Source organism: Porites lutea, chromosome 2 (assembly GCF_958299795.1).
Source record: "Porites lutea chromosome 2, jaPorLute2.1, whole genome shotgun sequence".
Taxonomy (NCBI): Eukaryota; Metazoa; Cnidaria; class Anthozoa; order Scleractinia; family Poritidae; genus Porites; species Porites lutea.
In genome coordinates, this window is record NC_133202.1 from 983,960 (window position 1) to 1,127,183 (window position 143,224).

Genomic DNA, 143,224 nt, shown 5'->3' on the forward strand with positions numbered 1-143,224 from the left:
TGGAATGGATTTCAATTTTTTGAAAATAAGAAATCGTATAATTATTTGATGAAGATGAATACTTTCCTTTTGAAGAGAGAAATAAATAAAAAAAATAAATGTTATGTCTTATAACTAAGGCAATTGTAAATTAAAATCAACTTGAATATCGCAAGCGGAATTTGTTTGGACGTTTCGAAGTTCAAATCACAGTTGTCCAGACAATAGTTGAATAAGTAATGTATAAGACATCAAACCAATCATCAAAATTGATACTTTTACGCAAAAAATGCTGCTTTTCGTGTCAGTAGTCACAGCTCAGCTCTTTCCCTAACCATTCGCCTTTACATTCAATTTTTTTTTAACCCAGGCTCTCTTCTTAACAGCATAATCAAAAATCCGCTGAAGGTTTCTTGAGAGCGATATCATCGTCTTCTGTTTATCATGGGGATGTTATCCCTGTTTTGCACTGCCACTCTTGCCTTCATGATTCCTTTCATTTCACGGGGAAACTTTATCACATCGGGTAAGAAAATCTAGATTGCATCATTACTGTAGCTTAACCAACGTGAGTCCTTCTTCATGAAGTAACCGCCGCCTGATTAGCACATTTCGATAAGCGCCGGTTTCACATCGGATAAGAAAATCTACTTTGCATCGTTACGGTAGCTTAACCAAAGCGCACTCGTGTTGACGAAGAAACTGCCGCCCTATTAGCTCATTTGGACAAATCCCGGCCGGACCAACACTCAGGTTTGAATACCTGCGGTGAGAAGGTGTCTGTACACAGGCTATTAAAAACTAAAAAAAGAAACAGAGACGTTCATGCTTACAATATTTTGGTTCGTTCATTTTTATTATAAATTATTTTCAAATATACCTTATTTTTGCCCCGTACAGGGCCTTGTCAACCATTCAAGTCAAATCAGAGCTTTCTCTGTTCAAAGTTTCAAGCCATGGTGCAAGGTCAATCGAAAGTTAAGAAGGTTTGCAACCACTGGCGCGCGTCTTGTCACGTAAACATTACTCTCCGTAAAGAAAGAGAGGATAGACTATGGGGATACTGCTATTGTGATTCACTTTGTAAAACGCTCGGTGATTGTTGCGTGGATTTTGACGAGTGGTAAGTTTCTGTCTTTTTCCGCAAATCCAATATCCTTAATAACTTACAAACAAACCGAATTACAGATAATTTTATTGCAGAGCATTTTTTCTTTAAAATTACTTATTGTAATCTAGTCGCCTCGATTTACTAGCTTAGTAACTAAAATATAAACCTTTGATCAATCTAACGGTGGCACATCCAAATTGGCCTGTGTATTGGATGGTTAGTTTACGACGAAACATATACAGGGGCGGATCCAGGATTTTTTTTAGGAGGGGTTGCACTCGTCTCTTGCTCTACTTCAACACCAATAAACCACATAGTTTTTTTTTGCAGAATACCAGGTCATCTCGAGGGCGGGGGGGGGGGGGGGGCGCACCCCCTGCACCCTCCCCCTAGATCCGCCCCTGATATATAGTGGAGAAACGTTATATTCTAGGAGTTCAGCGAGCCATTGTGGGTTGTATGGAATTCGATTCTGTACCTCATTTGGGAGTCAACAAATCGTCAAGTGTCGGGTTTTCGAAAAAATGCTTGTACGTTAGTAAATTCAATATTTACCGCACATGAAAAGCCTCTTGGCACTTAAAGTAGAATATGTTTGAATTGTTACCTAGCTAATGGTCTGTTTAATTTTTAATTAATTAATCCTCTCCCTCCACCTACTATAATTCCTGCTGTATGTTTTATTGCTGACCGCTGTTTCGTATTAGTGATGTCTTATTTCTTTCAGGTTTATTCCTGGTCAAACAAGTGATAGAAATCCATCGATGTTTTTATCTTGTCGAAGACTGCCATCAAATGAAAAGAACGAAGTACGTGGTTTCGTTATGATCGCTAGTTGTCCGTTTTCCTGGAATGGTACTGAAACTGCGCAGGCGTGTATGTCTACTAATTATTCGTCTGATCTTCTTTTCGCTTTGCCAGTGGTAGACATAATGACGAATGTGACGTATGCCAACATCTACTGCGCCATGTGTCATAACAAGACTTACGACATTTTCTTTTGGAGTCTCTTTATCGTAAATAAACAAAGCAGTTTACCATCTTTGCAAGAGTTCAAACCTGATTCAACAATCTGGGAAGCCAGGCCAGTCGGAGATGTAAAAAAATGTATCGCAACGCCAACAGAAACCTTCAGAAGACCTGAAACCGAGGAGAGACACCTTTGCAATTTATACGCCAATAGTATTTCCATACATAGGCCAAAACAACCGCCAAAACTCTTTAAAAATGCACACTGTGCAATTCTAGAAAAGTTCAATTTATCTGATGGGACATTAAACTGCGGAATTAATCTCCATGGGCGTTTTCCTCCGACACTGAAGTCGGCGTTGTTCGTGTTTTCCACTAACGCAAAACCAGAGGCTGTATGGAAAAAGGGAAACAATGTTTTCTTCGTTAACTACAGTTGTCAGATAGGAGAATTTTATGATCCTTTTAAACGAAGATGTCTTCCAGTCCAGTACAATGCCAACTTAACAAAAACAACAAAACACAAACAGTGTTATGGTCCTCGGTTTCGACTAGCCGAGTTCACTGTTTTGAATAACAATTCTGTTTTTGTTTTTTCTCACAAAAAGATTTACGACAACGACAGCTTCATTTTGGCAAACAGGTCTTTAGTCCTTTGCTTCAATATTTCACGTCTCTACATGTTCACTAAACCTCCAAAAACAACAATACACATCAAGGACAACAAAAAACAAGCAAACAACAATAAGCCTCAAGATGAAGGATTCGCGCTTCGTATCATCACTTATGTGGGTTTTTCGCTGTCATTTATCTCTCTTCTGTTTTTGTTACTGACGTTTTTCATGTTTGTAGAGCTGCGGACCTATCCCAGTAAAATGGTGATGCATCTTTCTGTGGCAATGATAGCCATGAAATCCGTTTACTTTGCTGCAGACCCAGATGTTGTCTCTTCTACAGCTTGTGCTGTGATGGGTTCCCTGTTGCATTACTTTATCTTGGTAGTATTTCTGTGGATGAGCGTTATCGCCCACAACGCTCAGCAAACGTTTTCAAACTTGAGTGAGTACGACTTAATGTGTACATGTTTAATTAAATCAATTTAATACCGACTGGGGCTCTTTTTTAGACCAAAAACTGAATTTTTTAAAGGGAAATGAGCCAAAACCAATCGTTATTCAATACGGTACATTGTGATTCACGAGTATAATTAACATCTTTTAAAGTCTTGAAAATCGTTAAGTGAAGATGTCAGATAATAGAAATGAAAATTTACGAATTTCGTATATTTCTTCCCTTGCAAAATTCCCGGTTACAGTTGTCCTTGCAAGAATCACTTGTGGATGAGTTTATGGTCGGAGCGGGAAAAAAAGTGGGTATCATGCGTCTCGAGGGCAGGATCTTTTTAGGGTTGATTTGGGGATCATCCCAGGTCTTGGGATCATTTTGGGGCCGGGATCATTTCAGGGCAATTCCAATAATTCAGTACTCAGGACTACACACTACCAACTCTGCGATATGACCAGTACCTTACACATGCGCACAGCCATGTCACTCCTGGTGAGTCCTAGTGAGGACGAAGCCGCTGTCCGTGGCTGTCACTGTCCGGGTGCGTATAAGTAAGGTACTGGCCATACTGCGGAGTTGGTAGTGTGTGTTTAATTTTAGTACTGAAATTGGTAGTACAGAACCTCAGTAACGGTGCAAATGAGTGTGTGAGGAAATGCACGTCTTACTAGGGAGCATGAAATCCATGTTACTTAAGTTTTCCTTCCTAATTTTATTTCATAAAGCTTTGGACAACAGAAACCCTTTGGTGATAGCTGGAAAGAGGAGGGCATACATCCGTTACAGCATATTCTGTTGGGTGATGCCAGTCATTATCGTTACAGTATGTGTGCTTCTGCAGCTAACAACTACTGGGAATGCTACATACGGTGAAAATAACTTTTTGTCATCTCGCTCAACCAATCTAATTTGGCCGTTCATGACTTCATTGAAATCTCCACGAGATGGCGAATAAATCCGAAAAATGCACAAACTCATTTTTTAGCCTCTGTTGGGACGACTTTAATGCCCACGGGGAATTTGAAACATTACTTATACAAACTATTGGGGGAAAACATCGGTTTATTATGGGCAATGAGAAAGTGGTCAATGCTTGCGAAATATTTGTACAAGCAAGAAGGCTAAAAGTTTATCATTAAAGGCAGTTGCAAGAGGATATGATGGTTTTGAATAATTCGTTTGGGTTTTGGTCAGGTTCCTGTTCTGTGGAGCACAACTTTCCAACTATCCAATCAGTTTTGTACCATGCACTAGGCAGTTTTATAAACTCTCATTTGGGTGCAGCGTGCGCTGTGTCGTTTGCCCATCACTTTCAAAACTAACGAACCAGGTGTTACAAGCACCAAATACACAAACAACTGATAGGGTCTGGCGTGCCAATGCAACCATAAAGGGGAAAGTGCCTTGCGTTATGCGACTGACGGTCCATTTGGAAAGGTCACTTTGTTCTTCAGAAGCTGTTGATTTATTTTAATGACTTTAATTAACGTCATAATAAAGGTGACGACGTCATTTAACCTGTACAAGGAAGCTGCATCACCTAGACGATTGGTAATAGTTGAGGAAAATCAACATTAAGAAAGTAATTTTTAATCCTGCAGGAAACGAAGATGGCTGTCAACTGTCTCTTCCTGCTCGAACCTACGCAATTACGATTCCCGTTTCGGCCTCAATTCTTTTCAACATCGTTGCTCTGATCCGCACTGCCATTGCTTTGAAACAGGGAGGACAGGTAACCAATTTACAAGTTCATATTAAGTAACATCCATTGATGAACCTTTAATGTCGAGATGCCACAGCCGTTTAATGATTGGACGAAACTGAAAAAACTCTTATGAAAATTGAAGGGCATTTGCATGGAAGTGAGACTCACCAATAGAGCAGCGGTTCCCTAACATCTCAATGCCCTGAGGGGTACCTACAAACATCCACCCCGCTTGATTATAGGAATCTCTTAATTCTCAGAGCCTAACACAATTTGCATTGAAACGTTTTTGTCTTTTCTCAGTTCAGTGCAATTGCTCAACAATTCATTTAGTTGTTGGTACATGAATGTGATCAAAAGCCAATATTTAAATTATATTGGTCATGTTTTCCGTTGTCCAAACACTACGCTGGCAAAGAAGACACTGTTTGCGAAGTCGAAGCGTCAATACCAACGGGACCCTTGGATAAATATAGCTAAACTAATTAATGTCTCTATTGAGCAAGCAAAGAGGTCTACGCAAGATTAGAGTGGCTTCGCTGCATTGTTTGACCGCCAATGCAAGTCCGTGGTAACATGATTACTGATTGGAGGATTAAACTGTACTGTACCGTACAGGTGCAGTTATTAAATATATGTTCCTAATTACTAAATGAAGCTCGCAACCTGAGACCGTTGTATAATTGATGTTACTGACCAAAGGAGCTTTCTGCAGCAAAGTCCGCAGGAGCTGAGTCGAAGTTCCTTCCAACAGCAATAGGGAGATTAAGATTTACGTTTACGGCATACGGCAAACGGCAAACGTCAGTTGAGAATTTCTTTGCCTAGTCCCTAGGCCTCATTATTATGCGCGGCCCATGCGTTTCGGGTCACGTGGTCCGAGAAAGGTTTTGAGGCCTAGACAAACTCGGAGAAGTGAGACATTTTGTCTCACTTGGGGCGGAGCTTTTGGAAGCGGGCGAGCTGTCAATAACTTTTCCGCGCTGATGAAAGATGTCCAGCAGCCATGGGAAGTAGAGAGGATAAAGAGGTTAACCGAGCATTTTTACTCTATGCACGTTTTCATTGTTGAAAGTCCTTTGGCCTTTCTTTTTCTTTTAACTAATTTGAACTTTATTGCATCTCAAAAACTATTTGTAGGCTAAGCAAAACAGCGTCGCAAAAAAATGATTTGATCAAGGATCGGATGGTAAGCTAAAGAAATAAGTTTATATTTATTCTTGGATATATGAAAAGCTATCTTTCGTTCCTCTATTTTCGCTTGCTCCTATAATTTCTCGTTATCATTTCACTTCGAAATATTTTATGTAATTTAATTTTTGGATTTGGAAGTCTATCAAACTAATCGGACAGGCTCTTGAATTTGGTCTCTAAATTTGGTAGAATGTCAACAAACTACTGTTTCAAATCTTTTTATCAATAAAGAAGTATCATTGTAATGGTTCATTTGAAAATGAACTAAAAGAGAAATTACTTGCACGTTATACAGTAGTATTCTTTCCGATTCAAAGTAATATTTTTGTTCATTAATAACAGAAACCTGGTTAGTTGTTTTTGTAATAGTGTCAATAGTGCCGATCTTTTAAGCGAAGGATATTCACACGCAAAGTTATTTATAGATTATTTCAGTTGAACGTGTGAACTTTTCAAAAATGCTCACGCATGCGCACTCCGAGATTGTCTAGGCGTCTCCCGGCCGTTCGTCTCGGATACGTCACCGAAATGCATCGACCGAGAGGGCCTGAAAAGACGCCGTACAGGGGCTAGGCAAAGAATTTCTCAGAATAGAAAAAAGGCAGATAAAAACAGTCCAGAACGATTCTTGTGGACAAAACTGGCATTAAACTACTTATTTTTGTGTAGAAACAATAAACAGTAAACGAAATATAAGGAGAAAACTTGGTCACGTGGTACAAATTCACGTTTGCCGTTTGGCGTAAACGTGAATCTTAATCTCTCTAATAATTTATTTTTCCTTTGAATTTTAAGACATTCCTCAATGGCTTGTTGCCACAGTATTCAACAATGTCCTTACGTTTTATAAAATCTGACATTATGCTGATCGGTTATAGGGCAATGAGATGACAGCAAATCAGAAAAATCTTCCTTTGATTGTTCTGAAATTAACAGCTGTTGTGGGAGTCACGTGGATCTTGGGATTTGTCCTGGCTTTCTATCCAACCCCATATTTGGAATATCCGTTTGTAATAATCAACAGCTCTCAAGGTTAGTGACTCAAATGTTTGTGGGCGAAGGGATGACTGACGAAATTGCATTTGCCAAGTTACAACGCAATTAGATGGAAATATGAGTCAGTTCACAAACTAAGGCCGGGCCACCAATCTGGGTCTTAAATAACGGTGCGATCATGTTTACTACGATTAGGATATAGGGGAGGAAGGGTGGTTCAGTGAGAGAGCACTCGCCTCCCACCAATGTGGTCCGGGTTCAAATACCGGCGTCGACACCATATGTGGGTCGAGTTTGTTGTTGGTTCTCTCCATTACTCCGAGAGATTTTCTCCACTAGGTACTCCTTCCCCCCCCCCCCCCCCACCCCCCCTTCTCAAATACCAACAGTTCCAAATTCCAATTCGATCAGGAATCAGGTAGACGATGAACCACCAAGTGGACGCACTACCTCTAAATCATTATTATTTATGTATTTAATTGTATTTTAGTCTAAGTTCGGGTGAAAGCGACATTAGGCTGATTTACCAACAGAACGGGAACGTCTTTTCACGACTGGAAAGCACGCGGAAAGGACTAAATGCGACATTCGGTGCCTAATTTGCCGCTCTGCCATTGGTTAATCCAGTTGTTTGATTTGCGCGCGCCGTCGTCAACTGACGTTCCCGTTCTGTTGCTAAATCAGCCTATTGAGGGTGTTGGTACGCCTCTGGTCTTGTCTCTCTTATCCTCCTCTATGTATCAGAAGAGGGTTTGAAAAAACAAACAAACAAAAAGGGGGCGTAGTCCTTGGTTGTACAATCTACCTTTCATAGGCTGAATGGATTTAAGGGACCAATGCACACTAATACTGGTGTCTGTGTCTGACGCAGGTTTAATTGTTTTCATTCAGGTTTGCTGATCTGCATGTCATTTGTAATGAGGAAGCGGGTGTTTATGTTGTACAAACAAAAGTTCATTGTTGGACCACAAGACGTGCCAGAAGCAAAAAAAGATGAGCCACACCCAGGATGAGCGATAATCAGAGACACAGAGGAGGAGGAGGAGGAGGAGGGGGAGGAGCGGGGATGGAGTAGATTTAGGAAACTTTTACTTTCAAACGGCTCAGAGAAATTTAAAGCTACTTAAGTTTCTTTATAAATTATATTGACAAAACAGGAGTTATTAATACATGCAGTTAACGAGTGTTATTCAGTTCTCATTTAACGCAGCGTTCAGAAGACAGTGCTGTTCACTGATGATGCCAAGGTAGTGGTTGTGACGTGAAGTCCGACATCGTTAGAAAGTGCTACTTGAAAATAATATCACAAACAATTTTAAAAAGTTGACTAATAATCGGTGGCACGGACATGAGGGATGGAGGTTTTTGATCACAGGGAGCAAAATTTATCTTAATTCTAGTGGCTTGATAGTTCCTCCGACTGGAGTTTGATGGGGGCTAACAATTACTACCACTCTGCTAGCAATTGCCCTTAACAACGTTTTCATTTTCTTCAGTATTTTTATGGCATTTATTCTTGTCAAGGAAAAATTCAGGGTCCTGTTTTATTTCCCATTTACATTGTCAAAAAAACTTGCTAGTGTGAATGAGGTTTAACTTGTACCTTTTTACAGATTTAAGACAATAATTTTATTTTATTGATCATGAGGACGCTTGTCTGAGGGTCCAGTGCAAGCTCTTTGTCTAGGCTAGATTCTTTCTCCACCTCTTCAAGAAAAGGTCATCTCAAAGAGGTAGAGGCAGGTAGCATTAGGACAAAACTGCATAAAACTACAATAAGAATCATTCATTGTACATCAGCAAATTTAACTAATTAAAGCAGGTTAACCGCTCTGGATTGGTATTTTATGTCGAGCGTCGAGTAATTAAGCATTCTGGTGAAGACAGCGTCGTGAACAGTTTGAAGTTTAAGTCATTCAGTTAGTTAGCAATTCAAAATCAGCACGGGAAAACTGGGAAGTAATGCTATGAAAACAGTATCAGCCATCAGATTTTAGCGAATTCTCTCAAGGACAAGAAAGAGTTCGTAAAACTACTGGCCCGCGGACGTTTCTTTATAAGCTATTAGACAATTCCACATTTTAACCGAAGTCTACAAGACATAAATTATGTGCGTGCAATCGAAAGTAAAAAACGGGACATAAAATCATTTCTCAATCAATATCCTTGAGTTCTAATTCTGCTGGATCCACAACCTGCAAGACACATCAGGTAAAATGTGTGAATAGCTAACAGTAACAACTACAACAACAGACAAAATGGGTAAAATGCTGTACCAAATATTTGTTGGATTCTTGGTATTTTACCCTGCTTGTATCATTAAGCCACTTTGTCGGCACCGGTAATAAAACCCGCCGTCACCAGTTGCACAATTAACTCTTTCTCTCCGCCCTCCCGTCCATAATATTTTAACGTGCCATCCTTCCCCATGCATCTCATTCTGCGATATACGTATTTCTAGTATGAATGTTTGTTTCTTATGTTGGTTTTACTTCAAGACCGAAAACTGTGGAATGGGTTCGAGTTTAGGACGTCTAGAGTGGGTCAGTCACACCCATTATATTAGTCTACAAGCGACAATGGTTCAGTTTCAAATTCGTCGCGGCCACTGAAAATTAAAGAAGCACCGACAACTCTTTTATTCAGTCAGGGTGAGCCTCGACCTAAAGTAAAATATTCACAAATACCGGCTGATGGTGCCTTAATTTGAGTTTAAAACAATTATAGACACAGTTGTACGTAGATCTTCTTCTGACTGGAGTTTATGTGTAAATCAGTCTTCATTGCTTCTTATTTAGTGGCGGCGACGAACTCGAAACTGGACTAGCTGTCTATTAGTTTCCATGATTGGTTCGTTTTCATTAATCTCACATCGATCGCGACGTTTCGACCACGTACTGTTTGTGATCATGGTAAAAAAAAACTAATTTTAAAATAGGGGAAAACTGAATAACATGTCTTACCAATCTGATCAATCCCGCCGTGTCATCTTAAAGATACACGCAACACAAAATCCTTAAAAAACCTTTAATTTTTAGTACTTTGCTTACCAATAAAACAATATTTTTTCTTTGATTTTCTGCATCAAATTTTGATCCTTTCAAACCTGAGTATAGGAGATTTAAGAAAAGGGTGTGTTACTAGTAAGTAATGTCCATTATATTTTTACTGTTTTATGTCTGACTTAAGTAAATTTCAGTCAATGATAGATAAAAAAGTGTAGGGTTACTTAAACATCTTCCGAAAGTATAAAACGAACGATATTTTTTTTAGTTCAGTTATTGACTAGGGGCCGCTTTTAGGTCACATCAGATACAATGCTTACCTTTAGTTTTTCTTTTTGGTTTGACAGACTTTACCTGTTAATTATTAAAAAGGAGGTAAAAGATGATAAGCTTTTTAGAATATGTCAAGGAGAAAGCTGAAGTATCGTTAACCTGCTTGAATACGTGGCAACACACAACAACTTATTCATATATATATACAGCCAAAACTCCCCTTTAGCACTCCTCCATGACACAGAGAACTCCGCCCTGTTACGAACAGTTATGGGCTCTTAGGAAAGTTTTGTGTTTCCCGAGGATATAAAGCACACCTCTGTAATGCGGAAAACCGACCTGACTCTGTCTCTTTGGTATCCATATTAACGGGGTGTGGCTGTACGTGTTAATGTCAAATACGACAACAACAACAACAACAAAAACCAAAAAAGCCTAGAAAGAAACGGGAAATACTCTGTAAACCCACCTCTCGAGAAAAGGCTATTTTCGTAGAATGTCTGTTTTTCAGTTTAGTTAAGGCCGTGCGGACCTAGATGGTAAAAGAACCACAGGTGATGAGCTGGGTACAAAGCTAACATTTTAAGAAATCAATTTTAAATTCAATATTCAACCCCTTGGATTAAAATAATAATATCAGGATCGAAATTTCGAAAATACTTCATCAATTTATCTTGGGCTTTTAAAAATAAAACAAAATAATCTGGGACGAAGTGAAATATCATGAGCAGAGTTGATCTATTTTAGGTCATCGAAGCGTTTTACCTCAGAGTTTCCAATACAATGGCAAGCAAAGATAAAGAGGCCCTGGACAGAAAAAAGAGAAAACGAAATTAAAAAGAACAACATCAATGCTGTATATTTTTTCAGTGATAAGCTCTAAGCTATCGTATCTAGGTTGAAATGGAAACAATACAACATTAATACATAGGTGCAAAATTTACCCGGCAAAAATAGAGACGGATAAACACTTTTTCGGCATATATTCGAGCGTATCAATGGGGTGGGTGGTAGCTTTGACACGGTTGACGTTTATTAAGGGTAAATTTGGTCCAAGAGTTTTTTAATTAGTAAATATATATTTACTTCTGTATAAATTCTCCGTCTGGAGGCTGTCCCTGTCTGCCACTGATAAAATTTGGAAATAACTTTAGATATAAGCAGGTTCTAAGGTCTTGTAATGTCTAGAAGGAGTGTTTTGAGAAGTACATGGGAGCTGGTTTTCCAGTTTGGAGCTGGATTCTTCAGGAGCTGGAAAACCATTACGATCAGCTGAAATAGGAAAAGAAAGCAAGATTGAAACTTTTTGACGGTGTCAATCTGCATTTTTGACGGTTGACGGTAAAAAATGAACTTTTTTGACAGCTGACGGTCAACCCCATTGAGACTCTCATATAATATGGTCAAACTCGATCTGGGACGAATAGAAAAACCGTCTCATGTATGGTTTTTCTGATGGGTTTAAGTATGCTCCGCTTGCCACATATATTCACACAACTCTGCCAAAATTAGACACGGATAGACAAAAGTACAATTTTGCTGCAAACTTAGAGACGGTCAGGTAAATTGTTTTATATATAGCCATGATTTGGGTACATGCACCACTTGCCGAACTTACTTGCAAGGAATTGACAATAGCAAACAAGTATTGGAACACGACGGTGTCAGAATTAACGCTTAAAAGCCCAAGTACCCATGTGGTCCCAAGTAAATGCATCAACATCAGCGCTGCCTTAACACCAGATTTGAAAAATAGAATGAAATCCGATTGGCTAATACGGACCCAAAATATGCTTTGCAAGCCTGTTGTTTAATTTACTTTTGGAACGACGTTGGTAAAATAAATTGGAATTGATGGATTGTCCTTAAACATGAATCACAAGAGGTGCTATAAGGTTAGCAATCTTTGTTACTCAGATAAAATATTTGAAAAGAAAAACAAACAAAAACCTGTGGAAAAAGGGATTAAAGGCACCCAGGAAAGCTTGAAAGAACCTGTCGGTGAGAACTGAAGAGGCGTTCACTAAATGGATTTTGCGTATCTGAAACCAGTTAATTTTAATCAACGGCAAAATTTTTGTATGGAGCCACGGCACTTTTCTTATTTGCAGGACGATCCTGTGCCTTGAGAAGTAAGGGCTGGGAGTTCTGTTATCAAGTTTCTGTAAATTATCACTTTAAAAGGAAAACAATAATTGTTTGAGTTTGTTCATGACGCCATAACGCTGCTATGTCACCTCTGATGTCAATAAACACTGGTCATAACCAATTTTTATTTTTATCTAATGCAGCTGTTGAGACCATTTCGGGATTCGACGTTAATAATGGCGACGCATCCAAGACTCAAACGTAAAATTCAGAAGTTATGAACAATTCTCACCTCACTATATTTTCTCGAGGATCAGATGCTGCCACGTTCGACAAAGACATCAAGGTTTTAATAATCAGTCCCAGTATTAAAACATTAAACTAAAAATTTTGGAAATAAATATCGTTAGAGTCAAGTAACGGAAGATAGAATTAATGTCCATGAGAGGAATGTTGTATGAAGTCGTCTCTTACCGCGATTATTCCTATGACTGGTCCAATAAACGATAAGGACAACCAGCACCTGAAACCATAACCATAACCACATCTTTCGTTATAACTAATTAAGACTCGTAATATAATAATGTAATCAATCCCATTCTTTCCCTCAAATTCTGAATTTGCCGTATTCTCGTAAGCCGGCAAAGCAAATTCTGGGGAATACTTCCTATACGATCCTATACCTTTTCAGGTCTCCGGTACATGAACGGGTAGGAATTCTGCTAGTTAAAGTATATGAAAGGATAGGGAAATCTGTCACTTCAATGTCTAAAAGAACCTAAAGGAGCTCTAAAAAGAGACGCATTTTATGGCTGTGAAAAAGTCAAGAAAACGTCCTGATTAAGTGATTTATCAATATTAAAAAGAGAACGCTTTTACAGCCGTAAAAATGAATGAAGCGTTCTAAGCTACAATCAAGGACAAAAGGAGTTGACACACTTGTTTAAAACGGGTGCTTTTAACAAACATTTAATTCATTTATTATTTCATTCTTTTCAAACGCCGTAAATCCCCTCACCCCTTGAATGAATGTTGTCTGAAGTAAAAAAAAAGAAATGAGGGTCCAAAATTCAACATTGATTTTGGGGGGAAGGGGTTGGGGTAGACAGGGGAAGGGGATAAGTATATCCACTATGCAGAAAGGGGCCATTTGTGGAAGTGTGTCAACACTTTCGTCCCTCATCGTAGGTAGTTGTCAATAAAAAGTATTACGAAAGGGGTAGGTAACTTTTTTTTCAAAAATGGTTTATAAAAGGGTAAGGGGTTGGACATCTGGGCGGAGTCTTCCCTCATAGAAATTTGATCAGTTCCCCTCACCCAGAAGGAGGTGGGGGCAATTCGAAGACCAGCGTGCACAGGTAACATACTTAGTTAGATAATGAGCCTAACACAGTTATTTGCAAAGTAGAACAAAAGATGTAAGGAGAGAAATACAGTCCTACAAGTCTGTTGCACCGTATCCTTTGATCCTGGTAGTGGCAGATATTCCTACAACAACGACGGGAAATCCTGGAAATAAAAAGAAAAAGCGATCATGCACCAAAGTTTTCTGATTACCTAACTTTCCCCCCCTTTTTTATCGACAAATGTTACTCTTCAGTTGAAGTTTACAGGCTTATATTTGAGCTCGTGATATTTTTAAAAGTACCATATGTTGATCTCATTATAGACTAGAAGGTTCTATACAAACGTCTTGAGTTTTATAATACCTACCCCAGCCTAAGATCACATAGTAGATCATTCTTATTCTGTGCAGATTAAACGCAGTAACGATCTTAAAATAAAGGTGCAACCCTTCTGCGCACATCCAAGTAAAGCTTGCAGTGTACAGGTAGTGAAGAAGAACAGCCACTGTTGTGCATATCCACTGGAAAAAATAAAATATATTGCTATGTCACCCTGTTCAGCCTTGACATGAAGCGTCATGTGGTCAAGGATGGTAATATTTCTTGATTCCTACTAACCCGTATAAAACACTACTGAATGCAGCAAACTGTGAACTCGGCATCAATTATCAGTCTTGAAGCACGAAAAATCCTTATGTTCTAAACGTGAGCTTCTTGCATTTAACTGAATTTTCAGTAAATTCCAAGATGGCGGCAGATATGGCAGCCATTTTCATTAACAATTACAGGTCGTTAATGCTATCTCCCATGGTATTGACGTTATCTTGTACAGCTTGTCAAAGGCAAGCTGTTTAACTTTCCAAATCAAGAGAGGTCCTCTGTGTCATTACTCTCTCTTGCAAAAAATCCAAAGTGGATCAGTCCATCTAACTCTCAACATTAACCACAGCCGCCGGGGTACAAATTTGCTTGTATGACCGAGGGTTTATACTATTTGTCCCTTGTGGATTGATTGTTCGTGTATCAACTTGATTTATTGATTTATTGATTTATTGATTTAATCAGTTAGCTGTGATAAAGTTTATATACTAGTTTACTTGGCTCCATATAAAAGGCTCAATATACCGGTGAACTTGAAGCTTCAATCCCCGAAAGAAACACAACTTGAGCCACAGCTAAGGCAATGCACAAATTGAGATGAATGCGGTATCGGATAGCTGACAGCGATCTGATAGCACAAAATATACATGAGTCTTTCTTTCTGATTTTTAAACTCATTAATAACTTGAAAATAAAATCACTACATGAATGGTATGTAACAGCACTGACATCAGCCGGTACACCAATTTACCCTGGCAATGAATTCTTTTAACAAAGAAAATGCATCCAACAGTATAATTGACTTCATAATGAAAAATTTTAAATGGATGGATACTTTAAACGAGTATTTAGGGCCTGTTTACATAGAGGTGGGGGACTCCAGATAAGTGAGGTAACATGTGGCGGGTCACCCCACCTATCATGTAAACGCGATCAAGTTAAAATGAAAGATTATATGGAAAGGCGGGTTACCCCAGCTAAGCGGGTTACCTCACCTACCTGGGGTCCCTCACCTCCAGGTAAAAGGTATGGATATGATTGTATACCAGTGGTAAAAAAACCAACTGCTCTTACAGACATAAGTACACCTACATAAGGCCGTAGGTAACAAAAAAGAAGTTGTCAGCCGGGATGCAAGCCGGGATGCAAGACTGTAACTTTTAGAAGACGAATAATAATTACCTGCCCAGACATAAAAATATAATTATCGCACAGGCAAGAGCAACAAGTGATACTCCACTGCCAATGTAGGTGATAACATCCAGCGCATACTTATCGCCCGGGGATACCTGTTAAGTGAAGCGATATATTTAATGTCTTTTTTATTTTTTAATTATAAATAATTATTATATAATTATTAATTATTAATAATGTTCTTTTCAATCAGTGGCAAAGGATAATGATAAACGTATAGGTGCCATCACTACCTTCCTTATAGCTAACAGTTATTGCTTACACACTATATATATTTACCACATGTACCTTTACATCGGTCCAGCGCATCAATACAGAAAAGCTTGTTAAGTGATTGGTGGAGCAAATTATTTGCTGTTTGTTGGTTGTAATTAAGGAAAGACCTTCCGATGACCATTTCCTTTCACTGCGGAGTAACAATATCGCGTGTTAGTTTTGTATATTGACAACTCTGATCAATAGTCAAGAGTGAGTAGGAAATAGAACTAACCCTGGAACTGGTTTCCAGAAAACACACAGAGGCTCTTTCCCATCACTTGTCTATGAAGTGGAACAAAGAACTAGACACGGTTATCATACACCACGACCTTTACTCTCATACAGAAATACCACACACGTATAGATGCAAACTAAAAGACATCTTTGATCAACACTGTTTAACTTCGATACTCCTCTACTTCACAAAACTACAAACCTTCTTCTCGAACGTTAACAATGCATCTTTCTCGAGTCTTTGAACTGGTTTGCCGTCGTAAGATGCAATCACTGAGATAATTTCCGAGTTGAGAAAAATTTGGCCATCATCTTTCCTGTGTCAGAGCAAGTAGAATCTAAATTTTAGTACGGATAAATAAACTACACTCACTTGCTTGCTTGCTCAATCAATCAATCAATCGATCAATCAATCAATCGATCAATCGATCGATCGATCGATCGATCAATCAATCGATCGATCAGCCAATCACTAGTGGAGTATCACGAGCAGGCGGATATGTAGACACAAAGTTTTAAATTATATATGCCCCATAGTGCCAAGCGTATTTAACACATCATTTGATCATGATCTGATACGTTAGTTTTGTTTTATCTACTTATTGGAAAATATCAATCTTTTGTTTTTCCAACTGTTCTGACCTACATCACAGAACCATCTAAATGTTAACAATTAATAAAAATAATATGGTAAAAATAGTATATTATAACCTAGAAATTTTCTCTTACTGTACCTGTTGTTTGACGGTTGATGTTTCTTTGTAAAGTGAGACGTAAGATTATTAAACACGACTATGCCGACAATAAAGCGACCTGCGTAGACATAAAGTTCTATTTTTAAGAAATCAACGAGTTATTTTTGAATCGATTATATGTAAATTACTAATGCTGGTAAAACGATAAACGACATTGAATCCTTAATTAAAAATCTGATTTTCACTGCTCTAACTTCTTCAGATCGGACAGGTACAGGTGAAACTGCAGACCTGAAAGAATGAATGAACCATTTGAAGGTTTAATACACCTGCGTCACCCCCAGTACCCTTCAAGAAACTAATAATTGACCGAGGCTGGTCAAGGCGCCAATAATTAGGAAAGTATTTTATCAAATAAATATTTTGCTAGACTGAGATAATCTGGTGGAGCTGTCGATTTTGAATCTCCGTATTGGATGTAGTACCTTTGCTAGTTTTAGGTGTCCCAATACCACCGTTGCTTGGTTGAAAAGTTATAAAACCGGTAAATATGTCTTGGTCTTTAGAGTTAGGAATAGTGATGTTACGCTGATCCAAAAGGATGTATTCTATACTGGTTAAACAAGTGTTTACCTTGTATGTCTTTATTTCATCATGAAGGCGAAGTAAATCTTGGATTCTGTCTTTCCCTTTTTCAGGATGAGGAACTGAAAATGTTTTCACACAAAATGAATAAGGTCTTCGTTCCCTAAAAACGTCGCTTAAGCAAACTATCGTATTTAAATGACAGATGTGAAGTGAACCTGATTATTGTCAGCTTGTGAAAGGGTTTTTTTAAAAGTAGTATAGGGTGTACCGGAAAACACGTTTTTTGTGCAGGAATCCTATTAACTCGCGTAGGAATACAACAACGCTGATGCCGTCATAGCCTTTTGTCGTTTTCTCATGAAGAAAATGCGGTTGAATCTCATAAACATAAGGTCCTGTGCTAGTTTTGGGTGATTCAACTGGTTTTACAGGTTCTGGTCAGTCACTCAAAAACCAGGACATTCTCTACCTAAAAATAACTAGAAAACTGTCAATCCAGCTGAACCACCTAAAAATAGCACATGATCTTACCTTAATACCCCCCCCCCCCCCCCCCTCCCCGCATTTTATTCATAAGATCGAGATAAAGACAAAAGGCTATGGCTATTCCTGGCAAAGAAAACCGATATTTTTCGTGAAATCCTATACTACTATTAGAACACTAACGTTGTCTCACCTTCACAGATCAGCGTTGAAGTAACCGATGGATTTCCGGAAGACATTGTAACACAAGGATAGTGTGTTGACGGGCTATATAGTATTGGCACGGTTGAGTAAGTCGACATTGCTTCGTCTGAATCAAGAAAGGAATCTTTACTCGTACTTTTTTTCGCGATGATTCCTGAAGACGACGGTGTGACTTTTATTGAAGAAGAGCTTTGTTCCCAGTAGAACTCACTTAAGGGAAAAGAAGGAACGTTTCCCTGTTTTATTCCTGCATAAAAGAAATTGAACCAATCTGAAAAATTATGCCAAAGAACCAGTAGAATTGTTGATGCTGGAAATTTCAAATAAACCTTCTTCAAATCGTAAACCACTTTTCTTGATTCCTATCCAGCAGCCTTTCGTTAAAAGATAGATAGACTGTAATTCATGCAAGAATAAGAGAAACCACTAGGGAACTATGAAAGGTTTGTCATATGAAATCATTTTCTGAAAACAGGCTCACCACTTATGTACAGAAAACCATTCTCTGCCTGGGTCTTGCACCTGTTACTTTTGTTTCCAGCATTTAGTGAAACAGTGTTAGGGGCGATGTATCCAGAGTGAGATATAACTTGAAAGATCCCTCCACTTCCACCACAGGCTTGGCAGGGACTTCTTCCACAAAGTCCATTAAGTCCCTTAAGGGAAATTGAAGCGCTTTGAGAAATATTAACCTGCAAGTAAAAAAATCTTTTTTGAGTGTCGAGCACATTAAATGTGCTTGAATTTATTCACATAGCCCAACTTTCTTTTTTTCCTTTTACATAGGAGTAATCTTTTAAATTTCTGATTTTAAGGTCTAACTCGCAGTCATCGGAAGCTTCGATAAACGTGACGAAAATGAACCAATGATTTGTCAAAATTTAAATTTTGACAAATACAACACAATCAGTACATCTATAAGTATTCAGAGTTATGCGTCACACCAGGCGGAAACCCAATGATCCCACATGTGAATAGGGCCTGCCTTCAGAAACAGCCTGCATAGCTCAGGAGCTCAAGAAAGCTTTTTAAGCATTTAAAAGCCAATTAAGGTTATCTTGGCTTTAATGAGTTTAACATTTGTTTCGAAACTGGAGATTCAATCGTTTTTGAAGGCCTTGTAAAATAAGTTGGTATATTTTGTACCGTTGTATTGTATTAACTTCAGCCCATCTTCTTGTGTCATTTATATAGACCTATCTTAATTCCTCTCCTTCCTAGTTATAAAGTAGTTTATGTTTTCCTCTAACCTCCTCGACTAGCCAAGCTATTTGTGAGCAGAGAATGTCTGCGTGTACATGTATGTTTTGGTTTAATTTAATTCAATTTGTAACTTCTATGAAGATCAAAAAACTTCAAACAAAGCTTGAGTAGTCTTTCAAGAGCCATAATGGTCTGGCGTTTCACACAATCCCGTGCGGTATTAGGTAATTAGCAAAAACGCTTATCTAACTTGCAAATAAATAAGAAACTGGCTTAGAAATTCTTACTTTTTGTGCTAGCAGCCTTACAAGGCCCCCTGAACTCCCTGCTATAAGGTCATGTTTATTTAGCTGATCTGTCAGACTGTGTGCATCTGCTATAATTCTTCCACCTTTAAAAAAATAAGGAAAATGTCGTGTTTTAAAATCTTAATGGATCTTAACGATCCACTGACAGGAGGTCAGGTTTTGTGTGAGTGCAATTTTCGTGTGATTTCGGTTTTCTGAACAAAGTAAATGGCCGTTTACTCTGGAAAACCCAACTGCAGAAACATTCCCATGTGATCGATCAGATAAAAAAAGGTTACCACTGTTGGACTTACAATCCGGAGGCCCCAAGTTCAGGTCCAGCTCTGAGAACAAAAAGGTCAGTTTCATTTGGTAACAGTATGTTACGTGTAAATTAATGGGTAAAAATAATTGCTGCTGATAGACTCACCGATCTTTAAAGCGCCAACGGCCTTGAGTTCCATTGCTGGTCCGCCAATACCAGGAAGATTTGGTCCCGTGAAACCCCCTGAGAAGATAAATGAGTAGAACGAGATATTCATTTTCAGTCCTCCTGATTTAACCGCAATCCACCAGGATCAATCAAACAATCAAACAATCAATCAATCAATCAATATCAATCGATTGTTTGATCCATAGATTAGTTAGTTAATCAAACAATCAACAAGTCAAAGCAGACATCCTGTGTTTGTTCGCCTCTTAGACACTGGTAAGCAACCAGAACTGGATATATGATGAAGTCACCAAACTTTTCAAAATGGCGCCCTCGCCAAGGGACACGATACTGGGTCACTTCTTAGGTCCTGGCTACGCCTTGAAGTGCCCTTTTCTCACAGTATTTTGGGAGCTGCGCCTATGAATAATAATTGAAGCATGAGTGTGGAAAAAAATGGCGCCCCATGAAGTTTTGGGTGTTCTTTAGAAGTAAGACCATGTTAGATGTTTTACCGCAAATAACGTGAATAATTGAAAGGAAAGTTACTGTACTATACCTGTGCTTCCTCCCAGATACTGATTAATGTGGACAGCACCATACGAGCTAGCGAGGACGTTGTCTCCTCCTCCTCCCTGTCCCCCATGTCCAGCACCTCCAGCTACTAGGTTACTGTAGTTACCTCGACCAGGACCATTATAAGGCGGTGCTATGCGATAGTTAGAGAGCAAGAAAACATGGTCAATCGGATTAACGAAAATAACGGGGGTTAAGTAGAAAACAGTTTTTTGCAGGAAATTCACATTTACAATGAGACCAAAACCTGGCATTTAAAACTGGAATATTGTACATACCACTATAGCCAATTTTTGGAACAAACCCTCCAACAAAACTGGCTGATTGGAAACTTGTTGATGAGTTTATGTCAACCTCAAATGATCCTTTTTCATCTACCACAATGTTTTCTCCCTCTAATGACAACGCTTTAGCTCCTCCGATGTAAACTGGATTTCCAATTTTGACGGTGTTAACAAACCTAAAACGAGCCACTTGGTAGGTCCATTGCAATCCCATGTCATCAGTGTATTGATGTTTCGTTGAGCATCCTTGATACGTCTTAATCAAATTATTAGTACCAGTAGTGACAATTTGAATCTGGGGTTTCCTTGTTTCATTTCCTGTATCGATAATGACACTTTCGCATTCTGGACTGTATTCAAATTTTTCTGCTGAATTAAAAAAAATGATAGTGCACTCACCGAAAGGTAAATGCTCTTTTTGCCCATGCATGTTTTCACGACCTTTCACTTTGTGAGTGGCAGGAAGGGTATTGATCGGCTACTTTAACACACAAGGGTAACGTTTTGGCAAAAATGTTCTGTTTCCCAGTTTACAAAAAAACCCGTTATTTGGATATATGAACCTGAGTAAGCAACCCGTCATATTTTGCTGTTGTTGCTTGTCACTTTGTTCTGACGTAAAAGATAAGTTCAGTAGTCTTTGAAGACCTAAAACTTCCTGTCGCTTTCTTAAACAGACTATTCTAAATCATAATAAAAAGCAGAAAAACAATATGAATATTATCATTCGAAAATTCCAGTCTTCTGATTAAATACAATTCTTAGGTTATATTGGTTTGTATATGAAACGTATGTGTTTAGGTAAACAAGCTTTAATAAAAATAAATAACAAATGTTTCTTCGATATTCTAAACCCATTTAATTTTAATTTATGATATACATTTTTATTGCAAACGAAGATCGTAATACTAAGCCTTAGAAAGAAGGTACTTCCAGAAATTTCGATTTTCGTGAGAAAAGCTGAGAAAACCTGAAGGCGGTTTGCCATAATCGCTAAAGGCGACTTTAAGGCTAACGAAAAACAAAAAAAGTGTTGAAACTGAGTTTCCCTTGTTATAGTGTTTTTTATAGCCACAAAACTGAGTTCTATACTTTTATACAATTTCTGTTACGCTGTTTAGGATTTAGTTTTTGGGTCTGAGAAATTAGAGGCAAGGTTGACTTCATATAATTTGAAATAAAATTACCATAGTACATCCCATTTCATCCTCAATAGACCTTGTCACGGTTAAAGATGCCATCTTGACGAGTAGGCCAACGCGTGGGAAATTACAGTGTTTGTATGAGAATCTAATGTCGAAGAATTTCCGTAAAACGGCTGTTTTGAAAAAAAAAAAGATTTGTAAACTAAAGCTTCACTCTTAAGGATTCTATGAACAAATTTGAGGGTGTTACATGCGCTAGAAGACCTACAACCTTTTTATTAAATTTTCTATACATTTGTCTGTAAAAATTTGCCGGGAAAAATTGCAGACAACTATGTTGAAATCTAAAGCAAGCTTCTGGAGAAATTTAAGCACAGTAACGGCCCCCAAAAGTTGTTAGTAAAATCCTTTGCTGTGTAGCTTTAGTTTACAAATCATATTTTTTTCAGAACTAGCCGGTTTACGGAAATCATTCGACATTAGATTCTCATACAAACACTGTAATTTCTCACGCGTTTGCCTACTCGTCAAGATGATGTCGTCGAAAACCGTGACAAGGTCTATTACAGAACTGAAAGAAAAAAGCATTATAACTTACTTGCATTTGAAATTGGGCAAGCTGTTGACAATCTCAATAAGAAAATAATCTAGGAATAAAGAAAGAAAATTATAGGAAAAACAAGTCCGCTTGATGTGTGAATGAGTTATATTCTTGCGCAGATATAGCTGATATACAGACATAGGGACTGGCATTCTTTAAAAGATCTTACTTTGAAAAATGAAAGAAAGTGAGTAGAAACCATCTTCCATCACACCGTGCACCTGAAGTCGAAGCGTGACATTCTAGTTTTCCGTGTCGATCAGTCTGCTTAAACAGATGGCTAGTCCCATTTTCATTACATGTTAATTGTTCTGTTTTTTTTTTGTTTTTATTTAAGGCTTCAAATTTACATATGCCATCTAAGGTGGTTAGGAACATACTTTCTACCTTGATGTACGTGATTGTGTTCGTATGGCGATAATAATAATAATAATGAGTCCTTATTTCATCAAGAGATAAAACTGCATATCCTATGTTACAATAATACGGAAGATAAAAAACTATGGTAATAATATCTACATTTAAATATATATTAAAAAAGTATGTCATTACAATACATAGAGCTTAAAAATCAACCTATTCACAAAGGTGTTCATCAAATGCTCTGTATTAATTTTCGGGCGTGCGTAACCTTTTTTCCTAAGATTATGTACATAAGTCTTCTTGACAGGAATGATATCTTTCAGTGGGTGGCAATCCGTTAATATTAATTTCTTTAAAATGTTTCGGTCTTGTTTATTTAAAAGGTTCTTGATAAGAACTGGAAATGAAATAAAACAGCGTTTATGGCATCGGTCTAAAAAATTTTGTATAACCATAAGATCGGACTCCGATGCCCCATAGACTGAAAGCGCATGGCTAAAATTAGGTAAAACAATAGATATAAAAAGGTGATCTATCTGTGCCTGAAAGTAGTGTTCCTTTCTTAGTGTTCGTAGGACGTGTAAACACTTGTTTGCCTTGACAAGCTTGGTTCTTACATGCTCATTAAATTTCCCGTCACTCTGTAGAGTTACTCCTAGTAAAACGAAGCTATTACATTAAGGTACAATATTGTTAATTGGAGAGTAGAGTACATTGTGATTTTTCTTTCTAACAAACAGCTCTTTACATTTACAAGGGTTGCAGACCATTTTATTGTCTTCACACCAGGTTAAGAATTGTCCTACTAAGTCGGCTGACGGGTCGCGGTTCCTAGTGATAGGCGAAACTATAGTGGAATCATCGGCATATTTAAAAAGAACAGGGCAACCGTTCAAGAAAGTCTCCAAGTCATTCAAAAATATATTAAAAAGATACAGTCCGCTTACACTACCTTGTGTGGTTCCTCTATTGACAGATTTCCAATGTGCTAAAAATTATTAAACGACACGTGCGTTGTTGTCTTGCATAGAGGAAACTCTGATACCGATTGATAATGTACGGATTTAAGGTTAGCTGTTTCAGTTTGGCAGACAAAATAGTCTAAATAGGCGATGGTTTGTATCTTCTATCATGTTTAAAAAATGCAGGCCATTTAATTAATTTTAACATAATTTCAAACTGTTTAACTACACTATTTCTTTTTTGTAGTTGAAACTTGGGATATGAATATTTGAACCAATAAGCAAATACAGGATATTTAGTATTTATTTGGCGTATATATTTACTCTAACAGTTAATAGACACTTTATTTGACTTTGTTTCTCCCAAATTCTAAGAGAATTGCCGCAGCAGCCATATTGATTTCTTTTCATAGGGCAGCCGTTCATTTTTTGTCTGTAACCGATCTTTCCATTATTACGTAGGAAAAACGAATGGAACGTGATTGTTCCTGTAAGTCATATCGGGGAATCAAGAAATTAGTCATATCGCTCAGGCATCCCAGTCTATTAACGCCAAAAACGTGAAACCTAATTGGTGTTGCTGTGTCAGTACAATTGCCTTGATGCTCTTTCCCTCCAGCCACTCAAGGTACATTATAAATTCAAAAATTGCTAGTCTTTGGGTGAAAATGCGAATTTTTTTACTATAAGTTTAATAAACTTTATGTACCTTGACACTTTCGAAAGTGTACTTTCCAACAGGCAATTGTCGCATAATTGGGTCAGTGCTATAACTGTTAATTTCAAGCACGCCGTGCGTCGCTAGGGGGCGACAACTTGATTTTTGAAAAATATTATTGCTTAATCGACATCGCTACGAAAAACATTTTTCCATCCATGTCTTTTATGTTTTCAAAATATATATGGGGCAACAGTTATGTGAGGTTTCTCTAGAAACTCTCAGACAACAATATGACGGTTCTTGAGCACCCGTTATAACGTAATACTTCGTATCGGGCCATCATGATAAAAATGTCTGGTAATTTTCCATCGGTAGTGCTTATGTAAGATGATGTCTTAAGTAGTGTAAATTAGTAATAAACAATCCCTATTTTCTGTCGCTTAATTCTGACAAAGTCCCCCCCCCCCCTCCATAATGGAGGAAATTGGTGAAGGCCTTTTTACTTTTTAAAAAAAAAAATAAAATAAATATCTAAGCACTCAAACGAACAAGGCGGATGTCAAGAAGCTACTGATTTGCTCTCGGTCAAGCCTGGAGCGACTCTCAGTACACTTCTCTCATTCTTTCCATAAATCCTGCGTACATCCTTGTCTTGGTCTACACAAGCTAAGCAAGAACCGACTCTTAACTTATAAAAGATACAGATTTAAAAGAGTCTTTAGCAAATTATTCTTGAAAAAAAAAAGTTTATGTTACTCAGTAAAAATGTCAGCTTCGAGTATCATACAATAGTCAGCAGATTAATAATCATATTCTGGATATTCATGAACGGAATCAGAATTCTATATGGTTATAATCACCAGAATTATCGCGGCCATTATGGCGGTTACAAGTACGAATAAAAACATTTGTATGAAAGGTGACATTGTTTATGGCTCAGGATTTGATAAATGAGAAGGAAGCAGGGAAATTAAGTTTGAATCACAACATCAGCAGGTGTTATTTATTATAATAATTATATAATCAGGATAAAAAACTGTTGCAGTTTTTTTTTCACAGTTTATCATGCAGTGATGTAAGTCGAGTTTTTTTTAAACGTAGGTGAAGAGGGTGGACACTGAATATATTCTGTTACTCCAAGTTTTTCTTAATGATGTGGCAATTGCTTAGTTTATTAAGAAGTTATCTAGTACATGTATTCTCTATCGCTACGCTTGGCCGAATAGAAAATATTTCAGTGTTGTGAATATTAAAAGAAAAACAAAAAATATATATGAAGGAACCCAAAAGCGATCCGGTTTATTGTGCAAACTAAAGACGCCCTGGTCAGAAGAAAAAAATACCTTTAGCTTGCTTTTTAATTGAAACTATGTCGATGGAGCTCACTGTAAGTGACAAAAGTATATTGGAATGATTATTTCTTTCGTAGTCATGTTCATTAATTAGATATCAGCAAACCTTTCCGGCTCACATTTGAATAGAAATTTGCTATTTGCACATTCTCTGTAATACACCTTGTTTGCTTCCCAACTTTTTGGGAGCAAACAATGTGTGGATAGAAGTAAATAACAAGGGTGTGGAGAAAGATCAGAGGGAGATACAGACGAACACTGAATGAATATTCAAAAATCGAGTTTTATTTTGGTTCTCTTGACTAGGAATAGCAATTATCTTTTTATATAATAATGAAAGTGAAAAGTGAGTATGGACTGCCAGAACTGAGTTTTGACCAGCGAGGCAAGGCAGAATGTAAGAAACAGAACAGAAATGTAAGCTAAAAGCAATTTACAATACACTGGTACATACAGCAAAGAAAAAGTATATGAAATATTGTGGTTCGGCTTTATCTTTGGTCCAAATTTTATTTTCGTTTGGTTTTAGGAATGGTTAAGCTTAATAATAAATCAGCAAAAAGTGAACTATCTGTTTATGGTGCCTCCGTTGCGGAAATTAATGTCCTTCAGCAATTTTTAGACATATGCTATAAGCTGCGCTTTATATCTACACAGTTAAATATTAGATCATTACAACAAAAACAAGATAAAGCGATTTTTTCAAAAAGCTAAACAGCATGATAACCACCCTCTGAAGGAGTGCTTACCGCAAGAAAAGAACAATCTAACCTACAATCTTAGACGTAAAAGCTTCCAAAGGCCCAAGATAAACACCGAACGTTATAAGAACACATTTGTAAATAAATTAATTTTTAAATACAATCTTTTATGATATTTTATGTCAGAAATGTGTAACTAGTTTTTCGCATTTTTTAATCTTTTTGTTCTATTGTAATTTAACTGAACTTTTAATCTAATTATCCTGTAACACTTGGATATGTATTTTTATCTAATCCGCAATAAAGACATTTATCATTATTATTATTAAGAAGAAAAGTAACTAACCTCAAACAAACTCACTCACAAATCGGTTGTAAGTCATTCAATACTCCTAATATATTTTTAGTCTATATTATAGTGAGCGTCAAGTTAACGGCAAACGGCAAACGTCGGATCTAAGTTGTGAAATTCTCAAAATGGAAAATGAGCTGATAAAAGCAGCTAAAGCGATTTTCATGGATAAAACTGGCGTAAAACAACTGATTTCCGTGTACTAATAATGAATAGTAAATGATAAGTAAAGGGTAAACGTGGTCACGTGGTACAAATTCACGTTTGTCGTTAATGCCGTAAACGAGACTCTATCTATTTCCATTCGAACTACGCGTGGCTAGAAAGTTCTTATTATGAGTAGAAACGCTTAGCACATTTTTATACAAATTAAAAATAATTCCAATTTATACTAATAATATGATAATTCAATTTAAATTTAACGGTTTGTATTTTATACAACCCATCTTTTTTTTATGCACCGCTAATGGGCGAATCTTTGCTCTCGTCATTGTTTACATTTTTTCTCATTAGCATACGCCTTAACTCATAAATTCAAAAGTTGAAAGAACTGATTAACTTGAGCAATTTGAGCAAGCAACATTGAAGGATATATCAGCCATCGAAAACTTCGAAATTGCTAGGTGGCAAAAGAGTTAATGAGTCATATGCATTCTTTGTAAAATTTCCAGTTTTTAAAAGAGAATTTCTCCATAACCATTCGGTAGGTTGGGCTCAGAATTTCAGAAATAACTGAAATTGTCATGCTCTTTCAATATTCAGAGGTTTATTATATTGTTAGCTTTATTAGATAATGAATGAGCATATACTTTTTTAACGAGGCAATAATAATGACCGAGTAACTTTATTTTTGCTCCTGCAATTATTCAAACAGCTGTTGGGTCGTTTCTTTGCCTTCTGTTACACCTTGCAACCGAGAGCTTTTCCAGCAATCCCTTTTTCTCTGAAGTGCTTGTAATATTATCTTTGTGCATTCTCTTTAATCTGTAATCCTTTGATTTATTTTTCTAAAGGAAAACGAAAAAGAAACGTCAATTGTGTATAAGGTTTAATAGCTGAGCGCAATATTTCTCAGTAAATTGTTCAGCCTGAGGAAACCGCAGCCGTCATTTCGCCACGCCACCATTGGTTTCTTGACGAAATGATGGGCGCGATCCATTCAACCAAAATTTCCTGAAATTTCGGTCCAACAATCAATAGAACGGTTCGGTCCAAACGGAAAAGTTTCGAAAAAACGGGTCCACCGTTTGAGGCGGGACCACTTTTCCCGGTCGGACCGGTTGGAATTTCGGTTGAAAGGATCGCGCCTGATGTCTCTGGAACGGGCGTAGAAATGCCATATTTATAACGTATCATTACCCAGATCTTGGTAGTGCTTCTGTTTCTTGTGCCGCTAGGAAAATTTGCTTTGACCAATCAAAAGCAATACCCAGATCTAGGTTATCTGGGTTACGCGTCATCACTATGGAATTTCTGTTTTCTCGGGTTACGACTTGTTAATTTATCTTTTCACTATTAATCGAATATGTTGATACCTGTTCGTTCTTTATGCTTGTATTAAGTGAATGGCGCTCTTGGACTTTTTTCAGTGCACTTCGTACCTGACCGTGTGAGAAATAAGAACTTGTTCAAACAAAACAAATAGAATGGCCGCAAACATCTGTGACAAAGACCAAGGAAATCATTAAAGATATTTTTGTTTCCTAACATACTCTTACCTCGATGTTGCCAATGCAGTGGAATAGAAGAATAAAAACGCCCTAAAAATATGAAAAATACAAAGCAGAGGTTGAATCAAACAAGTTTCAAGACATTGCCGGTGTCTTTAACCTGAAGCCCTTTACTCTCAAGCTCTCTTTTTATTCCTTAAAATTCCAAGAAGTTAAGAAAAGAAGAAGAAAAGAACAATTATCCAAACCTGAAAAGTGGATAGAACGACAAAAGCGTAAAGAAATGCTTTGCTTCGGGCTACTACTCCAACCAGTCCAAAGACCCAGCAAAGGCCAAGTAGCGGGAACAATATTACTACCGCTTTAAGAGCGGCGCTGCAAATGGAAACAGAAACAGAACATTTTGTAGATAATTACCGTAAACGTTACTTTAATTACGTCTTACATTTATTAATATAATTTTTCGGAAATTCTAGGAGGGATTTTTTCTTGACAACGGGAAAAAAGACATTTTCAGTTGTTTTAGTGGCGATTAGCGAGTTTTTTAAGAATAAAAGTAAAAACAACGACAAAGAGAAAAACAACAAAACAGCGAACAGGAGGAAACAAAAGTGAATCTTAAAAGAGGGAAAACAAAGTGCAAGCCATGCATGGTTTGTAACATGGGCACATTTTTAAAATCAAGATTAAGATTGATAAGTTGCCTGCCTTCAGGAGCTCAATAATTTACTCACGTAAATCTTTTATCTTCATTTGGTGTCAGTGGATGCCCTTTCAAGGATACACGAACAGCCACAACAGCTACCAGAACAGCAATATTTATCTGAATTAGAAATAGAAACCATCAGGGACTGCTGAAATCTTTTTGGTAATTTTAATTACTAAAATTTCCGTTGATATTGTTCTCGGTCAATATCACTCTACAGCTTGTGAAAGTCACCTTTCACTCGCCCAAAGGGAAGATTTCAAACAGGCCATTTCGTAGCTGGTAGTTTTGATCAGTTGTCTGTTGAAATCCATTCGAACACAATAAGTGATCATTTTTATTCGCAGAACTGTTCAGTTATTATAGTCGTCAAATTTCCTTTATATAAGAATCCCAAAAAGGGTATTGTTATTAATCAATATACTGACAGGAAAACTGATCATCAAATTGTAAAGGCAACTTTATAGAAAAATTATAAGTAATCGGGACAGTTTTATATCTTTGCCGGTGTGCCTGTTCCATAGTATTGCATTTGTACTCTTTATCCATATGCAGTTGAATTAGTCTTACTGCCAGAGTTTACAATAAAGTGGAGAAACATCACCTCTTACCAATACAATGATTATTACAGGAACGATAAATGCCCAAGCAGAGTCGCCTTCTAGCCAACACCTGTAAAATCGGACGCGATAAACTCGGATAATACATATATAAAAATAATTGAATCATAATATAGAGTAAAAAATATGAAGGTTTATACGTCTAGTGATTCTTAGCTAGGTAGGGGAGTAATTTATAGTTAAAGATAGCCAAGTACTTTGACTCAACTGTTACCGCGGGTAGCTTATTCCATAGTCTTATGGTCCTTGAGAAGAAGGAATAAAAATAAATGTTCTTCGTCACATTATCTTGCCTATATCTATAACGATGACTCCCCGGAGTTCTAACTTCAGAATGGGGTTGTAGACGGGTATTACATCAATATCAATTTGCCCTAGACTTATTTCATACAAAAGGTTTAGTCGAGTCATCGTTCTTTTCAATTCCAAGCTCGTCCAACGTTTATCTTGAAACATTTCAGTAACGCTGACTGTGGAATGATAGTTGTCGTAGGAAAACCGTGCCGCTTTTCTCTGGATCCTCTCAAGCGAAGCAATGTCCTTTTGGAGGTATGGGTCTCAAGCGGCACAGGCATATTCAAGCTTCCGACGAACTATGGCTGTGTAGGCACGTATTTTGAACAGTTCCAAAGGTTCCCCGGAAACTGATGTAACGTGTTTGGACCACTTCAGATGTTCGTTCTATAATACACTCAGATAGGAAATACATTCAACCTGTTCCAGTTTGATTCCACAAAAAACGTATTTCCTTTGTGGGGGTACTTTATTGGTGGAAATACTTAATGTCTTGCATTTTGAGGGTGGAATACTATTTGCCATTTGCTTTGCCACATATTTTATCTCTGTCGTAGGTCATCCTGTAGTTGGTCACCGTCCTCCTCATTTGAGATGACACCGTATAGCAATGCATCGTCAGCAAAAAGCCTGAGTGAAGACTTAAGGTTGTCGGGAAGATCGTTTACGTACAGTAGAAATAGTAGCGATACCAAAACTGTACCTTGCAGAACTCCCGATGTCACTGGCGAAGGTTCTTCAAGGGTTTCAAATGTTTGTGTAATGGTACCACAGTACGTCATATACGGGATGTCAGGGATAAAAAAGATGAAGGGAAACTCAACCTTGCGGACTGGAGGAAGGAGTGATGATGTTTGAGAAATATAAAAAAAATCATGGTGGGGAAAATTTGCAAATCAGGTTGTTATATAACATTTCCAAAAAAAAATTTACCGGCAAAAAAACTTACACTTTCGATGTACTGTATCCCTTATAATTTGCGCTCAGTGATATTACGACTATGACCGCAGGCAACCCTGTGTTAAAGAAAATGAGAAATGTTCCTATTTCTAATGATTTATTCTGATGAAGTAGCTAACAAATTGTCGCCTGCATGAATTTTTGAGCGAGGTTCATCACCGAATTGGTTATATTTCATAGTATAATAGCGACCATAACGCTCTACGAACTCACAAAATTAAAAACGAATTTCAAAAATATTATTGCCATGTTTTAATGATACTCTTTCTTACATCGGTGAAACCGGCAGAAACCTAAGCACGCGACTGACCGAACACAATCGAGCGAACAGGAATGGTGACGTCAACAATCACATTGCTGAGCACCATTTAAAGACGAAACATCAAACTGACTGGGACTCTGCGACATGTATAACGTATTCTACAGACTGCTATCAACATCTTACTTTAGAAAGCTGGTTTACTAACTTAAAACAAACGCCACTGAATCGTAGCCAACAGTTACCAGCGCCGTACAAACGACTTATTGACGAGATCAAGCAAAACAAACTACGAGAGAACGACTGGAGAACTGACAATTTGACTAACAATAGACGACTGTTAGACGGATCGAAACGCACCAATTACTGATTACGGCGAGTCTTCATAGCCAATAACATCGCGGCATAACTGACAGACGACCAATAATATCGTGACGTAATTGACCAAACAATAACGTCAGTCACTGTCAACAACAACAGTTCTATTCACGACTACGTTCACCAGGACGATCAAACTCAACATACTTTTGAAATGACTCCTGGGTTCAAACCTTTCACAGATACTCTTTTTGTTGTAAATCTTAAGTGCCAAGTCAGCAATATTGATGCATTCGGTTTTTAGGCTAAGCATGTAGCACGAGCATCCGTGATAAATGTGTTGTTGATTTATTTGTATTCGTAATCGATTGGTGACGAGTGAAATAAGGGAATTAAATTGCACGCGCGTTTTGTCCAAATCCTAATAATTTCCCTTGACTAAGGGGAGGGAAATTATTAGGATTTGGACAAAACGTAAGTTAAATTATTCCCATTAATTTCACGGATGAAAAATTACACTCGCCGTCGTAGGTTTTTGACACTGCATGTTTATCAAATTGATTATCAGTCGAGAACTCCACGCTCTGAAAACTTTAGATCTTAAATTTTGGCTCAAATTCAGAATTCTCGGAATTTTTCGACAAAGTACCTGATAGAATCCTTCTTGATGTGCTCTTTCGTGTCTTTAGGTTTTCTAAAGCGTCTTATAATGCCCTGACATCTCATTCATTTAAGACCGCCAATGTGGCACTGATACATACCGAACTTTGCCTTGCAATTTTGTAATTTCACATTTGAAATATCACAAGTGGTATTTATGCGAAATATCACGTACAAATCATGGTATTATTTGTTTATACTACTGCCCAAACAAGGTTTGTAACTTTCACATGTAGGTATTTCAAATTAAGCTGAAATACCACTGCTCTAGGCCAATCAAATTGCAGAAATTTCTCAGTTAGTAGTATAAAAGCTGAAATTTCGCGTTAGATATTAAGGAGCAATTTGTCACCCATGATATTAATGACAAAACCCCTTCTAGGCCCAGCTGTTCGAGGGCCGATTAGTGCTTACCCGGGGTTTAATTTTAATCTGTGTTTCTTTTCTTTTGTTCAAAAGCACTTTGTCGGATAATGTTTCTCTGTTATTTTTAAGACCCAATCATCAATTTGCAGTCAAAAAGAATAAAACTGAATTTGTACGTGCAATCAAATGGTGACGAGTGAAATTATTCCCTAATTTCACGAGTATACCATTTGATTACCTATTAATGTCATGGGTGACGAATTACGCTAGCAATCTTGGATTTTTGACATGTTTATTCTGGATCGCATCGATCGAGAACTTCCCTTTCTCGAACGTTTAGAGATTAAATTTGGCTTAAGTTCAGAAATTTTCAACAAAATACCTGTTAGAATCCTTCTTGATGTGCTCTTTCGTGTGTTCAGGTTTTTTAAGGCGTGAAGGCCTGGAGGCTCGGGAAATTATTAGGATTTGGACAAAAAGCGCGTGAAATTATTCCCTAATTTCACTCGTCACCATTTGATTACACATACTTATTTCCTTGATGCAAGTTCATTGGGGAAAGAAGAACAGACTGATTTATACACACCCCATCCCAGTGCAAAGTAATAACGCATTTTTGTTGTTTGCACATCAAACACTGAGACAACTTTCGTAAACAGATGAATGGCTTCAACGCACATCCAGGCGAATGAAGCTGTAAAAAAGTAGTGAAGCATAACTGCTACGGCTATACAAACACCCTAGCAAAACAAAATAAAAAGTAAAAGTAAAATCTTTGCCTACTGACAATTTTAAGAAAGCAATTTTGAAATAACAAGGGTTATGTTCAGGGCAATGTTAGCGTTGTTGTATTATATTATGTGCTGAACAAGCGACGTATAGTAAATAACAAATAATGATAATTAATAAGCTTTGTATATCCATCTTTAAAAATCAACATATACAATGGATTTACGTGATTAAAGGAGAAAAACATATACTACGAAATACTATTAAGTGAATTTCTAATAAAGGTTAGTAAAAATATACAGATAATAAAAGGAGGAGTCTTGCAGCTCTTGCTTAAAACGAGTTTGTACGATAATGATGATGATGATGATGATGATGATGATGATGATGATGATGATGAACACTTCACTTACCTTTATGTCTGTGGCTTCGATACCAGCAACAAATAATAAAAGTGACCCAGCTAAAGAAATACACAGATTTAGATGGATTCTGTATCGAAGGATGGATAAGCTTCTGAAAAACACACACAATGAAAGGTATTCAGATTGAAAGGTATTCATCAACTATTCGTCTTTTGTGTATTTTTTGTAAAAAAAAATAATCGGTTATTTAATAAATTAACATTTTAACTGCAGCCATTTTTTTCTCCAGTATCCTTTCTTCCTCCAATTAAAGCTAATACGTCAAAAGTCTAAATACATTATGCAGTGTTCCAGTTTTAACGAGCTAAGATCTGTTCTCAAAGAGATTTCTGCTTCTAAGACACAAAAATTTTATTAGCCTCACTAGTGACAAATGACTTTGTGATAAATTGATTAAGCATGCGCACGCGGTATGTACATACTACAGTACTAACCTGACACATGCGAAGGTAAATATGCATGCTACAAGACAGACGATTGCTATCCCACAACCAATTTTTGTGATGAGGTCCAGTGCCTTTTTTTCATCCTTGGAAAACTAGAAATGATAAATTATAAACCCCTAAGCTTAGAACACGCTCTTGCTAAGGATTGGTAATTTCACCGCCAGAATGAACACCTCTTGTTCCCCTGCAAGTAGCACTTTTCACCGTATTTAGAGTCATTATGTTGCACGATACAAGATTATCTTGAAATTGAAGAAAAACGCAGAATATAATGTACGTAAATAAAAAAATCCAAACTGTAAAGAATAACCAAGGATTGAAGACGGTTTAGGATAGAAAAGACTAACATGCGTGGATAACAAACGCAAACTTTTTCATTTTAAGATACAAAAACCTTGGCGTAGGCCCTATTAGCATTGTATAAAAGGCCTATTTGGTTTCTTTTCGAGGCAACACTGCTTTATTTACTCTTCAGCAAGGTGTTTTTGTGTAACCTGTACAATGTGTTCCTCCCCAGATCTTAGATGTTTAGTTTTCTCCAGATGGTGCGTTCGAATAATCGTATTCCGGAATGAGAACACGCAAAACGTTTGTTACAATCTCTTCTACTGTTATTTTAAATTTTGGACCATTTTTAAAAACTCTACCCACGTTGATAGTTTTAATTTAAGCAATTTTCTAGATATTCTAATTCAATGGATGCCAAAACAATTGATTTCTAGTAAGAGTTTATTAACCTAGTATTTAGTTCCGGAATTCAAAACGGCCAATCGAACGAGGCCTAAAGTAAGCGTTCTTTTCCTTTGATTAGTACCTTCACTGCTTTAGATTCGTCCTGGCCATGGTAGCTAACAAGAACAGCAAAACTCGTGAAATGATTTGTCAGACATATAGTGGAGCTGGAGTTTTGATCCTGGCTATGTACATATGTTAAGCCGCTGCCAGACCAGAAAGGCGTATTACTAGACGTGGAGTTGAAAGAAACGAAGGGAAACACAATATCAGTGACAGAAAACTAAGCCCATGATCAGAATATAAAATGGATTGAATGAAAACTTTCTTGGCAAAAATCAAAGCTATGAAGGTTTACTCCAGGTCACTAAGAAAATAAAAAGGAACTGATCGAGTGAAAAGAAGAAAGACTGAAAAAATGATCATGAAAAGACATTTAAGTATTGAAAAATAAACGACATACACTATGATTGTTCGTTATCTAATGACCTGTTAAAGTACTGACGCAACGCTGACGTCACAGAAAATTGTTTTCCTGTTTTGTACAGTTATGATCTATAACTAACAGACAAAGGTATCAGTGACGTCCTAAAACTGGTTTCTGGGAGAAGTGTCAGAGATGTGCAATGAATCGGATTAGAAAGGATGAGAAGCTTTTCACTTTTAACTGAAAAAGTTTTCCATTCTTCGTTAAAACAAAGGAGCATGTATCAAGTGAGTGTTAAAATCAAGTCAGATACATATTGTACTTTAAAGAACAACTGAGGCTTCTGATATTTCAGGATTTTTTCCTCATTATTTTTTTTTCAAGCATAATTTGTTGTTTTAAACCTTATTTTTTAGTTTTCTTTGTTTGAAGTCCTCGCTTATTTACGTCAATTTCTTATCCGAGGATAGCGGCTTTTCCGCAGAAACACTCGCACTTACCCGGAGGAACTGTCTAGAAACCTGCAAGCTGTTGAATTGCTTTGACTCTTAAAAGAAAGGGCAACAAGAGCAATCATCAACTCAGGAAATTTTACCGGGCAAAAGTGATGAAAGAAGACATGTAGTTAGTAATCAAGAAGTGTGATAAAAGAATGAACTTTTACGGATGATGCGATTTGATGAGATGAGAGAAGAGGGCTGGGAATCAGAATTTCTAGCTATATATTTCACCTTTACACCTATTAAATTCATTCAACAAGAAACAGATTTTGGGGCAGATATTTAAACGGACTTTTAAGCTTAAAAGCTCATGTTTAATAATACCGCGTTCTAAGCCATTTTTAGTTTGCCCGACGCTTTTATCTAAACCGAGCATTAATCGAAAACAATTTCAATAAAGCAATAGCGTATACTGGACAAGCACTTATTTTCTGAAATTAACCCCCTAAGAAAGAGATCTGGAGGTTCAATGATTTAAACCGGGGCCTAAGTTAGACTTCGTTTAAATAACTGACCCTTTGAGTTTTGAAAGAAATTCTGGAAATACTTTTTTTTCAGGTAACCTTCGCTAGAACAATATTAGTATTTCCATTGTTTTTACATCGCTTTTATCTAAACCGAGCATTAATCGAAAACAATTTCAATAAAGCAATAGCGTATACTGGACAAGCACTTATTTTCTGAAATTAACCCCCTAAGAAAGAGACCTGGAGGTTCAATGATTTAAACCGGGGCCTAAGTTAGACTTCGTTTAAATAACTGACCCTTTGAGTTTTGAAAGAAATTCTGGAAATACTTTTTTTTCAGGTAACCTTCGCTAGAACAATATTAGTATTTCCATTGTTTTTACATCTTTCTTGTGTTTTTGGTTTTGTTTTAATTTAGGGGTAAATAAAAAAATCATTATTATCAATACTTAAAAAGCTTTCAATGAAAAGAGACCTGCGTAAAGAAATAGGCCAATGACCAGTTGAAATATTCGAGGCAAAATGCGTGAATAAGCCTCTTCTATAAACCCTTTCCTTTTCCAAAATATAAGTATTTAGTTATTTACCTTTGTTCGAAAAGTTATCGTCGCGTTGTTTTGAAGCATTTTCAAGCTACCCCTGTTCGTTATAGCTGTAAAAGACACTATTGGGGCCTTCAGTGCAGATCTGGAGAAAAGCATTTTACTATGTCAAAACATTGTTTAACCATAAATCCTCTTTGGAGAGAGGAATCGATCTTTTATAATCAAGCTGTGACTCACAGCTTGGTAAGCGGTACGATATAAATATTAGGGGACATGCCTCTGGAGGGAGCCTTTGACGTCATAAAAATGGTATTCAGCATGAGGGACTGGATGGGGTTAACTGTCAACTGACAAAGGACCTGATTTACCCTTATTTTCTTCAAAACCCGTTTTTAAGGCCTTAAATAACATTGTTCCATTCTTTTCATCAGACAACGTGATCAAATGTGCGTTTTTAGGGGTAATCTTAGCAGCAAGACGTTTAAGTGTCATATTTCGCTAAGTTTTTACTGCGGTAAAACCCATGTGTGTCATGTGCCATCTGTTGTAAATGACCCATGATCTCAGATTTACGCTCCTCTGAATGGCTGCTCAGACTGAGGGCGTTACAAAGACAACTGCAAGTTTTTACTGAGATGACTGAGAAACGGTTTTTCCTAGTTTTCGTACGATCTACATCCCAACATTATACCTGCCAACTTTTTCTGAGTCAAATACGTGAGATTTCACCTTGTCATGACCGAGATTTCCGGAAACGTCCCGGCGACTTTCGAAGATTTCCGACGAATTTCCGAAGACTTTCGAACGTTGCCGAAAATTAAATGTCCGCAGACTGTTCCCAAAGACGTTTGAGCACTTCTGAAGCTACTTAAAAGACGACACGTTTAGCGTACTTTGATATGATTTCCTTAAAGCACAAAAAAGGACTTAAAGTCATCATGTGTTAAGAACAATTTGTCTGGACTTGTGAGTCAGGCGTCATAATACATTGTACTTGATGCGTGAGATCGATGTCTTTAGTCCACAGGCGTGATTAGACTCACGCATAATGCCTATACAATATTCTGATGGTATAAATTTTGATTGGCTTAAAGGTTGGCAATGTTGGACTCTAGCCAGCCAAAACGTTCGAGTGGAGGAGCAACACAAGACTTGAGAAAAGGAGAGCCACTCGAAATGTTTATAATAGTAAAGCTGATTAAAATTAAGGTACTGTTGCATCAGTTTTCGAATTTAATGTTTAATTTACATTATATGTACCTTTTAAACCAAAATTCGAATAAAAAATATACAAATAAGTTTCATAGTTAATGATTAATAACCATTTAACTGAAAACTGGCCAAAAGCCTAAAATTTAACTGACAACTGACATTTGTACCAACCCCACCCCCCCCCCCCCCCCCATCCAGACCCTCCAGCATGACCGTCGCCTTGGATTTTATCAATCAACTTAAATTTGTTACGATTACTGTTTAAATGTATTTACTCGAGGTAGCAATACGTTTTAATTCAACATTTTGCTGATTAAAAAAACGCGCATTTTTGTTAAAAGAAGCTTGAACTCTCTTTATTTATGCCTTTATATTCGGCGTACCTGTGGCAATCTACTGTCACCAAAGTTTGCTAAAATGTGTCCAAGGATTAACTAAACAGTAACCAAGAGATGACGGTTATGTTTCAAGACCTTAAAAACATTACATAACCCTTTTGAGGTGTTGGATCAACCCACCTTGTATGCGCCAGAATAAGAGACTTTTGTTAACAAAAACTCGCGTAAAATTAAATCGGGACTGAAGGTAAAGTGATAGCCACTGACCTTCTTTTTGAGCCGGGCGGGTCCACTGTTAACTCTTTTGTGTTCTTACATAGGGCATCGAATTTAAATACAACTGCTACAATTGCTAGTCGGTCTAAAATATGTGACAAAAAACAACAAGCAGTCAAGAATAACCCTACTTAGCCTTCCATATAAATCAATTCAAGTTACCTTTTTAATTAATGAAATCAAAAAGTAGAAGTTGCTTTTAAAGTTTTTTTCCTTTCATGGTCCCTTTTAATAATCCTTCGTGTAGATTACCAGTCAAAAAGCAATATAATGTAATATCAGACAACCATACTGAGTTGTATACTCTAACTACGAATTATATTGATTGCTATTGGATGAAATTTGATGCTGTGCATTGATGAGCCTAAAAAGAAGACTTGCCATGTGTAATATCGATGAAGCCAGGCATTAATCTGAGTGAAGCTTGTGACTGCTTGGTTGTGTTTGCAGGAACTTCAATCGTTTTGTTCAAGTCTGACGTAACGACTGCGTGTATATCTGTATTGGAAACAATGACTTAATGTGTAATTTTTTAAATCTCTAGAGATTACATCAGACTAAAAAAAGAATTAAATAACGATAATAATGATAAGGTCTGTAATCAAACTCGTGATTAAACAAATCGGACTCCCGCTACGCGGTCGTCCGATTTTGTTAATCACTCGTATGATTACAGACCGAATTGGACTCCACTCAGTTCTGTTACCATTACTAATAATAACAATGATAACGATAACTCAATCACTTAATTATTGAATTAAAAATCGTCCAATCAGCCAGTCAAACAAGAACTTTTCAAAAAAAATGATGAAGGAAGTTGTCAATCAAACAATCGATTAACTAAGGTAGACTTGATGACGAATTAATCAATTTAAGATATAAAAGTGAGAATAGCTATCAAAAAAATAAAATGATTGAATTATTAACTAATTAAACTAATTTTGAAACAGACGCAGCATAACTTAATTTATGATAAATATGAAACTAAACTACCGGAAGAAATACATTTTCGTAATGACTTAATTAATTAAGAATTAATCATGAAAAGTTACCAATAATCTCGTTAGAAAATGATTCGTCTTCAATGCCTGTTGAATTGAGAAGGACCTTGATCAGCGGAGGCAATATTTGCTCTACGTCCAGAAGTATTTCTTCGACCTGATTTATTGCACAAAAAAAGGAGAGACACTGAGAGAGAGAATATGCAAAGCGACTTGGGCTGGACATTTTGCACATTTCATGTACTGACTGATTTCTTTTTACTTTTTATTTTTAACATGACTCACAGATACAGAAGTACAGTTAAATCGTGCAATCACACCATTCAAACTTTCACCCTAAAAAGAAAGAAAAAGATACCATAAATTAGCTGTAAAATGACTTGAGCAAGTTCACACTATCAGATCTCAATGATTTATAAATCTGCTCGGTCCTCAATTTTCCTGGTTATTGTAGTTTTAAATTTTGTTCCGTTATATTTTTTACGCCTTTCCACCCTGCAGTCAAACCAAAGCGATAAAAAGCATCTTCTTTACGTCAAGCATTATTCGCCAATGGCAATCACATAGCTCGCTTGGTCACGTGACGCAACACAACCTAAGCAGGGGTGTCACATAATAGTGTACTAGTGTCCTCCATGAGGCCTAGCCTGCGATGCAGACGTAATTAACCTCGGTTAGTAACGTCTGCGAAGCAGCGCCGAGATCCTTGTTCTGTGCTCCCAACGGACTCAACGAATTACCGGAAGCAAATTTTGAATTTCTGGGCGGAGACCCAGAACAAAGATTTCGGAGCTGTTTCGCAGACGGACTTAACCAGAGTTTAGTTTCATCTGCGGCGCAGGCTAACGAGGCCTAGTACTAAACTAAAGCCAGAGAGAGAGGGCATAAAAATTATTCTATTTTTCCAGCAAATATTTTCTTTTATAGATTCGTAGCTCGTTCATATATTTAAAAGCGATTGTTGACTGTTAACTTACTAAATCTTTCATTGTTTCATTTATTAACGGGGTTCCATTCTTCGTTTCTGGTTCTTTGATCCCTGATGAAATAAATTTGTTGAGTCAGAGCTGTTTTGAAAAATCGTGAAACATCCCAGAATATATAGCTACTTTATATATCTACCTGGATTACGGTCAACAAACGTTATGGAAACTGAACCATTATTTGGTAAAAAAAAAAAAGAAAAGAAAAGAAATATATATATAGTCCAAAAGACTTGAATCTAAACGCGAAATAAAGGTAAAGAGAAGGGGAAAAGAGTAATGAAATGAAAGAGAGTAGAGGAAGGAAGAAAAGAGAAAAAATTGTGGGAAAGAAAATGGCCGAGCTCAGCGGGAATAGTGAATTCAGCACAGCTACGTTTTCAAAAATTCAGTCAGAAATGTCTCCAGAATGGGACGGTAGAGCCCCGAAAGGCCACTTGAAAAGCCTTTGTCAGATGGCAAACGGCAACAAAGTCTGACTAGATCTTCAAAACCGTAAATACTGAAAGTATGAGATATTTCGACGCAGTAGGTCCAGAACAAGAGATTTTGAGGTTTGGCCCGCCGAGGGAAGAGGAGGGAAAAGGGGAAAAGAAACAATTGTTATGTTGTAAATTTTTATATTGGCTCTGCTACTTTGGAGAGTTTTTCTGAAGCTCGAGAAATACAGGTTTAAAATTTGTCTAAATATAAATATTAAGTTTTGAAACAGAAGCCTTTTCTCACCTCCTGCGACTGTAGTAAAAGCAGGTTGCTTTGTTTTCAGAAAAGGTGTTGGCGTGCTTGGTTTATTTGACAAGTTAACGTCGTGCCGGATTTTGATTGTTGTTGAGATGATACTTTTTACTGTAGGTGTGGCATAACTTCTAGCTGGGGTTAAGAGGTGGTATCCAGATGTGGTCGAGACGAAGTTAAGAAGTGTGAAGTACATTTGGCTGTCCGTATTAACTGAGCTGTGGCTTCCAAGTGTAGCTGTCCTGTGGTGTCCTAGCTTGGTTGTACTGTGCCTTCCGCTTGTGTTTGTCCCATAAGCACCTAGTGTGGCTGAGAAAAGGTTTAAAGTTGGGAACACACTGGTACTTTTAGGTGTAGTTGATTTGTAGTCCAGAGGTGTAACTGTAATCTCGCCAAGGCCTGTATTTCGTGCAGGCAAAGATTTTCTTATATTACTTTCATTTTTGTAATTTTTAACGCCGCGATTACCCTTAGCTTCAATATCCGTGTGGTCATAATTTGAATTAAGTCTGCCTTATCTTAATTCCTTATACCAACCTACAGATGTACGCTCAAATAAGTCGTAATCGTAATTGAAAGCCACGGGAAAAGCTGAGGTAACAACTGCCTTTGAGAAACTTTTTTGTATACAAAAATAATGATCAATGAAGAAACCAGAAAAGAAATGCAGTTCAGGGAGAGTTAAGCTGAAAAGACATATGAAGTCTAAGTTTTATCTAGCTCTACTCTTCTCAAGATATATGGTTACTAAGAGAATTTTGCGCCATAGGCTCTTCGGGGACAGTTAATTCACGTACCTGTGCATCGATCATTCCGATTCTTATAACCATCTGTATATGAGCAATTGGTAAAAGTTCCATCTTTTTTTGCAAATATTCGAAGCTTAGCTGATTCCAACTTGCAGTCCCAGGCTAGAGCACTATTTCCGATGTAGATCAAAACACAGGAAGCTGCAATTATTAAATCATCATTAACTTCGACGTTACAAGGCTGAAAAACTCTGAATGATAAGTGTGCACAGGCCATTATTATCGCAAACGGTTGCGCATGCGTGCTGAGGCCTTTGCAACTGATGGTAAGTTAATGTGAAACTTTATAACAAGGATACTGTGAAATGTTTTCGGGAAAAACAATAATCTTGAATATAACAACTCATGAGATTTGGGCGAAGAAAAGGGCAACATTGGGTTGGATGTGTTGCCGCTTTGTTCAACTATCTGAAGAGGTGAAAAGGGATATCAGTTGAAATTAGTTAGAAGTTTTAAAAGCTGCTGTGTAGTGACAGAAATATTCCTTTAGAGAGAATGGTTTTACCAGGCAATGAATAGTATTACAATTCTTGGCAGGTTTTCAAAATTTTAGCATGAAATTCATACCACGTGGCGGTATATTGTACGAACGTATGATGGTGTTGTTGAATAACCAGAGTAAAGACTGGCGAATGCAATTTAAGCCTAACTGGAATTTGAGTGAGGCATTACCTGGTCTTTTTGTTGACCTGTAACTTGGCGTTTGGACGTGAAATTCGCAACAATTTCTTGAGGCTGCGCCTGCTGACTCTGTTCCTGATTTCAAACAAGTCATGTAGATGTGTATTAACCCATCTGTACAGTTCCAGAAAGTGACGTTCCCGTTCGTCAGAAGATTGGTCTTTTCTGCACAAGTCACTGAAAACGAAAAAACAGATGCATTTCGTAGTGTCCGGCGAGACGTTGAGGCATCCACTATGTGTAGGAAAATCAGGAAACGCGATCTTTTTCTAGTAGACCCTATACTGCTCATTTCATTCCGAGGGGCTCAACACAAAACCGTGAGGGTATTGAAGCATGATTGAGAAGAAATCATCGATTATGTGTGTCGGCATTCCTTCAGTGAAATTAGCGGGCAGTTCAAATGGCTAGAAAACTAATAATAATAATCTTATATCTCGGCTGTTTCTCTACTGAACCAACAGCGCTTTACAACAGTGAATGATAAAGAAAACTAAGTAACATAAAAAAGCCTGAAAAAACGTAATAATTAATGATTCTTACAATTCAAAGTAATTTCTAAAAAGGTACGTCTTAAGAGTGGATTTAAAAAATTATGCTTACTTGCAATGTCTTATACTTAATGGGAGGGTATTCCATAGTTTTGGGGCAATAAAGAAGAAAGCTTGCTCCCCATATGTTTTAAGATGGCAGCGGGGCTGTACCAGTAGTTCTTTATCAGACGAACGTAATGTCCTTGATGGTCTATAGTGAATTAAAAACTGACAGGCACTAACACTTTATTTGTTTAAAAGGAAACTGTCAATCAAATAGGTAAAATAGGGGTAAAAATTAAAGCTTATCGGCCTCTTTCACTTCCTGCCAAATTCACTTTGGACATGATGACGACACGCATGACCCAAAATGGCGGCTAACGATATTTAAATTCAATTTTTGAAGCAAGGACCAGCTTACAAAAAAGCAGGACTGGATCCTAATAAAGAATCTAATCAGCAATAAGTGAAAATATAAAACAAAAGAAGCAAGGCTGATTTTACAGTCGGGAATATCGTTGAAGTTGCCTGATGAGTGTGGTCCTATAATTTCGGACCAAACGAAATAGCACTGTCGCAATAAACGATTAATGATTACTCCTGAAGCCTGAACTTCTGTGATTATTAATAATATATATTTTTATTAATATTTCGGAAAGCACGGCCTTCCTTCTTCTGAAGAAGGAAGGCCGTGCCTTCCGAAATATTGGTAAAAAATATATATATATATATTCCCGAGAGTAAAATCGGCCTTGCTTCTTTTGTTTTAACGGTATTTAACAATTATTCCTCGAGCCCGAATAAGCTCTGAGTCAATAGCCCATGAGGCTGAGGCCGAATGGGCTATTGACTCAGAGGCCATGAGGACGAGGGGAATAATTGTTTCAGTAAAATCCAACTAGTTGGTCAAAAATATCGAGCATAAAAAAATTTTAGTGTTAATGATATATAAAATAAATCATATATGAACTGCGGAAATGAAATGAAAATGAAGACGAAATGATCGTCGCAGTGAACGCAGTTTATGCAATTGCGTAAAGAAGCCTGAAAAAAATTCAGGACTTCAACGGGGTTTGAACCCGTGACCTCGCGATTACCGGTGTGATGCTCTACCAACTGAGCTATGAAGCCACTGACGTTGGCAAATAACGTTCACTGCGACGATCATTTCGTCTTCATTTCCATTTCCGCAGTTCATAAATGATTTCTTTCATATATCATGAACAATCATTTCTTTCATGGGAACATATGAACCCACAATTGACCTACTCCCAACGTCAGTGACTTTAGTTCTTTTTTTGCCGCCAAAAAGCCCGCGCTTTTCGGTACTAGTGGGCTAATACATATAGCCTAGTAGTAACTCAACCAATCAGAACGCAGCACTAGTTGGATTTTACTAAATTGTGATAGACTATTCCAAGGTTTTTTCAACTGTTGACATAGAAAATCCGTCAATTCTGAACGAAAAACATGACTAAGCAGGGAAAGAGTATGGAAATTCGCTATTAATTATTGATAACGTGGCTCGCTAATTTGAATATCACCTTAACATTTATAAAATGCTCTGCTGGACCTTACGGCCAGTTTAAGCAGCCGGCATCGATCAAAGAGCACCTGAATCATTAAAAACCTTTTTTGCAAACGGCAAATTGAAAAATGTTGGTTATAAAAGAGAGAGGGTGGCTTAATTTCCGCCCGCGCAGCGATATTGTTACTTTTAAAACGTCCTTTTCCTTACACACTCAATACTTTAATTAACTACTAATTTTTATTCAAGGTAAGAACATCTGGAAGTTTCCAAACGTGTCTTACGTAAAGCTCTGGATCTTTCTTCACATGAATGCGTACGCTTTAGTTGGTGGTTATGCTAATGTTTAGCGAGGAAGCGCTACAATTTGAGGGTTTTAAGATCTTTAAAGGACAAGTTGAGTTTTTTAATGATTATTTTTCAGATATCTTTTCTGCATTTAGTTTGAGCCTTGTCAACCTTAAATGAAACCCGGAACATGTAGGAATCTCTGCTTGCTTGCCTATCACATGCCGACTGCTCGTAACAGACTGAGCTGTAGAAAACACCATCCGTCAAACAAACCCAACATTAATTCAAGACAAAAAACTTGGTAATTCTTCTTGGGCAAGAACTTATTCATAAAAGACTGTTTACATAATTCGAGTATGGAAAAAGAATGAAAGCTTTTTGCGAGCATGCTACTTAAGTTAGTTATGATATCGGGAAATTCGTACATAGTGTGTTTCGCTTAAAGCACAATCTAGCTTATCAGAAACTGAATTAACAATTGGCAGAAAAATGCACTCATCCGTCCCATTTATTTTCATAGTTTCAATAAATGGATTCTACATCCAAAAATTTTGAAATAAATTAATTTCATGGCCTAAAGGTAAATATAGTGTAGACGCCGTTTTAATTATAAATTTTTAGGTGGCCAAATTATACATTCAACCTGGTTGTCTTAAACTTACGGGACAACAAAGTTTATTCAGTGGCTTCCGAATATCTTATTAAACTTTTGTTTGTGGCTCGTTCGCAATTAAAGCTGAATTTAGATATTTCTACATTAGAAAACCTTTATACAGCTGTAGGGCAATGACAGGTCGATAGTGTTAGGAAGACATATCGAACATGCTTACCTTTTTTAGGTTGACAGTCCGTGTTTTGAGCTCTGGTTGGCTACATCAGAAAACAGAGGGTTAGGAAAATGTAGGATGATGTCTATGATCAGTGATAAAATATGACATAAACAAACATTTTCAAACCTCTTCGCTACGTAGTAACACGATGAAAGCCAGAAGGAACTTTGTTTTGATGTCAGATTTCATTTCTCTCTGATAGTTCTTTAAGTAGAGGAACCTTTTTCTAACAGCGCCTTTAAAACCATCCGTTTTCGATGATTGGATAAATGTCACTATATTATTTATTATTATCTGTCAACATTGGCACTTTTAAGCGACCGTTTTAAATATTCATCACGCATCCCTTTTTAACTGTCAATATTTACAAAACATCAGGCAACAAATAATATTATAATACCAATAAGTACAATATTCTCGAAATATTAAAAAAAACCGTCACAAGTTAAGGGTATTTTGTAACATGTCAAGTGCGTCTCGGAGAACAAATATCATAATTTATTCAAAAGAAGTTTTCACGATTCATCTTAGGTGTTCGTGAAACTATAGAATCAGCAATTCACGTGAAGTATCAAATAATACTTTACGATCTCGTTACCATCGGTCGAATCTTTCTTATGTTAACCAGGCGAAAACATCGACGTTGAAATTGAATACCATAATTTGTTTTGGGTATAACAGATGCAGATCTTCCCCTAAAGGTTGATTTCCACTTTCGCGTTTTTGGCTAGGCACGTTAACGCACGTAAAATTAATTTTAATCGCGTGAATAAAAAACAGGCAAGATAAAAGGATGAACTTAAACGAGAAGTCGAGCGAGGTTCAAATTTTACGCTTACGAGCGACCTTTCATGCATTGCCTCTTTTTTATTTGCGGACGTAAATTTTACGCACTTACGCACGTAATAATTACGCGACATTGGAAATCAACCCCAAGACTTGATAGCTTCTGGAGCATGCGTTTAAAGAACGTCTTACGTGAAAGAGGAAGAGGAATCGAGGGTTAAGGTGTACAGAGTAAGACTCTTTTTCCTAATACATTTCTTTCTCCTCAACGGTCGAAATTTAACAAAAAGGTGTATATTATAATAACTTCAGAGGCTGACAGCAAGGTCGGGGATTGCACAAAAACAGTGCGATATTGGCCATTTTCACCGTCCCAAGACGGGTAATCCGTCATCAAACTCCGTGAAAATTAACGAATAAACAGACGGATAAAGTCAGGACAGATCATTATTCGTCCAAAATTAAAACCGCCCCGTTTTCACCTTAAGGCGGATTATCCGTCTCATGCGAATTATCCGAGGGATAACCCGTCTTGGGCGGGGTTGAAAACAGCCATTATCCTCTCTTGTAGCAACACTGTGTAGTATCTCTGCCTTCATACACATCTTTGACTTCATAAACCAGGAGTAGTTAATCGATATACTGATAATCTATAACAATCGTTAGCAATCGATATCAATCATCGATGAATGTCAATTTTCCATATCGATCGATTGAAATCGATCAGGAAAAAGAGTTGTGACTTCTATTAATATCGATTTCCGATAGAAATTGATTATGATTGATTTGAGTCATTCGGTAGCATTTCTGTACGGTATTATTCAGTTATTCAGTCCTGATGTTAGGCAGTTTTTTTTTTAACTGATAAAATACTGAAAAGATTTGTACGCACAGTGACATAGTCATAACAGCTTTCGCCAAGCCAAGCACGACGATGGCAGTGATCCGGAGGTCTTGAACAACGCCAGTGCGTATACCATATTAATTGGTTTCAAATGTGAGCGAGATTACAAGCAAAGAACTGGAAATGCAAGATGCAGACGAGGGCACAGGATTGAATGGACATTTAAAGATCTTCTAAAACCAAGGAAACAAAAAATGGAACGCTATGAAGACAACGCCTGACGTAGTTGCTGCACTCAAAAATATAATGTGGTATAAGCTTATTAAGTTGGTCTCGTGGGTGCTGTTTGCCAAATAAGATCGTCATGTTCAGAGTATCTGAACCTTATACTCCTCAAGATTATTACTTGTCATCGATTACTATCGATTGTTATCGATTTTTGTTCATCGCTAATAATTGCTGCCGGACATTAGCCGGCAGCAGGCCATATTCTTGAGCAGTTTGAGAATTTTGGTTCAATGGTTCGATGGTCCAATCAATCTGTGACTGCAGCGCTGTGCAGTCAGCGGTTTGTTTAAGTAAGTGCTTAGCTGTCGCGCCTGTTTTTCTCTTAGTAGCAACCCACTATTTTGTTTTGTTTTCATGTGAGATCTGTGCAGAAATCGTAGTCCATGGGATGTTTGCTCTCTCTTTAAACGGTCAAGAAGTGCTGTACGGTTTCAAGATTAGTTATAGCGAGTATTCTTTTGTCACACAGATTGTTATCTCGGGAACAAGGATTGTAAATTACATAAGTGAACGGCATGTGCTGTACGTCTACCTGACCTGTGAATAAACAAGTTTTGGCCTTTACGTTATTTGTTCACAACCCTTCTCGTCATGTGTAAGATGATTGTTCGATGACGAAACACCCTATGAGCACTGCTGTTGTTTTAGAATTTAGTGAATTATTAAAATGAATTACATAATCATACTGAAACCTTAGCGAGTTATCTAAATGTAACTAGCATGCATTGCATAGTGATCGGTTCAATTTTGGTATTTCGCTCCGAGCGTTTCATAATTCCAACAAGTCTAAGTTATTAACTTTAATAAAAAAAATTCATATGTTAAACTGTTCTACATACTGTCTTTGTCCTATTCGCATCGCAATTAACGGTAGCACTTCCCTTCTCAACGAGAACTTCTAGTCAATAAACTGTATTTTCTGTGACTTCGATTTCTATCGTTTTGCGATATCAATCAAAACCAATCGGCGGATTAAATCAATTGATACAGGTTATATTGATTGATTTCCGATATCGATTTCTATCGATTAACTACGCCTGGTTATAAACAAAGAGACAAGCTCAAAATTTTGAGGTGGCATACGAATAAATTAAAGTAACGAACATATGAGAAAGCCTACATTTACAGCTCTTTCCTTGTTGTGTGTATTTCCCTTCTGAGAACTGTTCATACCTTCAAATAAACAATCACCAAGAAAAATTACTCCTTTATGAAGTACGTGTCAAGCATAAGTTTCACTGTCTCTAACTTCATTACAGTTTTTATTTCAAAGTAGGTTTTTAATCCTTCCAGAAGCAAATGCTTTAATCTTCTATTTCAGCAGTCGAGTCGGGCTCAATAGGGAGCTAAAGGGACAACGACAGCGACGGCTAAGAAAACGTCACTTAAAAAGTGAAGTCGCGCTACCTCAAACTTTATCTCGCTTATTCCATCTCGTTTAATTCGTCAAATGTTGACAGATTTTTTTTAGAGTGAATTTTAAAGGCCTGTATCAAAGTTCAGGAAAAGAAAAAGAAAGTTGTTGGCTTTGTTCACGTCCTCAACAAAACATGAAATCAAGCACTCTCACGTTGCAGTCGTGCAGCGACGGCCAAGAAATGTACAAAAAAGCATGGTGCAAAGTTGTTGCCTCGCCAATCTAAACCTATTGCTTTTTTTGCCGTTCTCGTTGCCGTCGCCATCGTCGTTGCTTAAGCTCCTTAATAATAGGGAAGTGGCTTCATTGGTCGATAATGGAAGTCACACAATTTTTGATGCGTTCTGTTATTCTGGATACAGCATGTCAAGTTGTTAAACTATTGTAGGTCCTTCTCACCAGCGAGAGGGGCAGGTCCAGGAAGTTTTATGGGGGTGATTGAGGGGGGGAGGGGGGTGTTTAAATTGTTGCACACGATTGAGACTGTTTTAAAGTTAATTATTGGTACTCTAACTTACTGTTACACATGAATTTCGTTTAAAAAATTCAATTAAACAGTTTTTTATACGAAACTTTAGTGGTACAAACTTCATTTTCAATCACCAAAATGAATGCGAAGGAGGCAGCTTGGCCGAGTGGTCAGCGCGTCTGACTCGCAATCCGGCGGTCCCAGGTTCGAGTCCCACTCTGGCCACTCGATGGATTTGTTATCAGTCATCCACCCGAGTTAAAATCCTCGGCCACGCTTGTAAATACTAGCCCACTGGCTGCCTCCTGCCAGTTGGGGTTTTTAATCCTGTTATGTTCTACTTGAATTATTTGTTTTTAAGTATTTGAGTGGAGTGCCCGCAACCTAGCTGGATAGGCTAAGTGCACTTTCCACCATAAAAATCCTTAACGAAATATCGCAGACATGCATCGTTTTTTGTTAACTGTGATTTGTGTATTTATGGAATAGATTTAAGTTTTCCCTGGGCATTAATGTTACTGTTCGGCACTGTCACGTGGAACGTTCTAATACTATCTGGGAATGTCACAAATAATGCAGAGACCTCAGTAAATGACAAGGCACCGCGAGACCAGTGCAAAAGTTCAGGTTTACGGTCCCAAGAGTTGAAGGAAAGGTGACAAAGTCGCAATCTATTGCAGATAAATCAGGCAATAAGATAGCTTCAAATAAGATCAGGAAGCACAGAATGACATGAAAGATAGAAAGAAATAATACATTCGAATAATTATATCGGCCCGCGAGGAAATATGTACTTACATAAGTAAGGCGAAGGATCATTTGCAACTTGTGTGCAATTTCTGTATAATAATAACCACGCGTCGCTAGGGGAAATTTGGAGATAAGTACTGGACCACTGACATTGCCACTCATGATAAGGTTCCATGTGAATTTCATCTTGTACACATTTAACTTAAAGCAGGAAAAAATATGAATATAAGAGAAGAACTATTCACTGAGTTTTACCTTCGGTAGTGATTTTCTTTGTACCTGCCGAGATTGAGATTGACAAAGAAACTTAGAAAATTACCTTGGCCACAAATCGACCTCATTTCCAGGCCCTCTTTCATTTTCCTCCCCTTTCATCGAATAAAGAGACCCGGCAGAGACCCTGGTTAGACCTGATCATGTGACCTCCTTTCCAATTCAAAACCGCACGTATCGGTCGGTCCTCGACCAAATTTTGTCGACAGGATGATTACATACTAAAAAGCTATCGAGGGGAGAGTGAAATTGAACAGTTGTATTTTCAAAATGTCGCTGACATTTCTTCGCTGTGTTCAGAAGGGTTGTGGCATTCGTGGCACAAGTCGCTGAGGCATTCTTCAACTTTTGATCATTCACGGGAGCCGGGGGTGATATCTCAACTTCGGAACGTGAAAACACTTAGAAGAATGTTTCTATCTCTTTGTAAACTCGGATACGGTACGCAAGAATTTAACTTCACAGGGGCACCCAACGAGGATACAGTTCAAAACCACTTAACATAGCATTGTTGAACGTATTTTAGTATTCAAACGGTAGATATAGGCATATTTTTATCCCCTAAAAACTTTTCATCTGTTCGGATTTCCTAGCTGAAAATCTAGTGATCCGAAAATTATAGGGATAAAAACTTACCTTCTCGAAAATTTCAGCCAGCCAAAGGCTCCCGAAAATTCTAGGTGGCCTTTTTTAGGGTCAAAATCCGTTAAAAATGAGTAATTATACCATTTTGTAGATGTTCGAAAATCCTAGAAGAGGCAGGCAAGCAAGAAATTTTACAACAAATGCTCCGAAAATTCTAGATCTCAAATCGTCTTACGAACAGATATTTTCCCGAAAATTGCCGTTGGGTGCCCCTGACTCAAGGAAAATTCACCTACATTTGACTTTTTATGCGAGTTGAATAAAGTCGCAACAAGTTTGAAAACAAACCCGAATATATTTTAATAATAACAATAAAAAGACGGTGTCGCTGCAGGCGCTATCGTGCTTTGCAAAATCTCTTTAATTAGCGCGAAAACACCTGCCAGTACTTCTTGACAACAAGATAACCCTCTTACCCTGACATAGTAGATTTGTCACACTGGCAGTGAAGACACTCGGCTACTCTGCCCTTCAAAAAGTTTTTTACCTTTCCAACCCCCAACCCCCCCCTGAATCTGGGTGGTCACGTGGGGAGAAAAGGGAGAAAAGGGAGAAAGAGCCTGGACCAAGGTTGGGATTTAAAAGATAGACATCAAGGGAAGACAAAACAAAACAAAAACTGTCAGGAGCCTTCTAATTAAGGAAGGAAACAAAACGGAAACGAAATTTTACAACAACATTTGCCGCGTTGCATTCATCATTAGTGGTGATTAAAAAAATCCCTGTATATTATCTCTTGCTGACTTTACAGTTTATGATACCTTTATGATATATCTCCGTCCGGTTACCAGCTGTAATTGTGGCCTCGCAGCAGGGTGAAACTCCTTGTTGGCTTGTCTTGTGTGCCCCCATGATTGAACAGTTCAAGTCCAATATTCCAAATTTTCCTCGGCAAATCCAAGAAGTATCATTTTTATACGAACCAGACAGACTTTTCTTGTTCACGCACTTTCCTTATAGAAAATATGACAAATGTCAACCTTGAGGCATTTTTTGTCGAAAACAAATACATTTGGTCTGCTTCACATGATCACATTTGACTAGCTAACACTTGTCCATATACCACAATTGATCACTACGAGACGCAGTGAATAGTTATCACCACTAACAATAGTCTAGTTGCATTTACTCAAGTTTTAAAACAGTTCTGCCTGATTTGGTCGCCTCCTTGCAACCACCACGACCATCGCTTTTTCAGTTTTATTTCTTTCTTTTAATATTTAATGTTTTGCTAGAGAGGACGTTTAATTCCTCTTTTGCATCTGTATTGAACACCCTCTCAAAAGCTTTTCAGAACTAAATGTGTTTAATGAAGGTATAAAAAAGCGGGACCATAAAAAGGTTGTTACGAACCTTGGTTTCAGTTTCATTAAAAACGCCAGGGTGTGAAGAATTAAGATTAACTACATTGTGCTTAAAAAAAATAATAATAACCAGCGGCCATGTTGACCTTATGGCCAACTTTCAATTTCAACCAGCTTTGGATTAAATTTTTCATAGATTATTTATATTACATAGTGAGTGACTTAAGATTCGATCTTTCGACTGCGGTAAAATTAACACTAAAGATAAACTTTCATCGTTCAAAGAAGAATTTTTAAGCTCACTTGCATCCTACCTGTGGAAAATTCTTCACAATTTCTCTTTCTTGATGGAAAGCTTGTGATCTGAAATGTGGCATTTAACAAGTAACTCATCTTGTAAATCCTAAGTATTAAAAATGCTGTTAACCATTAAAGGTCTTACCAATGTTCCAAGTAAAATGATGAGTAGGAGCAGAGACCAGAGTTTTATACCCAGCATTGTTTTGTGAAACGTCTGTGAAGGCAATCTAGGTGCAAATACAGCGCATCATGAATGATTAATAACTAAGTGCATTCAGCATAAATACAAGCTGTGAACCGTATTAACTAAATTGCGTTTAGGTTTCCGGTTTCTATATTAAAGTATTGAATTCAAGGCCTCAATTATGACAGGCCAGGAGCGAACAGTCTCACTTTCAGTTCAACATTCTTTTTGGTCACGTGTTGTGGTTAGGCTATCTTTTTATCTCGGAAACGATCTTTCGTTTGGATTAAGCTTCCTTTACTTCTTTTTAAAAATAATTTATTCTGAGACAGGAAATTAGAATACAAATTCCAAAAACAGACAACACTTAAAGGGCAATAAAATTTAAATAAGCATAATTCTGTCAAGGCTTATCTCCGGTTAGATTGAAAAAAATCTCTCCTTGCCTCTAAATACAACTGTAACCCTTTTTGTTCAATACCAGCGAATTAAAATCGACATTTTTTCCTTCCATTCAATTTTTTTTATAATGGTTTGTAAGGCGTGACGTCAAAGGCATGCAATGTGTTGGTGTCATCGTTATTTCTTATTAACATTTTCAGTGCTATGTCGGCTGATATTAAAATAACAACTTTTATCAGCGTTATTTCAGGTCAATATAAAAAAAGATTAATTTGATGTTCAAGTTAAGATGGACTAGATTTTCGATCAATAGGCAGCAGCTGGGGAATTTTATGATGCCGTGGTTCTGAACAGTTGCGTGGAGCTGAATATTATCTAGCAAACTGCGATGTTTTACTTTATAAGAAGACCAAAGGCAAGATTAATTGGTCTGACTAAAATCATGATATATAGTAGCTTTCCAGTTTGTAATTTGGTTCAGGTACATCTTGAACCCTTAAGCGCTTGACCAGACGTCCGAGAACTCTGTGTAGCACACAGTTGTGAGTGGCCCATGGCAGCTGACCAGTCAAAGCCACCAGGTCTGAGGCTTCAGGAACAGCCGCCACATTATGGTCATAGAACTGGTAGTTGGATCTTTTCTTGGTCATATAATTATGTATCCTAGTGTTGAACTTTTTGCCATCAGTGCACCGAGTTGTGTCTGCAGGACGAGTCCTCCTGCGGGGAGACGGCAGAAGATATAGAGCGGCTTGCTGTCGCCTGCGAACAGGGCGATGCCAGACCCACGCTGACTGTATCCAGAAATCCAGTTAGCGTAAACTAGGAACAGCAGTGGGCCAAAAATAAAACCCTGCGGTACTCCAGATGACAAAGGTGGCCAACCGGAGAATACATAATCCAGGCCAACGTGCTGACAACTGTCCGAATAGTACCTTGAGAACCACTGTAAAATGGAGCCTGACACACCATACGGCTGAAGTTTGGACGCTGATAGGTAATGTGGCACCTTTTGGAATCTTGCTTTTAAGAGGTCAATGTGTACGACGTCGCCCTCCCGGCCTTCAACCAATAAGTTCAGGGTCTCGTGGTAGACCTCCAGGAGGGTTAATGTTAGCCTGTTCCAAGCGTTCAGATAGTGGAGAGCGGTGCGAAGTAAAGATAGCGATGAAAAGAAGAGGGGGACTGGGGAGAGAGGTGCGGGAACGCTTGTAAGAATTCTTAACAAAAGTGCGTTCCGGTATACCAGATCCTGGTATACCCTCTGATTGGTTGATTTTGACAGTTTTTGTCAACAGTGGAGCGTCTTCGATCACAGCGAGAAATGCGATATGGCGATGATGACAGACTCTACGTCCCGTCCAGAATTCGAGCTCGCAACAAACACAGAGCTGAGTGACTTTCCAAACGTGGAGGCTAAAACGCGAAGAGCAAAGGAACTGTTTAAAACACGTAGTCGGCAGGATAGATGTCTTCGCAATTTCACCGACTGGCTTTGGAAAAAGACTTATTTTCCAGCTTTTTCCTCGAGTAAAGCGTGCGTTGGAATGAAGGCAGGATAGAATACTATTTACGATTGTTGTGGTAACTCCGTTGATTGCCATCATGAAAGACCAAGAGGAACATTTGAACAAAATCGGAGTAGCGGCGGCAATGATGGGAGAAGATGTGGATGAAGCCGTTAAGAGTGGAAGCTGTGAAATTGTATGATCCTTAAAAATTCACTCAAAGGCGTACTGCAGTCACAAATCGTGGTTGGCTAAGGAATGGACAAAAGGACTTCAAAGGAAAGCTTGGAAAGCAAGTTGCAGCTATCGCTATTGACGAGGTCCACTCCATCATCGAGTAGTAAATTTTCCCTTCGTTTGTTGGGCATTTTCATTGCTCGAGTTAACGATCTGTACTGAAACGGCTTTCTATCGAAATGAGCGATATTTGTTTGTCACTTGATTCATAATTTTTTTGTCACGTACACGCTGAAATCATGTTTTCAAGCCGTAAATAAATTACTTATCCCGCTCTCTATTGTCTGAAAGTCTTACATTAGGTTTTTAGTAAGATTATGTACAGATAATATTAATTTTGATGTGAGAAATTTTGATTTATTCCTAAGAACAATAATAAATGTATGGGGCTGTAGCATCAGTCTTAATTGACAAGTGAAGACCACCTACAGCCGACGCGGTCTGAGTGGGCGGATGAGTCTATTTAAAACAAATCTAACAGGCGTTCCCTCTCTCACCTCCCCCCTCCCTCGCTTTTATTTTTTCGCGCTCCTTTTTTCTTCGCACCGCTCCCTACTATCTGAACGCCTGGAACAGGCTAGGTTAATGTAGATTTAATCGCAGGAAACCAAGATGATAGACGCAGAGAAGGGAATTCGGTGTATAATTCATAATGATAAAGAAAGTAACTGTAAAAACCGTAAACGAAGATCCTGCTGGCTGTCAACGTTGGATCTCCAGAAAAGAGATCTAATCAGCTAGAATATTAAGAACCAAAATTTTATATAGATGGAGAAAGTCGGAATAATATTGTAATTCCTATCATAAATTCAGTAACATCAGTAAACCTCAAGAAGGCTGGTATGGCCAGTCGAAATATTGTTAAGAAAAAGCCTGATGATATATACGTTGTTATGATCAGCTTTCCAGTAGTCTTTAGGTTTCTCATTTTTTAGTATAATTCATAGCCAGGGTGTGGTCGTCCTTTTTAAACACTGGCGAAGCATGAGAAAGTTTGCAGTTTGCAGAAAACCCAGCAACAGGAAAAAGTGAAAAGTTTATACAGGGAAGGTTCTGTTTCGGATGCTGTTCTTTTAAAGTAGGGATCCAGGAATTTTATCCGGCCCACAAGCTTTATTGGGAATAAGACGGCAGGCGCCTGGGAATGAGTCACATGAGGCTGCCATCTCTGCGCAGGGACTGGAAACTAGATGGTAGTGAAGTAGAAGCTGGGTCGAAGCTGGGCTGATTATTCAGTGTGGCAAAAACTTGATCAGCAGGTTTGCTTTATGTTTTACTATTTCTCAGAATTTTGCTTCAACTTCATAACGTTCTAAGAGAGTGAAAAACAATCTTTAAATTTCAAAGCATTTCAATTAGTTCAAACAGACTTCAGTGTTTCGTCAAAATCTCGCGTCTGTGCTATGAAAATAAGATTAATGAACAATAATAAGTGAAAAAAAAAACAAAAAAAAACGCGAATTGTAGAATAAACAATGCAAACTGTGTTTTTTAAAATGTTTCCCCACTATGTTATTTTTGTGATGCCTTTATGTACCCGCAAAGTTCGTTGGGGGAGTTCAGTGAACAGCAAACAGTCAGATCAAAACCAAGGACACCAATACTAAATATAAATAGGCCCTAATGTACGAGAAACGTATTACTGGAGCTGTAACAGAAGCCTGTGACAATATTGCTTCCATGGTTGAGCTATGGTTGATAATTACTTCTCTAGCTGCAAATTAAATCAAACGGTTTGCACCTTTCTGTACGACAAAAATTGTCCGCATAGTAATACAGTGAAACCTGTATGGAGCGGACACCCTCGGGGAATGCTGTAGTGTCCGCTTAATACAGGTTGTCCGCCTAATACAGGTTTCGATAGATAACGTCATATGAGGTGTCAAATGCCATTCAAATAAACAATGGAAACGTTTAGAATACTCCCAGAGACTATGACGATGTACGTTTGCATTAATGTCTTTATCAAAGTGGACCAATTGATCATAGTACCATAAACATAGATTGCAACTCAAATTTGAAGAAATCAGACGAGTGAAACAAGCTCTATACAAACAAAACGAAATAGAAAACAATACTGTACTGTGAAACTAATCAAATAAGCTCGCCAAGTCATGTTTTTAATGTGAAATCGAAACATTTGTGGGTGGCAATTCGAGGCAATCTTTCGCATTTCCAGTGTCTACCGTGTTGGGTGGTGGAATTTAATTACAAGTGTCCTTTTAATACAGGGTGGCAACAATAGCTATGACCATTTCAGGTACTTTTTAGGTGTCCGCGTCCGCTTAAAATAGGTGTCTGCTTAATAAAGGCTTCATTTAAAGTAAATAAGGGAAATAAATTTGGGGACTTCGGCTAGTGTCCGCTTAATAGAGGGTGTCCGCTTAATACGGTGTCCGCCTAATACAGGTTTCACTGTAGTAGTAGTATCAAGATAAAATCGATCGCGTAATACGTGAGCCTGAATATTTTGTTCATTAACTGCCAAATCTGGTAACGGATTTGAAAGCTTTCCTCGGAAAATAAAGGTCTGTCGGAAACAAGCGCAAGATTGTCTTCGCAGGGCCAAGCACGTGCTAAAAAATTCGCCTGGTTACCAATCATCAACATCCAGTTCAAAACGATTAATGCCAGATGATTTGTTTCGAATGCAAAATGATTCGTTCTTCGTTTAATGCCAGCTTTAGAAGATGCAGAAGTCATTGAAAAACCGATAACACAGAAGAGGATGAGCAGCTAGAGCTTTTAGAGCTTTAAAAAATTGGACTCAATTTTGTTGTGTTGCCCAACTGATTCTCGGTTTTAAGACACACCCCGAAATTACAACAGATGTAGAGTTGTCAAGCAAACTTTTATTCACAAAATGCTGGGCCTCATAAGCGAAAAATACGGAAATAGCAAATGACACCATAGAAAAAGGTCGGAATATAGCATTCGGATCAAGGTCGAAATATTTATTTAATTTATTGGCTTTTCTTTTCTTGAAGGTCTCACTGGATCGACAAGCGAAAATATGAGGTCATCTTTATTAGTTAGCCGGAAAGTCCTATTTAATAACACACACAAAAAAAGTCCGCAGCAAAATACACAACTTTACAGAACTTACTTTTTTTACTTAGCTCATGTTCTTCGAGGCTTTATCATCGATGAACAACAAATTCAATTTTTTTAAACTGAGTTTAAAATCTCCAAAATCGACCCTCTTTCACACTTTTGAAGCATGTTCATGTTGTGAGCATGTTCAGTATTTTATTCTTGAGAGAGTCTGTTTAAGTCAATTCTGGATCTATAATACCTTAGCTTATTTGATTTGTTTTAAGAGAAGTTGAATAGCAGCCTTCCGTCGGCTTTCGAAGGCTTTTGCTACGACCTATTTGCAAGGCTAATTCATTTTTAGTACCCCTAGCATATAATTATTGTTTTGCAGTGTCCACAGCCACGAAACATACATGTGTAACTGTGAAAACTTTGTTCTTAGCTTCAGTTATCAAATAAAACCGGGTACCTTAGCTCTTGTTAAATAAACAAGCATGTTTTTTTTTTTATCTAATTCAAAATCCGAGGCGTTTCTAATTCTTTGCGTATTTCCATGATTATATAATTTTTTTTGAACTGAATAGATGGATCATAGTCGCTTTGCCCTTGTTTGCTTTTCCTGTTGTTTAGAGAAATCCTGCATCCAGCCTACCATGTGAAGAGAGAAAATGTGGCATTACTTCCCCACTCCTTTAGCTAACAAAGTAGGTCAAACCTAATCTAAAAATTGAAAAATCTGCAAAAAGAAAGTGCTGTGGAGAGATTTTATGATGTTTGGGTTATGCTTTTTTAGGGGCAGTTTGCTCATATTCAAAAACAAACTTCATTTAAAGTTTTGAATGTAGACAGCAGCTGTGTGTACTTTCCATCGTATTACCAACTTTCTTAGTGTCTTTCACAAAAGCTTTTAATATATTTTCAAATACAGCAAGGAGAACCAGCATCCTGAAAGAAATTCGAAAAACGTCCTTTTTTCTCTATAATACGCTGTATAAGGATATTTCTATTAATACCAGCATGCTGTCTATCGGTTCTAGTTGTAAAATCTTCAAGATTTGTCATTTCACCGTCTTATTCAAGACAAGCACACGAGAAAACGCTTCTTAAGCTTTTAATTCTGGCCAAAAGAGAAGCTAAAGAATTAACGCAAGTAGTATGATGAAAGAATGAAATGATCGCTTAATTATGTGGCCCCCAAAATACAGCATTTGCTTTTTTGTCGTTTGCACACTGAGCACTTTGCCTTTGTGTTGGTGCAAACACATTATTTTTTGGACTATCATTTGACAAGGTACATCTAAGCTTTACTCCTTTCTTCTCTCTAAGAACTACCCCCCGGCAAACCTTTTTTCTTATCTAAGGTAAGTTAATCAAGTAAATCGAAACATATAGGAACACACATATAACACAGTCATACCTCAACTCTCCAGCACTCGATTTGTCTCTCTGCAGTGTTTTATTGAAATGGAATAAATTCAGGGAAACTACGTCACCAAGTTCTCATTGTTACTGTGTATACTGACACTTGTCTTTCAAATAAGCGAATTAGAAGCTTTTACCTGTGAGAAAATAAGACAGTTTTTTCAACAATTAGACTCTAGATGTTGAGAGTCAATGCGAACAACAGAATAAGGGATATATAGGAAATGCAAGCGGAGACATGGCCTCATAACTAAATTTTAGACTGCAAAGCAGTCGGTTTTTTCTCAAATTTAAACCTTTACTTTATAGACAAGTCGGTGGTTTGAAATCTTATTTTCAATATAATTTTAGGTACGTCAGTTTTCGAACGGTGATAATTAATATCTTGTTGACGTATTTTTTAATAAAGAAATATATATATTCAATGTTCACTTTAAGCTGATTATTTTTTAGTCCCCCCCCCCCCCCCCCCCGTGCCTTATTAAAAGAGCAAAGCAAGACATCGATATTTTTATTTTGTACGTATTGTTTAGAAGGCCAGCTTAAAACCACATCACAATAAATTTAACCTCGTTTCCCTTACATCCCCCTATTTCGGCGAAAAAGCCACGGTAACGAGGCTGGGGACAAAGAGGAATTTTGGGAAAAAACATTGATCCAAGCGTTCTATACCGAATTTCTTACCCGAAGGTAACGACACAAATTTGGAAATCATCTTTTGCCAAATTTAGTTATGAAGTCATGTCTCTGGTTGTCCACCTGTTAGGCCCTTATAGAATGTGCTAGTTAAAGCAGCATTATAATTATGCTACTAGCAGTCCCCAGTGTTTTTCAAAATTATGCTCAAAAGTATACTCGCTTTTGAAAGTTATGCTCGTTTTAGCAAAATTATGCAGAAATTATGCTTCCCCTTTTTACTTTAAATTTGGTAACAACACCTCAAAATCATGCTAGAAGTGCTTTGTTCGGAAAATAGAAGAAAATTATGCTCGCCGTGACGAATTATACCAAAAGTTATGAAAGAACATTCGATAATTAAAGGCTTAACACCTGTACACACTTTAATTAAAAAATTTTAAACTGACAAAGATTCCGAGAGCAGAACGGATAGAGGACCAATCTTGTTCTAGATGTTTCTGGAAAACCTGGGAAATCTTGGTGGGGGTGTGCTGCCTAACTCTATCTCAAACAAAAAATGTCATCTTCCACATCCTTTTTTCAGACCTGGCCTCAAAAATGGAGGCCGGTTTTCAGACCTGAAATTACTTTGATTAGAACGCCAACAAAAAGATTTCTTAAAATTCATTTCAAATTTGCATATCATCATTCTTTCTATGTCAGTTGGAATTGAAGCAATAGTCAGCTCCTTACGCTTCCGTAGTTCCCTCGAAACCAGACCAAAATATGCAAAGTCTATACCCGTTTTCAGACCCCTACCCTTTTGGGTGGCACCTATACCTATGTGGCTTATATAGGGGATACCTCCCCCCCCCCCCCGGGATGACTCCAAACTTATTGATATGCTTAATATTAATTTTACTTTCCAAGGTCACAGTTAGAACACTTTCAATCTTAGAATGATGTATATTTTTTTTATCATGTAGTTTTTATCACACATTGTGTTACTAAGTCTAATATAAAACCTTTTGTTGTATATGATGGTAGCTCTTTCCTTATCTTTCAAGAAATGCCCATTTCCTTTAGTTTCCTTTTGTCTTTAAAACCGCTATTACCGATTAATCGCAACCACACTCGCAACCATCGCAACCACTACTTCGAGAAATCCAAGACAAGTTTGCGGACGTCTTTGGAAAAAGAATACCGTTATTAAAATTCGCTTTTGTTATAGGTTAGACTTGGTGTCCAGTCTCCCTCGGGCTCCCATTTCTTCTGCGAGTCTTTTTTATGGCAGCCTGTAGTAGGTGATCACCTAGCCCTTGTCTACAACTTTCGCCAAATGTTCCGCTTTTAAAAGAGACTGACAAGGACCTTACTTTGTTTGTGATAATTTGACGACGTCTGACATCGAAAAATTTCAAGCGTTGCTATACTGTGATATGAAGACACACTTACCTGATTGCTACATTATGTTTCCCACGTAAAATTTAAAATTTACTTTCGTCTGGACCAATGTACTATATGCGCTTCTTGTATGTGGGTCATGTGTGAGGTGAATAGCCTTAATTTTTCCCGTGTTTACACCTGTCTAGGTGTTCATTGTCGGAAATATTACTACATAGAGTTTAAGTGAAATATTGACGTATTAGTCTTCAATTCGGTATTGCGGGCGGTGTCTTATCAGATACGTGCCTTACCAGATTGGGTTGCAAGTGGAGAGTTGCTCGATTGCATTAGATACTGACCGAACAGGCAGTGGCTTCGGACGCTCTTAACCAATCCAAAACTTGATTATTTGTTTGGTTCTGTTGCCAGCTGTAACTGACTTTCGTGCTGTGGCAGCCTATGATACATCTTATTTTATTTTGTATTTGTTGTAGGACTAGATCAGAAGCGAATGTATAGGAGCGGAGCGATTTTAAATGATGAAAAGCCAGCCGTTGACAGTTTGTCATAGTGAGCTGTAGTGCTGGTTGTGAAGCAGTCAAAAAGCAAATATAAAGGCAAATAATCAGGGTTGGAAAGTTATTGAAATTTAAATCATTGATAGACAGCTGCCTTGCAGTTGCTTTGCCAGGGGCTAGTATTTACTGCGCATGCGAAAGATATTAATTTCACCCTCCTGCTAAAAACCATTTTCAATAATAGCCATGCCACTAGCCAACAGCAACGGATTCAACACCATTCAACGCACTTTTGAATGACAAAGGTGCATTTCGCAAATTATGAACGTCGGATGTGTGTCTTAGACAGCAAAGTACTGACCTCAGTTATCTTCTTAGTATCCAATATATTTTAGAAAAAGGAATACGTTTCTTCTCTTGACGTACCATAATCTACTTCCGATTATCGAAAACATACGTGCTTTTGTTCGACTTTTGTCTGAAACTGAGAAAATTTGGCAGATTGTTTTATTTAGAATTATTATTATTTCCTTACTGCTTAACAGACAAGAAAACAAAGCATTAGCATCTGATCTGGATATTCTCTACCAATCTACATTTCTGACGATTTTGCTTGCAGGCGACAACAACTGTACATGTTAGACCTAAGTACTAATTTAAATATAGGTGGCTACTTTATGAAATATTTAGTTACAACATCTGCAGATAGAATAATGAAATGCCTTGCAATGTGAAAGAGTTGGAACTTGCCTCGAAACTATACCCAAAAATGATATTTCAGAGTTCGCATTTTATCAAATCATTATCTTGTTTTTTGTGTGTGTTGCGGAAATTCAACGGCTTTGAGAAACATTTTGGGATTGATTACATGTCGGATATTAAAGCACAAAGCCCCGAGAACTGATTCGGAGATACACTGTATGTTTGATCGTATGCCAAATCCAACTTCATCAGCTTGAAAACAACGTTACCATTAATTTAAAAGAGTAATAATAAGGTCTAATAAGTTGTAAAATCATACTAGTTATTAAAGTGGAATGGTTGTGAAACCCGTTTTACTCCTTTGTTAAATGTTTTTGTTTGCTTTTTTGGACATGATAGCGCACAACTTTCAATAGCATTCCTAATCAGTCACAGTCATGTAATAGTTTCTTATCCCGTGCGATGACGTATTACGCGTTTTGTTTTACACTCGAAAACCTATTGCTTTTTCTCATAAAAATTAATAATTCTCGTGAAAGACAAATTAAATACATGGTAAAAAACTCACAGCTTTTTTCTAAAACCAGCGCTTTTAGTTTAGATAAGCCGTGAAGATTTTTAGTTAAGGTAAAAAAAATTAAATCTAAAAACAAAATAATTTTTAGAATAAAAGAAATGGATGAGAAAGCCAACTTGTTAAACTTTAAAGATGAATTTGAAGTATATAATTATTCACGTAATTATATTGACGTTTGTCGTGAATATTTGAATGATCGAAAAAAATATAAGTTAAACTTAAAAAAAACGAAATATAGAATAATTTAAGATTTTGGATCTGCATGGCCCGGGGGGTGGGGGGGGGGTACTCCCATACATTACCTATACGGGTATGTGCCGCCCAACGGGGTCGTGATTTTAAAGCTCCTGATTTAGAACGGGGTATCCATTTCAGAGGTGTTTTCTAGAACGGGGTATAAAAAATTGTGCATCACGGCTTTACCTTTTGCTTAAAATTGTTGCTGATTATGAAGAAGCATTTATTTGATGTATAAGTCGAACAAATAAAGAAATATCTTTTTAAAAAACAGGGCTATTTCAATTTAAAAACTTTTTTTTGAGAACGGAGTATAACTGAATTGGCCCATTTCTAGAACGGGGTATCAGTTTTAGGGCGAATTCTAAAACGGGGTATAAAAAATTGGCCTATTTCTAGAACGGGGTATCAGTTTTAGGGGAAATTTTTTTTAGAACGGGGTGCCAATTTGGAGTCCCGGGCGGCACACACCCACCCAAAAAATACCCAAGTGCCCCCCCCCCCGGCTGCATGGTGGCACACTTCCTTTCATAACGGGATTTTGCGTCTCTCTACCAATCAAAAAATCCTGTCCAATTCTAGTCTGCTACACAGCCGTTTTTAGTGTCGTCACGCAATTCTCCTCCCCACAGCGTTGCGTGACCACACTAAAAACGGCTGTGCGGCAGACTAGTCCAATCCTGCTCCTATTAATATCGGGCCTACTGAACTGGAGAGGGTATCAGAGTTTAAACTACTGGGTGTATACGTACAGAACGATCTCAAGTGGAATACACATGTCTCAAGTATTGTCAGCAAAGCGTGTAAACGGATCCACTATCTTAGGGTCTGTAGAACAGCCCATCTTCCCAGGGACATTAGTCTTACAACTTACATATCACTAAGATTAGACCTGTTTTAGAATATTACTCGCCTGTCTGGGAAGGGCTGCCCATTTACCTCGAAGAGGATCTACAGAGAGTGCAGAATAGATGTTTAAATGTCATTGGTCTCCCTTGGGATACTGTTGAGTCACTTGTAACTAGGCGTCAGAATTTGACGAGGAAAGAATTTGAACGTACCCTAGAATCAGAGGCACATCTCTGCAAACGTTTTTTAGACAAACCAGTGGATCATGGCCATAATCTAAGATCTTGTAAGACTAACCCAGCGCACCTCAGAATACCTGTATCCGCACTGTTAGGCACAAACAATCGTTTATTCCTAAACTTAACTTAATTTGATATGTATATAATATTATAATATGTAGTGTTTTGAATTTTTATTGTAATATTACCGTAATTCTTATCGCCAAAGGCAATAAATAAAGGTATTATTATTATTATGTGTTGAGGCTTAGCCCACGTTATAGACAACGGGATACGACAAAACAAGCAAAGTGGTCAATGCAAATTAATTCCGTTTGAAAGGATTACACAGGTCAAAGGTTACAGACCTGTTACGTAGCTTGTTATTACTTGAAATATATACATTATACTATTATTTAATAACCAGACTACTTCAATTCTTTTCATTACCAACACGCCTTTTTTCCTGAAATGTATAACCCATTTAATTAACTAAACCGAAACATTAGCAGTATCAGACGGTTCACTGATGGTAACGTCAGTAAATGGAAAAATGAAACAAGCATTTTTAAATACAAGTTGAAAGAACTGCAAATTATTCATCCCGGAAGTCCCTCAGCGCTCCTGAGAAATCCCTCCAAAAAATACTACTCCAATTCTTTTCATTCCCAACACACTTTTTTCCCTGAAATGTATAACCCATTTAATTAACTAAACCGAAACATTAGCAGCATCAGACGGTTCACTGATGGTAACGTCAGTAAATGGAAAATGAAACAAACATTTTTAAAGACAAGTTGAAAGAACTTGTCTTTATTCATCCCGAAAGTCCCTCAGTGTTCGTGAGAAATCCGTTAAAAAAATTATGTACGTCATGAATTAAGAACATGAACTAGTAGACCGATCTATCAGCACGTAAGAAATATATATATATATATATATATATATATTAGCTGACAATCAATCGAATGTTTAAAGTTGTGACGTATGTGGGAAAAACCCGACTGATGATACACCAGGTTAAGTATTCTTAGAAATTTGGATACAGAATTTTTTCATCTTTCCAAGCAAGAGCCCCAGCGATGCATGCAAATAAAATGAATAATGCTTTATTAACCATGACACTTGCAAACAAAGCAACTTGTTTGTCGTATATAGAAACAGATTACTAACCCATCAGATATTTTGTTAAAAAGCATTATATTGGTGTTTCTAAGTAACCACCAATAATAGGCTAGTTAAAAGAGTTTTTCCGGGAAACACGCCGGCAGGCTTCTGATCTAAAAATATACCAGGGCAAAAAACAAGGTGATTCTTTGCGTAATGCAGGGAAATAACCAATTTAAAATCTTATCTATTGTTTTCATTGCCTTATATATTCAGCTGGATATGATTATTGCTCAGTATCTCCACTCCAGTGAAGGAATTAGAAGCGGCAGAAACTGGCACTCAAATAAAATAAGCCAAGGCAGATGGCATCATCAAGCACACTCGACACTCGCCGATCATCACAAGACGAACCAAAGGGAAGTGAATGTGAAAAACGAGAGACTAGGATCACAAAAGAGAACCTTTATATGGTTTTAGCTCTTTGGATGGAGAAGTTTCCTTCACAATCTCCAAAAAGCTCTTTCAAGAAAGTCGGTGTCATTTTTGTCCTTCCGAACGATCGCGTACTTGCAGCCGATTGCAGTCGGGATGGCGTTCATGGCGTTGCAAGAGTGATGATCAATCATTCTGGCAAGCTGGAAGGTTGCAAAGTCTTCATTTCTCGGAAACCGTGTTCCGTATGTGCCAAACTCCTCGTACAGTCGAGAGTTTCCCGTGTGTTCTACCTTCCAATAGAACCAGAATCAGAAAGCCAGAAGGAATTGGAAAGAGTAGATAATCTCTTCAAAGTAAGTCCAGTGGGCCAATCTATCTTTGTCCCTTGTGTGGAGGAAAAGGTCTTGACCAACGACGAGAAGAAGCTTCCAGAAGAGATCACACCGGAGGACATAAGCGTTTGTCGCGATGAACTCTTCAATGAATGGTGGGGCGCCGAGTGGATTACGCGTGCCCAAAGTTGCCTTCCTTGGCCAAGCCTGGATGACAAAATGAAAACTCAAGTTGAGCAGGATTTTAAATCTCTCATGAAATGGATCGCCGTTGTTAAAGCACCGATAGACAAAGGAATTGTATTCCAAAAGGTGAAAATCATTGGTGATGATGGCGGAGAGCCAAGCGTGAAACGTGCTAATGATGATGAAGAGTACCCTGACCAGGATTTAGCTTCCCACATGATGATTTTTGCAAAGATGCTTGCACGGCAGACTGATGACCCTAAAAAAGGCGTCGGTGCAGTACTAATTAAAGGGAAGGAGTTTGTCAGCCTTGGGTGGAATGGATTTCCATCGAAAGCTTTGTATGGCGAATTTCCACGCGCTTCAGATGATGATAAAGCACCGGAGACAAAGTTTCCTTACGTCATTCACGCTGAGCAAAACGCTCTGCTGGTGAGGAACACCAAAGATTTAACGGATGGAGTTCTGTTTGTAACGAAAAGCCCTTGTGATGAATGTGCTCCAATGGTCAAACTGAGTGGTGTGAAGACCATTGTTGTCGGGGAAGCAATAGACAGTAGTCATGGAGGAGAACTGTCTTACAACGTAATCAGAAGTTATATAAAAGACAAAGATTTATCCTGTTTTGAAATGAGGGCCAGCAAGAATGTACAAGCGAAGCGTTCAGCGTCTGATCCAGAAGTAAGGAAGAATTTAAAGCGCAAGAAGTGAAAGTGAAACAGAGGCCACTGGCGAGGCCAGAAACATGTTTGAATCCTGACCCGCGCGGAAGAACACTTATCAGTTGTTTTACGTCTTTTAAAGATGTGTGACAGTTGCTATTTTAATTCGTAAAATCAAAACTACAAAGCTATAGATCCTACTGAGATTTTGCTCTCGTAATGTATTAGAGCAGCTAAAAAATAACTTTCATACAAAATTTCGCTTCAAAAAGTTCTTCGCTTTGTGATAGAGTACGCTTGAATTTCTAAGCTTTTGCGTGACGCAACAAAAACATGACGGCAGAGAGAGCTGTCAGTGTAGGTTAAAAAAGTGATTTATTTCGAGGGCTTTTTCGAATAAGAAAAAGTATTACTTTAATGTTTATGAGTTCCTTGCTTTTTTGTGGCAAAACTCGGTAACAGATGTTTCTGTTAGTTTCCGTCCGCCATGATGGTGCATATCCGGATGGGCAACAACATGGCGTCACCATACAAATCTTTATAAACTTGGGCACAGGCGTCCCAAGCTCACGTTACAGCAAGGACCAAAGCCTCGAACTAAGGAACATAGCCTCAATAATATTACATAACAATGATGAGGAACTGGAAGCCTGAAGCTAAAATCCAAGGACAAAGTTTCAAAATAACCTAAGAGGACAAAGCCTCAAAATAAATTATGAGGACAAAGCCCCAATATGAAATAGTAGGATGAAGCCTCAATGTAAAATATGAGGACACAGCTTCAATAAAAATCTGAGGATGAAGCTTTAACATAGAATAATTTATGAGGAGGACCTTACAATATTATTATTATAAACCTGCAATGAAATAAATAGTATTGCAGTGCCCCAAACATTGATCACCCCTGAGGGAAGGAATATCACAGAGGCTTTAACAGTTAACACCATAAAAAGGGGGTGGCTGATGCTTACATAACAAGTAACAACACGGTGGCTTGAACAGTTAGCACCGTTCAAAACAGGGTGGCCCAAACAATTAACACCCGAGAAAGACTAGTAACATGATGGCTTGAACAGTAGCATCATAGACAATAGGGTGGCTCCAACAGTTAACACCCGTGAAAAAGCTAAGAACATGGTGGCTTGAACAGTTAGCATCATAAAAAATACTGGGTGGCTCAAACAGTTAACACCCGCACAAAAGCTAGGAACATGGTGGCTTGAACAGTTAGCACCATAGAAAATACTGGATGGCTCAAACAGTTAACACCTACCAAAAAGCTAAGAACATGGTGGCTTGAACAGTTAGTACCATAGAAAATACTGGATGGCTTAAACAGTTAACACCCGTGAAAAAGCTAAGAACATGGTGGCTTGAACAGTTAGCACCATAGAAAATACTGGATGGCTTAAACAGTTAACACCCGTGAAAAAGCTAAGAACATGGTGGCTTGAACAGTTAGCACCATAGAAAATACTGGATGGCTCAAACAGTTAACACCCACCAAAAAGCTAAGAACATGGTGGCTTGAACAGTTAGCACCATAGAAAATACTGTGTGGCTCAAACAGTTAACACCCGTGAAAAAGCTAAGAACATGGTGGCTTGAACAGTTAGCACCATAGAAAATACTGGATGGCTCAAACAGTTAACACCCACCAAAAAGCTAAGAACATGGTGGCTTGAACAGTTAGCACCATAGAAAATACTGTGTGGCTCAAACAGTTAACACCTGCGAAAAAGCTAAGAACATGGTGGCTTTAACAGTTACCACCATATAATTAAAATAGGGTGGCTCAAACAGTTAACACCCATAAAAGAACTAAGAATAATGGTGGCTTGAACAGTAGCACCATACCATTAACACCTGTGAAAAAGCTAACAACATGGTGGCTTGAACAGTTAGCACCATAAAATAAATTGGGTGGCTCAAACAGTTAACGCCCGTGAGAAAGCTACTAACATGGTGGCTTGAATAGTTAGCACCATAGAAAATAGGGTGGATCCAACAGTTAACACCCATGAAAGAACTACTCCAGTGGAGGAACAAATCCTCACAATGAAAAACACTGGCAACAGAATGTCGCCAACAGTGAGTAAAGGAAAACAACAGAACAAATTGACGATTCAGCACGTAACATGACATACAAAACTGACCTATGAACAGCACACAATAACCCTAATGAAATTATGCTCATACCTCTGAGATAACTTTTAAGAATGGTTGCAATGTAATTTCTAACACCTTGTAAATGCGTTGAGGGAATGGAACATAAAGTTTTAGCCGGTAGGGCTGGATAATGTATCGTTTTTGTTTTGTTTTTTTTATAATAATTAAAGGTTACAAGTAAGCTGAGTCCAAAGGTCAAAAATGCTCAAACGTGCAAAATAACTTCAGAATATCAATAAATTAAAGTGCCTTTACAAATCATAACACAGCTAAGATTATTAATAAAGGGATCCATTACTGGGCTGGTATAAACAAATATTTCAAATTAAATATCGATCGAGTGATATTTTGCGCTAGTTGGCACCAGCGATCCAACTAGCTGAAGTAGAAACACGAGGTACAACGAAGTATCAACAATTACGGAATAGCATACACGCTAGCTAGTGTAACTGGCAACATTTAACTGGCCGATTGAATGAAGAATTAGATTTAATATTAGCATAAACGACCGTAACGTGTATCAATTCCCGCAAACAACAAGACGATCGTGTGCACGCACATCATCTCAGATCTGTGCACATCAACACAGCAACGACAGTAAGCGGTAAGCCATCGGGCAATAATCTAGTACTTATCTCAGAGAAGAGGGATCAAGAGGTGATGCTCGGTAGATAAAACCCAAGAAGATCAAAGGAGACTGATAAATCACCAGCATCCTTCATCCAAACCTGCCCACCGTCTAAAAATGTTTTCCAACTTTCTTCTAAAATAGGACATCCTGCCTGGTCATTTTCATCTGGAGTTCTCCCCTCCCCTTACAGCGCGACCGAGACCAGCAGGTCTAGAAGACCCGCCTCCCGTTCCCTTCCCTTTGTAAAAGTAGATGGTGCCTTTTACGATTTACGAGCGGGAGAACGAGGACGAGTTAGATCCCAGGATGCTTAGCGAAGCACTGTTGTGCGGCCATTTGGTGGAAAGCACATGGTATGGCGGTTTTGGATCATTATGATGAGAAATCTTCCCAGCCTAGCTTCAAAACCTCAAAACTTTCTGCCAGAAGCAAAAGAAAAAAGGATAGGAACCTTTAACCTCGAAAATAGCCATGAATTAGGCGTTTTCAACGTCATGCTCTTGGAAAGCTGAACCTTACATCTACCACGTAAATCCACGTAAGCCCATATTTTTTTCAGCTGGTTTTAATGCCTGTAATTGTCCTTTTTTTCTGTCCTTTCGGTGTCCTCCAAACCCACTGTGATGACTAGAATAATCCCAGCTCGCTTTGAGCTTCATAAAGGAAGCGTTGAAGAAAAAAGCATTCTCTACATATTTTGTCTGAGTGGGTTTTCAGTGAACACACATGACACCAATCCGGAGTTTCTTTCGACGTAAAATTTTCTAACAATTTCAGTTTTCTAAGTCCATTTTGGTGATATTTCTAGGAAAACTCCGTGCAAGAGACAGAGAAAAACAAATTCCATCGCCGTTAAAAGTGAAGCATCACAAATAACTGCAAATAACGATCATGTTGCTTGGAGTACCTGTGTGCCCCGCTGCCTGCCTGCAGGTGAGATAAAACTTTTTTTGTTAAAAGTTCTCTGACGAGAAACAATAGATATGAATGCAAAATCGTGTCAAAGGTTGTTTATTTCTGATTTCTTCAATTTGAGATACATGTACAAGGGTTGGGTTTCAGGTTGTAAGTAATAGAAATACTGCTACAGTGTAGGATATGACCAAAAAACTCATTTTGTTGGTGCTAATGCTAAGGGGTTAGCTAGTGCTAATCTTGGCAGGCCAGTCAATTCACTTGTAGGGAATAATTTTATTCAACCACTGTGATGACTAGAATAATCCCAGCTCGCTTTGAGTTTCTCAATGGAATGCTGAAGAAAAAAGTATTCTCTACCTTTTTGGTCTGAGTGGAATGATTAACACTTTATGTTTACAGTGTGCAGTAGTTAAGTTGTCTGAGCAGAGTAGATGAGTTGAACATACAATGTGAACAGTAATTCTGTGCGATACATTCATGTCAAGATCTACCATAATCTACCTCTTATAACCACCCCCCCTCCAGTTATATGCCTGCAATCAAAAAAGGTATCTGTTTATAAGCCCTCTCTAAATTTATTGAAATAAATTTCATTTACTATGATGTTTTGAAGCTTTATTAAAAAACAGTAAATACAAAACATATTGTAATCAGCACTGCCTTAGTTTGTTTCTCAGCTCTTTTTCTAGTTCTGTTATAAGCCCCATCAGATATAAACCCCTCTATTTACAAGCCCTCCCAAGACCCCTTACAAAGAATGTCTAAACCCTGGGCTTACACAGCAGTTTACAGTATGTACAATGTAAACTAGAAGTTGTTGTATGTGCTTTGGCCATCCTCTAAAAGTTTACTTTATACATTTAAATATATTCAGGTGAAAGCAAATAGCTTACATTGAAAAGAAGGAATTGGCCAGTTCATGCAAAATCACATTTTCGTTGGTGTATAACTGACCTTTTTTTGTTTTTTAGATTCAGTGCAAAGATTTTGCTTTTCTTATACAAGGTGGCTATCATGCATTGATGCATAATAACTAAAAAAAGTAAGATATTCTTATACTTGGTGTACATTGTCTAACTACACTGTACCTTCATGTGTTAATGGAACAACAAACAATATAACTGTCTGTGCATACAGGTCATATTAATATAAGTAGCTATTGTTGTTGATGAAGAAGAAAATGACAAGCATATGACTGAATGTTGTATGTTGAAAGTGAATTTTCTGAGACAGCATTACCCTACCAGTGTTCCCTGACCCAACAGATGAAATATAAATGTTAAGTTGAATATAACAAAATAAAATTAGCTCATGGTCTGGGTGACCCCTCAGATGGTCTACGTGGCCCCCCACTTGAAAGAATTAACTTGAACGTTTCCCTACAGTTGAACAATGTTTTTTCTTTGGTATTTTAATATGGAGAAGATAGATGGCATGGTCAGGTTAATAAATTTCATATTGTCCATCATTGCACTTTTTATTGCAGCATGTATTGTTTTCATCAGCTGTATATGTAATAGCAGTGCTCTGGAAAGTGTGATGTTACAAATGTGTCACAGGTGATAAATACTTTCAGATCTTTTCACATTGCACATACTTCACTGCTGTGTACAAAACTGTAGTTTTATTTAATGCTGTCAATGAAGAGTAAGTTTTTATAGACAAGCATATGTCTGAATGTTTTTGCTGAAAACCTAACATTGTACAGCAGAGACAGCATGCCACTTCAAAAGTTTGACCAGGACTCTTAACAGCTACCTGTAGGTTGGACTCAGCAATAATTTACTCTGCATGATTACTCCAGATTTTCAATATAGGAGTCTTAATAAAGTTGGAAAAATTAATTTTGTTATCTCAACCATACTACATTGTGTAATTCTTCATGTACGTGCACATAATCACATATGCTAATGTGATGTGTGAATTTTATAGACTGATCCAGAAGAATCCTTGTGCTCTGAAGGTTAGTTCTCTTGTCATTGCTTCTGCATTTAATTTCCTGTTATGTTTAAACTGTATTTTTTGTTCCATTATCAAAACAAGGGCCAAATAGTGATGTTTTAGGCAGGGTATTAATTGTTACTCAAAGATGTTCATAATTTTAAGGATTTTCACAGACTTTTCACTGTATTACATTAAACTACTTGCTAAAAAACTTGCAGTTGCAAAAGTGGATTTGGTATGTTTTTGGTATATTATTAATTTATACTCGACCTTGTGCTGTTTTTATCAAGTGATGAGATATTTCACAGACCTGTTCTGACTGTTAGTGAGGAATGTGAAATTGTCCTCTGATGATAAATATAATATAAATAATATATTTTTAGCCAGTTCATTCTTCCTTAATCTCTAAGACTAAAGTAAACTCATTTCAATACATTCAAACTTTCATTTTCCCATCACTTGGCTCTCGACTTGCATCTTCATTTCCCTTTTCCTTGCCTGGAGAAAAAAAAGAACACTCCCTAGAGGTCATCCAGGAAGTAGCCAATATGGAAGGTGTTCAAAAGGGAGGGGTAAAATGACCCATTCCTGCTCACCCCAAAATTTATTGTCCCTTACTGTTTTGAATGCGTACAGAGCAGGCTTGTCAGTCTAGAGTAAGCCTATATTGCACATTCTTATGTTTTAGGAATGACTAGTGCAGTCTTGGCATGGTGAAAAGAAATATCTTTATTTTTAGTAGGTAAGATTGTGCGTGGACAAGAAATGTTCATTATTTTACATACTGTTGTGCTGATTATGCTTAATTAGTTTCTAAATAAGAAATAGATAAATAATGATTTGGAGTTAGCACATCCACAGAGTTGTTCTTCATCTACCTGATTCCTGATCAAATTGGAATAGAGGGGAAAACCGGAGTACCCAGAGAAAAACCTCTCGGAGCAAATGAGAGAACCAACAACAGACTCAACCCACATTATTTGAACCTGGGCCACATTGGTGGGAGGTGAGTACTCTCACCACTGTGCCATCCCATGCTCCCCAGCAAAGGACAATGCTAAACTCAATATTATCTCTCAGGGGATAACCAGGAAGCGATGTAGAGCTCTTACCCATCCCATACCAGTATATTTAGGAACTGTGAAAGCACAGCTGAGTTTGCTTTTGATTTCCATGCAATTGTAAACTGAAGACAGTGTGATGGTACGGTTGTAATTGACTGAGCAGAACTCTAAACTGTTTTCTGGTCCTCCTGTTGGTTATTTCTTACATGTATTTTTTATCTGTTGTGATGAGCAGTGAAGATATAGTAGTCTCGTTCGTATGAACGTCAGTGATTAAAGCAAATGTTACAGAGCTCTCACAAAATGAATTGAATGCTGTGTGATCGTGTGTGGAGCTGTTTACAGTTTATTCACGATCCCCATTGTATTTTATTTTTTTTACAGGTCTGACTGTGTGAGGCCATCAGTTCCCATTGTTACTGGAGACAGCTTTTGTTTTACCATTAGAGTGGTTTTCGTTTGAGTGTCGTAAAACCAAAACCAAAGTAATTACTCTGGCCAATCACATAGGACACAGACAATACATTGAACCAATCAAAACTCGAAGTAGTTACATGTGGCTGACGTAAAGCGCGGGAAAATGCATGCGAGCGCGTCACAATTGGCTTTGGTTTTACTTCTGATTGGATGAAAAGGTGGCGCGAATCTTTTAAGCCAATCGCATCATGTAGAAAGTGCAAAACCAATTACTTTTCGACACTCAAATGAAAACCGCTCTACTACAGCAATAAGTACTAGTATTAGTATGCTTACCCCAGTCCATAGCCCCTCCAAGGGTTCTAGGGTTACCCACTTTTGTAAATCACAGTCATTTCAAGTGATGAATAAAAGTTGTCCAACTTTGGTGTAGCAGTCTGTGTAGTTTACTTCAGCCTTACTCACAGGGTTTCGTTCTGTTTGGCCCTTTAGAGCAAGATTTAGAGAGATGGGCTTTACTTCTGTCCCCTTATCTCTTGCTTGTTAAAAATGTTTAAAGGGGGGGCTAACCCTGTATAAATGTGCCGTTAATGTTTGTATTCAGCGGTAATTTTTAATTCGAAACTGGACTATTGAGCGAAAGATGCATTAAATTTTTCCTTCTAATCTTGAATTTATTTTTTTCTTGTTTTATTTGTGTGTTGAGACTGCGTTTCATGCCTGTTAGGATGCCAAGAACCCGAGAACAGTACTACCCCTCTAGGCTAACTAACTATTTATACAGCAAGAAAATTATAGGACGTTGTATGCGAAATAATCTTTGTTCACTAAATTAATAAAACGTGCATTGAATATATCGCTTTGAAACTTACTTTTAGCCTTTTCTTGTTTTTCTTTGTTTATCCAATCTAGCCTGTTCCAGGCTCCGAGATAGTTGGGCCCGCTGAATTGAGAGAGCGCGAAGACGAAAGTAAAACGGGAGGAAACTGGGGAGAAAAGGGAAGGGGCGGGTATTATGTCTCTCTTCTATATTACATTTCTTATGCGTGGCATGTACTAGCTCGGGTTTCGGAGGGGGTCATTCAGAGATTAGCATAATTCGTCTTCTTTGACACTACTTTGTTTGCCTTGCAAGATTCACGATCTCTTTCGGTAACGGCAGCCGCTCTTAAAGTTAACTATTGATCAAAACATGAAACTTGGCATCCTGATCGTCGGTGAGTAGACTGAAAAATGTGACTTTACATAACCAATGGTCCGAAATTTGCGAGGAAGGTTCTCCTAGCAACACAGAGCTTCAACGAATCCGGGAAACAAATAGTGCATTAACAAAAAAAAAGCACGATATATAGTGATTTGTTTTGAAGGCGTCAGAACCGTTTGCCTTTTGTTTTTCAGCAGCGACTCTGTGCAGCCTTATTAATCTTCACTGTAGAGTTCTTGGTGCCGCTAGATTCCAGAGAGCTGCTGCAGTAAGTCAAATATATCATGTTTCTGTAATCAAACTTAGGGAGGGTTTGTCATTTTGGAGTGCTGAAGGCAAAGCAAGGTGGTTGTTAAAATGTCCTGGGCCTTAGCTATGCTTTATGATATTTTATCTGCAGTAAGTCAAATATATCATGTTTCTGTAATCAAACTTAGCTAGGGAGGGTTTGTCATTTTGGAGTGCTGAGGGCAAAGCAAGGTGGTTGCTAAAATGTCCTGGGCCTTAGCTATGCTTTATGATATTTTATCCAAGCGAAAATCAAAATTGCGTTTGAGTTAGGTCAGTTATCGTCTGGATCTTTCCCATATACCCAGGCCAACTGATTCACACTGCCTGATTTTGTATTCAGAATAATAATATAAAATTCTTGTTAGAACGTGCGGTCTCCATGCACACGAACTCTTTAAACTAAGGTATTTACAACTACAATATCATTACTGTCTATTTTAAAAAGTAATACGTCTTCCAGTATTAGTTCCGGGGTACTCTCATCTTTCCCCCGCGCCTTACAAATCATGCCTGCATGACTGGCGCAAAAAGGGGAGGGGGAGGGGCAGGTAGAAAAACCCCTGCTACGCAGGCTAGCTCACAAATCAATTGCTAAACGTCAATGGGCCCTTTGCTGCTAAACCGAGAGTCGCATGTTTTTTTTTAAAAAAAAAAAACCCTGCTGTCGCGAGGGAAACAACGCAGTTGGACCTTGAAAAAAAAAGGAAATTCAAAAGAATTATTTTTCTTTCACTGCTGCGTTTCATGCTCCTTTTGTATCTGATGACTTTCCAGCTGCCACTTGGCCCATGGCTTGACTAACCTAATTATGCAGCGTTTCAAACCACTCCTGATTTGGAAATATCCGGAAATATTGAACAACAACCAAAAAATCGTTACTCACCGTATTACGGCTCCTTTTATTGAATGTACATCTTAACCGGACACATACATACATACATATATAACCTTTATTTTAACTCGAATTTTATCTTCGAGAAACAAATTAAGATATCTAAAACCGAGAAAAAAACAGACTCAAAGTAAGACAAAAATTAGTGAAAACTAATCAAACGTATTGAGACGTTGCACACGTCGCTTAAAATCGTGCCATTGCTGGGAGGAAAAATAAGAAAAAGAGTGTAATCCATAGGTTGTTGTTGTAGGACTTTTGTAGGCTTGCTTAGAGTCAACATATCAGTACCACGTATATTAGAGGTTGTATGGCGAACAGTAAACGTATTCCTCATATAAGTTGGATACTGATTTTAAAGAAATAGACTCTTAACTAGTATTAAGAAATTCTGAATGCGCTTGTTATACAAAGAAGTCATTTCAACCTTTCTTAAGCAAAGTGGAGTAGTGAGAGGTACAATCATTTTCTAAGAATGCGCTTATAGCTTTTCACTGTTGCGTGTTCCACAAAAATGCCACACTGAAGAACAATAATAAAAGTGTGGCAGAATGAATGCCTTGTACAACTTAAGCATTGTGTCCTTAGAGATGATATTGCGGAACCGTAACAGTACATTAAATTGATTGATAAAAATATATGCATAGGTCAATACCCCCTCCCCACATCTCCGCCTCTCTAGGGTCCTCTAGTTTACAGCAGAGGACGCAGAGGGTTTGTTTCGCAACATCCCCAGATTCTGCAGGTTCCGCGGTAGCCTGGCAAGCTCTCTAGCAGGCTCGATACATACCATGGTAACTTTGCTATTAATTAAACTGTGTTCTTGTGCATTGTATATAGCAACTGATATATTAAAATGGGTTAGGAAGGAAGGTAAACATGAAGATCGACACTCGGTGACACTCAGAACTGTGGTTGGATGAAAGATTGAATTGCAAACAATGCAGCTTGTCACACCGGGCTATTTTGACCTCTCTATGACCACTTACGTTTTAAAAATATGACAATATTGCAGTCAACCATTTGTTAGAACGTAATCCTATATTGTCTTGTCTACTCATAAAGCTTTCGGGCGTTCTTTGAAACTCGAGTTCTTGCTAATGGCCGGGATAGTTTTCATGTTCTCCTTAAAGTACAAATACACCTGTATAGCGGGTCGGAAAGGGGTTTTTCTGCAAACCGTGAACGCCTATTTTTAATTGCCGTGAATCGTGAACGAAAGAATTTATTTCTCGTGATTCGTGAACAAAAGTAATCCCGTGATTCGTGAAATGACTAATTTATTTCTCGAGATTCGTGAGACGTGGTCTATAATTAGCTAATTTTTCGTAAAATATTCAACGTAAACTTTCCAGAAACATGATATATCAAGGTCGAGTCTGTCAATCAAAGATGAACAAAATGCCATGCTCATCCTAGACATGTCTAGACGTCACATGATCAAATGCAGTTGTGAATTATTGTAAATTTAGAAGTTTAGGGCGTGAAAACAATTGTTTTTTGTGTATGTGATATTCAAAAGTTTTGCAATACTATATGGGCGACAAATAAAATCAAACGCTGAATTTTGCGTGAGTCGAGAAAAGCCTGTTTTAATTCCCGTGAACCGTGAAATTTCGATTTTAATCCCTTTGAACCGTACACGACACCCCCCCCTCCCTTTCAGACCCTCTTCCGTATACACAATAATATACTCTACATGTAAAAGACCTCACGTCAGGCGTAAGGAAACATTCAGCTGTCTTTTTAGACCTCGAGAGTGATTAGTTTCTTATCAAGAGATAGCTTATTCTCTGTTGTTTCTTACGCGTTCTTTTTGGAGGACGTCTAAGATCGTGACTATTTTAAAGCAGCTAGTAGTTATGGTTACAACTCTGTCATGCGCTATAACAGAGCAGGTATAGTTAAACAGGTTAAACAAATCCTCTTTTCTAAAGTACACATATTGTTGTTTTGAGTTCGTTCATCATGGGTTTAGAGATATGAGACTATTATTTGAATAAGTAACTAAGTAATAACTAACTAAGTCCGTGAACATTATGCTGGAGGCCTTATACCCTTGGTCGGAATTGCTTGAAGAATGATAATAACTGGAAATATAATCCCCGAGCGAATAACCAGCCCATTTTTAACTTTCTGATAACGCTATACCCTAATTTAAACCTCTCCTTTTCGAGTTTCGCGGGCCTTGGAGCCCCTTTCCAGGATGACGCTCTCACGATTTCTTTGTAAAATTGACCTCACTCCAAGCTATATGGGAGTTGGCTGACTTCGTTTTCACATACAGCAGAAATCCTAACACCTCAGGCCTCTAGCATTAACAGCCGCTCTCCACTGACAATCTCCAAAGTCTTTTTTTAAGTGACTACTTTCTAGGGAGATTGTATTAAGGACGAAGTATTTCCTTGCCGTAGTACTGAAAGTGCAAGGCTGATAGATGACCCAGACAGACCTTGCTTTCTGATTTAGCCGCCTCCCAATGCTTCCCGCAGTTTAACGTACGGGCAATAGTTTCGATCATTTTTGGCCCGGGCAAAAACAACCAAGTCGAAGAAGAGACAGTGCTTCTTTAATAGTTCTTTTTTTAACCATTTTTCAAACATCACAAGTTACATACATTTCTTTTCTTTTTCAGCCATCTTTACCAAAAGTGAACACTACAGAGCGTTTGGCAGAGCTGCGAAAATTGATGCAGAGAGAAGGAGTTCAGGCGTACATCGTTCCATCGGTCGATCAACACATGGTAATTTAAGCCACATTCACACGGTTCCGGACGAATTTTCGACCGTTTGAAAATTTGTGCGATTAGTTGTTCCGTTCACACGGAACCACCTTAACTGTAAAAAATTTAGACGCCTAGCCGTTCAAAGTTCCGTATGAACAGAGAGAAAAATTTAACTAAACGATCTCGTGTGAGCGAAAGTGTCCGGTCAAAGTTTTCAACCGGTTGAAAATTTGTGCAGTACCATGTGACGGCATAGCTTTCCTCATTCCCAGACGCCACGTGTAGCGCGGTTAATAGAAGCGTAGAGCTTCATACCTCACATTATCCTTCCCACACGTCAACACGCGCATCGCTTGAGAGTAATGAGAAATGCTTAGTGACGAGGTGTGAGGCTTGTTTTTGTATATGTATATTTTGCACTGCATACCGACTTGTTTGCATGTGAAACAAAGTAGCTGTAACTAATTAGTTATCGCACCAAAGAGTTAAGTTAAAAGTTAATTATATCTGATGAGAACTAACGTTATTTTGGTGTGTTTTCTCTGAACACAGAGTGAATATGTCGCTCCACATTTTCAACGCCGCCAGTATATATCCGGTTTTACAGGCTCCAACGGCAAGTCATAGCTTTCTGTTTTAAGTTGTATTCTCTGAAAAGTTGCCTTTCTGGATCTGTAAAAAGTATTGAAGTTACTCGTTATTCGCATTTCCCAAGATTTATTGTACTCTCTGATAACCTCTCAGGGTGGTGGAAAGAAGCATTCCTACGCGATATATCCCGCCAGCTATGCAGGCTAACTCTACAGTCAAATACCAAACGCCCAAAAATGGCCAGTTTATAAATCAGTTCTGCTTTATTCCTCGTAGGTGACGCAGTGATTACTATCAACAAGGCTGGCATGTGGACAGATGGTCGGTATTTTCTTCAAGCCGAGATGCAAATGGACAATAACTGGAAATTAATGAAGATGGGTGCGATATTTCTTACGTCTCGCTATATATCCTCCTTTATATTAAATAACCAATTAAAAATGTAACTATGTAGTAAGACGAGGTTATTTTAGGAGCCCACTAACACTATCCAGGGACAATACCTCCTGAATAAGTGAGAAGTTAAACGTAGGTGTACGTTTAACTTCTCCTACCCAGTTAAAAAGTTCGTAACACAAATCAGAAGGATGAACTTTGATACATGTAATTGTCATCTATGTTGTACCAACCAAGCTAGGGGTCTGGCAAGCTCCAAGTTTTCAAGTATAAATAAAGTATGAGTATGAGTTTACTTTCGAAATGATGAAGCCAAAAAAGCCCCAGTGATATGCAGTCGTAAAAAAAATACTACTTCGTAACCTTACTGTCTGATTTTCTATTCCACCTATACTGCCCTTTGACTGCCCTGTTAAGTTGGACGTGCCCTTAGTAAAACTTGTTGCAGTCAAAGAATGTCATACCAGTATTATTAATTGCATATCAATTTTTTTTAGGTACTCCTGGCACTCTAACCCAAGCTGAGTGGCTGGCAAAGGTCAGATGAATTTCTTATTTGGGGTATGGCTACTAGCAGAGGCTTCTTTCAGGGGCACCCAACGTCAATTTTCGGAAAATATCTGTTCGGAAGACGATTTGAGATCTCAGAATTTTCGAAACATTTGTAGTAAAATTTGTTGCTTGCCTGTCTCTCCTGGGATTTTCGAACATCTAAAAAATGGTAAAATTGCCCATTTTAAACGAATTTTTACCCCAAAAAGGTCACCTAGAATTTTCGGAAGCCTTTTTTCTGGCTGAAATTTTCGAAAAGGTAAGTTTTGGTCCCTATGATTTTCGGATCACCAGAATTTCAGCTAGGAAATCCGAACAGATGAAAAATATTTAGGGGATAAAAATATGCCTATATTTACCGTTTAAATACTAAAATACGTTTAACAATGCAATGTTTAAGTGGTTTTGAACTATATTCTCGTTGGGTGCCCCTGTTCTTTTCCCTGGTATTCTTCGGGCGGGAGGAAAAGCCCTCTGAACACCAGGGAAAAGGGGCCTTTGCTGGCAAGGAACTGGGGTATGGAATCGATGAGGTGATGAAACCTGGTCCGGGGGCCTAATTTCCTTTGAAAATTTTTAAGGGAATGGCTCCAGGAACCTGGGGTCTGTTTCTCGAAAGTCCTGGTAACTTCTCGGGCCCGGAGGCAATTTTTAAAATCAAAACCTTTTAAACAGTAGCACAGTTGCTAGCTCACAGGCTGGTCGATTTTGCTTCGTTAAACTGATAGCCGTTTCATTGTATCATTTTCAAAATTTTCGAAACTTCGATCTTTAATGGAAACACGGCAAACATAAAACAACTTTTCCGGCACGAAAAGTTCCCGGGACTTTCGAGAAACAGACCCCAGGCTGGTGACCTGCTTATTTCTCTTGTTTTGTACAACTTTGGGCAAAAGGCACTTCCAGGGTTACAACACTGATCTTAAAGAACAGCTACAATTTGGTGGGGTTTCTTAGCAAATTAATTTTTATTAATGCTTTATGTACCCTCTAACATGGAAAGTTTTTACTTACTTGAGTAACCTCCCTATTTTTCATTAGGAACTCTCTAGCAGCCAGAAAGTTGGCGTTGATGGCCGTCTCATGTCCATCAGTAAGTACATGCAAGAAAAAATGTAATATTCAGCGTGTCAGAGTCCGTTTTTTCGGCATAGGAATTTATGTCCTGCCGAAACCTCCGCCCCCGCCCCCCCCCCCCCCCCCCCCCCCTGCCCACCCAAAAAAACAGTAAGTGACGCCATGTTCACTTGTACCGGAAGACCTTCAGTTCCCTCAGGTTGAAAATCATACAGTAAAGACCATTAATTTACACATAAAGCGCCAGTAGTTTCGCAAGATTTGTGACATTTCTAGGGAGTGCGACTTTGACGGCGTCGGAAACGTTTATGTTCGCGGTTATTCCAACTCACTTACTTTGTCAACTGTAGGCGAACTCTCCTGGAGCTGAAATCCCCAGTTCAGAAACAGGAAGAAAATTTCGTCACCGTTTGTTTACGTCCTCCATCAAACGTAAAATTAAGCGTTTTTACGTAGTAGTTGTGCAGTGATGGCAAAAGGAATGTACAAAAAAGTGTGCTACACTTGCAAAGTTGTTGTTCTGCTCATTAACTTAAAGCCTGCCAACTGCATGGTTTCCTGACATCGTTGCCGTCATACTCACGGCCTTTTTGTCTGACGCTCCGCTTGTAAACGTTTTTACTTTGTACTGGGTTGGGCTGTATCGATCCCTTCGAACGTGAATTGACAACATGATCGGACCTGAAGTATGCCGGCTGATCTACGCATCCTGGCCATGGCGCATGCTTCTGGTTTGGAAACCTCCAAGCGTTGAGGAACAATCTGATTGGACTGAAAAGAACTTACTTTAATACTAACGAGATCAGGAAAGGTGGACAAATATGGAAAAAAATAATGCAAGGATCAAAGAAAATATAATTTTGCCTCCATTAAATGTTATAAGTATAGGTTGTGATTACAATGAGTGCTTTAATTAACTATCGTTCATTTCAATCTTAAACTTTTGCAGCTGCCTTTGAAAGCATGTCTCAGGTGAGGAGATGTCAGCTATATTTTTATAACTGGATAGCATTCAATTTCCAAAATATTTGCACAAGCTCTAGTTTTATTTTCAGCGCAGGAAATTATTTTATGGTAAATTTCTTGGAAGTTTTAAAACTAAATTTTTAAGGACAAGTCGCATCAAAGAGCACTTTATTATTATTGTAGTTACAAATAAGAAGACACAGTAGGGCCCGGTATACACGAGGAAAAATAACCCTGTCTTATATAAGACGCGTCCCATAAAATAAGAGGCAAACTATCCCGCATAAACGGCACATTCCGTTTGAAATTTAGCTAAGACGCGTCTTATCTAAGAACAGCCCCTAACACCTGTTCTTCGGTAAGACGCGTCTTAGCTAAGGCGCGTCTTAATGTGCCGTTTATACGCGATAGGTTTCTTCTTGTTTATATTAGGACGCGTCTAATGAAATACGTGTCTTAGTTTTCCTAGCCTGCGAGCAAGCTCTCTTATTTGGGCAAGCGAAGCGAGCCTCGCGAAAACGCGCGAGCGAGGGGCCGAGGAAAGGAGAGCTTGCAACCATCTCTCATAAATTTTCATTTCCACCCCGGAAATCCCGGGACTCCGCAAAGCGTGAAAACTGTCACCGCAAACGTGCCGCAGATTAGAAAAGTGACAACCGCCTGTCAAGTAAGTTTAGACAGCCTAGGGCGCGTAGAATTATTTCTTTATAAATCGCTTTCGCAACAGCATCAAAGCAATGTTTTTAATCACTTATATGTTTTTTTTTTTCACGGGGACATCGAACTTCAACGTGTCAGCTCGGATAAGAACTCACTACTTTGATTCTCGTTTCGTTTACTTTTGAAAAGTCGTCCATACTGCAGTGTAGAAGACTACTCCTCATCCCAATCACCAACAAAAACATCATATATTTGTCCGTCTGGAACTGGAGAATAGCGTTTTCCTGCACTTGGTTCTCTTAAGGTTTACTCCAGTTGCTTCCAACTCTTTCTCTTTTCCTTCTTTACGATCAAGCTACACAGCTACACTGTCAAGTACACGTTTCTGAATTTTTCTACCCAGTAGAATTCAATCGGGCGAAGAAACCGATCCTGGAAGACTGCGCTTTAATCACTCTTCACTTCACTCTCCCGGTTTTCAGAACTAAACAAGGCGCTTGACTCAAATGAATACAACTGATGAGAGGTTTTCATTTTCCTTCCACAAGAACTACAAACTCGGTCCGACTTATCCTCGGTACACAATATTCTCTTTGCGAGAATTACATCAAACGAGCCCGTCTGCATTGAGGGCTGAAACAAGTTCTCGCTACCAATCTGATCCCCCTGAGAACCAAATTTGACACACCGACGAAGCGGGTGCCAGCTTGGCCTGTTATCAGTCAACTTTGATTTCCGGAACGTCATTTTTCAGCCAATGATATTTCCCTTCGTCTGGGCGAAGTACAAATGAAAATTTGTAAGGGATGGTTGCAAGCTCTCCTTTCCTCTGCCCCTCGCGGCTTCGCCGCTCGCTCGCGCGTTCTCGCGAGACTCCTTTAACTCGCCCAAATAGGAGAGCTTGCTCGCAGGCTATAGTTTTCCACGTATAAATAGCCCCATTGTCTTTAATTTATAATGACCTTTCTGTAAGGCTCAAAAGTCCATCGGATCCTGAAGAAATTCTCCTTCAAGGATTGCAAAGCGTATGCACGTGTAAGGAATTGGTGACGAGTGAAATCAGGGAATATTTTCACGAGTTTACCATTTGATTAGCTATTAATACAAAATCACGGGTGACAAATTAGGCTCACAAGTCAAACGTGTTTTTTTTTTAATTACTTGTTGATCGAATCGAGAACTCCACGCACTCAAACGTTTGGAGCGTAAATTTTGGCTTAAGTTGACAAGTTTTTTATATTTCGACAAAATACCTGTTAGAATCCTTGTCGATGTTTCCTTTCGTCTGATTTAGGTTTTCTAAATCGTCTTTTAATACTCTGACGTCTGAATTCATAACATTTTAAAATTTGGACGCAATCTTGACTCTGAGACGAACGAACTTTGCCACCAGATGGCAACTTTGTAATTTCACATGTTAAGGCTGTTATAGTTATACTGCTACTTGAGAAATTTCTGCAATTTGATTGGCTTAGAGCAGTGGTATTTCAGCTTAATTTGAAATACCTACATGTGAAAATTACAAACCTTTAGTGTGTAGTAGTATAAACAAATAATAGCAAGATTTGTACGTTATATTTGGCGTAAATACCACTGGTGACATTTCAAAATTGTCTCAAATTTCACTCCCCTAACGGCTTGTGAAATTACGTATAACAATTTTGAAATATCACTCGTGGTATTTATGTCAAATATCGCTACAAATCATGCTATTACCTACAAAAATTTCGCGCCAAAATGAAAGGATTCAGAATCTGTCTGCCATGTTATTATGCATCTTTAATATTGTTAGCCGCCATGCTGGATCATTCTTATCAGCTGGGCCTGCTGGTGAGAGGTTGTAACGTTTTAGTCGTCTTACGTCAAATTGGCGGGAAAATCACAAACTCGTTCCCAAGGTATTAGACTGGGAAACTCAATACGAGAAACAATTACCCGAACGAAACTCGATAACGTACTGAATATGTAAAGCAAAATACATATAATCGTTCGAAAAATACTAATTAAAGTTTCGTATGATTTGCTTTTAGGAGCTCCAAAAGTCAAGTATAACGTTGAAATCTGTTGGCGAGAACCTGGTTGACGAAATATGGACCGCCGGTAGACCGCCTTTGAGTAATGCTACCATATTTCCTCTGGAAATGAAATTCACAGGTTTGTGCTAATACTAAAAACGCCAGACACACCAAACAGAGCCTAGCAGTTGAATGGTATCGGAAGCTCGTTAGGTGTGTCTAAATTTAAAACATGTCCTTGAACTTCACGAGTTTTCGGTGCACAAAATTTTCCCACTGGAGGCAAACTCACGCATGCGTATATCCATCTGGGATCTGAAATACCGTAAGGGTAATTTCTGCGGCACAAATACTCAACGCGTTGATGAACATACTCCTTTCCATTTCATTCATTCCTAGACTTTGAGCAGTATCTTATCACAGTACTTTGGGAGCACACATGAAGAGCGAGCGATGGAGCTACGAGGAACGAGAGTGGAAACTCTCCCTCCATCCGAATCTCTCTTCCTTTTTACCATTAATTTGCATTATTTTACTTTTTCGTTCCCCGCGCGTGGCCCTGAGGCAAAAAAAAAAAACGAGCCACCATTCGCGGTCTAAGTCATTTCTTAGGCTTTTTAAAATAGAAAGAAAGAAAGAAAAACTGTCAGATTGCATATTAGGGCCGTTTATACGAGAGAAAATAAGCCGCGGCTTACATAAGACGCGAACACCCTGTATAAATGGTACAAAATCTATGTTCACGGCTTATTCAACCCAAGGCCAGCTCAAGCCGCGGCTTATCCTGGCCGAGGGGTTTTGGGATGGGCTTCTCCAAGCCGCGGCTTACCTTGGACGTGAAAGTGTTCGTATAAATGCACTCAAACGTTGTCCGCGGCTTGCTGAAGCCGTGAACGACTGCTGCGCATGCTCTGTTTTCAATTATATCCCAGACCTTCACGGCGGGGAGACGCGCGTTGCAGTGGCGGGAAAATGAGTTTTGTTTACATTTACATTTACAAAGTGGAAAATGGCGGATATAGATTCACGTAAAAAAGAAATGTGTGGAGTGCCCCAGAAGAAAAACAAATCCTGCTCATATGCAGCGAGCTTGAGATTGCGGGGACATCTCGATGAAACCACTCAACGGATCGCTGTCGAATCTTTCGTCGGGGTTTTCGCATAAGTTTCCCAATTTTCTTTGACCAATTAATTACCTGGGAACCCAACAACCAATCTTAACCGAAGAGACAGTTTCAATTAAAATGAAAAAGGCAGTGAAAAAAACAGCGTTTTTTACGGGCCAAAGCCAGTCGTTTAGCTTTTTTGCTCGCCCAAGCCTTTGTAGCGAGATGCAAACGCAATTACCCCAAAATGAGGCACCAAACCAAACTACGTCATCATTGGACCGATCTGGCCGCGAACTAAGCCGTGAACCATTTATACGAGCAGTTTGCGTCTAATATAAGCCGTATTCGTATAAATGGTTCCTTTCGCGTCTTATGTAAGCCGCGGCCAGAGTAAGCCGCGGCTTATTTTCTCTCGTATAAACGGCCCTATTATTGACTTTCTGGGTAGAACTAACTTGTTCCATACATGATATAACCGCATGATATTTCTGTGTTCTTGTGTTGGTGTTTATATAATAATTTGCATCGGCTGGCATTGGCAGCGTTTCTAAGTGGAGTTGTTTGATATCACGTAATGCAGTACCAAGAGCCACATATAATGGGACCTTCATTTTTTAAAAAATGTATTAAACTGACAGACTGATTAGCTGTCGTCATTTTTGGAAAAAACAATTTCACTTTTCCCTTATTTTTTTTCCGTTTTCAATTATTGCACAGGCAAAAGCTGGAAGGACAAAATAAAAGAGCTTCGCGATGAAATGTCCGCAAACCAGGCCTCTGCAGTGGTTGTTTACAAACTTGACGAAGTTGCTTGTAAGTAAATTTGTTTGTTTGTTTTTTTTTTTTTGGCTTTCCGCAATGTCAATTCGGCATCAGGATACGATTTCCGTTCGGAAAAAGTTTATTGGCTGTCCTACAAAGGAAGTAACTCTTATCAGTACATTTACGTTTTTTGTTTAAACTGGGCACTGTTGGGAACCACTTGGCGAGTGACTTAGAGGACTTCTGTATCATTCCCCAGCAAAGTTGGAGCGAAAGGAGAGAAACGGACTTCAAGTGTAAACTTTAGTGCTTACTTAGAAGTCAAATTGGCTAAGGCCACTGTATTTTCAATAATTTTTTTTATTTTCTGGAGATTTAAACTACAAATTGATAACAGAAAAGCCTTTTTTTTTATTGACAAGATCTTGACAATCCGTTTGAAAAACATATATAAATTAGACGATCCACAGATTGAGATAGGCGTGAAGAACAGCGGACTGCAGTTTTGCAAGTTTACGTAAAAGCTGTTCGCGCTTCCTTTTGGCTTTCCTTCACTGAGAATTCCGTTTTCCTCGTTTAGAATTGCATGACGTGCCTTCTTGATTGTTATTCACTATAAAATGTTAGCCTTGGACCAGGCCCCAAGCCCCCACAAAGTATAGTCGTCCCAGGCTATATCACTTTATGTCTCGCGTCAGTCACATTTGAACTTTCAAAGTTACATAAACGTGTAGTAAAATTTAATTAATTTTTTTTTTTTGGTTTGTAGGGCTGTTGAACTTAAGAGGAGCTGATGTGCCCTTCAATCCTTTCTTTTTTGCCTTTGTCATTGTCACCGCAAGCGATGTAAAGTAAGTACTTTTGCTGGGGCAAGCGATAAACACCCTAACCCTAACCTATAGGGAACACATGAAAATTCATGGAAATATTGAACGATAGCTTAGCCTATAAATACGTCTGAATTTCAGGCTAACCCATCCACTCATCTGTGAAAGGGTTGTTTTACTGACGTAAATAACTTGTCCCACAGCGAGTCAGTTAGTCCGTTGTTCGGTCAGTAAACTGGCCAGTCACTTACCTAGTACTGACGTAATATCTAGTACCACGCGCCACTTTTTCGTTTTTATAATCGGCCAAATTTAACGTATAATTTATCCTTTCCTGACAGAGTATACGTCGATGATGCAAAGTTAACTGATAAAGCGAAGGAACATCTGAGCTCCGCTACAGTGTTCCCTTACAACAATACGAAGTTTATTGACGATATTAAAGCAGAAGGAACTAAACAGAGTGCAAAAATTTGGGTAAACTTTACGAACCTTGTAGCCGCCGGTTATATTTAGCATAGCCTTCCACGCAGAAGTTTTGGGAGAAGGAACGCTGCATGACGGAATTTCTAAGATCGTCTACCTAGGAGGCTATATTTAGCAGGGATTTTCAAACAGCTTACAAACCCAAGTAAAACGGGTACTTAGCAGTCCTTTTAGTTTCTCTCTCAGCCACATCATTGACTGGGTATGTCAGCGTACCGTGGTCTTTTCAAACAGCCGGGTTGGTCTTGAAAATTGTAAAAAAAGGATGATAAAGGAGATACGTACAACTTCTTAACGTCATTGCCTAACCTACACGATTGTCCAAATTCACCCAACGTCTTCTTTCTGGCCAAAATTAAGTCCTAGTGTTTGTCAGGGAATGGCCTAGCCTAACTCTCAGGCTTCAAATTTTGTCGAGTGGCAGTGTGTTTCGGATGCGAGCGAAGAACGTTTCGTTTACGACACCGGCAAAATGTGAGGCTATTTTACAGCTGCCCCAAGTATCTGTTTCAAAGCGAGGGTAAGCACGGAGCCACTAACATGAAAATGATTCTTTAGTTTCAAGCAAATGAAACTCATTTCAGGGCTCAAAATAACGGAAATATATAACGCCAGTTTTGATTCATCGGTCCTTAATGTTTTAGGAGTTATTTATCTTACAAATTTGACCGGCCAGAAACGATACGTGACCGAGCTAAAATGAATTTGGCCGGTTATCGTGTCCAAAGACTCTCCGGAAATTGTTTTGCGCTGACCCCCGTTTTGAAAGTGAGAGTTTTTGGAACTCGAAATTGGCTCATTGACAGCGAGGGCCTGTAAAAAAAGCTTTATGGGAAGTAGACAAGACACTGCTGATATTAACTCTCGCGACTTCCGCTCGGCAGAGCTTAGAATTAACTGTACGGTGGTCGATGATGCTAAGCAGAAATTCGCTTTTTAGGCAACAGGCAGACGGTTTAATCGACGCACGTCAACCGGATGTGGAAGTTTTGCATCCTTGGGCAGTGATTTTACCCAAATTTTCTGAAAAACGTCTTTGTTGGACTAAAGACACCTAGTAATACAAATTTGGAAATTTCGTGAAATATTAAACGCGATAAGGCCTCACTTCCGGTTGACGTGCATCGCTCAAAAACGCCTTTGCTTTAGCTCCCGGCCCTGATACCTTGGGCAGCCCAGTTACAACTGCAGACGAAGTATGAATTACTGTAAAAGTTGCCTTATGAATTATTTTCTATGTAAAATTAAACAGTTGAGCCAGTATGCAAGTTATGCCATGAAAGAAGCAGTACCACAGGTAGGAAACTAATGTTTTAAAAAACACTTCAGAAACACTCCTCGAGAGTGGTTGACGCTTCCGAATCAATAAATTGTATGAACGATTGATTATTCAGCTGTTTGGATCGGATAGGACGCAGCTTTCTAGCATTTGGACATGATTTTATCTTTATCACCGACAATTTCGTCAAAGTTTCACACATCATTAGAAGCGTCCGGATCCCTTCATCAGTGACCAGTTTGCCATTATTCGCAGCCTCGTTTTGATGTGGTAAAAATTGTTCCATAAATTGGGAGGAAGATGGTAGCCCCGAACACACCGGGTTCATTGCCGATCGCCGAGTATGACTGCTTGTTATATGGCCTCTTACATCTTGCGTGAAGGCAGATGTTTTCCTGGCCAGTAATTGTTACACTGGCCCAGTCTATGGTGTGACCTACGTCCTAATAGCCTGTTGTGACACAGCAGACTTGAGATAACAGACTTGCACCGATTTCCGGTGTTCATTTAGTCTAGTGCCCAGTTTTCTTCTCTTTTACCGATGTACTCTAACTCACAATACCTCATGTACTTTTGATATTGTAAATGTCCCCATATTTCTCCTCAACCACGATCTCATCCAAGTTGTATTTTATTATACTTGGGCGAAAAAGAGAAACGTCACATGATGGTCAAGGAGGAAACAAACACCCCGTTTTATACATTACTTCCAAACAACACATAGCTTTTGTGTATAATCAGAAGCTTTCTGATACTGATATTGTAGATTCATTTGAAAGAATGGTTATTAATCTTGACTTTGTTCTTAATAACGTACAGGGAAAGTTGCTTTCAAAGGACTCACCCATAGCACTGCCAAAATCGGTTAAAAATCCTACGGAAATCGAGGGAATGAAGAAAGCTCATGTAAGTATAATCTATATCTCTTTAATAATGAAATCGAAGGTTCTTTGTTCTTGAACGTGAAGAGTTAACGGTTTTTGGTAAGTCTAGAATTTCTAAAAAATGTTTTGAATTAATGAGCATCTCAGTCCATCAGGGGAACATTCGTTGATAACATTTTTTTCTTGAACGGCTTGGGAAAATGTTTTGGGGAGTATTCTGTCGTTTTGGTTTTAATGATTTGTGACTTTTGAGAAATAAAGAGAACTTTACCGGTTACCTGCTGCGTAACATGAGAGACGAAATACGATTTAATTCGTATTAAAACTGTGAGTTATTTCTTTGTGATCGTAGCTCAAAGATAGCACGGCAATGGTGGAATTCTTCTACTGGCTGAAAAATGAGGTGGGAGGAGATTTTTAATTTCTTTTTCTTTTTCTTTTTTTACGTTTATCTCTGGCTTGTTTGACAGATTTTTGGAAAATCTTTTCTCCTGCACAGTGGGGCCCAAAAATGCCATATCCGTTAGAATTGACGCCACAAGTGGAACAAGTGACGTCGTGTCACACGGGGTGGCGGGGGGCGGTTACGGCGGTGGAAACAAGATTGCGTTAACAGTACAGTTGATGCACCCATGACCGACTCTTAGAGTGGACTAGTGAAAATCACGTTTGTAAGATAAAAATTGCCGTCTGGACCGTTAGAAATAACTGAGCGCCTTTGATAGAAGCTTTAAGACTAGGATTAAGATTGCGTCAAGTTAAAATTTAAACATTGTTATTTATTCCCAAGGTCCCTAAAGGAAGTAAAGATCTTACAGAAATCTCAGCAGCAGCAAAACTGGAGGAATTTAAAAGGTGGGCCTTAAAAACGCGCCTCGAGAGAATAAAGCTGTTTAAACACTAACAGAAATCGGGAGTAATCACGCAGTTTTTAGGGATTTCAAGTTGTCTTGCGTTGACGCAAAATCGTTAACGTTAAATAAGTTTCAACTGGGGTTTGACTTGAGTGCCGTCGAAAAATACTTTTCTATTGGGAGGTAGCCTGAGTACCCTTTGATTAATGCGGTTTCAAAGATGCCAGTTCGGCAAAAGAACCGCTGTCTATTCAGTATAGACTGTTATAAAGAATTTGTGAAGGATGATGCTAACTAACAATCTTAGTAATGTGTGTTTCTCCGTCGGTTTTTCTTTTTTTTTTTTTCATTTAGCAAGCAGGATTTGTACAAGGGAGCAAGTTTTGACACTATCGCTGGGTTTGGCCCTAATGGAGCTATTATACATTACAGGTGAGAATCATTCGAACACGTGTAACTGTCCGGCGGGTAATTATATAACCCATACCTAATCTTGCGCCCATCCCTCCCGCGGTCAGACCAAACCTACAGACAGATGCCAGTGCGATTTGGGTTCGAAAGTGACCAAAACCAGGAGCGTGAACTCGAAGAGATACATGCACACCTTATCCTTAGCCCTGGCACGTGGCTACAACACTTACTCTACATTTAGTCCTGTCCTACAACGTTAAGGCGTCCAAGAAGCTTCTGCAACGAAGGCAGTAAGAACGACATGAACAAAATAGTAATTAAATTTAAAATTTTTATGTGTGGTTAAGTGAAAACAGGCAAATTCGGGGTTGGAATTGGTACAAGTTTCTTTCTATTAATATCCTTTTCGCTTATTTTATTTGCAGGCCAGAAGAACACACGAACTTACAGATAACCGATAAAAGCACTTTCCTTGTCGACAGTGGATCACAGTTTAAGTGAGTTTTCAGTAATCATTTCGTCATGGTACAGAATGTGTAAGTTAAGATTTCTACATTTGAAGTTATTCTGGATTTAACCGCGAAACATACCCGCTACGCGGAGTGAAATCCCTCTCAAGCCACAAGTGGTAACTCAGCTAAGATGTAAAACGAGCTTGAGAGACTGTACCATTTTTGGGTTGTAGAACTCAAGATAGCACTTTTTATCAAGCCCCTCTAGGCAGACGCTGACATAAACTTCGTCACGTGTGTCCCAGCCACCAATCCCGGTGGGAGGAACACCTCACGCAGCCATTATAAGAAACCTTGGGTAAACCAGGCTAACCAAGCCTTTAACCCAAGCCTACCAGGAAATCCTGAGAGTACCAGGCTATCCAAGCGTTTCTGGTTTCGATTTTCCAGCTGACACCGTAAATTTCAAACAGGCTTACCTTGAAAACTTGGTGAAGCCAGGCTTTGCCGGAAGTTTACTTAACATGGAAAGTCTGGTTCTATCATGGTTTACCAGGCTTACCGGGCTTTTAACCAGACAGTGCAAGCGGTCAGAACGTTCACGTGGGAGGCTACTTGTTTGGAGTTAGTAGGGAACACACACACTCTTTTATACCATTGAAGACCATTGATCAAATTTCTTAAAAAAGAACATATTACGTGCATAGGTAACTTGTAATTACCGGTAGATATTGACGTCTTTTCTAAACTATATCAAAGGGATGGAACCACAGACACAACTCGCACAGTCCATTTTGGAACACCGACAGAAGAGCAAAAGGTAAATCACAATTATTTTACCACCCTCATCTCATTATAGTTCCATCCTATCAGTTCGCTGTTGATGAGTTTGAAGTAACAGAGAGCTTTAGAATCACGTTAACGTCAAACAGAAAACGCCAGATTCGGGTTGACAATTTCTTAGATTAGCACAATGAGCAAATGTACATTTTGTAAAACTGGCATGCAACTACTTATACAACAAACGAAAAATAAAGGGGCGTCAAACAAGAGTCAGAGTGTTTCATCCGAAATCCATATACTGAGAAGTGGGCTGAAATAACCAGAGGAAAAGCCAAGCTTTCAGGACTGATTTTGAGATGTCTGGATGTCTGATAAAACACTGATTAAAGTGCTTGATTAAAAAGCTATTAAAATGAACAATAATTCTTGGAGAAAGTAAAAGGCCAGTGATGAAATATTAACAAGCTTTTGAAAAATACCGTAACTGAAATATTGCACTGTCTCTTTCTTGCATTCAGGATGCTTACACGCGTGTTTTAAAAGGTCAGATTGATCTCGCACTGACTGTATTCCCAAATACCACGCATGGTAAGTAGTAAGAATTAAAAGAATAAGATGTATAAGCTAATACAACGTTTTTAAGCTCCGCGTGCAAGTGTAACCAACATTGTGAACCAACAAGATTGTTTTGTTGTTATTGGTAGGTCGTTTCTTAGATCCTATTGCTCGCAAAGAATTGTGGAGAAATGGATTGGACTACAGGCACGGGACTGGTCATGGTATTGGCATGTTTCTTAGCGTACATGAAGGTGAGTGCAAAATCTTTACAAAATGGGGGTCCATAGAGTGAAATATTTATTAAGAGCTAGAGGCTGATTGGGGTAATTTACCACAGAAAAAATGCACTTGCATGAATCACGATGAGATAAGGTGAACGCGATACCATATGTTATGCGATATGACGTGACGCGATGCAACCCGTCCCTGCCTACACCTTTTGGTGACGTGCTGATCCAGTAACAACATCCTACCTAAATTAATCATGTTGCTTGGGTACTTTCCTTGCTCACTTACAAAGTTTTTTCATCTTTTTGTAGGTCCACAAAGAATAACAAAAGGTTGTCCTAAGTCTTATGAAAGGCCAATCGTTCCTGGAATGTTCCAGTCGGATGGTAAGCTTATGATGGTTCAAGCCCAAACTAACTGCATCTTGCCTCTTCCTAATCAAGGGAGAAACGCCTGGATTATGGACCAAAACTTGTCTGAAACTTCGGTATTTTTCATCTTTGCGTTCCAAAACAGTAAAATGCATAGTTCATGAGACTTTCATAAAGAAACCTCCCTTTAAATTGTATTTTACCACCTAATTAACTTGTACCACTAGTTTGTAATTAGTACAAATAAAAAAAATATATCAGTGGTCTACTTTTATCGTAAAAAAATCAAACTATTTATCCTGTTTTTATTCCATCCACCTTGTACCTGCAGAGTGTTCATTAGACATCGGAAATCGGAGAATTCTCCGTTTACTATGAAAAATTCTCCGGCTAACGTTTGGTTGCCTGTGACAATTTTTTTATTCAGATGAGGAGCTTCTTTCATAATATTCTCCTGTAACGTTACACCTTGCCCTTGGATGCTACTAGAATCCTTAATAAAAACCCTGCTCACCCGGAAAACAACATTAAAAAACAACAACTACAACAACGTGAAGTCTGATTATTTTTGCTACTTGCTTTTACACAGAGCCCGGGTATTATAAGGATGGTAGTTTCGGAGTGAGATTGGAAACTATAATTCTTGCTGTGCCTGCTAAAACTGAGGTGAGAATTTATTGTCGGCTAGCGTGAAATTATCGGTGTGCTATCCTCTAAGTATATTTACTGTTTTTGACACCGGCACGAAAAAAAAAGTTCTCAAACAGCTCTTTCCTATTTTTCTTAAACTTATACCTGTAATAATGAAGAGAGGATACAGTGCTGATTAACGAGTACAATATAAATGAAATGCGGTGGAAGGGAAATAAATGTAGTGCATTATAATACCATCCAAGCTCAATAGCTGAGTACCTTGCTATGATATTATGATTCAGAGCCGTAGCTAGCGGGGGAAGGGGGGGGGGGGGGGGGGGGCTGGTCCTGTTGAGCTAGACAAATCAAGTCTGGATGTGGATTTGTTTCTTTAGACTCAGTTATTTTGATCGTAGTGACTTGCAATTGTTTGCCATTTTCATGGGCAAGAAATTGGTTGGTCCACGGTGTGTGCAAATGGTAAGCAAAAGGTTAGTTAGACAAACATCATGCAGTATTGTGAAATGTTTAGTGTACTAGTGCTTGGATATACGTTGTGTTTCAAATTAACAGGACCTAGAAAATGGGCACTTGTAAGCACTGAAAACACCTGCCTTTTCACACTTGCTCGAGGTCGACAAGAACCATATCTCATTACAAGTGCTAAAAATAACATTTCGGAGCCTCCAAACTTGAAAATTTTCGGGGGGTGGATACCCGCACACCCCCCTACAAGGCTCGTGCCTTCGGTACTCGCCATAATGCCTCACCGTTACAAATCACCTAGCTACGGCCCTGTGATTATGTTCTGTACCCTAATGGCACAGGTTCCTGAATGAAATTAGCCATGCGTCTATCTTCGCAAAGATAATGAGCAAAGTACAAGCCAAGTGTTATGCATGCTATGATACTGAATCATAACCAGAATCAGAACTGAGTTTTATTATCCATTCTTTTCTCAGAACACATTTAATGATGTGGAATACGTGACATTTGAATCAGTGTCCTTTGTAAGTAGACAAAATTTTGAAAATAAGAATTGGTTGGTTGGGAGTAATATGCAAAGTAATAGGCTGTTAATCTTATACTCGGATCCCGGCATGCGTGTTATTTCGGGGAAGTGGTTATGTGTTTGATGGATCGGGATTAGTTGAGTTGACGAGATCAGTTAAGAAGTAATCTTTCCTTTTCTAGATAGTAAGCTCTCACTTAAACCTGAACACCCTCACCCCTTTTATACGTTTTTCAGACTCATTAATAGAAGTGTGGTGGCAGGGTATTGAAAATTAAGTATAACTTCTTCAACCAACTAATTTTATGATCAGTAAAAGCGCAGTTGGTCATTCAAATGGACAGAAAGGGAAAGAAGCAAAAGTAGAGCAAGAAAAACGCCGATGGACAACGAAAAGCAACTTGAGTTATTTCCTTTCCTTTCAAGGCTCCCTTACTTCACTTCGTTGCTTGATTGCACTTCTGCCACGTGCATGACTACATTACTAGCTCCAATAACCAAGTCTGAAGTGTCAAATCTAGTGGCGAACGTATTAGTTCTTTCGCTTGCGCTACGTCAAGACTTGTGTCGCGTGAAGAAAACTGAGAGTAACTCGGGGAAATTTATCTACCACCGAACAGAACGAAAATACATTGTTTAAGAGGACATTATTTTGTTTCTCTCTTTTTTTCAAATCTGTCAGATTTTGTGACGGGTTTCTCGCCGAAAAGCTCATAGGGTTTTATTGAGAGCTCTTGCTCCACTCGATGGTCCATAAGAATATCATATCATGATCGTGTTTAAGAGTCTGAGGCATATAAGGGATGACCGGTTGATTGATTGATTGATTTAGGATAATGCAGTATAGTATAGCTACTACATTTGATAATTAAGCCTCTTGGTACCAGCATGGCTGGCTCACCGTTATTTGGTTGACTTTTACGGCAGGTGCCATACTGGAAGAATCTAATCAACCTGGACATCATGACTTCCACGGAGGTATCAATAAAACATGTGGTAGCAGATACATTATTGTTCTTGTATAGCTACAATAGAAAGCGCGCTCTGATTGGCTGTTTTCTTCTAATGAACGGGCACTACTAGCTAGGTGCCCGAGGCAAATACAATCTGTGTTTAACTTGAAAGTGGATATGGGCAATTGACAGCTGTCAAAAAGGGTATCCGCTGACCAGTGTCACCTGACTTTATCGCGGGCTCAAGTGTACAACTCATTGAGGTAACGTGTTTTTTAAAAAGTTATCCGCTGACCAGTTATTGGTTTTAATTCATCTCTGGATCAGGTCCATAATGAAATTAGCTATTCAAACCTCGGCCTTGATGTATTGACCTCGCTATCGCTCGTTCACACTTTACGCCACTTGCTGTTTTTTTTTTAGATTGACTGGTTGAACAAATACCATAAAGACTGCCGCGAGAAAGTTGGCAAGATGTTGAAAGACCAAGGAAAGCAGGACGTCTACGATTGGCTGGTGGAAATCACGGAACCAGTTGAACAAAAAGGAGGAACACCCACTGCAGGAAGTGTTACCTTAACACTCTCCGCGATTACTTGGATGTCAGCTGCAGCTATCAACATGTTTTTGTTCGTTTGAGAGACGACCGCTGAGCTTTAGAATACAAAACTAAAAGTCTAAATAAACAACTTGATCGTGTAGCCTTAGCCTTAAATCTTTCCTTCAAGCTAGTAAAATGTGAGGAATGAGGATTTTGACCTAATTTAGAGTTTGAAAATCTAAATCCGCCCGATTTTCAAGAAGACGGTCTCTTGACCAGCGCCCCTTCTTGTTCCGACATTAGCTGCTCAGGATTTTTACTGTTTATTTTCTTTTTTTATATCAACCTGAAACCCATTGCTCCGGACTATATACTGGACTATAGACTATATTATACCAAAAAATATGTATGATTTCTAAATTTTGATTTTACGCGGTTCCTGCAATTAGGATTTAAATGAAACAATTAAAATGTAAACCATAAAAACAAAGATTGTTGCGAGTTCCTTCATTTATTTTTTGCGCTGAATTAGCACTAGCTGCGAGGATGAGTGGGAGAGCTGAGAAAATCAACCCAAGTTAAAGATTATTATTAATTTCCATCCTCTGCAAAAGCCACTGAGTCTTTCCTGGCTGTGTTTTGTTGGTGAATGGGGACGAAACGGAAAAAGTTCAATCCGCTGAATGACTGTAAGAATTTCTAGAAAATTTAAAACTACAACGAGATTTGTTGTCAATACGGTCATGTGCCAATTGGCGGCACCTGAACGTTTGGATTGCTGATCACTCGGTAGCCTGAGTATCAGGCGTTTCTGGGGAAAAGGGGAAAGATGGAAGCGAAAAAGGGAAATAGAAAGTCAAGTATGCTTACAAACAATATAAGCAATCAATGGGATCATCATGTCTTCTATCATTTGTCGTGAGCCGTTTTTGAATCCTGGCAACCACTAACCAAGGTTACAGCTAGCATTACTAAGATTGGCCTCAGTTCGACTGGTCTTGTGTAGTCTGAACGCATACGCTTCTGGCGCGAACTGCACTCGACGTAATCATTAGCTTACCTGAATGCATGCGGACGTCTCTTATTTCCTTTGTTGCACGCGGAAAAGGAACGCAATAAAGGAAATAGGAGACGTCTACATGCAGGCAATCATTAAGCCTGGTTCTCATATGCCGCCGATGTATCTGCGACGTAGCCGCCGGTACCGCTTGGGACACTTCTCGGACGAATGAGAACATGGGCCGCCGGCAACTAGAGCCATCGCAGAGCTTTACCGCCAGCATGCCTGCGAAGTTGAACTTGACTCGGATGAGCAATGAGCAATGAGCAATGTTGCCGGCCACTTCTGTTCTCGGAACAGTATCCCAGGCAGTACCGGCGGCCATGTCGCAGGTGCATCGGTGGCATATGAGAACCAGGCTTTAGCCTAAGAAAACAGCCGGCTTTTAGCCTGTGCCCAGCGTTCAGATTGTGGGCATGGTGCAAAGAGATGTGTGCAGGATAAACGGTATCTGTACCGGCCGGCTATCCTGCTTTTAACGAACGAGGCCAATACTGGTTTCCCCGCTGTCAGTATACGACGTCATCCTCCGTCATCATGTTTATTAATATACGGTAATACAAACATCAGGCACCGTAAAATAAGAAAAAAATATTGCCATCCGTATGAAAATAAAAGAAAGAAAGAAAAAAAATCTCTTAACAGAAAAAAAAACACAAACAAAAAAGTCAAGAACAGAGTGTAGTCCTGTTTACTTGCGTGACCCATCCATTTTAGTGTGTGGTGTGACGAATTGGTGTGACGAGTCGTGTGACGATTCTTGTCGACTAGTTACCAATCTCTTAGCATCTCCGTCTGGCATAACAGTTCAGCTGGTCGTTCAGCTGTATTCGAGTTTGGTACCGTTCATTCACAGTTTATACCCTAAAATTATGGGAATTCTAGCAAGTCGAGGCATCGAATATGAAGACAGTTATCGCTCCTTCTCTGAGAAAGAGCGTCAACAGCTTCTGTCGCTTTTTGAACGGCTTGCTACAGAGAATGAGCATGGTATTATGAAAATAGAGTTTGAACCTTTTAAGGTGAGTTTGATTTTATGATGAACAAGAGAGAACGATCAGTTGTTCGATCGACAGCATTTTGTGTCCAGTATCTTCTGAACGACGAAAGGAAACATGAAACTGCAATTTTTGACACTGTTCAAAGTTTCCAGTAGCGCGCATGCAGGTGTCAATTCAAAACCCATGGGATTGTGTTCACCTTCGATAAAAACCAGCTGCTTCTCTCTCTTGTCTGACAGTTTTCTTTGTACCTTTGAATGGTTATCTTTTGTCGTTTCCTGTTTAACACTACCGCGAATTGATTTAACCTTTTTCCCCGGCCCAGGGATGCGCTTATTAGATCTGTAGTTGGCTTGACTTATGTCTCACTCAGTGCCGGGGGAAATTCAACAGCATATATGAATAGCTGAGCTAAAGGAAACAAATGATATGTGCAAACAATACAGCCTTATGAAAACCCTAATTAATGCTCAGATGTGAATAATTATGAAAGTACTTGGCTCTTGGATCCCTGGTGCAGGATGGCTTTGCAGATACTGACAGCCTAAAATAACCCAGTGGTATCAATAATGGAGAATTTTATATTTGTATCAGTGACATTTTAAGGATTTTTTGTTGCATAATCATTAAGGTACAAATGTGTCCCATAAATAGAAATTGCCTTTGGGCCAAAACCCATACATGGCATCCTTGTAACACTGTGTGTTATTTGTATACTAAGAAAATCTTAATTATTTGCCTACTGTGGGCACGCAAGTGAGTGTCAGGAGTTAGAGCATGCTTATGACTTGTGATCATTTACAGAAAATATACATTTTCAAACATAAGATAATCTGCCTCTTATTGTCATCAAAAAACCAGACTGCCAGATTGAAATAAGTTAGTAATTGTCAGTGAAAATTACATTTGTCACACTCACCTCTGTTTTCACCAATGCACTTCCCCACCACCCAATAAAACCATCATAACACAAAATGATTTTTTTATTATTATTTTTGCAGGAACATGTAGCATGGCTTCTGCCAGAGCCGATTACTATCCGTTTCTTCAAGGAAATGGACAAAATTCAACAAGCTCGTAGAGCTTTGAAAAATCCCTTGCCGAGTGGTCAAGTAGCAAAAGTGGCTTTTTTTGTTTCCATGTCACATGTTTTCAAACAAAGCAGGGAAGAAAAGGCACACATTTTTTACTACTTATCTGCTGATGTTGATCAAGTTGTAACTAGTGTAGAGGTAGAAGATCTTTGTAAAATTCTTTTGGAGTGCTATGTAACTGCATTAAAAAAGACAATACTTGGTTCAAAATGGAAACTGATGACAAACCCCGAGGCAAATCATAGGTTTGCAAAGAATGCAGTCAAGGATCTTCTAGGCAAGAAAGCTGATCCCAGCTGTGTTACACTTGAGGAATTTCTTCCCTGGTTTAATAAGTTTCCCATTATAGAGAATTTGTTTCTGGCTGTGATGAGGGCTTGTTTTTTGGATGTGGAGAGTCTTGTGGAAGAGCAGCCTCATGGACTGGCAGAAGGATGTGAGGAAAGTGTTGCTCATGTTCAATATGACAGGTCAGTCAAATTTGCTCATCTACTGTTTACTATAATATGTTATGCTGATGTTGGTTGTTAAGTAAACCAAACTTGATATACTTTTTAAATGTGGCCAAGGTAGTTTTGGCAAAGTTAACCTTGAAGCAAATGCTGGTCAGCAGTTTTCCCAGCTATGATGGGGGTGGCCCGATGCCTACAGCAGGGGCAGCAGGGGCACTTTGTGACTTGTATACACAGTTCCTTGCTTGCAGTTCTTTGCAAAGTGTATTTGCTAGCCTTGTTACTTGCTTGCCATTTTTGTTCTGTGTTTTTCCCAACCCTCCCTTCCCTCTTTAGTTCAGGGCCAGGTATTACTAAGTACTGGTCGGTAAGTATTCCACTGAACAGTTCAGTGTGATGGTGCCTGTGGGGCTGCTTGCAGGGTTGCCATGAATATCTCCTTCCTCATGCTAGAGCATTGCCCAGCTCTACCAACTTTGTAGGCACCAGCACCCAAGCTCATCTATTGCTGATGAGTTTAATTAATAAAAATGAATTAATCACAAACTGGTATAACTAAAATTAATTCAGTCATTTTTTACTGCAACCAATTAATAGAGAGGAGAAGTTGTTACATCACGTTGCCATGGTAGCAAAATTTCTAGATGACAACAAACCAAAAGGTCTCTTAAAAAGTGGATTCACACTGTTTCAGACTTCATCAATGTTATTTAATTTCATTTAATTTGTCAAATGTTGATGAAATTTTATGTGGGATAAATCAACCTATTCTTTTTTTCGCTGTTCACCGTTGCCGTTGCAAAAACTCCATGTTGTTGTGATCCAGAAATGTTCCTACCATAGTAACGTGATGTCACACCTCCCCTCTCTATAAGACAGAACTTTTTTCTTGTTGATAATGTCATCATGATGAATTTTAAGCTTGTCATTTAATGACAAAGATGATTTTTCAGTCACTAGGGAGACAGGTGGCTTGAAAGAAAAACTCCAAGGCCTCCCAAACTGGGAGTCGAACCTATGACCTTCTGGTTACTAGTCCAGATTCTATACCACTAAGCTACTGGAGACTCGTTATAGCTAACGCCAATAAACTATCCCTATGTGACAAATACTGCATACTGCTTGGACTAGGACTTCTAGACTTCTAGACATCGAGAGATATTGAGTGACATTTACAGCAAACGGCAAACATCAGCTTCAAGCTGAGAATTTCTCAGAAAAGAAAATGTGGGGCTAAAGACAAAACTAACTGGAGTCTACTAATTTGGGGTAAATAGTAGTTATAAACAGTAAGGCACAAGTCAAAGGAAAACTTGGTCACATGGTACAATTTCACGTTTGCTGTTTGCTGTAAATGTGACTCTAAAGGTCAAATGTATTTAAACAGTAGCTTCTGTTTGATTATCATTTGATTTAGGTCACACATTATGATGCCGTGTAAATTTGAAGCTGACTTTGATAAAATTGATCCACTCTTGGAGGTTCCATCCATTATAATGATAAACCATCACCTGCCAGCAGCATTGCAGCATCAATGGCGACTCTTGTTTTCAACTCAAATTCATGGTGAAAGCTTCAGCTCATTTATTCACCAAATCAGTAATCAAGGTCCTGTGCTCATAGTTGTCAGAGATACAAATGGAGGTATCTTTGGAGGGTTTGCTTCAGAGAGTTGGACCATCAAGTCTCATTTTGTAGGTATGCAAATTACATGTAAGCTATTGTAACATGCTTGTTGCAAAGGAATGTTGCTGGAGGCACTTAAATTTTGTATTATTTTGGTCAGGAAGTTTTGAATGACAACCATGATAAAGTTAATTAAGATTAATATAATTTTATTATAATATTTTATTGTAACCTTTTCTTTCCTAGAATTACTAATCAAGACGTGATGGGTTTCTAACCAATGAGTAACAGATAAAATCCTTTTAAATTGTGATATTTAGTGAAACTTCTTTGACACTACTTTAACATGGGATCAACAGGTTTATATCCATGCAGTTTGCTACACAGCAAGAAATCACTGACCTTCCTTTTTTTAATTTCCTGCTCTAGAGAATTTGCTTGGTCATTTCTTCTGAAAGCATTTGCATGTTCAAGTTCTCTGAAGTTCATTTCTTAAAAACTGCCTGTTTTAATCCATCTTTAGGTGACAGCCATTGTTTCTTGTTCAGTGTGAAGCCAACGATGGGTGTTTATCAGCCAACTGGCTACAATGAAAACTACATGTATCTTAACATGGGCATGCAGACTATGCCAAATGGTTTGGTAAGTAGTAATGAATTTGGTACAATTCTATTAACAGTGCCCTCCTTCCCCCCCTCCCCACCCTTGTTGGGTACATTTGTTAGGGTATGGGTGGGAAGTGTGTTTTTGCTCCCTTTGTTATATCAAAAATACAAGTGTTATTAGGCACATTTGGCACTATTTTAGGATCACACTAGAAAAGAAAGCAATCACCGTTTCTGTATCCCGATCATGATTAGAACCCCATTTCTCGCTTTTCTTTTTCCCCTCCCAATTCCCGCCCTTTTGTATTAGATAAAATCCGGGTCACGAAAAGCCTGATGAAATTGGTCTTCCCTTGAAGACTAACTTTAAAAAGTGTCAAAAGTACCAGCCATGAGATTATAACCTTCTCCGCCTATATTTTTTATCACAGGGTATGGGAGGTCAGTTAAATTATTTTGGCTTATGGTTGGACGAAAACTTCGGTTCAGGGCACAGTCGCGGACAGCCTTCCTGCACAACATATGGCAGCCCGCCGCTTTCAGCAGAAGAAGAGTTTAAGATTGACAGACTTGAGGCCTGGGGTGTGGGTGTGCCTCCGGAGAACTTGGTAAGCCTGTGCTTTTTTTCTTGCGATTCTGACTCGATTAATTATGAGAATGTTTCAAAGGTGTGGTCGCGTGTGTTCATATCTGGTGGTGAAATAGGCTCCGTCAAGAGAGAATGAGATCATTCTCTCTTTTATTCTCTCTTGGCTCCGTCTATACGGAAAAAGTTGTCTCGGTTAGAGGGATCACCCGCCTACCCGAGCTGCCCCGGGTGATCCAACTTCTCATACAAAATCCAACTTCTCATACAAAACTTAGCGAACCGCTTACGTGAGAAACAAAAAGTTGGCTTGGCGTTTCCATGTTAGGGTCATCCTCCTAGTCGGGTCAACTCTTCTCCATACCTAGGGACCTTAAGATCAGACGACGGCGACGGCAACGAGAACTTCATAAAACTAAAAAGAAATAGGTTAATTTAATAAGCAAAACAACAACTTTGCACGTGCGTCACACTTTTTTGTACATTTCTTTGCCGTTTTTGCACGACTACGACGTAAAAATGCCTAATTTTATGTTTTATAGGGGACATAAACAAGTAACGACGAAATTTTCTTTCTCTTTCTTAACTTGTATAAGGCTCTTAGGAATTCAATCCCAGGAGAGTTCGCGTACTTTCGACAAAGTAAGCGAGATGAAATAGTCGCAATGAAGATTGAAAAACCGTGAATTCATATTTTAAGCGACGTTTTACCTGCTTTCGCCGTCCTTGCATCTTAAGGTCCCTATTTTGGCTCGCCCAGCCGGGTCAACTCGGTCAAGGCGAGACAACCAGAGCACGTGCCAGCGCTGTTGGCTCGGTCAACTTTTTTTGTGATATTATAAAAGCTCCTTAAAGTTGACTCGGCTGCGAGTGTGACCCATATAAACAGGGCCTTAACTTACGATACTAACGACTATATACCTTAGCAAAGTAAGTACATAACTACTAACCATAACAATAACGACTCTAACTCTTGCAAATATTTTTCTTGATACTTCACTTGGACTTTGCAGCACTTGAAACATGTTCTCATCGAGTGAAACTGTTTTTTTTTTTGCCTTCAAACAGCTAGAGAAAAAGAGCGTTCTGGACACAGAGGTTGAAGCCAAAGCGTTCTTGGAGGTCATGGGGAAAAAGATACACAGCGAAGGGTACAGAGAACCTGCAGACTAAAAATTGGCTCTAAGTCTTGCGTTAATATTACTACGATAGATGTACCTCGATAGTTGCAACTAAAATCTGTGAAGTCTTTCTCTCTTTTTATATCTTTTATTTTCCTAGGCTCTTATTGTGTAGACTTCTTTGTTTTTTTTTTTGTTTTACGACACCCTTGAATGTCGCCAGTTTTTACACCATGGATGAACCTGTTCAATGTCACTTTTATTCCCCACGTTTATTTACTGTAAATATAATTAGCCTCAGTATTTCACTTTGCTTTTTTATTACTTGTGTGCTAAGGTCGTTTCTGGATGACTGATTCTGCAGTGCTTCTCAGCGCTGGTCTCCTTGGAACTTTATTTAATTATAGGATTAATCAAGGGCAATTTTGGAGGTGAAATAGTAATTATTTATCATTTCCATTTTGCCTCTGAAGACAAGAAATTGAATTTAATGATATTATTATAAATGAGTAGTTTATTTATTAGCGTGTACTGTTAGCTGAATTAATACCAGTGAGCAATGGGTTGCGTATTTAGGGAAAGAGCTGATCTTTTCTAGGGCAGACCATTCAAAAGTTGTTGTGTTGGAGGGTGAAGTTTACTTTGCTTTACTACTTCTTTCCAGCTTCATTTTTGTGTGCAAGACTTAATTATGATCACAGCTTTGTGCACGCTGTGCATGTATTTTTTTTTTTTTTTTTTTTGCCTTGGGCGATTGACCCTTGTACATATTTCTTTAGAGGCACTTACCCTCCTAACCACAATTTTCTTCGACTGCCCATCTTTCAAAACTGTACTGTGATTAGTATCTTCTTGTCCTTTGATGTGTTCCTTTACACCCAGTGACCAAAGCCTTTCTTAATGTGTTTTTTGGTCCTCATTGCAAGTTACAGAAAAAAAAAATCAGACATGTGTCCGTTAGCGACTCCTAAGAAAATATTTAATAAATTATTGTCTGTAAATATATTCATAATTTTAAAGGGATATATAAGATCCGACGACGGCGACAGCGACGGCAACGAGAACGTCAAAAAAGCGATAGGTTTAATGGGAAAAACAGCAACTCTGCAAGTGCTTCACGCTTTTTTTGTACATTTCTTTGCCGTCACTGCTGTGGACGACTACGACGTAAATATGCCTACTTGGAGGACGTAAACAAGCGACGACGAAATTATTTTCCTTTCCCATATGAACTTAGATATTAATCCTAGGAATTCAGCTCCAGGAGAGGTCGCCTGCATTTGACAAAGTTAGTGAGTTTGAATAATCGCGATGAAGATTGAAAGAACGCGATATCACTTTTAAGCCGAGCGAAGTTTTCGCCGCCGTCGCCGTCCTCGGATCCGTTTTGCGAATAGCTTGGGATATAAGCAATATAAAAGGTATTTTAGGCCGCTTTCGCACCGCACTGGACGAGTTTTCGACCGGTTCAGTTAAAAATTCGTGCGTTTGAACAGGTGTTCCGTTCACATCGTACTACCTGGTTTACGGTGTTTTCGATACAAGTTTATTCAGTTTAGGTGTAAATAGTTCCACATACTTGGCTTAAAGAACGAAGAATATTCACCCAAAATGTTTTTCATGTTCACCCGCAAACAGTATACTTGAAGTGATCGAGGTTTTTGTACAATATCACTGCTTGAGTTCGCATCCAAACGACTTTGTATCGAAACGACCGAACTCCAACTAGGTCCGTTCAAAGTTCCGTGTGAACGGAGAGAAAATATCGAACGTTTCTCCTGTGAACGAGTCAGTCGGTCGAAAATTCGTGCAGTGCCGTGTGAACGTAGCGTTAGATTCGAAGGAGATAAGGTAGACTGCGAAAACAGCCGGGTCTCTACTGGCTCCTCGCTGCTTGGCTTCGCGATTAAGCGATTAAGAATTGTATTGAAAATATATTAATACATGTGAATGCATGATAAAATGAAAAACTATTGAATTCAAGATAGTATTGTGCCAAAAGAGTAGTTATAATAGCCCACACATAGATGTGTATGCTGAATAATAAACGTTTCTGTCAATTCATATGGAGAGAACAGTATTTACAAACGTTCACCTAACGAAAACTCTGAGTTGGACTTTTGTCACTGAAAACTCCCCTAATGCGAGACTGCCCTCATTTCTCGCTTATCGCGGCTTCACGTAAACCAGTGCTTGCTTTTCAAAAAGGCGAATTGTCCCTTGTCCGAGTCAGATTACACATCCGCAAACCTTTTTTCTACCAAATTCTTAAGGAAAGAATTCAACTTCCTTTTGTCTCGAGATCCTTTTGAACTTATGAAACCAGTTTGCTACGTTGCTCTTTCACGTGATTGGCTTAGCTACTTTAGGTTCTTATGAACGCATAAAACCTACCTCGGGAACACTTATCGGGAGTTGCTTTGTTCTTTCTTATGCACTGGAAATGTTCCCGAGGTACTTTTGTGAAAAGACCGAAACGCAATTGGCGGTGACTACAATTGTAGCTCTGACATGTCCCGACTTGACATGACAGCTGTCAGTCTTAATTATTTGAAATTCATGATCAGTCTTACATCAGTAAAAACCCGGTTGGTTGTAATGAATATTATCATATTTTCCTTCGAGGTTATGGCGTAGCCAGAAAATCAGCTTTAACTCTAAAATTCACTTAAGTCCAGTTAGTGTCCAGTCAAAACAAAATAGTCAGAGAGAGCAAAAAAAAATTACAAAGAATGCATTGATGTATATAAATCGCTGACTCACACCATCGTTACTTCAAAAAGTACCACTGTTCAACTTTTGTACATTACCTAAGTTGTTTAATTAAAGTCTTCTTGCAGGAATAGTTAACAATACTCATTTGTCCCGTCTTTTCAATACATTAAATCGAAGTTGTTTACAACTTTGCAAGAAAAACTAATTAGCGTCAAAATAAAATTACGCGGATAGTCCAACAAAAGGTGATTACTTGGCAACCAGTCTCAAACAACTGTTAATCGATTACACTAAATGAAGTATAACTAATGATCTGATCAGGAGATTCGGATGGACGGGGATTCTGTCACTAAAACACGTAGAAGATCAATAAAATCAGTATCCTCCAGGCGAAACTTTGTTCTTCTGTGAAGATTTTGTTTGGTGAAGTAAAAATCAATTAAAGTCAACGGAACGTATCCTTTGTTTGACCGGCGCGAACAATTAATATGAACAAAAGACAAAATTTAACAAAAAATAAATCTTACTATTAAAATCACGTCTCTTAACCAAATCAAACAGATATATAAAACCTTGCACACCTTTTTATAAATAAGGATACTAAAAATAATTCAAAACTGTTGAAACTTCCCCGTGCAAAACACTGAGCCACTTACCCAAGGGTAAAATGGCTTGTGTAACCAAGCTTCGCTCAGATTAGTCAACTGTCTGAATAGCTGTTACAATGGATGATAGTCCCTCCACGTATTTCCCAGACATAGGGGCCGTCCACACTTGGTGCCCGGGAACTACTGCCTGGGTACCGGCAGAAAATTGAGTTGTTTTCATACCTTTAAAACCGTATTTAGTGTGACTGTGTACATAGTTACTCCATCTCGCCTTGTCAGACGCCATTTTGAAACATGAGCTAAAAGCGAGTACAAAGCAATTGGACTGCCTCAGAATTAACATCGCGGTGTACACACACTGACCCTGTGCTCACTTTTGTGCCGAGTACAAGGTCGAACACCGGCACCGTGTCCGAATTCTAGAGTGGGTACTTGAAAAAAGGGTGTGGTCACATTAGTACCCAAATGCAACGAGTACCGTACTCGGGGACTGTGCCAGGGCATCAAGTGTAAACGCTGTCTATATTCCCCTAGACTCGTTCCCCTCAACCGTGCCCTGGAACACAGGCCAGTATAAAGATGAAAAGAGAATAAGTAAACAACAAATATATTCTCGATAGAGCGGCCGTCCGTAAATATCGCCTGGTGGTGTGAAAAATGAAAAAATCGAAAATCCCCAAACTTTGCAAGGTCTAGGTAAACTATTTTTAGAAAAAAATGACTTTTAGTTCGATTGGATTTTCATTTTACGCGTTCGGCAACCGAGTCGGTTCGGAGGCTCTCAGATCAGCTTTCTCGGGCTCAAGACCATATATTACTTAAAAATCGTTTAAAAATTAAAGAAGTAAAAAACTCTGCCTCTGAAAATCTTAATAGAAAGAGCACAACTTAACCAATAGTTTCGATGTGAAATTTTCCTATTTAACAGCAAATCTAATATTTTTCGGATTTTTAAATAATTTTACTTATTGTACCGATTTTTGACAGACATAAAATTGGCAAATTTTAGACAAAAAATCGCTACTTGGTATACGGCTTTGAGCCATAACTTACCTACCGATAGAAAGAGCAAAGTGTCTTCCTCAAATAAATGCAATAAAATTTTTGGGCAATCCTGCAGGGAAAATGTTTGAACGCTAAACAAAAGCGACCCTTGAGGTCAAAACACAGCATTTTGTGAGGCACAGTGCTGCTGACATTCCCCTCCCCCTCCCGCTGGAGCATCACCCTCCGCGAGGACAAAAGTGCGTAACGCATTCTCCTTCCCTCTCCGAGCAGGTACGGTGGTGTGAGGAGATCGCAATTATAGCCGGTTATATATTTCCGAAACGTCTTCATTTCTTAAGAGATAAGTATTATATTTAGTCTTATACATCGTTATGTAAGCCAACGTCGGTAAATTTGTTCTTTTATGTGCATGAATCCAGTTCATAGTAAGTTTTGAAACATGTGATCCGCATGCCGTCAAACATTGACCGCCGGTAGAAATTAGGCTTTCGACTGCCAACGGGCGCATTGTAAGGGAAATAATTACGCAAAAGAAATGCAGATAAGTCGAGTCTAATCAATATTACTCAATAGCAAAGAGCTTTGGAGGAATCTGGCTAATAGAGCATTTTTCTTGATTTAACTGCCTTCGAATGTCCTGACAAAATGGCGTGTTTCCACCTCAAGGGTCGCTTTTGTTTGGCGTTCAAAAATTTTCTCTGTATGATTGCCCAAAAATTTTATTGCATTTATTTGAGGAAGACACCTTGCTCTTTTTATCGGTAGAAAAGTTATGGCTCAAAGCCGTATACGAAGAAGTGATTTTTGTGTCTGAAATTTGCCAATTTTAAGTCTGTTAAAAATCGGTAAAATAAGTAAACCAAGTAAACTTATTAAAAATCCGAAGAGTTTGACTAATGGTCGCGGGTCGTGGGTCGCGGGTTTCGGGTCCAAAGTCGCGGTCGCGGGTCTAGAGTCGCGATCGCGGGTCCAATGTCTTGGTCGCGGGTCTAAAGTCGCGGTCTCCAATGTCGCGGTCGCGGGTCTGAAGTCGCGGTCTCCAATGTCGCAGTCGCGGGTCCAATGTCGAAGCAGGGGAAAATGATTTGGAATTCGAGATAACTGAGTGAAAACGACTGATATGAAAACAATATAAAGGGAAAAACTTTTTTATGCACGATACTCTACGGTAGTCAATTTACAGGTTACGGATGTTAGAGTCAACAAAATAATGTCTCAAGAAAAGTAGACATATTAAATTCTGCAAGCAGAATACTGCAATGCTGATCGTACTACGTGAAAATTAACTCTGCAAGACATCAACACGACACCGAAAGAACTCAAAACAGAGCGGGATTGTAGCCATACACAGCTGTTTCGCCCTCGTTGGGGCTCGTCAGTATGGCGTAACAACCAGAAAGCTCTGGTGCAAAATATCCTCGCACTCTGATTTAAGCTCTGACCTAGAACCCTCAACACCCACAGAATCACCTCATACCACGTGTCTTCTGGGGGGCAAGAGTCCAAGTGTCAAGTTGATGTCTCGCAGAGAAAATAAGTAGTTGGCCAAAACCAACCTTGTATTCTGGGGCCGTAGATCTTTTATAGATCCGATATGCCGTAATTTTTGCATGGTTTTGTCCATGTGTTTAAGGTTGGTTTTCTATCGGGCCCAGTTATATGTAAATTCAGCTTTGAATATACTTATGCATAACAGTATCTGATAAAAAAAAAGTTACCATTGTTTTGTTCTTGTCTATGTCACAAATGCTCAGGGGTGCATTCACTGAAAAATGTGCGATACACTTCATAGACTACAAACGTTACAACAACTTAAAGCCTTTTTTTAAAAAAAAGCGAACTCGGGCTCGACAAGCTACGAGTCTGTCGGTAGAAGAAACGAGAACTCTTATATTTAACAAATGTTTTCGGCAAAAATAAAGAAAATGTAAATAGGCGCATGAAACTTCATTCAAGCGGTATTCAAGGCATGAATTTAATATGAAAACAGGTAATAATCCACAGAAAGGAGTCTGTTCCTCGAAGCAAGATTTTCGCTTAATGCTTTTATTTTTTACAACTGAGACGGGAGAAGTTTCCATTTTTAAATGGAGAACTGTTAGTAATATAATATAAAACCAGACGGTACATGTATAATTCAGTTGTAATGTCAGCATTAGGCTCAAATTAGCGGAAAAGACCATTGATGATAGAACAAATCTATATCTTTATCTTTAATCATCTTTACAAATAATGCTAATTCGGCAATGGAAAACACAGGAACTGGTTTTGCCAAACAATTATAAGATTCTTGGAGAGCCAAAGGTGCTCGAGGAACAGCTGAAATCAGAGTCGATTATTTGCAAGACGTTGAAACCGTCTAATTGCCTTTTTAACGTTAAGCCATTTTTGATTTTAAGTCATTGACTGCCGACGGCTATCCCAATTGAGACTCTTCTACAATGTCAAGAGCCACTCTAAAAGAAGAAGGAAAATCAGATGGAAAGGGCTTTTGTGAAAGCTTCCCGAAGCCGAAAGAAATTTATGATTTGTCATTTTGGAACACGTCAGATGAGATGGTCAAGAAAGCTCATGACATTTGGTCCGCTACTTATGAACAGGTCGGTCAGTGATATATTTAACAATTATTCCTCGAGCCCGAATGGGCTCTGAGTCAATAGCCCATGAGGCCGAAGGCCGAATGGGCTATTGATTCAGAGGCAATGAGGGCGAGAAGAATAATTGTTTTAGTAAAATTCAACTACTTGGTCAAAAATGTCGAGAATAAAAAATATTTAACCCTTTTTTGCCGCCAAAAAGCCCGCGCTTTTCGCTGCAAGGGGGCTATAAAATATAGCCTAGTAGTAGCTCAACCAATCAGAACGAAGCATTAATAATAGACCACTAGTTGGATTTTACTAAATGTATATATTCCATCTACAGAGTTTAGAACAAGAACTCAATGATACTGCTTTTAAATGTTTTCATGGGGCTTAGGAACTCAATATATTAGGAGGGGCAGCAACTGTAGCTTAACTTCATGTCGTCTGCGTAGCAGGCGTTCGCTACTTCACTTGCTCTTTTTTAATATTTCTCAGTTCTAGACTGAGCAGATCGGTGGGTATAAGGGGGTCGGGGATAGCGTTCCAAAAAGTTATTATGGACAAGGAATGCTAGCCTGGCTAGGAAGCGTTTCCTCGTTACTTCATCGAAAATGATTATTGAAGAACAAAGACAGGGATAGCATTAGTTCTACTTATAATTATTAACCCGCTTCTGAGTTGCTAATCAATAAAACGTCACATGCCTACGTTGCCAGTATTCGGTGCCGAGACACAAGGTTTGCCCCAAGATCATAAGTCTTGGATTCTGGATTCTACGCTGTAGATTCTGGATTTCAGTTACTGCATTCCAGATTCTTTGTCAGGAGAAATTGGATTCCGGATTCTAATCGTTCTAATAAATTTTCCGGATTCAAAAAAAAAACGCAAAAAACGCAAATCAAAAACATAACCAACACGCATATGAATAGGTTCGGACCACCTTTTAAAACACCCCTTTCTTAAACAACTATGAATAGACTACGTTTCTTATCATTAAAATAAGCGAAACAAACCGATTGAGAAACTCCGATGAACAGGGTTTCACTCTTCAAACAACCAAACAAAGTAATAACTACCAATAAACTTTGTACAGTTGGCATAACAAAATTATCTATCGAACTGAAATATCGCAAGTGTAAAAATATCGATAGCCAAAATTTTTGATGAATATGTAAATAAAAACTCGTTGTCAACGACAACGATAATGGGTTTCAAAGTTCTTCTAAAAATCTAGTTTTAACCTGCTCAAATGGGGCAAGATTTATTGTTTTACACTTTACATGGGGGCGACAAGGTCTTGATTATATAGCAGCAATGAATTGAAAACCTCCAAAGAATGGCAATTCGAGCTCATACTGGCATACGCGAAGAAAGAGTCTAAATGCCGGAGTTTATTGCTAAATGTTATGGGCTTCCTATCTTGATTTGGATTTGACTGTTAACTGTTATGCTAGATTAGAGGGTCTGAATGGGGATACCTCGATAACACTAAACACTTCATTTTTTGGCCTTGTAACGTGAAACAGTTAAATTTTAAGCATTTTAACGCTAACAGTAAAAAATTCTTTGAAACAGTAAATTTTTTCCAGAAAGAAGTAAAAACGACTCCAAAAAGGCCAATATTATTTTGTTAAGTATATCAAGGAGTTTTCGACTATCTTACGGCAATTCCCGATTATTTCAAAAGATTTTTGAAGGCTACCGGGGATTCCTGAAGACTGTCGAAGATTTTCCAAGACTAACGAGGTGGTTTGACCATTGCCGAAGATGCCGGAAGAACCCTCCAAACACAAAACAGTATTTTCTTCGGAAACAGAAAACATTAAAAAATTGGCCAATTTAATAGCACACACTAAAATTATGGGCAAATAACACTAAACCCCATTCAGACCCTTAGCTAAAACCCTCTAAGAAAATGTGCTTTGTTTATGTACATTCTTTTCTATTCCTCACTCCTTGTTGGGCGTTTTAGATTTAACTTCTTGCGTTGAGCGGTAACAATTCCTGCTTGACCATATATGTTTTTTCCGCAGGACATGAAGACGTCCAAGTACCAGTCTCCAGACTCTCTAGTTCCTGAACTTCAAAAAGCCATAGAAAACACACTACCAACGCTGGACAAAGATGCGGTCCAACTTCTAGATATTGGAGCTGGTTCAGGCCTGATCGGAGAAAAGCTGAGAGCAAGAGGTTTTACAAATCTTGTGGCAATCGATCTGTCGCCTAAGATGCTGGCTTTGGCCGAGAAGAAGAACATATACAAGTCTATGGTGTGTGATTCGCTTTACAACTGGAGAAAGTACTTTGCTATGGGTCAGTTTGATGCTGCCGTTAGCTGCAGTGTTTTTACACCTGGACAACTGAAGCCAGAAGCTTTTGATGAAATTATATCTTTAATAAAGCCCGGTAAGTTCTTTCTTCACAATTGTTAAAAGCGGTTATTTCAGAAGGAGGTCGTTATACCGAAAAACCTTCTCCGGAAAGTGAATTCCCTCAACTTTGATTTTTGCTTGCTTTTGTTTTCTAAGTTTGGCGATGATTCAGGTCGGGTCCTTCCACCCCATGACGACAAAACCTGCTAATTGTCTCTGCTATTAAAACCAACATTCTACCTACTGATAAACGGTAATTATTCGCCAAATCTGCGCACTTTGAACGAAAAGAAAAGCAGGAACGGATCAGCTTCAAATTAAAAAGCGAATGGTGAATTCGGCGAGAAAACCCGAATAGCGATTGCGTACAAAAAAGCAAACTATCCCAATAGAGGGCGAGTTGGGGACTAACTGGATTCTACTGTTATTTTTCCTTGACAACGCTGGGGCGTTTTTAAAGTTTGGCAAGTTTTGAGAAAGTTTCAGATTTAGAATACTGAATGTTGTTAACACTTTGCACATAAATAAAAAAGTGCCTGCAATCGATCGTGGACAAAATTTCTTGGGACAGTAACTATGTAGTATTTGTAATCATCTGTGATTTTCTCAGAATAGCAGTGTTACCTTTTGAAATTTGGAAAGAATTCTTTATACACGCGTCCATCGTTATTTCTGTTATTTGCGGGTGTGGAGAGAGGAGTTTTCATGTGTGAAGAAAAAGGCCCTTCAAATGCAAATTTGTTCATGATTGTAGCCTAGTGCTGATAAACTTGTTCTTTGGAGAAATCGCGGAAAAAATCGATGCCCTAATGTAAATTGTCATTTTTTTTTTCCTCTTTTAGGTGGAATCATGGCTCACTCCATGCGAGAAGATGCCTATATCACTCCAGAATACGGCTACAAAAAAAAGTTGAAAGAAATGGAAGAAGCAGGCAAAATAAAACTGCTGAAGAAAGAGAAAATCATAAGATATGCTTATGACAGAGCCAATGAATACACTGTTCCCATTGCTTATATTTTAGTACATCAAATTGTTAAACATAATAAATGATGAAAGGCCGAGGGGGCAGAACCCAATCTTTGTTATTGGGGGGGAGGGGAAGGGTGACTCCCACTTGAAAATAGCCTGCGAGACAAGTACAAAAAAAGGGACGGGGGAGGAGGTACCTGGTTTGATTGGCAGTTAAAGATGGATACAGACGCATTAATAACATTTGTAAAACCACGTTTTTCCACTTGTATAACATAAGAAGAATTATAAAGTTTTTCAGTCTTTTTTGATTGTACTCATATTTTGGTCAATGCGTTTGTAACAAGTCGTTTGGATTATTGCAACTGCCTCTTGTATGGCTTGCCTAACAACCTGCTGCGCAAGCTCCAACGAGTCCAGAATGCAGCTGCCGGCCAGGCTGATCTGCAATGTTGGACGCTTCGATCACATCACTCTCACCTTATTTAGCCTCCACTGTCTGCCATGATTAGATACAGAATTCAATTTTAAATTTTACTTTTTGCATATAAAGCCTTAAATGGAATCGCTCCTGCACTCTTTTTTTCCTATAAGAATATATTTTATAAGAATATCGAGGCTGAAATTTGCGAAATTTTAAGAAAATTTTAAGAATAAACCCCAGGCTGAGATTTTGAACAGAATATCATTTTGTGTGGTGAAAGTCTGTAAATACAATACAATTATGTTTTCAACTTCTTCCTTTCTTTAAACGGCAACACTAGCTAACAAAACGAAAAAACCCGCACTGACTATAACTGATACCCTAATATAATCTTAAATCGTAAATGTCATAAGCCATAATTTAAGAATAATACAAGAATATTTTCAGCCTAAAATTGGCGGAAAAGTAAGAATATTCAGCCTTCGCCGGGAAACAACATTCTTATAAAAATAGATGGTGCATAATCCCAGACCTCTGACTCTTCAAGCATTGTTTGCGGTGCCCCACGGGGTTCTGTGCTAGGCCCCCTACTCTTTCTCTTGAACATTAATGACATTTGTTCCTGCTCTTCGAGACTCGGCTTCTGTCTTTTTGCAGATGACAAGAATTTACTCTATTCACATAAAAACCTTAAAACTCTGGAAAAAATAGTCAATAATGAGTTGGCAAATGTTTACAATTGGCTTACCTCAAATAAACTTAGTTTAAACCTTAAAAAATCTAACTTTGTTATTTTTCGCCCATACCAAAAGAAACTCCCCTTTACACCTAAATTGTATATATACCATCCTAGTGCTAATAAACATAAACAATTAGAGTGTAGAGAGGTTTGTTAAATATTTAGGGGTTCTGATAGACTACAAACTTTCTTGGAACAACCACATTGACACAATTCTTTTAAAAATTAGTAGAACTGTTGGGCTATTATCGAAATTGCGACATTTTGTTCCCTTTAGCACACTTATTTCTATTTTTCACTCTCTGATAGCACCCTATCTTCGATACGGTCTAATTGCATGGGGTCAAGCAAGCAAATCACAACTAAACAAACTTCTAGTTTTTCAGAAACGCGCTCTTCGCTTTATTCACTTTGCTAAACCGCGTGATCATGCCATTCCTCTCTTTATCAATACAAAAATATTACCAATTAACTTTCTCTATTATCAGCTACTAAAAAAAAAAAATCAGCTACTAGCAGGAACAATGTCTGACGTGAGAAACAACTTAGTACCTACAAACATTCAGGAATTGTTCCTTCCACTTTCTCGTGTACATTCATACGGCATTAGGTCGTCTACATCTCAAAACTTTTATATAAAAAATCGAATCTTGAAATCCAATTCTTGGCCCGCCTAGACTAGCTACAGCTTTTTGCGGTGCCAGGACACCTGTAAAAATATTTTTTTTAGAAAATTTATAATAAAGTCTTGAAAGTAGTAGATAAAATCCTTTTAAAATCGTGATATTTAACTGTATTTAAAATATATTAATATGTGAATGCAAGGTATTGCCGAAAATGAAAAACTATTGAATTCAAGATAGTATTGTGCCAAAAAAGTAGTTATAATAGCCCATACAGTGATGTGTATGCATGCTGAACGATAAACGTTTCTATCAATTCATATAGAGAGAACAGTATTTACAAACGTTCACTTCACGAAACTCTGGGTTGGACTTCTGTCACTGAAAACTCCTCTAATGCGAGATTGCCCTCGTTTCTCACTTATCGCGGCTTCACGTAAACCAGTGCTTGCTTTTTAAAAAGGCGAATTGTCCCTTGTCCGAGTCAGATTACACTTCCGCAAACCTTTTTCTAGCAAATTCTTAAGGAAAGAACTCTTAACCATTAATATGAAGAAAACTTCCGTGTGTCTCGAGGTCTTTTTGAACTTACGAAACCAGTTTGATGCTTTAGGTTCTCATGAACGCATAAAACCTACCTCGGGAACTCTTATCGGGAGTTGTTTTGTTCTTTCTTATGCACTGGAAATGTTCCCGAGGTACTTTCGTGAAAAGACCGAAACCCAATTGGCGGTAACTAAAATTGTAGCTCTGACATGTCCCGACTTGACATGACAGCTGTCAGTCTTAATTGTTTGAAATTCAGTCTTACATCAGTAAAAACCCGGTTGTTTGTAATGAATATTATCATATTTTCCTTTGAGGTTATGGCGTAGCCAGAAAATCAGCTTTAACTCTAAAATTCACTTAAGTTCAGTTAGTATCTAGTGAAAACAAAATAGTCAGAGAGAAAAAAAAAAATTACAAAGAATGTATTGTGTATAAAAATCGCTGACTCAGACCATCGTTACTTCAAAAAGTACAACTGTTCAACTTTTGTACATTACATAAGTTGTCGTTTCATTAAAGTCTTCTTGTAGGAATAGTTAACAATACTAATTTATAATTGTCCCGTCTTTTCAATACAATAACTCAAAGTTGTCTACGAGTTTGCAAGAAAAACTACTTAGCATAAAAATGTAATTACACGGATTATCCAACAAAAGGTGTTTACTTGGCAACAAGTCTCAAACAATTGTTAATCGATTACACTAAATGAAGTATAACTAATAATTTGATCAGGAGATTCCGATGGACAGGGTTTCTGTCACTAAAACGCAAGCCAACTCAAATTAGATCTTGAAAACGTAGAAGATCAATAAAATCAGTATTCTCCAGGCGAAACTTTGTCTTTCTGTGAAGATTTTGTTTGGTGAAGTAAAAGTCAATTATGGTCAACGGAACGTATCCTTTGTTTGACCAGCGCGACCAATTAATATGAACAGAAGGCACAATTTAACAGAAGATGAATCTTACTATTAAAATCACTTGAAGGCCGGCACGTGCGTTTTCGAAATCTCTTAACGAAATCAAACTGATGTAATGAACCTTGCACACTTTTGCGTAAATAAGGATACTTAAAATAATTCAAAACTGTTGAAGCTTCCCCGTGCAAAACACTGAGCCACTTACCCAAGGGGAAAATGGCTTGCGTAACTAAGCTTCGCTCGGATTAGTCAACCGGCCTGAATAGCTGTTACAATGGATGATAGTCCCTCTACGTATTTCCCAGCTAAATCAAAAAAGGTTGCTTTGGTAACTGTTCATTGGCTGAATTGGACATTGAGCATTTGGGCATATGGAACAATGCAATGACTTACTTGAGTGACCACCAAACAATAGCTTCCCAATGCCCAAAGCAACCTTTATTGAATCAGCTATACAGCATTATATACAATTCTTCTGAGGCCTTCTCAAGTTTTAACATATAAGTAATCTGAATTTAATTAACTCTCAAGAGATTTCATGTAGAGAACAAACATAAAGTATTATAATTTGTTGTAGAAATAATTCTGGAAAAAAAAGTCATTCAGAGAAGAATGTCTGTTCAAATTTTTATTGGTTATCAGAAAAGAAATATAATATAAAACCAGAAGTACATGTATTCAGTTGTTATGTCAGTATTAGGCTCAAATTAGCGGAAAAGACCATAGATGATAGAACAAATTTATATCTTGATCTTTAATCATGGTAATTGCCACTAGCTTTACAAATAATGCTAATCCGGCAATAGAAAACACAGGAACTGGTTTTGCCAAACAATTATAAGATTCTTGGAGAGCCAAAGGTCCCCAAGGAGCAGCTGAAATTAGAGTTGATTATTTGCAAGACCTTGAAACCGTTTAATTGCCTTTTTAACGTTTAGCCATTTTTGACTTTAGGTCATTGACTGCCGACGGCTATCCCAATTGAGACCCTTCTACAATGTCAGGAGCCACTCTAGAAGAAAAAGGAAAATCAGATGGAAAGGGGTTTTGTGAAAGCTTCCCGAGGCCGAAAGAAATTTATGATTTGTCATTTTGGAACACGTCAGATGAGATGGTCAAGAAAGCTCATGACATTTGGTCCGTTACTTATGAACAGGTCGGTCAGTGATATATATATACATATAATTATATGTATTCTATTTACAGAGTTTAGAACTAGAACTCAGTGATACAGATGCTTTTAAATGTTTTCAAGGGGCTTCGGAACCAGGATATTAGGAGGGGCAGCAAGTGTAGCTTAACTTTAAAATAGATTGCGTAGCAGGCGTTCGCTACTTCACTTACTTTTTTTTAATATTTCCCAGTTCTAAACTGAGCAGATCGGTGGGTATAAGGGGGTCGGGGGCAGCGTTCCAAATAGTTATTAAGTACAAGGAATGCTAGCCTGTCTAGCAAGCGTTTCCGCGCTACTTTATCGAAAATATTATTGAAGAACAAAGACAGTGATAGCATTAGCTTTGCTTATAAGCAGTAATCTGCTTCTGATTTGCTAGTCAATAAAACATCAAGTGCGTACGTTGCCAGTATTCGGTGCCGAGACGCAAGGTTTGATCCAAGATAGTCTTGGATTTTGGATTCTACGCCGTAGATTCCGGATCATGAGAGGACACAGAGGCTTTTTACTGGAAGTACAATCCCACGCAGGGATGTTTTCTCCGCTGGCAGCTAATCCGACTTAATCCCATTTAATATGTCGCGCTCCTCGAAAGTGCGAAAATTTTCTTGTCGTGTATTAGATTTCAGATACATTTTCTTAATCTTCATTTCGCGCCAGAATAAATTAGTTTGCGCGCAAAGCGCTCCTGAAAAAATCACAAGGTTTGTCCCACTTCGAGTCCACCTTCTGGAGATACGCCGGCTTGGTAGCTAGAATACATTGCCGAGGCGAAGATCTGGCATTTTTTCCTCCTCGTCGTATTTTCTCCACGACAAATGTTTATATTTGGGTGAGAATGCAGCGCATATCGGTGGATTTTACTTCATGCGGCTTGCTACTTCTGAAAGAAGAGTGCCAGATTTCATCGTTTTATCCATGTTTACTAGTGTTGGCGAATGTAAGGTAAATGAACCGACAACTGTAAGGTAAGAATTGTAATTGTATTGTATTGTAATTGTAATTATTCACTTTGTACTTAGTATTCAGCTTATTTTAATGTATTGTGCGATAATAATTAATTCTATTTAGTATTGTTATTGTAATTATTCTACTTAGTGTCAAGCCACTGCTCGCCTCGAATAGCTATAGCTAACTGCGAGCAGTGGTACATCATATTTTGTATTTTCTCAATTTTTCTTAATAAACTCGATCGTTTTAAATTTGTTACTCGGCGAAAAATCGTGGAATTGGAATTCGTGAAACCCGTGGGTATTACCTCTGTTACCTAATGTCATGCGATGACTCCTCGCTTTTTCGATGCGTAACACGGATACAAGAGATAAATTTCTTTCGCAAAGTGAAGTATAATTTACTTTACGAGACCATTTGACGAATATTTCTGGTTATATGCTTTATTTATATTTGCTTGGCTTATTCAGGCTACATGCCAGGAGTTTGATGACAATGTTTGTGTGCTATAATTATGCTGATAAGTTTTTGCACCTTTATATTGAAACTCATATAAGCCAAATGTTTCTAACCTCTAGCAAAACACTCTTCTATTGTGGAGGAACTTTTAACGTCTTTCGGGGCCCAATATGGTGTCAAATTTTTAGGGGGAACAACGCTTGATTTTTGGCCAAACAGACTATAGCTTTTTTGTCTCTGAAGAGAGCGCGAGGCAAACGTCCGTCACAGAGCGCAGTGTAACCCAGTGATTCTTTAGGCAGAGCTAACAAACATAGGCTGCACTTTAGGTGGCACACCCATGGGTGCAGTGTAACCCAGTGATTCTTTAAGCAGAGCTAACAAACATAGGCTGCACTTTAGGTGGCACACCCATGGGTGCAGTGTAACCCAGTGATTCTTTAGGTAGAGCTAACAAACATAGGCTGCACTTTAGGTGGCACACCCATGGGTGCAGTGTAACCCAGTGATTCTTTAGGCAGAGCTAATAAACATAGGCTGCACTTTAGGTGGCACACCCATGGGTGCAGTGTAACCCAGTGATTCTTTAGGCAGAGCCAATAAACATAGGCTGCACTTTAGGTGGCACACCCATGGGTGCAGTGTAACCCAGTGATTCTTTAAGCAGAGCTAACAAACATAGGCTGCACTTTAGGTGGCACACCCATGGGTGCAGTGTAACCCAGTGATTCTTTAGGTAGAGCTAACAAACATAGGCTGCACTTTAGGTGGCACACCCATGGGTGCAGTGTAACCCAGTGATTCTTTAGGCAGAGCCAATAAACATAGGCTGCACTTTAGGTGGCACACCCATGGGTGCAGTGTAACCCAGTGATTCTTTAGGCAGAGCTAATAAACATAGGCTGCACTTTAGGTGGCACACCTATGGGTGCAGTGTAACCCAGTGATTCTTTAGGTAGAGCTAACAAACATAGGCTGCACTTTAGGTGGCACACCCATGGGTGCAGTGTAACCCATTGATTATTTTAGGTAGAGCTTACAAACATAAACTATACAGGTGTACATCAGATGGCAACAAGTTTTCCCGTTAAAACTTTGTCATAAAGTGCTACACCGTGGCACTTAGACAATTTCTTTATCGCGCGCTTGATACATTGTTTTGACGCACAATTGATAGTCAGGAGAAGTCGTATTGTCTAAAATCATAGCAAAAGACAAATTTACACACATCACAGAGGTAAGGTAAGGTAATACACGGTATTTCCCTTAGGTATATTTACATTCAAGTATAGAAATATAACCAGATAAAAACTAAAATAATAACGATATAACAATAAAAAACCTGCTTCACATTTTTACATATATCTAAATTAAGGTTTTTTAATTTTCCTTTAAATAAATTATTGCCGCACCTTCAGAGACAAGATGTTCTACAACACTCTTCCGTTATATGAAAGGCTTCTCTTTTAAAATTCAGTGCGGGGTTGTGGAACAGCGAGCTTGTTTGTATTTATGCATTTCTGTTAGGTTATAAGCGATTAAATCGCATGCAGCGACGAACAAAACGCGAAGCCGTCAGATATTCTAGAACCGTGTTATTTACAGTCCTGTGCATTATTAATGCTTAACTAGCTAACTACGCGCTGATGGAAATAAATTTCGCCCCTTTAAATTGCGAAACAATTCACTGGTACCGTATAGTCATAATTGGAACGGAAAGTTAGCACGCGAGCAGGGCGATTCTGCTGTAGTTTCTGCAATGTAGAAGATATTACGGCAATGAGGCTCCCAAAGTCCGTTCCCGAAATCACAACTACATGTAGTATGAAATGAATTCTGCGTGCAGACGTCTTCTTTTCCAGGTTAGGTTAAATAAACCAACGGTTTGTTTGACAAAGCTCCCGCGAGACGGTTTTTTGGTGATTTTATTAATTTTTCCGATCCATTTTTTGTTTCATCTCTATTTTCGCGGCTTTTGCGATACAAACTAAATTCATTGTTAGTTGTGATGGCATTACACTGCTTAATCATGACGGCTTTGAAGAAACTGAATATATTGCGCTTCTCGATTTCGCAAAATTGCTGCGAGAATTAAAATATATTTTCTTCCAGAAAAGCGTTTTCACGCTTCTTTCTCTAGTCAATTATCTCGTTTTCTAAAGGTTCTTGAGAACTGAATAAGACAATATTTTATTACCTACAACCTACAAACCTGATTTATTTTGACCACATCGAAACAAAACTGGAAGAAGAAAAGCCTTTTATTTTTGCCGGCTTCGGCCTGCCGACGCGATCGTGTCTGGTTTGCTTTCATATGATGACATTTTCCTGACAGAAGGGTGTCGGGAAAAACACCTCGCGCTGATCATACGTGACAAAATCCGCCGCGCCTTAGCTAATGAAGAAAAGTCTCCCGGAAGGCTCCATACAATTCCTTATAACAAAATTATAAGGAATGGTATGGAGCCTTCCGGGATACTTACAGTGCAAGCCCTTTGTGTCCCCTCATGTCAGTTACTGGATTCTAGATTCTTTGTCAGGAAAACTTGGATTCCGGATTCCAATCGTTCTGGTAAATTTCCCGGATTCCAGAATCCGTATTCCTATTGTAAACGGAACTTTAGGGAAGACATTAGCCTGCGTGGCAGGCGTTAAAAAGGGAAGGGGAAGGAGGAATTTGGGCGCGCGAGAACCTCCTTACTCCTTACCCTCCTCCCTCCTCCCTCGCGCGCGGTCTCGCGCCCTAGTTCATTTCCCCTTCCCTTTTGAACGTCTGCCACGCAGGTTAGGGGGACATAAGTCCTTCTACAAATGAATTGACACTTTTTGGTTTCGAGTTCACTTGGATTTATTACTTCACTCCCTGACACAACTTTACAAGCACACTACTAGCTGGATCTCTCTGACAAAGACTCGTTGCTGCTTCTTTTATCCTGACTGGACTTTGAAAGCTGTGAATCTCACGCATTTTAAAATTAGTCTTACATCAGTAAAAATCCGATTCGTCAGAGCAAGAACTAACCTTTTTTTTTCGAGGTTGTTGCGTGGTTAGAAAAACCAATTTTACTCCAAAATTCACCTAGGTCCAGGAACCTTCCAGTCGAGACAAAACGGCCAGAGAGATATAAAAATTACAAGAAATGTTGGCAAGATTTCCGTATTAACCCCATACATTAATTATGCATACATTCATTGTTTAAAGAAAACAAAAGACAGAACAATACTAATAAGTCCCGCCTTTTTCCATATATTAACTGGAAAGTTGTTTACGAATCAGTTTAGTTATGAATATCTTATTGATGCTTTCAGCAAAAAGACGTGTACTTAACACCTCTTTCTTAAACAACAATGAATAGACTACGTTTCTTATCATTAATATAAGCTAAACGGTCCTATTGAGAAACTCCGATGGACAGGGGTTTCACTCTTCAAACAACTAAACTAAGTGATAACTACCAATAAACTTTGTACAGTTGACATAACAAAATTATCTATAGAACACAAATATCGCAAATGTAAAAATATCGATAACCACCAATTTTGATGATTATGTAAATAAACACTCGTTGTCAACGACAACGGTTAATGGGTTTTGGCAAACATGGTTGATAAAAATCTAGTTTTAACCTGCTCAAATGGGGCAAGATTTATTGTTTTACACTTTACATGGGGATGACATGTTCTTGATTATATAGCAGCAATGAATTGAAGGCTTCCGTGTTCAAATAATGGCTTTCACTCGCGAAGTCTGCCGAAAAGCTGCAAAGAATGGCAATTCGAGCTCATTCTGGCATACGCGAAGAGTCTAGATGGAGTTTACTGCTAAATGTTATGGGCTTCCTACCTTGATTTGGATTTAAGTGTTAACTGTTATGCTAGCTAAGGGGGTCTGAATGGGGGTACCTCGATGACCTAAACACTTCATTTTTTGGCTCTGTAACACTTAAATTTTGGGCATTCTGAACACTAACAGTAAAAAATTCTTTGAAACAGTACATTTTTCCAGAAAGAAGCCAAAACGGCTCCAAAAAGGCCAATATTATTTTGTTTAGTATATCAAGGAGTTTTCGACCATTCTACGACAATTCCGGATTATTTCAGAAGATTTTCGAACGGCTACAGACGATTCCCGAAGACTGTCGAAGATTTCTCAAGACTAACGAAGAGGTCTGACCATTGCCGAAAATGTCCGAAGAACCTTCCAAGCACTTAACTTGGGAAACAGTAAACATTAAAAAATTGGCCAATTTAACAGCAAACACTAAAAATTATGGGCAAATAACACTAAACCCCATTCAGACCCTTAGCTAAGGCCCTCTAAGAAAATGTGCTTTGTTCATGTACATTCTTTTCTATTCCGCACTCTTTGTTCGGCGTTTTATTTAACTTCTTGCGTTGAGCGGTAACAAATCCTGCTTGACCATTACACATGTTTTTTTCCGCAGGACATGAAAACGTCCAAGTACCAGTCCCCAGAATTTCTAGTTCCTGAACTTCAAAAAGCCATAGAAAACACACTACCAACGCTGGACAAAGATGCGGTCCAAATTTTAGATATTGGAGCTGGTTCAGGCCTGATCGGAGAAAAGCTGAGAGCAAGAGGTTTTACAAATCTTGTGGCAATCGATCTGTCGCCTAAGATGCTGGCTTTGGCCGAGAAGAAGAACATATACAAGGCTATGGTGTGTGATTCGCTTTACAACTGGAGAAAGCACTTTGCTATGGGTCAGTTTGATGCTGCCGTTAGCTGCAGTGTTTTTACACCTGGGCAACTGAAGCCAGAAGCTTTTGATGAAATTATATCTTTAATAAAGCCCGGTAAGTTCTTTCTTCACAATTGTTAAAAGAGGTTATTTCAGAAGGGAGTTGTTATACCGAAAAACGTTCTCCGGAAAGTGACTTCCCTCAAGTTTGATTTTTGCTTGCTTTTGTTTTCTAAGTTTGGCGATGATTCAGGTCGAGTCCTTCCACCCCATGACGACAAAACCTGCTAATTGTCTCTGCTATTAAAACCAACATCCTACCCACTGATAAACGGTAGTTATTCGCCAAATCTGCGCAATTCGAACGAAAAGAAAAGCAGGAGCGAATCAGCTTCAAATTAAAAAGCGAATGGTGAATTCGGCGAGAAAACCCGAGAAGCGATTGCGTACAAAAAAGCAAACTCTCCCAATAGAGGGCGAGTTGGGGACTAACTGGATTCTACTGTCATTTTCCCTTGACAGCGCTGGGGCGTTTTTAAAGTTTGGCAAGTTTTGACAAAGTTTCGAATTTAGAATTCTGAATGGTGTTAACAATTTCCACATATAAGAGTGCCCAATGGCTTACCCGTTAAATTTGCAAAGTAAATAAAAAAGTGCCTGCAATCGATCCTGGACAAAATTTCTTGGGACAGTAACTATGTGGTATTCGTAATCATCTGTAATTTTCTCAGAATAGCATTGTTACCTTTTGAAATTTGGGAAGAATTCTTTATACACGCGTCCATCGTTATTTGCGGGGGTGGAGAGAGGAGTTTTGCATGTGTGATAAAAAAGGCCTTTCAAATGCAAATTTGTTCATGATTGTAGCCTAGTGCGGATAAACTCATTCTTGGAGAAATCGCGGAAAAAATCGATGCCCTGATGTAAATTGTCATTTTTTTTCTCTTTTAGGTGGAATCATGGCTCACTCCATACGAAAGGATACCTATATCACTCCAGAGTACGGCTACGAAAAAAAGTTGAAAGAAATGGAGGAAGCAGGGAAAATAAGACTGCTGAAGAAGGAGAAAATCATAAAATATGCTGATGACAGAGCCAATGAATACACTGTTCCCAGTGGTTATATTTTGGTACATCAAATTGTTAAACATGATGAATGATAAAATAAATGGTGAAAAGTCCAAAGGTAGAACGCAATCCTTGTAATTATCCATACTTGCGTTCTGGTGGGGGAGGGGGGGAGGAGGGTGGGGGGTGACTCCCACATGAAAATAGCCTGCTTGACAAGTACAAAAAAGGGACGGGGGAGGGGGTACCTGGTTTGATCGACAGTTAAAGATGGACACACCCATAAATGAAATTTGCAAAACCGCTTTTTTTCCACTTATATAACATAAGAAGAATTAGGAAGTTTGTCAGTCTGGATTGTACTGATATTTTGGTCAATGCGTTTGTAACAAGTCGTCTGGATTATTGCAACTGCCTCTTGTATAGCTTGCCTAACAACCTGCTGCGCAAGCTCCAACGAGTCCAGAATGCAGCTGCCGGCCAGGCTGATCTGCAATGTTGGATGCTTCGATCACATTACTCCCACCTTATTTAGCCTCCACTGTCTGCCATGATTAGATACAGAATTCAATTTTAAATTTTACTTTTTACCTATAAAGCATTAAATAGACTCGCTCCTGAATATATTACAGAACTATTATATAAATCTTAAAACTATTCCTCGATACAATCTAAGCTCTTCTGATGACAAACTATTAGTTCAGCATCCAAATATAAGAACTCTCGCTACTCTTGGTGACCATTCATTTACCGCCGTGGCACCAAAACTTTGGAACGATCTACCTGTGATTATCCGCTAATGTTGCCGCTTTTAAACGCTTCCTGAAAACCTATCTATTTAGGACAGCTTATAGCTGCTGGTAGTTTATTCCCATTTTATTGCTTAGAGGAATCTGATATCCAATTCTCAGGGGCACCCAACGAGAATATAGTTCAAAACCACTAAAACATAGCATTGTTAAACGTATTTTGGTATTTAAACGGTAGATATAGGCATATTTTTATCCCCTAAAAATTTTTCATCTGTTCGGATTTCCTAGCTGAAAGTCTAGTGATCCGAAAATTATAGGGATCAAAACTTACCTTTTCGAAAATTTCCGCCAGAAAAAAGGCTCCGGAAAATTCTAGGTGACCTTTTTTAGGGTAAAAATCCGTTAAAAATAGGCAATTATACCATATTTTAGATGTTCGAAAATCCTAGGAGAAGCAGGCAAGCAAGAGATTTTACAACAAATGTTCCGAAAATTCTAGATCTCAAATCGTCTTCCGAACAGATATTTTTCCAAAAATTGTCGTTGGGTGCCCCTGAATTCTTCGTTTCCTTATTTCCACTGTAAACTATTATACGCAAATTCATTGACATGTAATATTTTTCATATACTGTAGTACACCACTATGTTTTATTGTAATCACATCCTCGGGGACCCAGGGGGTAGTCAGTCGGGTCGGGAGAAAGGGCGCGACGAAAGTTTTCAAGTACGGGCGAAAGAACCCCTGGGTACCGACTATCACCGAACTATTTCCAAAAATTCAACCGGATGCCGCCTCCTGATTGGGCACAAAAAATGCTTTATATTATTGTGCCCAATCGGCAAAAAGTTTCTCCTGAGTTCCTTTCGTCGCGCCCTTTCTCCCATCCCGACTGACTGTCCCTGGGTCTCCGAGGATGTTGTAATCATTGACCACTCCAGAAAAGACCATAACATACCATAATACTCTTTATTTGTCACCCCAAAATTTTGCATAAGCAATATTTTCACTGTTCTCTTGGGGCCATTTTAACTCCCAAGAGAAACTGAAGACAATGCTTATGCAAAATATTGGGGTGACAAACAAAGAGCATGGTATGTTATGGTATTTCTGGAGTGGTCATTTCTAGTGAAATGTACGTGTGAGCATATCTCCATGTAACACGCGCAGTATAAGTCATTAAATTATTGTTATACCTTAAAAAAGAAAAGGGCCAAAATGCATTTTCCTCTCTTCCCAATCCCTCAACTTTCTCCCTACTCCTCTACTCTACCTTTACTCCTTCCGACGCCTGCCACGAATGCGCAAAACCTCAGCCGCACCACCCCCGATTTTGTTTGAGGGGAGGGTGCGGCTGTACCGGCTAGACAGGTGGGCTAACATGGAAAACAAGGGGGTTGCTTAGGGATAGAAATTAACTGCAGATTTTGGATTCATCTAGGGTGTTCAGACAGAAAGCCAACAATTTTACACTTTGAAAAGGTATCGCTTTGGGTTTTGCGTAAAGGACTTTCGAAATAAAAATAATAAATGCTTTCATACTTTGTCTGAGTAAGATTGCCTTTACGGTTCAGATATAGTCTGAGCCACACCAACGCAAACATCCCTGTCCTATTTATGCTAATGTTCCGCCGTCCGGGACAATCATCGTGCCTTTTGTCTTCACTCATTGATTATTTAAATGAGCAAACGAAAAAAAAAACAAAAACAAAAACAATTAAAAACTTGGGAAACAGAGAATCAGCAGGACAGCAGAGAATCAACCGATGGGTGTACAAGTTCAAAATCCTAATAGTTAAAAGAGGAGGAGTTTGTTTGTTTGTTTTTTTTTAATCAAAAACGTGCTTGAGCCCAGGTTACCATCAACAGGCACCCTACGTATTTTTTTGCTGTTCCTCCAGGAACAAGGCCGACAGACTTCCCATATCCTTTGCCTGCTTGCTGCTTGGTACGACGGACATCCAACACAAATTACACTCCTGAATTACACACAGGAGGGAGTCATAAACTCGTCAGCGCGGCTGTCCGATGTGTCGGGCCATCGTGACGTCACACCAAAGTGAGGCGTGCGACGAGCAGAATTTTCGAAAATGGCGGTGTTATTGTTTTTTATGTGAACACTTTGAGCTTATTTTTTCCCGTGAATGAAGCAGCAATGTGGTTTCCCTTTTCATCGAGGATACCATTACCTCATATTCCAACGGAAAAGGTAAGTGTATTTTGATTGCTACATGAAAATTCGGCAAAAAAGGTTGCTGAAGCGTTTTGGTGAGTCTCCAAGTTAGGAAAATTATGTGAGTGCGGTGAGGAATTTCGCTCGACAAAAACTCGTTTTTCTCTGGATAAAAAGCATGAGAAGACTTGTAGCTTCGCTCCAAAGTAGTTTATATCTCACAGAATCCATATAGCATATGATAAATGTCAGGGAATAAGCCACAAAAATGATCAGTGTAGTTATTCGAATCAATTTCCTCCGTTATAATTTTGCAATCTTGTTGAAGTGAGGTTGGTTACGAAAATTTGTTATAAATGAGCTGTTTTGTCGTTATTTCGGTTCTTCAGTAAGACGTATATAAGTATACTGAGAGTTGTTAAGATTACTATGACCTCTTAAAATCTCGTAAAAGCCCGATCGTGGAGAAGTTCACTCTTTTTGAGGCACTACAACATGTAATCTAAATATTTGTTCAGCCTTCGTAAATTTTTTGGACACCTTCTGATGTTAGGAAAGTCCCGGGGGTGGGGGAGGGGGGTAACATCCTTGAAGGATAATTTTAGACTGCACTATCAAGCCTGCAAGTGTACATGTATGTACACTGTAGTTTACTTTCAATACCCTCTCAACATCTGGTGGAATAATACATCAGTCAATTGAAACCCCGGCCCCCTGATCCCTGGGAATTTAACAATAGCCTGGTGTTAAAACACCACCAATTTTTCCACTTCCTGGGCCAAGTAGTTTGTTAAAAGCACCTTATGGCAGGGAATTAGTAGTTGTAGTTCTTGGCTTGATTTAAACCGATCTCTTCTGTCTGGTACTCTGTATCTATTTATTTTATTTTCAAACCAATAGACCTGTTGATAGAAACTCTCAACTGCGTTGCATCAAGTTCATGAAAAATGTCATCCCCTGGCTGAACCTTGTTAACAATAAATTATTTTTAACAGTGCTTCCACCTGTTCCAAGGTTTACTTTTGTTTTGCAGTGTGCTTTTACATTTTAGGAGTGGGGACTTGGTTTCTTTGCTAATTGTCTAGCCCTGACGAACAACTTCATTCTCGGTTTTCCTTTGTTGAGTAACGGCAACTCCTTGCTTTTGATTCTAATTTTGAGGGACAATTCCCAGTTTGCTTAGTCTAGACTAAAATCTTCAACCAATCAGTTTCCTGGAACCCAAACTCTCTTTATACCCTGTCCAAGAGCAAACTGCTTGAAAACCATGCCGTTCAGTTGGAACATACCTACGGCATAACCCTCCCCCCCCCCCCTAGAGGAAACAGGGGCTTCTCCTAAGTCACTCATGTTAAATCCCTCCTTCTGTTCCCGTTTCCAAAAATGTATAAACTATGTGCTGTTAAATCCCTGCTCATGAGCTGGGTCAAGCAGGAATTTTGTTAATTCCACTGCACCCAGGGCCAGCATGTTGTTTAATATGTGTTACACCCTGGAATTAGCTTGGCATTGGCTGCATTAAATCCCCGCTATGCCCCAGAGGTTTAGAGGGGGGGAGGAGAAGGGTTTCAATTGACTGATGCATGTAGACACTGCACCCTTTACTCGCTTACTTTGTGTCACCAAGAGTAACTAATCAGTCTATCTAACTATATAAAACAGTATACAAATCTTAAACAGGTTTTCAGTAGTATCATAGTGTCTACTAACTATGGTGGTGTAAATAATATGGTAATGCTAATCATTTTCTGTTTTTTCCTACAGGATTAACACTACTTAGACCAAGACGTTTCCAGGCTTACATGGCTCACATGTAAACTGAATTAGAGAGTAGACTGGCAGGCCTCTCATTATTACTGATTCTCTTGGCCTCTACATCACCGTTTGATCAAAACATCTATGGTCACTCCAGAACATAACATTACTGATCATCTACTTGTTCTTTTTTTTGGTTATTGACAATGTGAGGATTTATACCAAGAAATTATTTTCGTGTAACTGCTCACAGACAGGATTTTAGAAGAAAAATAATGAAGAATGTGTTTTAACAGGCATAGCCTTTGAATCAATTCATTACTGGAAGCTTTAGCCTGAGAATACAGACAGATTTCCAGTTGTATTTTTTAGTAATGTGAAACTACAACCCAAAATGTTTTGGTTAGTTTGATTATTTTTCTCTTTGCCCAGTGCTTCATGTACTGTCTTCAGTAATATGATCTGTCTAGACACTTTTCCTGACTTTTTCTTTTATTTAGTAAGATTATCTTGCATACTTCCATGGAAAGTAAAAAAAGTGTCAATAAAAGATTTACACTATAAGTATTTTGTTGCTGAGATACTTGGGTATCAGCTCTAGAAGCATAATTTCAAGTGTGGTAGATATACTCCCACAGAACAACAGACTTGGGAAATAGTTTCCTTATACTTACCTCTGAGGAGCAAATGGAGCAACTATTATTTACCCACAAAAAACTTACACCCGAATAGCTTCGGCAATCGAAGCATGTACAGTGTAGTTTAGGTGGGTGAAATGCTTGAATCTGCACTGCTGGTTGGAATATGCGGACCCCCATGGAAACAGTTACTCCAGAATTTTCGAGCGTTTATTGACCAATTTAAAAGGCGTCCTGGTTACCACTTTTTTGGGGGAGGATTGAACGGTAAAGCTGAACCTTGACAGAATATTTGTCTTCTCATTAAAAAGCGATTTGGTACCTTCAGGAACTCTCTCTTCAAGTCGTAAGCCGTTATCAGATAAGCTTCAATGTCGCTGTCCAGGTTCGAAGTAAAAATGTTTAAATCGCCGAGTCACTAGCCTAAGCGTTCCGTTCCCAATTCTGGGATATTTACCACCTGTTTATAAAAGCCATTGTTTTGATTCTGACTTTTTCTTGAAGGTATTGTTTTCAGTGGAAGGCTCCTGTAGAATCTTGCGTCAGCCCAACTGGCTATAAACGGAGTATGAGTGTAACCATATTTCCTAGGCAATTTTGTACACTTGAACTGTATTCAAGCACTTCTCAAGTTCAAACATTGACATAAAAAGATACTCTCGAATTAATCGTATTACTTGTTTCAATTCGAGAGCTTTATTGTTGGATTAACTAATTTTACTTCGCGGCTGACTCGCAAGGTACCTGCGGAAAGTAGTGTTTAAAGTCACTGATCATTTTTATGAAATTGTTATGAGATTTAATTTTTCAAAAATGAGAAAGAGTTTTGACTTATGTAAGTTATGTTTTTGTCTCCAAACGCAGTGTTGTGGAGTTTCAGAGTTACAGGCCATTAAAGATGATCTTGGTGATGATTTTTATCGATCTGTAGGAGCGTTTGTCAACACTTTTGAGTCTTGTCGCCAGTCTGTTTTTTGTTTTCAGGTTAGAATTGCGTTATTGATACTTTATATGATAACATCTACAGCTTCGCTTTAGTTGTTTAAATGATTTGCTCTACTGTTACTGAGAAATTGGACCGTGAACTTTTCTCGACAATCACTTTGTTTACCGTCTTTCAAACCTTTTCCGGCCGGCTTGAACGTGACGTCACGATGGCCAGACACATCGGATTTTCATTCGCCAATATCTGCTCTAGTGCCCAGGCCTAAGTTTATGACTCCCTCCTGATTACACAACAGAACTCCATTTTACAAGGAAACCGCTGCCAACGTGATCGTTGAGTCATCCTCATATTCCAAGATGGCGGCAGAAGAGGTGTTAATCTTTTCGTAGACTCGTGCTTTCAACTGTGCCACTCGTTTTCCGTAGTTTCAAAAGTAATCTAAAAATCCATATCTTCTTTTTTATTAGTTAATAGCAAGGGATTTGCCGGATGTCATATCTACTATGAGAGAGATGGGGGAGAAGGTGAGAGAGAAAGGCTTCGGTCAACAATAGACTCAGCGCGCGGCGCGCGGTAGGCTTGACAGATTTCGTACGATTGATCTTGGTCGATAAAAGCTATAGGATTCGCTTCTTCAATCCAAAAAAATGTCAATCGCTGCGGTTGGTGCGTGATATTTGCTGGCCCTAAAGCTGTTGTTCCATGAACTTCGATCAAGTGAGCAAAGTACCCCTCATCTCCTCAGCCTCTTCCTTCTGCAGTACTGTTTGGTCAAATGTTTGGGGATTTTCGTGCAAGGGAAATGTCTGTTGCGGAATCCAGATTTCAACTCATCAATAATGATTCACTTATTCATTATTTTATTTCGTATCAGCCGCATTTAAGCTTATTGATTAATTTATGGGAATTTGGAAAAATATCCAAAGTAAGTTGGTGATGGTGCATGAACCATGTCTTCAAACGGGCACAGTCATTTTTTTATATATCTTGTAAATGCCTCGCAAAAGCCAGCTATACAATCAAAAATAGATGTTTTTCGTTTTTCATATACCTTGATACTGATTTCCATCGACTGAATACCAGGCCCCTTTTTTTATATGTGAATTACATCCCTCACTCCAAATGTCCATTCAAAATGATTCTCTTGTTGTTTTAATAATTACAATAATATTGTTAAAGGTGTCTGATATTGATCAGCATGTGGAGAAATTGATGGAAAAAATCACAAGTGGCTCTTTACTCACTAAAAAGGTTTGTAGTTCAGATGAGTTTCAAAAGCTGACTTTGTAAGCAATGGAAAAGAGTCATTTGCTTTTATGTTAATAATAATAATAATAATAATAATAATAATAATAATAATAATAATAATAATAATAATAATAATCCTCTCACCTTATGGAGCTTTTCACGGATAAAGAACAAATAATTTAAATGGAAAATAACATGATTAAATACAATAAAATTCCGAAAATAAGCCCCTCCAAATATAAACCCAAACCAAACCCAAACTAGTAACGCAAAAAAACCTCCGTTAAATCACCCCTCCAAATATAAGCCCCCCCGGTGGCTTGTACTTGGAAATTTCCCTCAAATACAAAGTAAAACAAAGCAAAAACGGTAAAATTCCTTCCAACCATAAGGCTAGCCCAACTGATTTTGAAATGCAAATTTCCCTCCATAGATAAGGCCGTTTGAATAAAAGCCCCTCCAAAAATGAGTCCCTCAAAAAGGGCCTTTGAAAAATATAACCCTGGGGGCTTATTTTCGGAATTTTATGGTATCCGAACTGGTAGGAGGCAAACCAGTTGCCTATGTTACAAGCGTGGCCAAGGATTCGAACTCAGGACTGCCGAGAACAAATCCAGCCAGTAGTCAGAGCAGGATTTGAACTCCAGGCCTTCATGTTACAAGTCCAGTGCTCTAACCGCTCGACCACGCTGCTTGTCGACTATTTAACACAACATCACTCCAAGCTGTAACCGTTCTGGTGCCCATTGTGAGTAGATAAAATTTTGATGACTAAAATGGCAGTGAACCAGAGTTGCAAAGATGGTGCTATGCTATAGCTGGTAGTAATGAACTTCCAAGCTGTATGTTTTGCTTTTAGTTTGTGTTAATGGTCTTTCTTAAGTGAAGGTAAGATCATGAAATATTTGGATGAAATATTATTATTTTATGTTGACCTTCTTCTTTATGCAGTTGAACCTGCCATAAGTGGCCACCCAAAATGCAAAGACTTGATGGCCGCTTACGGGAGGTAGCACTAGATGTCTGGATACATTTTTGGAAGCTAATTTATGGCACACAATTTCTAAGTAATGACATGTGTAGTTCCATGTTGTCCCTAAAGTTCTTCCTATATTCTAAGTAGCATAGTACACTCAGCAAACATAAAAGATCAGACAAATCGTCAGTGGTCACTTACAACAGGTTTAAAAACTCAATCGAAAATCATTAAACAATCAGCCCCAAATAATGGCCGTAGTCACTTACAGGAGGTGGTCTTTACAAGAGGTTCCAACTGGTGCCAGTTACTGGAAGACTTTGACTGGGCGAGGTAACTTGTTTTGGAGGTGGTCGCTTAAGTGAGTGTAAGGGAGGTGGTCCCTTTGAGAGGTGGTTGCATATGGAGGTTCAACTGTATTTTACCTATTTCACCGTTGCTGCTCCTCAAATATGAGTGATATGAATTAAATGCAAAACACACCAAGATGAATGCATTTCTTGGTGGAAAGTTAACCTACAGAAGAACCCTCTTAATGTAATAATGATGAAATCATTAATATTGACTTTCATGTCTGGTTTTCATTAAATAACGAAATAGATAAGTGAATATATTGTTTTACATGACTGTATTTACTTTGAGTGATTGATTGCTTGATTTTTTTTAGGGCGTGAGTTTTTTGGAAGTAAAGTTTCATCTTCTTTTAAGGTCAGTCTACATGTATGATTAAAATCTATATGCATAAATAAGTCTTTGTTCTTAAATGAATAACATACAACCTGTTGGTACAATATTTTAATTACTGATACATAATTAAAAGAACTTTAGAATGTTGAAATTGTGTCATTGATTCTTTGAAATCATAGTCATTTGTTGTTATTTGTTGTCTTGCAACTTTTTTTAAAAGAGCCTCTGATCAACTAGATAACCAATGATACCTGTCTTTATTTGAGAATCTAAATTTAATATTAATTAAATAACCTGCTTAGAATGATCATTTCTAACTGTTTTCTTGCAGTTATGTGATTGATCTTACCTATTACCTGCTAACTAAAACAGATGGTAAATCATGGCAGGGAGATCCAGCTGTTGAAAGACTTGTTGAAGCTCGCACTGTGAGTAAAATTTTTGGTTTTGGTGTCGGTACGTCCATCTTAAGAACACTTGTTGCGTATTGAATTTTGGTTTCATTACAATTTGACTTGATACTGTAATCCATCACTAAATACTTCAATGTAATGGATTTTCTTGGGCTCATTTTAATGCCTTAAATGTCCATAGAGTAGCCATGTAATTTTTTCATTGTTCTTATTGCAATAATGTTGTAGCCGGCGGTGCACCCAACCCACGTATCGCATATAGCGTGGATATAGTCACAAGGTTTAAAGTGTCTGCACGCAGGCGAATAATGTTATGGCTTTGACTAAGTTTCTTTTGCATACAAGTAATCCATCCTTGGAGCTTAACACAAGCTAGTCAACAACTAAACTTGAACTTTCTTCTTGATGTACCAGTTTTAATATATTTTTTTTATTGCCAGTGTATTGATTTCCACTGAGAATTCCCTAATTTGTCTCTGTCATAGGTTCTAGAGAAAATGAGACCTATTGACCAGAAAATGAAATATCAGATTGACAAAATGATTAAAGCTGCTACAACTGGGATAGCAGGTAGGGAATGCCTGTTGTCATTTCTTTATTTGTTTTTTTTAATGTAATACTATGTGTGGCCAAGTAATCAAAGGCTGAATCTGAATCTGTTTGTGTGGTTTGTACATTGTGTATTGTTTGCTAACAAATCTTGTACAGTCAAACCTCCCCTAAGTGATGACCCAAAATGCACAGATTTAGTGGTCCCTTACTTGGAGGTGGTCGCTTCCGACATTTGAATCACAGGTGTCTCTTCTGAGTAAGTCTTGACACAGCTACGTTTTGGTAGTGAAATTATTGCATGCAATTTCTAAGGTATGACATGAGTTTTCCATATTAACCGATAAGTAATGTCATTTGTATACTCTAAGTAGTGTGTCATGCTACATGCGGTGGGCATGAAGATCAAACCATGCATCAAGCCACTGCTTACAAGAGGTCAAAAAACAAAAGGGGATAAAAACTGTCACCTGTAAAAGCAGTCATGTTTGCTTACAAGAGGCAGTCATTTACAAGAGGTTCCCCAACTATAAGGTTCTCACTTGGGGAAGCTGGTTTGGTGTATTGGACAGCATCTGGTTGTTCATGGATGTCTTTTAGATTACGTGCTTTCAATAAATTTTGCTCGACAGCTCTAAAACTGTTGTAACTCTAGGGTGCATCTTAAAATAGACCACCTTCCCACCTTTGGGCAAAAAAGAAACGTCTTCAATGGTAACATTTTGTACAATCATAACAGTTTTAAAATTTCTTGTAAGCCACATTACTCCCTCCCCCAGAGACATCTAACTTGCACCAATATTATCACTAGTTCTGTTGAAAGTTGATTATGGTTAAGTTTGGTTGTTTAATGCGTTTTTCTCCTTTAATAGGTGGTGGAAATGATCCCTTGAGATTTAAACCAAATCCTGATAATATGGCAACCAAGGTTTGTTTTATTTTTCCTCTGTGCGTCCAAGCAAAAAAGCACATTTTTTCACTTTACTCGTCCATGAGATAAACCCACAGGTTTTTGATGTCTGAAGACATTGTTCATTTTCCTGTAAAAATAACTTGTTTGGCCTATGGTGAAAGATTTTTTTTCCGTGCCATCATTCACTCAAAATGAAGGCAGTTTGTGAAGAAAGTCAAAATAAATTGTCTTTTTCATGTCGTAAATTGGAAGTCTGTAGTTAAAGATCACTGGATTTAATTATTGGGCTAGGGTTTGACACAATTGCTCCATAACAGGTTTAATATTTCATGTAAATCCTTAGATACATATTTTTGTTTTGGTTACACTTTTCTACTGTATTAATATCTTTAACATTACATTAATATTATTGACAACTGCTATGTGGATATTCCACTTGTAGCTGGATGACCAGGACTCTGAAAGCAGTGATGAAGAAGATGGTCAGAAAAAATCCAAAGTCTATGTGCCTCCAAAAGTGGCTGCTGTTCCTTACGGTAAGCTTCTTTTTATTCACAGACTTTTTTCTTGTTTCGTTGCTTTCCTTTTTTGTATTATAATAGAAGAAAAATAATTTTTGAAGGGCTTGTGTGGGCACAAAAAAAGATTTTTCCTCACTATTCAATTTTTTCAACTATTTTGACACTCAAAGTGGCTATGGATACATGTGGTTCTGTAATATTATTTTTGGAGCAAATGGCTCAATGAACAAGGGATCTAACAAAAGAAAGAGTAACATATGTAGCCCGTAACCACAGAAACTTGTGCCACTTTGAATCACCTTGTTAAGGCTTATCACTGCCTTCCCTATCCCAGCCTTGAACAAATGAATCCGCTTATGGTTTTCATAGATAGTGAGTGTTCTTTATCGTATTAATTTTTGCTGGATTCTTTTCAGATGAAGACGGTGATAAGAAAACGAGAAAAGAGAAAGATGAAGAAAGATCTAGAAAAAGAGTTTTAGCGAGCTCACTTTTGCAGGATTTAAGAGGTAAATGCAGACCTTGACCCACAGGTTTTCTTTTCTCGTTTCTTTCATATTATACTTTTGACTTGTTAAACAGTGTGTGAGATTTTTTCACTTAATCACAACTGATGCAATTTAGTACTACTAAAACCTCAAACCAGTCAAACCCTATGTCCTCACTAAATCCTGTTCGGAGCAGCTTGTTATCCTTGTTTTATTTTTGTTTGTGTCTTTGTGTATGTGTTTGTGTTTATGTATACCAAATGCTAACTTTTTTTTCTCTGTAGATGAATACAGTGAGGGACCTCAAGAAATCCGGGTATGATAATTATATTTCTGTTATTGCTGGGAACGTTAGTCCATTTTCATCCCCGATAAACTCGTTTAAGCTTACATTGCATGCAACTTGTGTGGATGTTTTTTAGGATGAAACTGTGTCGCGGTGGAGAAAACAAAAAGACAAGGAAGAAGAAGAGGAAAGAACAAGGTATCCTTCTCTTGCTGCGTACATCTGCCAATCATATTTTGTTTGTTTGTTTGTTTGTTTCCCTCAGACAAGATGAACATGAAGCATGCAAGTCAAGGCACCACCTTCGATTAATTTTCATGGCGTTAATGCATCTTAAAATTGCCTTAAAGGATTCTGCTAGATTTTTTTTTGATAATTATAATTTACTTTTGTAATTATTATTATTATTAATTATTTAATCCTGTCCAGGTATGAAGAGGACAATTTACTTCGTCTCCCTGCCAAGAGGAAGAAAAAGGTTTGTTGCTCTAATTGATTCGCCCATATCGTTACATTCTCGTGCCTTAGTTGTTCAAAGTAACCATCTCTATCTTGGTAACATACTATTGACTGTGCTCAGGTTTACTCATTGGGGAGATGCTAGGTGGTCCCTTCGTTCTATCCTTATTCTTCAAGGGCATTTTACGGGGACTTGAAACATGCCTTCCTTTGCACAAATTCAGCACGTTCGTATTTTGAACGAGCACTTGTGCCCTTATACGATAACGTGGTGAAATAAATTATTGTTGTTGTTGGTCAAAGGGTCATTACATTGCATAACCATCAACTTTTCACAACATCTCACTACAGGAAACTTCATATGTTAAGCAACAAACTTTGAAAGAACGCGAAATCCGTTTTATCAGTGACGTATTCACTGCCGGCATTACTAGCCTGGTGTCGTGAGTCAGTCCCCATTGTTGATGGATAGCTGTCGATGGGGATGAGCTTGTTTGTTTACTATACTTGATTGGTTACTTTCCCAGATGACCGAGCGTGCTGAAACAGGACTGGACGATTTGACGTCATTCGCTAACTTATCGGCTTTAGACACGGGAGAAGAGGTAAGCATTAGTGACAGTCATATTATAGTTTCAAAGTTTGATTGCATGGCAAAACTGCATGTAGAGTGAACCTTCTCCAAGACGGACACCTTTGGGACCAGTACCAAGTGTCTGTCCAAGAGTGGTGTCCGTCTTCTAGAGAGTCAGATACAGGGATTAAAGAAAGGCAGAGACCAGCTCTAGGCTTTCGTTTTATCGAGGTGTCTGGCCATTAAGAGAAAGTCGAATGTATTACACTGCGTTATTATTTCAGCTAGAAAATGTCATTTGTTAGGCTTTGTCGTCTTTCCCACATATGTATCACGAGGCTGCTTTGATTTACGTATGTTCTATATGTTTATATTATCCAGAATGGCGATTACTCGGAAAGACCCAGGTTAGTTTGTTATTGACTTTGTAAAATTTCTTGTCGCCTTAATACTATACTTTGTTTTCATGGAACATACAGCCTCTTCCAGGCGTTCAGGAAGTGGAGTGCGGCCTTAAATCGAGCTGGAAACATCTAACTGAATGAGGACGAAAGGGGGAGGGAGAGAGTAAAAACAGTGGTGGGTGGGGTAGGGGGTGAGAGCGAAGGAACCACCTACCCTACCTCTGCGCTGTTTTTTCTGCCCACGTTTCTTTGCGCCGTCCCACAATCTGAACGCCTGGAACAGGCTATGGAACATAAGACCGTCACAATATACTTACATCTCTTTTATCTTCGTAGAAACGACACTCGGAAATCAAAATCTAAGGTAGGTTATTACTTGGCTTCACACTAGAGCTTTCAAGTATAATGTAAGTGTACTTGTAACCTACTTTGAGTGTGAAGTGGTAAAATGTACCTACTTCAACTTTACTTGGTTACCATGGAAACGTTCGTAGTTCAAAAATGCCGAAGTTCGTCACCAAGTATGGTCTACACCACACTTGAGAACACACTTGACCAATAGGAATTGGAAGCCGTCAGAAAGTGATCTGTGCACGATGTGCACGTGCAGCAGTTCCAAGATTCTAAATGAACGGACAGATAAACATCCATGTCTTGGTTAAGATCACTGCGAAAGAGGCCAGGGCCAAGCCCCACGGCGATTTGACATTAACGTTGCAAAAATTTCAATAATTTCAGCACAGAAATCTTGAACTTGCGTTATCAATGTGTTAGATGTTTGTTTGTTTTGTCATCGCATGGTGTAATTGATTAGTTCCATTTTTTTTCTAGTGGAAGAAAAAGTTTGGGAGCGCAAAAAAGAAAAAAGGTAAGTTATGTCAAGTGTAGTTGTTAATCGGATTCTTATAGTCGGTCCCCTGGCTCCCTTTTCACCTCTAAGGGGCAGATGGGGACTTGAATGAGTGACCTCGGGGACTCAGGGTGGCTCTCTCTCTTTCTCTAGGGTAGACTGGGGGCCATACGGCTAACGTAATTCTTAAACGGTTCAAGAAAGAGGAAGGAGTTAAAGCGGGTGACCTGGGACCGTATACAGAGACCACAACCAACAGTGGTTGGGTGTACATGGTAATAAACTGTCTTAGCCTTGTTATACTGTATAGCCTAACTGAGTAAAAGTCAGAGATGTTCATTGTGTTAGCGGTTGCTTGGTGTATTCTAAAGGTGATATAAAATCCACTGTAAAATTTTTCTTACTCAGGAGCCTAATCCCCTTTCAGGCTATAACAAAACAGGTCGTTCTTCATGCCAAACTTTCTCTTCTTTTTAGGATTTGCAAAGAGACGTCGGAGATAGCTCATCGAGATGGAAATCTACTATTAAATTTAAATTTCACCCGATAACAGCGGTGTTGAGGATCATTTTTGCTGTAATAAAGCTAT

At 38.5% G+C, this 143,224-nt stretch overlaps 8 protein-coding genes and 1 long non-coding RNA gene across 13 annotated transcripts in view; 7 read left to right on the forward strand and 2 right to left on the reverse strand.

Annotated features, from left to right (window-relative positions):
- Window positions 1-8,656: 8,656 nt before the first annotated feature.
- Window positions 8,657-54,521, reverse strand: LOC140929164 (uncharacterized). Its single transcript, XM_073379033.1, has 40 exons — window positions 53,467-54,521; window positions 53,339-53,387; window positions 52,482-52,673; window positions 39,239-39,355; window positions 38,849-38,984; window positions 37,074-37,173; window positions 36,020-36,066; window positions 35,175-35,322; window positions 34,349-34,452; window positions 33,903-34,005; window positions 33,347-33,500; window positions 31,147-31,213; window positions 29,895-29,955; window positions 29,312-29,400; window positions 28,826-28,952; window positions 28,626-28,667; window positions 28,443-28,508; window positions 27,780-27,914; window positions 22,514-22,562; window positions 20,765-21,139; window positions 20,470-20,619; window positions 19,908-19,985; window positions 19,445-19,581; window positions 18,469-18,679; window positions 16,752-16,872; window positions 16,220-16,334; window positions 16,016-16,065; window positions 15,814-15,931; window positions 15,514-15,620; window positions 14,857-14,959; window positions 14,099-14,252; window positions 13,828-13,894; window positions 12,860-12,908; window positions 12,678-12,766; window positions 11,916-12,042; window positions 11,063-11,104; window positions 10,767-10,829; window positions 10,345-10,378; window positions 10,070-10,125; window positions 8,657-9,214 (listed from the first exon to the last, which is right to left on the reverse strand). Exons 1-40 carry the CDS (start codon window positions 53,521-53,523, stop codon window positions 9,173-9,175), a joined length of 4,131 nt encoding a protein of 1,376 aa, XP_073235134.1. The 5' UTR covers window positions 53,524-54,521; the 3' UTR covers window positions 8,657-9,172.
- Window positions 40,055-50,979, reverse strand: LOC140927328 (uncharacterized). Its single transcript, XM_073376956.1, has 8 exons — window positions 50,851-50,979; window positions 49,287-49,339; window positions 46,249-46,288; window positions 43,058-43,243; window positions 42,374-42,526; window positions 41,568-41,975; window positions 40,836-40,897; window positions 40,055-40,194 (listed from the first exon to the last, which is right to left on the reverse strand). Exons 1-8 carry the CDS (start codon window positions 50,975-50,977, stop codon window positions 40,117-40,119), a joined length of 1,107 nt encoding a protein of 368 aa, XP_073233057.1. The 5' UTR covers window positions 50,978-50,979; the 3' UTR covers window positions 40,055-40,116.
- A 12,124-nt stretch (window positions 54,522-66,645) lies between the features above and the next one.
- LOC140927329 (cytidine and dCMP deaminase domain-containing protein 1-like) lies at window positions 66,646-68,763 on the forward strand. The gene has a single exon (XM_073376957.1). It carries the CDS (start codon window positions 66,691-66,693, stop codon window positions 67,990-67,992), a length of 1,302 nt encoding a protein of 433 aa, XP_073233058.1. The 5' UTR covers window positions 66,646-66,690; the 3' UTR covers window positions 67,993-68,763.
- A 2,334-nt stretch (window positions 68,764-71,097) lies between these two features.
- LOC140926463 (uncharacterized) lies at window positions 71,098-75,518 on the forward strand. Of its 2 annotated transcripts, XR_012164430.1 has the most exons (7): window positions 71,098-71,281; window positions 71,552-71,676; window positions 72,633-72,703; window positions 73,148-73,220; window positions 73,594-73,624; window positions 74,294-74,611; window positions 75,054-75,518. It is a non-coding gene; the product is annotated as an uncharacterized lncRNA (long non-coding RNA). The 2 variants fall into 2 exon arrangements; XR_012164431.1 differs by lacking the exon at window positions 71,098-71,281 and having other exon boundaries at window positions 71,501-71,676; window positions 74,294-74,347.
- A 623-nt stretch (window positions 75,519-76,141) lies between these two features.
- Window positions 76,142-99,088, forward strand: LOC140927330 (xaa-Pro aminopeptidase 1-like). Of its 3 annotated transcripts, none has more exons than XM_073376958.1 (26): window positions 76,142-76,303; window positions 76,485-76,558; window positions 80,109-80,216; window positions 80,751-80,814; window positions 81,066-81,170; window positions 81,683-81,723; window positions 82,779-82,830; window positions 83,764-83,786; window positions 86,471-86,594; window positions 88,282-88,377; window positions 89,096-89,177; window positions 89,495-89,630; window positions 90,892-90,936; window positions 91,738-91,824; window positions 92,155-92,205; window positions 92,593-92,657; window positions 93,011-93,088; window positions 93,493-93,564; window positions 94,279-94,339; window positions 94,821-94,890; window positions 95,007-95,111; window positions 95,400-95,474; window positions 96,049-96,125; window positions 97,055-97,102; window positions 98,032-98,082; window positions 98,481-99,088. In XM_073376958.1, exons 1-26 carry the CDS (start codon window positions 76,279-76,281, stop codon window positions 98,694-98,696), a joined length of 2,031 nt encoding a protein of 676 aa, XP_073233059.1. In that variant the 5' UTR covers window positions 76,142-76,278; the 3' UTR covers window positions 98,697-99,088. The 3 variants fall into 3 exon arrangements, with proteins under 3 accessions (XP_073233059.1, XP_073233061.1, XP_073233060.1); XM_073376959.1 differs by having other exon boundaries at window positions 76,144-76,303; window positions 76,488-76,558; XM_073376960.1 differs by lacking the exon at window positions 90,892-90,936.
- Window positions 99,089-100,439: 1,351 nt separating this feature from the next.
- LOC140927331 (MTOR-associated protein MEAK7-like) lies at window positions 100,440-106,430 on the forward strand. Its single transcript, XM_073376961.1, has 6 exons — window positions 100,440-100,680; window positions 101,661-102,223; window positions 103,623-103,903; window positions 104,355-104,473; window positions 104,868-105,044; window positions 106,091-106,430. Exons 1-6 carry the CDS (start codon window positions 100,531-100,533, stop codon window positions 106,193-106,195), a joined length of 1,395 nt encoding a protein of 464 aa, XP_073233062.1. The 5' UTR covers window positions 100,440-100,530; the 3' UTR covers window positions 106,196-106,430.
- A 6,448-nt stretch (window positions 106,431-112,878) lies between these two features.
- On the forward strand, window positions 112,879-116,497 carry LOC140926464 (methyltransferase-like protein 27). The gene is made up of 3 exons (XM_073376198.1): window positions 112,879-113,074; window positions 115,090-115,462; window positions 116,271-116,497. The coding sequence occupies exons 1-3, from the start codon at window positions 112,916-112,918 to the stop codon at window positions 116,477-116,479; spliced, it is 741 nt and encodes a 246-aa protein (XP_073232299.1). The 5' UTR covers window positions 112,879-112,915; the 3' UTR covers window positions 116,480-116,497.
- A 4,150-nt stretch (window positions 116,498-120,647) lies between these two features.
- LOC140929165 (methyltransferase-like protein 27) lies at window positions 120,648-128,097 on the forward strand. The gene is made up of 3 exons (XM_073379034.1): window positions 120,648-120,806; window positions 126,680-127,052; window positions 127,889-128,097. The coding sequence occupies exons 1-3, from the start codon at window positions 120,648-120,650 to the stop codon at window positions 128,095-128,097; spliced, it is 741 nt and encodes a 246-aa protein (XP_073235135.1).
- A 6,513-nt stretch (window positions 128,098-134,610) lies between these two features.
- LOC140926465 (neuroguidin-A-like) overlaps window positions 134,611-143,224 on the forward strand; it is an 8,623-nt gene continuing 9 nt past the window's right edge. Inside the window, exons 1-17 of one of the 2 annotated variants that reach the window (XM_073376199.1) lie at window positions 134,611-134,638; window positions 134,735-134,791; window positions 135,447-135,518; window positions 137,159-137,199; window positions 137,510-137,606; window positions 138,077-138,161; window positions 139,013-139,068; window positions 139,496-139,589; window positions 139,991-140,083; window positions 140,347-140,378; window positions 140,485-140,546; window positions 140,778-140,826; window positions 141,335-141,412; window positions 141,763-141,788; window positions 142,122-142,149; window positions 142,617-142,653; window positions 143,113-143,224. The exon at window positions 143,113-143,224 is cut by the window's right edge and continues 9 nt beyond it. In XM_073376199.1, coding sequence (XP_073232300.1) covers window positions 134,624-134,638; window positions 134,735-134,791; window positions 135,447-135,518; window positions 137,159-137,199; window positions 137,510-137,606; window positions 138,077-138,161; window positions 139,013-139,068; window positions 139,496-139,589; window positions 139,991-140,083; window positions 140,347-140,378; window positions 140,485-140,546; window positions 140,778-140,826; window positions 141,335-141,412; window positions 141,763-141,788; window positions 142,122-142,149; window positions 142,617-142,653; window positions 143,113-143,138 — 948 coding nt within the window. In that variant the 5' untranslated portion in view covers window positions 134,611-134,623 and the 3' untranslated portion in view covers window positions 143,139-143,224. The other variant, XM_073376200.1, reaches the window with a different exon arrangement.

Coding starts and splice junctions, on each gene's coding strand:
- LOC140929165 (XM_073379034.1), top strand. CDS start 120,648: ATGTCAGGAGCCACTCTAGAAGAAAAAGGAAAATCAGATGGAAAGGGG. Junction 120,807..126,679: donor GGTCCGTTACTTATGAACAG/GTCGGTCAGTGA, acceptor TTTTTTCCGCAG/GACATGAAAACGTCCAAGTA. Junction 127,053..127,888: donor TATATCTTTAATAAAGCCCG/GTAAGTTCTTTC, acceptor TTTCTCTTTTAG/GTGGAATCATGGCTCACTCC.
- LOC140926464 (XM_073376198.1), top strand. CDS start 112,916: ATGTCAAGAGCCACTCTAAAAGAAGAAGGAAAATCAGATGGAAAGGGC. Junction 113,075..115,089: donor GGTCCGCTACTTATGAACAG/GTCGGTCAGTGA, acceptor TTTTTTCCGCAG/GACATGAAGACGTCCAAGTA. Junction 115,463..116,270: donor TATATCTTTAATAAAGCCCG/GTAAGTTCTTTC, acceptor TTCCTCTTTTAG/GTGGAATCATGGCTCACTCC.
- LOC140927331 (XM_073376961.1), top strand. CDS start 100,531: ATGGGAATTCTAGCAAGTCGAGGCATCGAATATGAAGACAGTTATCGC. Junction 100,681..101,660: donor TAGAGTTTGAACCTTTTAAG/GTGAGTTTGATT, acceptor TTATTTTTGCAG/GAACATGTAGCATGGCTTCT. Junction 103,904..104,354: donor CATCAAGTCTCATTTTGTAG/GTATGCAAATTA, acceptor ATCCATCTTTAG/GTGACAGCCATTGTTTCTTG.
- LOC140927330 (XM_073376958.1), top strand. CDS start 76,279: ATGAAACTTGGCATCCTGATCGTCG. Junction 76,559..80,108: donor GATTCCAGAGAGCTGCTGCA/GTAAGTCAAATA, acceptor TTTCTTTTTCAG/CCATCTTTACCAAAAGTGAA. Junction 97,103..98,031: donor CATTTGAATCAGTGTCCTTT/GTAAGTAGACAA, acceptor CTTTTACGGCAG/GTGCCATACTGGAAGAATCT.
- LOC140929164 (XM_073379033.1), bottom strand. CDS start 53,523: ATGCTGGGTATAAAACTCTGGTCTCTGCTCCTACTCATCATTTTACTT. Junction 11,105..11,915: donor CTATTGTCAATTCCTTGCAA/GTAAGTTCGGCA, acceptor TTTTCTGTCCAG/GGCCTCTTTATCTTTGCTTG. Junction 10,126..10,344: donor ACCAAAAAGAAAAACTAAAG/GTAAGCATTGTA, acceptor TCCTATACTCAG/GTTTGAAAGGATCAAAATTT.
- LOC140927328 (XM_073376956.1), bottom strand. CDS start 50,977: ATGGAACCTTATCATGAGTGGCAATGTCAGTGGTCCAGTACTTATCTC. Junction 42,527..43,057: donor CAGGTCAACAAAAAGACCAG/GTAATGCCTCAC, acceptor TAATAATTGCAG/CTTCCTGTGTTTTGATCTAC. Junction 40,898..41,567: donor TTTTACTACAGTCGCAGGAG/GTGAGAAAAGGC, acceptor TTATTTCATCAG/GGATCAAAGAACCAGAAACG.
- LOC140927329 (XM_073376957.1), top strand. CDS start 66,691: ATGGCATCATCAAGCACACTCGACACTCGCCGATCATCACAAGACGAA.